At 41.3% G+C, this 101,171-nt stretch overlaps 1 protein-coding gene across 4 annotated transcripts; it reads left to right on the top strand.

Annotated features, from left to right (window-relative positions):
• The first annotated feature begins 3,470 nt into the window (after positions 1-3,470).
• On the top strand, positions 3,471-55,701 carry CUNH8orf89 (chromosome unknown C8orf89 homolog). 4 transcript variants are annotated; one of them, XM_069991795.1, is made up of 8 exons: positions 3,471-3,976; positions 15,461-15,627; positions 18,035-18,179; positions 20,897-20,992; positions 23,170-23,222; positions 31,697-31,816; positions 46,893-46,940; positions 54,791-54,872. In XM_069991795.1, exons 2-7 carry the CDS (start codon positions 15,501-15,503, stop codon positions 46,910-46,912), a joined length of 561 nt encoding a protein of 186 aa, XP_069847896.1. In that variant the 5' UTR covers positions 3,471-3,976; positions 15,461-15,500; the 3' UTR covers positions 46,913-46,940; positions 54,791-54,872. The 4 variants fall into 4 exon arrangements, with proteins under 4 accessions (XP_069847896.1, XP_069847894.1, XP_069847897.1 ...); XM_069991793.1 differs by lacking the exon at positions 46,893-46,940 and having other exon boundaries at positions 54,791-55,701; XM_069991794.1 differs by lacking the exons at positions 3,471-3,976; positions 46,893-46,940 and adding an exon at positions 4,109-4,126 and having other exon boundaries at positions 54,791-55,701.
• The last annotated feature ends 45,470 nt before the right edge of the window (positions 55,702-101,171 follow it).

The following is a 101,171-nucleotide window of genomic DNA, read 5'->3' as shown; positions in this document are numbered from 1 at the left end:
TTGGAGCACTGAGTTTTAAACCTGCACGCTAGGGCTGGGAAGTTGACTCAGTGGTAGAGCGCTTGCTTTGCATGCCTGAGGCCCTGGGTTCGATTCCTCAGCACCACATAAGCAAAAAGAATAAAAGCTGGAAGTGGCGCTGTGGCTCAAGTGGTAGAGTACTAGCCTTAAGCTGAAGAGCTGAGGGACAGTGCTCAGGCCCAGAGTTCAGGCCCCACGACCGGACCCCCCCCCCAAAAAAAAAATAAACCTGAGGTTTAATGACATAGTAGGATATGTTATGAATACAGTTTATGCTGTGTAGATGGAGATTCCACAAAGGAAAGCTGTGATTACTACTTTTAAAGATTATCAGCAGGCACCACCACCACCATGTATTTTTGGTTAAATTGCTTAAATAATCTACCTGCCTCTTATTGGAGGTACTGCATATCCTTTACCTTTCATGTACAATCCACTTTTTTTATGAGGTAAAACTTTTGGCCAGGAGAACAAAATTCACAGAGCCACATCTTTTTTTCTGAATTGTTTATTGGAAATAGAAGTTGCATGGCCTTTCCTGGCCAGCCAGGAACTGCAAGTGTCAGATCTCAGATTCCTGAGTATCTAGGATTACAGGTGTGAGCCACCAGAGCCTGATTAAAAATTTCTATTATTTGAGGTTGAAATTAAGACAGTGTTTCTTTTGAATTAGTTCACTGTCATTTCTTCTGGGATTTGTGTAATAAATTTTAAGAAAACATTAGGCCCACTCTTGAATTTCATTGTGTCAGAGGCAGATATTATGGACTAGATTTTCTATGGTCTGTTCCCTTGGTTTTGCTCTGGTTTGAAAGTTTGCGATAATGTTCAAACTTAATTCCCAATGCAATGATAGTGAAGGGTGATTAGGTTAAGAAATTATCCTTGTGGAGAGAATCAGTGCCTACATAGGTTTGCAGGTAAATAGGCCCCTTTGCCCTTCTGCCAAGTAACAACACAAGATTGGGGCTCTCACCAAACACTTGCCTTTACCTTTATTGTGGACTTTACAGAAAGTGTAGCTGTAAATCAGTTTGTTTCTTAAAAACAGGTGCATGCCGGGGGGGGGGGGGGGGGGAGAGGACAAATGGAGGGACAGAGGTTGAACAAATGTGGTAGTGGTACTAGACACTGTTGAAAATGAACTATGCCACTTGTGGGTTGGGAGGGAAGGGAAAAGCTGGGAGAGCCAAGAAAGGGGTGACATTGTCCAAAAAAAATTGTACTCATCTGACAATGTAACTAATCTATATTTTGAAAAAAGTAGCTTGGATACCTAGTAACAATAATTTGAGAAAATACAGCATAAAAAGTATCAAGGTAGGGTGGGCTAATAGCTTCCATAATGTAATGTTAGCTACTCTGGAAGCTGCGATCTGAGGGTTTCCATTCAGAACCAGCCTAGGCACTGTCCCTGAGCTCTTTGGCTCAAGGCAAGCACTCTACTACTTGAGCTACAGTACCACTTCCGAGATTCTTTTATCTCCAAATAACCACGGACACACACAAAGCAAAATGTAGAGATGTGGCTCAAGTGGTAGAATATCAGCAAAAAGGCTCAGTACCCAGGCCTTGAGTTCAAACTCCAGAACCTGGTTGACACCCCCCCACACTACTCACACACTGAGCTCTGCTGGTGGCTCAAGCCTATAATCCTAGCTACTTAGGAAGCTGTGACAGGATTGTGGTTTCTAGCCAGCTTGAGCAGAAAAATCCCTGTGGGCCCTTTTTCCCCCTGGGGGTGGGGTGGGGAGGGAGGCATCTGTTTTGGGACTTCATTTCCGCCTGGGCACTCTGCCTGAGCTCTTTTGCTCAAAGCTAGCCCTCTACCACTGTAAGCCACTGTTCTTCCTGTTTTCTGGAGCTGGATTGGAGATAAGGGTCTCCTTGATTTTTCTGTCCAGGCTGGCTTTGAACTGTGAGCCTCAGATCTCTGCCTTCTGAATGGCTAGGATTATAGGAATGAGCCACCAGCATGCAGCCTTAGAGACTATCCTCAATTAACCACTCAAAAGCTAGAAAAGGAGCTGTGGCTAAAGTGATAAACACTAGCCTTGAACAAAAGAGCTAAGGGACAGCACCCAGGAGTCATGACTGGGTTCAAGCCCCCAACTGACAAAAAGTATCAATAGGAGTATTGTAGTAAAGAGGATATGAAAGATTTAAGAGGGGCTACAAATGTGGATTAATGGCAGAGTGCTTGTTTAGCATGCACAAAGCCCTGAGTTCGATTCCCTGAGTATCACATAAACAGAAAAGGCCAGAAGTGGTGTGTTGGCTCAGGTGGTAGAGTGCTTTGAGCAAAAAGAAGCTCAGGGATGGTGCTCAGGCCCTGAGTTCAAGCCCCAGGACTGGCAAAGAAAAAAAGATTTAATAAATATTTGATCGCTTGTATTGTTTAATTCACACAATTCTGTGTCGAGTGGTTCTTTCCTTTTGGTTCCTGAAATTGGGTGTATGTGTGTGCATGTGTGCATGTGTGTGCGCGTGCACGTATGTGCATGCACGTGCACATGTACTAGCACTCGTCAATTGAGCCACCGTTCCGCTTCTGGTTTATTGGTGGTTGGTTAAGGGAATAAGGCCTTTCCTGCCTGGGCTGGCTTCAAACTGCAGTCCTCCAGATCTTAGCCTCCTGCAGTTATGACTACTGGTATGAGCCACCAGTTCCTGGCCCCTGGAACTGAATTTGTAATTGGTTTGTGGATGGGCCCCAGGTTTTTGGCTTTGTTTTGTTTTTTTTTTTACTCTGGTTGTGATTAATATGTAGCCTAATCCTTTCAGGTACCACTCCCCTCTTCCCCTTTCCCCCTTGGATTGCATAGAAACTTCAGTAGTAGGCTGGCCGTCTCCCCAGTGCTAGAATAGTGCGTACCACTTAAGGTTTCCCTACCTCAGTATTTCACGACAAAGCTATTACATCCTACGTTCTAGTTTCATTTTCACCAGCTGATATCGTAGAAGATGAGAAGTATGTTCATAGCAGTTTTAGTTTGAGGAGGATCTGAAAACAAGGCTCCTGGTGCTAAAAGCGTTGCCAGTCTTAATGGGGGCTGAGAGCCACTAGTTTGTCCAGTACTGATGCTGAGATCCTACTGTGCAGATCAGTGCTAGACCTCCAGGGTAGACAGAGGACGCAGCTAACTTCACAGAGGGACTGGGGTGGGCTGAGTGAAGGAGGTTGATCTTGCCACCTAGGTTGAGGTCGCTGGAGTAAATACTTGAAAATTCCAGATTCAAGAGTACTTAAAACTTGGTAACTGAGTCTGTAGATGGGACAGAAGCGGAGGTCCAGACCAGAAAGCTGGAATGCACATTACCGGACTGCCCTACCCGGGGGGAGGGACCCAGTTGGCCGACCAACCGTTGTCCACTCAGCCCTGTTCAGCACGCACCCCCTCCTCGGCTCCCCGCCGCGTCCCGAGGACGCGGGAGAGAGCCCTACCAACCCAAGTCGGAGCCGCAGGAGCCGCAAGGGCACCGGCATCCACCTTGGCTTCGGACCCTAACTCCGGGTCCCTTTCCCTGCAGGACTGGCCCACTTCTGGGCCGACGCGTTTCCACCGGCCCCACGCTTCGGGTGCCTAGCAACCAGCCGCGTTGGCCCGAGGGCTGCAGCTGCGGGACCGGTGCCGCTGGCCAGGCGGGACCGGGCTAGACGGAGCGGCGGGCGCGCCGGGCCGCCGGCCGCCGAGCATGCTCGCCCCGAGGGCAGTGCCAGTGCCAGGGCGCCGCCCGCCTTCCCTTCCCGTCGCGGCAGACAGCTCTGCGAGGACGCCGCCGGCCTGGGCCGTGGACCCCCATCGCCGCCCAGCCGCCGCCGGTTCCCGCACTGCGCGCTGCCCGCGCTGCCCGCGCTGCCCGAGGAGCCGCCGCAGCCGCCGTGCCCGCCGCCTGGGGCGCCGCTGGGCAGGCACGCGAAGAAGCCCCTCCGCTGGGTGGAGCAGCAGGGACAGTGAGTGCGGGCGGAGGGCCGGAGGGCCGGAGGGCCGGGGCAGCCCAGGGCCGGGGCAGCCCAGGGCCGGGGCACAGGCTGGGAGCAGGTTGCAGGCGCGCCCGGTCACGAAGGCATTCCGGGCCCTGCGCCTGCGGAGAAAAGCTGGCGGTGAGTAAGCGGGAGCTGTTTCCGCATGGGAGGGTCGCACGTGAGGCGGCCAACCGGGAATCGACCGGCCGGGAGTGATGGAAAACAGGTCCGTGAAGATAACCACTTCAGCTGAGCGGAGAGAAAGCGGGCCAGAAGTGGGGAAGCCTGGAGGACCGAGGGAGTGAGCTGTGCGGGTACTGGTGGGCCACAGTCAGTGTAGTGAGGGCGGGACCTAACTTGCTTGTGTCGTGTGTCCACAGCCTGGCATGAGCCGTTACGCGCTACAGTGTTTAGTAAATGCCTATTAAATGGCTGGCCGTATTCTGGCATGATTGCTTAGATAAATGGGGTGCCATTTTCGGATTCAGCTAACAGGCAGACTCATTGCGAGGGGAGCGATGATTTTGTTTGGAATATATCTACTGCAAGATGCTTATTGTAGCTACACAGGAGATTGAAGTTTGAGAATTGTGGTTTGCAGCAACTGTGAGCAGACAAATCCAAGATACTTAGCTCCAACTAACCAGCAAAAAAGCCAGAAGTGGAGATGCGGCTCAAATGGTAGCACTCCTTCCATGACTGAAAAAGCTAAGCCAGAGTGTAAGGAGGCCCTAAGTTCTAGCTAAGTATCAGCAAACCCTACCAAACTGAAAAACGTTTGTGATTCAGACTAAAACATGACAATCAGATGAATAATTCTGAAACTCAAAAGGTCTGCTTGTATACTTCAAAAAAAAAATAAAAGTTTGGTGACTAAGAATGTAGCTTAATGGTAGAGTGCTTGTCCAGCATGAATGAAGCCCTGGGTTCAATTCCTCAGTACCACATAAACAGAAAAAGCCGGAAATGGCACTGTGGCTCAAGTGGTAGACTATTAGCCTTGTGCAAAAGAAGCTCAGGTTCTGAGTTCAAGCTTCAAGACAGGCTAATAATAATAATAATAATGAAAATAAAAAATAAAAGTTTATATTACATTGAAAAAACTAGATCCCAGGTTTATTTTGCTCCCATGTTTATGTTCTTTGGAGGATTTGAATTCCTGTCAAATCATTGACAGGGAAACTTTGTCACTGGGTATTTTGAGGATTAAATGAAGTCATATGTTTAGCGTTAATCTTTTTCCACTAACTCCTACATAGTGGATATGGTCCATGGCCCAGCTCCTTCATGATGCTGGTTCTTTTGGATGATCAGTCTTTCCAGGCACTCCTCCAACTTTTCTTCATCTTCCTACATCGCATATATTTAAGGATATATCTAGCTTTCTCAAATCCCCTTGGTCAATTCTAATGTAGATTCTGGCTTTAATTCTGATAACATTTTAGCTGCTAACCATTGCCCACTGCTGGTCCAGGTTATATGTCCCCAAGGAATGTCCTAAACTTTGTCTAAAACAAAGTTCTTAACTCACTATCCCCAAATCTAGCATGGTCAACAGCACCAGTATGACTCCATAATTCTTGTACCCCCAATTCACAGTATCAGTTATCTTTGACATATTTTTTCCTTCCACATCCAATCCATTGTCAATCTCTTATTCTCACTGCTGCTACCTTAGTTGAACCACTCCAGGTTATTATTAATAGCTTCCCAACTCTTCTCCTTAACCCCAGGCTCTGTTACATTAATCTTCCAAATGTATAATATTTACTATAGACCACACCCCTCTTCCAAAACCTTCATGGGCTTCCCATTGCCTAAAGAAGAAAGCATAAACCACCTGATTCTGTGTTCAGATTTGTCTGTAATCTGATTTCCAGTCTATCCTTTCATTTGATTAGCCTCTCAAAATGCCCTTATCTGAATCCTTCAGGCAAACTAAAATCTTTACATTCTATTTTCCATGCTGGAATGCCCCTATACATACTTCTGCCCATCTAAATCCTACTTAAATTTCCTTTCTTCCATTTATTTATTTGTTTATTTTCATTTTCATTTTTTCCAGTCCTGGGACTTGAACTCGGAGCCTGGTCACTGTCCCTGAGCTTCTTTTGCTCAAGGCTAGCACTCTACCACTTGATCCATAGCTTTTTCTGTTTATATGGTACTAAGGAATTGAACCCAGGGCTCCATGCATCATGCTAGACAAGTACCCTACCACGAAGACACATTCTCAGCTCACTTATTTATTTTTGTTAATAATCTTTAAACAGTTGTACAAAGGAATTGCCATGTAACAAAGCAGTTTATTAATACAATGTAACCCCTTTCAACATTCTAACCCCTCTCCCCACCTTCTTGCCTGCCTTTTTAAAATTTGTAGTATTCACATTGAATTCTTGACTACATTTGCCCACTTCTTTTCATTCATCTACCCCTCTCCCCTTGACAAGTACCCACCAAGTCTTTTTTAAATCTTAAGATGTTATCTTTCTAATGCCTATAACAATTTCTGGTTGCTTTTTTTTTGTTGTTGTTGTTTTGTTTTGTTGCTGCTGTTGTTGTTGTTGGTCATGGGCCTTAACTCTGGGCCTGGGCACCGTCCCTCAGCTCTTCAGCTCAAGGCTAACGCTCTACCACAGGACTTCTTCCATTTTTCTGAGTGGTTTATTGGAGATAAGAGTCTCATGGCCTTCCCTGCTGGGCTGGCTTTGAACCTGATCATCAGATCTCAGCCTCCTGAGTAGCTAGGATTACAGGCGTGAGCCACTGGTGTCCCACGGTTTTTTGTTTGTTTTTAGGTGTTTTTTTTTTGCCAGTCCTAGGCTTGAACTTGAACTCAGGGCCTGGGCACTGTCCCTGAGCTTCTTTTGCTCAAGGCTAGCACTCTACCACTTGAGCCACAGCGCCACTTCCAGCTTTTTCTCTTTATGTGGTACTGAGGAATTGAACCAAGGGCTTTGTGCATGCTAGGTAAGCACTTTACCAGTAAGCCACATTCCCAGCCCTCCCATGCTACCTTTTACTACTAGTAAGCAGGGAAACTGACAGCCATTTCAAACTAACTACAGACCTAAATCACTTCTATTCACCAATGGGTGAGCAACATATACAAAAAGGAAGGAGTGGATATCCCTAGCCTTTGCTCTCTCCAAAGGGTGCATAGTTCAAGAAAACCCAGAAGTTCAGATTAGCAGAGGTAGTGAATATCTACCCTTGCCTGTACAACCAGTCTAGCAGAGAAAATACACATTTTTTTAACTTTTTTTTGTTTTGGGTCCAATTGTGGGGCCTGAACTCTGGGCCTGGGCGCTGTCCCTCAGCTCTTCAGCTCAAGGCTAGTGCTCTACCACTTGAGCCACAGCGCCACTTCCGGCTTTTTTCTTTTTGCTTATGTGGTGCTGAGGAATCGAACCCAGGGCCTCATGCATGCAAGGCAAGCGCTCTACCACTGAGTCACCTTCCCAGCCCTATTTTTTAACTTTTTAAGACTTAAAAAATTGCTGATTGGTTTCTTGATTCATGTACAAGTTTTTCTCTCCTATTAAAATTATTTTCTTCTGTTCTCTCTGTCTCATGATGATGGCCTTCACTTTTCACTTTTCTACTCTTCACATTTTAGATATTCTAACTAATTTTGTTTCTCACTTCCCATTTTCTTCTCTCTTATTTTTTCTTTTCTATCACTTGTAAAACCTATGCTTTGTATTATTTCTGACCTTGCCATTCCTGTGATTATTAGAGTTAAGCGTAGTCAGTCCATAACTTTTTACCTTATTTCTGTATCTGTTTCACTGCTATTAGTTGTCATTGCTGTTTTTGTTTCTCCTTCCTTTGGAATAGCTGGGATTAAGTATAACATAAATTATATTGTGTAGGTAATCAATCTAGTATTGAGCTATAAGCTTGAGTGCTAGAATAGGTACATTCGCATTTGTGCAAATCACCCCTGATCAAATTTCAGGGAATATTTTAACTCAAAGAACAGGGAAGATTAGAAGGAAAAAAAATAAAACAAAGTTGATGACCATACTACAAGTAGACACAGCTGGGGGTTGGGTGAAGATCTGTTCCTGGACATATACTTTGATAGCAACAGCAGAGAGAAACAGAAAAAATAAACACAAAACAGAAAGGTAATCAAACATAGAAACAAACTGTGGCCATGGTACTGATGAGTGAACACAAACTAGGTTGCTCCCGTATCCCTTTAAACTACATATTCTTGACATAAGTAGAGGAGTCATTACAGAGGTTGGACCCTAAGACTTCATGGTCTATAGCTGGATTCACTGCTGATTTTCTACCAGTATTTTTAAAGAATTTTTATTTTTATTTATTTATTTATTTTTTGGTCTGGTCATGGGGCCTAAACTCTGGGCCTGGGCACTGTCCCTCAGCTCTTCAGCTGTAGGCTAGCGCTCTACCACTTGAGCCACAGCGCCACTTCCGGCTTTTTTGTTTTTGCTTATGTGGTGCTGAGGAATCGAACCCAGGGCCTCAGGCATGCAAGGCAAGCGCTTTAACCACTGAGCCACCTTCCCAGCCCTTAAAGAATTTTTAAAGAATTAAAAATACTGCTCCTAGGGGTTGGGAAGGTGGCTCAGTGGTAGAGCACTTGCCTTGCATGCCTGAGGCCCTGGGTTCGATTCCTCAGCACCACATAAGCAAAAAGAAAAAAAAGCCGGAAGTGGCACTGTGGCTCAAGTGGTAGCGCACTAGCCTTGAGCTGAAGAGCTGAGGGACAGTGCCCAGGCCCAGAGTTCAGGCCCCACGACCGGACCCCCCCCCCAAAAAAAAAAAAAAGAATTAAAAATACTGCTCCTCAAATAATTCCCTTAAATAGGATTACTTCTAAATTCATTATACTAAGGGCAGTATTAATGACATTGATACCAAAAACTATATAAGGACAGAACAATAAAGAAAACTATAGACCTATATCCTTGAAAGCATATATTAAAAAAATACTGAACAAGACATTTGAAAACAGAATTCATCAACACAGTAAAAAAGTTCATTCACCATAATTGCATTTATTTTACCCCACAGTGGCAAGGGCTAGATCAACATATAGTAGTCAGTTAATGTAATACAGCACATAAAATCAAGGACAAAAATTGTGTCATCATCTCAATAGATGCAGAAAAATATTTTGAGAACAATCCTTTTATGATAAACTCAGTGAAAACCTAGTTGTAGAAGGAAAACACCTAATAAAGGCTATATGCAAACAAGTCATAGTCAATATCATATTGAACTGGGGAGAAGTGGAAGCATTTCCTCTACAATTAGGAATAAGACAAGGATTTGTACTTCCATGCTCTTATTCATTAGATGACATTGTAGCCAGAGTAATATAAGCCAAGGCAATATGAAGAAATGAAAGGGATACCCTCAAAATGTCAAAGTTCAAAACCTCCTGAGTCTCAAAGTGAACTTGTAAGCTCCTGTAAAATCAAAAGGACAATTGCACACTTTTGGTATGAAATGGCATGGAGTAAACATCACTATTCCAAATGGGAAGAATAGGAGATAGTGATGACAGATCAGAACAAAGTAAGACTGAAATCTAGCAGGGCACACATTAAATCTTGTAGCATGAGGCAACATGATCTAATCTAAGGACTTGGGAAAACCTTTATATATGGCCTTTTCAGTTGCAGTCCATAGGGCCTTGGGCTGACTCTGCTTGTTCCCTGTTCCTGAGTCTCCACTGCAGCTTTGGCTTCAACTCACATCCTTGGCCTTCATCCTCTTACGTGCAGCCCTGCTACACATTGCTTGCCCTCCCAGGTCTAGCTTTGAAATCTGGGTGAAAGCTTCTAGAACCCTGTAATTCTTGCATTCTGCATGCCTGCAAAAACACCACCTCATAGATAATGCCAAGATGTGTTACCAGCTCATGCAATTGATGCCAGACCCACTTGGACTATGGCTGCATGGTTTCTGAGTACCAGGATGGCTGAGCACAGTGAGATGAGTCCTGGAGAAACAATTTCTTAGGTTAACTTTCATGTCCAGGATGCTCCAAAAGTGTTCCATTTTTCAAGGAAATGTCTTTCACATGAGTTTACAATTTACAGCCTTGATTCCTAGCCACTCAGGAGGCTGATAGACTCCACCTTCAAAATATGCAGCAAAAAGCAAGGCTGGAGTGTGTAGTTCAAATGGTAGAACGTAAATTTAACAAGTGAGAGGCCTTGAGTTCAATGTCCAGTACTGCCAAGAAGAAAATTTTTAAAAATTTAAAACCTCAAAACATTAAATACCAAAATAACAATCCAGTCAAAAAAAATAGGCAAATGAGCTGAAAAGACAGTTTTAAAAGAAGTATAAGTAACTAAGAAAATGTGCAATCTCCTTAGCCATCAGGGAAATGTAAATCAAAACTACACGGAGAACCTACCTCATCACAATCAGAATGGCTAGGACACACAACGAAGAATTGGTGCAGATATGGGAATCATTACCATGAGTGGAAATGTAAACCAGTCCAGCCATTATAGAAAAGTCTGGAGGTTCTTCAACAAAAGAAAAAGAAAAAGGGCTGGGAAGGTGGCTCAGTGCTAGAATGCTTGCCTAGCATGCATGAGGCCCTGGGTTCGATTCCTCAGCACCACATAAGCAGAAAAAGTTGGAAGTGGCACTGTGGCTCAAGTAGTAGAGCACTAGCTTTGAGCTGAAGAGCTAAGGGACAGTACCCAGGCCAGAGTTCAGGTCTTACAACTGACAAAAAAAAAAGAAAGGAAGAAAGAAAGAAAGCCAAAAGTGTAATTACCATATAATTCTGCAAACTTTGGAGTAGGTTTCTGAAGGAATCAAGCTCAGCATTCAAAAGAGATACCTAGGGACTGGGAAGGTGGCTCAGTGGTAGAGTGCTTGCCTTGCAATGCATGAGGCCCTGGGTTCGATTCCCCAGCACCACATAAGCAAAAAGAAAAAAGCCGGAAGTGGCGCTGTGGCTCAAGTGGTAGAGCGCTAGCCTTGAGCTGAAGAGCTGAAGGACAGCACCCAGGCCCAGAGTTCAGGCCCCACAACCGGACCCCCCCCAAAAAAGAGATACCTATAATATATTCATATTCATTATGGCATGATTCATATAACCAAGTTATGGAATCAATCTAGGTGTCCATCCATTCATGAGTGGGTATAGAAATGTGTTACAAATGCTCAATGGACTATTATTCAGCTCATATGGATGAAATTGTCATTTGCAGGAAAATAGATGAAACTGAATATCAGCATGTGGTAATTGTGTGGCAAAATGTAAACAATTTAAAGACATACATGTTCTCAAATTGTTTTTACCTGATATTTATTCTTTCTTAGAAAGCTTCATAAAATAAGCTAGTTAAAAAAATCATCTGGGAATATGGCTTAGTGGTAGCGTGCTTGCCTAGCATTCATGAAGCTCTGGGTTTGATTCCCCAGCACCACCAAACAGAAAAAGCTGGAAGTGGCACTGTGGCTCAAATGGTAGAATGCTAGCCTTGAGCAAAAAAGAAGTACAGGGACAGTGCCCAGCCCTAAGTTTAAGTCCCAGGACTGGAAAGAAAAAAGCAGCTTTATACATACATGTCCTGACCATTACTGACATTCTAGTATTTTCACTGCACTTTATCTGAAATAAACTTTGTTTGCTTGCTTACTTGTTATCTGAATCTCCTACTAAGGAGCAGAGAACATACATTATTTAGTTCCTTGTTACACCCTCAGTGCCTGACATAACTGGCATTCAGTACAGTGTTTGTTTGAATGGATGAATAGATGCATGAATAGTGAGTAAGTAAACAAACATTTAACCTTTTCTTCTAGTTCTAAACTAGGCAATAAAATAGCAATCTTAATTTTAAAATACCCGGAATATTTTTAAACCAAAAGAATTTTTTGAAATACATTCATATTTTGAGGTTGTCTTGAAAATTTAGTCATTATTTTATAACTATTAGTTTTAAGCACTTAATTTACCATAACTCTGATTCTCATTCCTATAATCTGAGAACTTTAGTTTTAAATGAGTTCTTTATTGCCCAACCCAGAGCAGACACATGCATATGTACTTTGTTCTTTTTATTATCTCTTCTTAGATGAGTGAAGAGTTTTTAGTGGCCTTTTTATTAGTCCTATAAAGTATTCTTAAATTTTGTTTCCATTAGTAATGGTACTGTTCATGTTTACATGAAACATCAGGTCAAAACCACTTAATTCTTCAATATTTCAGTACTTTCCTGAAATCATATATACTATTAAATGTGGACTTGAGAAAACAACTTTTTATTTTGTAAAATTTCAAACACAACAAAAAATGTAGAAATAGCTGGATAGTGGTAGCTCATCCCTGAAATCCTAGTTACTGAGAAGGCTGAGATCTGAGGATTGAAAAAATTTCTTGAGACTCTCATCTCCAATTAACCATCAAAAAGCCAGAAGGGGAGCTGTGGCTCAAGTGATAGAATGCTAGCCTTTAGCCAAAAAAGCTCAAGGAATGTGCCCAGGCCCTGAGTTTAAGCCCCAGGGCCAACTCTCTCCTCTCTCTCTCTCTCTCTCTCTCTCTCTCTCTCTCTCTCTCTCTCTCTCTCTCTCTCTCTCTCACACACACACACACACACACACAGTAGGAATATCAGAATAATGGATCTATGCAAAGTGGTATAACTTTCTTTAAAAAAACAAATCAAGGGCTGGGAAGGTGGCTCAGTGGTAGAGCACTTGCCTTGTATGCATGATGCCCTGGGTTCGATTCCTCAGCACCACATAAGAAAAAAGAAAAAAGCCAGAAGTGGCGCTGTGGCTCAAGTGGTAGAGCACTAGCCTTGAGCTGAAGAGCTGAGGGACAGTGCCCAGGCCCAGAGTTCAGGCTCCACGACTAGACCCCCCCAAAAATTTTTTTAAAAAAATTAAAAAACAAAACAAAACAAACTCAAATCCAGTCTGGGATGGTCAAAAATGCAAGTGTGCCCGGGAGGGGAGTAGAACTTACTGTTAGCCTCTAATTGCTTCTGTCCTGGAAGAGGAGCTTCAACAAGGGAGAGGAGTTCTTGGAGTTGAAAGAATGTTGTCTGGCTGTTTCCACCTCTATAAATAAAGAAGTTCCTAAGACAGAATCTGGATTGTGATCCTATGAGGCCTTTTAAGAATTTAGTAATTATAATTTACCGCATATCTCAGGTTTGTTTTGTTGTCATTTTCATCATTGTTGCCCTGTGGTTGTCTTGTTTTCAAATCTTTAGCAACAAATCCTGTGAAATCAAAAGAGCTTAAAGAGCTTGTCTTCAAGAACATCAAAGCATGAGCTACTCTTGTTTCTTTGTTGTTTGGAAAAAGGATCAGCACCAAGAACAGAGAAGGTGGGGGCAGGAGTAGAGAATAAACCTCTGAGACTTAGCCAGGGCCAGGGCTAGATTACTTGGCAGGTCAGGTTGGAGATGCTCAACACACACATGGGCCCCAGCACCATACCTGGTTAGTATTGTCTCTGCCTTTGCTGCGCTTTTTGGGTTTCCCATCTTGGTTTACAGCCTCACCACTATCTTGTCCCCCATTACTCTTCGGCGTCCACCCTTACCTTTAACTGCCAACACTGCCCTTTTAGGCAGATCCAAGATTTCATCACCAAATCCCCTTCCTTCCTTCCTTCCTTCCTTCCTTCCTTCCTTCCTTCCTTCCTTCCTTCCTTCCTTCCTTCCTTCCTTCCTTCCTTCCTTCCTTCCTTCCTTCCTTCCTTCCTTCCTTTCTTCCTTTCTTTCTTGTCATGGGACTTGAACTCTGAGCCTGGCACTATCCCTTAGCTTTTCAGCTCAAGGCTAGCGCTCTACCACTTGCGTCACAGCACCACTTCTGGTTTAAAGATAAGTGTCTCACGGACTTTCCTACCCAGGCTGGCTTTGAACCGTGATCCTCAGATCTCAACCTCCTGAGTAGCTAGGATTACAAGCATGGGCCACCTGCACCATGCCAAATCCCTTTTATTTTAAGCTTGTTTTCTCTGGTAACAGTAATAATATCACCAGGGTTTGACCCAGCTTGCTAGTAGGAATAGGCTTTCTTGTAGACAGCGCATCTCTCTCTACTCCTCCATCTCCTGAGGATAGCTTGGTTCCCTTTCCCACTCCAACACTCCTTTTCCTTTCTTTCCTTCCCTTTGTCTTCAGCTGTCTTCCTCTCACTTCTTGCTTTCTTGCCCACATTCTTGCTTCTCTCTTCCTCCCTCCCTGTTGTGCACAGTATCACATGCATGTTCTAGATGCAGTGGACTACATTCCCAAGTTTCAGCCTCTGCCTGGCTGGCATCACACTTTTTAGTTGAATTATTATTATTTTTTGGCCATAATGGGGTTTTACACACACACACACACACACACACACACACACATACACACACACACACACACACACACACACACACACACACACACACACACACACACACACACACACACACACCAAATTTCTGTAACTTGGAATTTAAAAGAATTCATTAAAATACTAAGATACATGAGCTGGGAATGTGGCTTAGCGGTAGAGTGCTTGCTTAGCATGCATGAAGCCCTGGGTTCAATTCCTCAGCACCACATAAACAGAAAAGGCCAGAAGTGGCACTGTGGCAGGGATGATAGAGTATTAGCCTTGAGCAAAAGAAGCTCAGGGACAGTACTGAGGCCCTGAGTTCAAACCCCAGGAAGGGAATATATATATATCACACATATATATACACACACATATATATGCAATTAAAAATAATGACTATATTTTTTGCCTTCTTCCTTAATATTTTTTGAACTCAGCTCAAGGCTAGTGCTCTACCACTTAAGCCACAGGGCCACTCCCAGTTTATTGGATATAAGAGTCTCACAGACTTTCCTGCCCAGACTTGCTTTGAACCACAATCCTTAGATCTCAGTCTCCTGAATAGTGAGGATTACAGGCATGAGCCACTGGTGCCCAGCTTAATTTTTATTTTTTATTGTTATAAAGATGATGTACAGAGCAGTTATATTTACGTAAGTCAGGAAATGAGTACATTTCTTTTTGGGCAATGTTCTCCCTTCCCTTGCTCTCTCCCTCTAGTCCCCACACAAGTTGTATAGATTATTTTCAACATAGTGTCTAGTGAGTACCACTGCTGCAATTCTGCTTTATTCTTTAAAAACCTCTTGCTTTAATACCCCCAGAATATGTTGAGCACTGGTGCCTGCCTCATGCCTGAAATCCTAGCTATTCAAGAGGCCAAGATCAGAGGATGAAGGTTATCTCCACTTGCAAAAAGCAAGAAATAGAGGTGTGGCTCAAGTAGTACGAGCCTAGAGTGAAAAAGCTAAGGGAGATTATTCTGGCCCAGAGTATGTATGTACATGTTATAAGTAAATCCCTGTTAAAATGTAATCTTTATGATCTAAAACAAATGAGAAACTGTAACTACAAGTATTATTTTGTTCTCTCCTTTCCATGTTCTGGGCTTGCTTGGAGCAGTATCTCCTTTTCACCTGCACTGTTGAAAGAAGAAAAGAAAATGTCAGTGTTAACTCCTGAAATAAAATTTGAGACTAATAAAGTCACCAGAAGGTCTCTGGAAAATTGTTTTCTTTTTGAGAGTAATTGGAAGAAAGCAGTTTTAGAAACACAAAAGATGAGGAAAGGTAATATCATTTTAACTGTTAACTTTCTTTAAGAAAACTGAAATGCTGGGCCAATAAGGAGGGTGAATGAGGACGAATATGGCTGAAGTAGATGGCTTGCACATATGACAATAAAACAATGAAACCTTTTGAAATTGTCTTAGGAAGGGGTAGATTGATTGGAATACATTGTATATATTCATGGAAATGTCACAATGGAATCTCCTCTCCTTGCAACTAATGTAAGCTAACAATAAAAAAAATGTGAGCATGAAAGAAAATATAGAAATAGTACCTTTGATTTACATTTTTCTAAATAGTCCAGAGATCTCTTATAATTTACATGACATTTTTTGTTGTTGTTATTGGTCATGGGGCTTGAACTCTGGGCCTGGGCATTGTCCTTTAGCTCTTAAGCTCAAGGCTAGTGCTCTACCGCTTAAGCCACAGCACCATTTCCAGTTTTCTAGTAGTTTATTGGAGATAAGAGTCTCATGGACTTTCCTGTCCTGGCTGGCTTTGAACTGTGATCCTCAGATCTCAGCCTCCTGAGTAGCTAGGATTATAGGCATGAGCCACCGGTGCCCGGCTTACATGACATTTATATTGGGATAGTATATTAAATTTGTAGAAAAGAAAGTAAAGAAATGAAAGTTAATATAACAGAAACAAATTTAAAGAATTACGTTTCCTCACAATCAATGCATTATTATTTCTGTTAGACCACATTTCTTTTTATTTTATTTTTGCTGGTCCTGGGGCTTGAACTCAGGGCTTAGGCACTGTCCCTGAGCTTCTTTGTGTTCAAAGCTAGTGCTCTACCACTTGAGCCACAGTACCACTTCTGGTGTTTTCTGAGTAGTTTATTGAAGATCAGAGTCTCATGGACTTTCCTGTCCAGACTGGCTCTGAACAGTGATCCTCAGATCTCTGACTCGAGTAGCTAGGATTACAAGCATGAGCCACCGGTGTCCAGCGTGTTTACTTTTTTGTTGTTTTTGCTGGTTGTGGGGCTTGAACTCTGGGCTTGGGTGCTGTCCCTGAGCTCTTCAGCTCAAGGTAAGTGCTCTATCACTTCAGCCACAGTGCCACTTCCAGTTTTCTGAGTGGTTTATTGGAGATAAGAGTCTCTCGGACTTTCCTGCCCAGGCTGGCTTTGAACCTTGATCCTCAGATCTCAGCCTCCTGAGTAGCTAGGATTACAGGTGCAAGCCACCAGCGGGCGGCCAGTGTTTACTTTTAAATACGTTCAGATGATTTGTGTGCATGTGCACACACACATTTGTCAGTCCTGGGTCTTCAACTCAGGACTTGGGCACTGTCTCTGAGCTTTTTCTCAGTTCAAGGCTAACACTCTACCACTTCCAGCTCCACTTCCAGCTTTTTGGTGGTTATTTGGAGATAAGAGCTCATGGACATTTTATGCCTGGGTTGGCTTTGAACTGTGATCCTCAAATCTCAGTCTCCTTAGTTGCTAGGATTGCAAGTGTAACACCAGCCTTGAGTTGAATTTCATTTTTTAGGACATTCATTTTTTTTGCAATTATATTAATAATTCTAGCCAAACTTACATAGAGAACATTTTTATAACTTGTTCAGTAAGTTCTAGTTTGAGAACTTTGGATATGGGTATATTTTGACTTTCCCTATTTTATTTATTTTTGTCATTTGAACTTGTGTTCACGTGGCTTGCTTGCTCAGCTGGTGATCTACCACTTGAACTATACTTGCAGCCAGCTTTTTGCTGATTATTTTGGAGAAGGAATCTCATAGACTTTTCTGCCCAGCTGTGTTTGACCTGAGATCCTGTAGCTCTGTCTCTTACATAGCTGGGATTACAGGAATGAGCCACCAACATGTGGTGCAGCTTTTCCTTTTCATTTCCAAGTTATAATTATACCTTTTGTTCATCCTGAATTTTGACTTCAGATTTATTAATGGATATGTAATTATTCATTATTTTATTTTTGCATTTTCATACACTTATGGTATGAGGAGGGTACATTATAATATTTCCATGCATACCACACAATGTTGTTTGAACCAACTCACCTCTTCTGCCATTCTGTTACTCTGTTACTTGCAAAAGGGGAGGCCCTTTTGCAAACAGCACTTATTGAGTTTCATTATGCTCTATTCATGAACATGTATTCATATATATGTATATATATATGTGTATGTATATATCATTTGATCCTCTTTACCCCTCAGTATCTCATTTTTCCTTCCCCACTTCAACAGTCTCCTTTTTGTATTCAAGATATAGCACAATTCAAATTGCTCTACAATTTCATTACAATTTCATTGGGATGACAGTTGCTTAGTTTTAGTTCATGATTGATTTTTATATTTTATCTGCATTTTAGTTTGTGGTAAAAGAAGTGGTATATATTTAGCCAAGGTGCTTATGATAATATTTTTCAAACAGAATACATTGGTTTAGAAGAGCCCAAAGAATATGTCAAAATGCCGCATTTGCCAGGATTGCCAAGTTGTCAAAAGAGTGTAAGTTCAACTCCACTAGAGGTTCATAAACACCTGCTGCATGCCGACACGGAGATGACCACAATCAGGTAGATCATCGCTATCCTGATCACTGTTCAGATTCTTTGGTTCAGTTATGGCTCATACTAACACTGTGAAAGGTAGAGGTTTCTCTGTTGAGAATCTAATTCTTTCTTGCTTACTGATGTTATTTCTAAAAGGATTTAAATGTTAAAATCTACGTTAGCCATTTTATTTAGAATGACAAGTACTTGATTTTACAAGTGACATTACCAGGAAGTTTTAATATAACTTGTTTTTAGCTAGGTGCCGATGGCTCCTGCCTGTAATCCTAGCTACTCAGGAGGCTGAGATCTGAGGATCTTGGTTTGAAGCTAGCCCAGGCAGAAAAGTCCCCATGAAACTCTTATCTCCAATTAACCACTCAAAAACCAGAAGTGCAACTGTGGCTTAAGTGGTGGAGACTAGCCTTGAGCACAAAGAGGCTTAAGGATAGTGCCCAGGCAATGAGTTCAAGACTCACAACCAACAACAAACAAACAAACAAACATAAATAAAACAAGATAAAATAACTTGTTTTTCTTTATCTTCTTTATTATGTAGCCCAAGCTGGCCTTGAACATATGATCTTCCTACCTTGGTCTTTTGAGTGCTGGAATTATAGGCATGCCACTCCACACTGAAATTCCTTAAAATAAATTTTGTCTAAGCTAGATCAAGCCCATCAGTAGCTTTGTCAGGTTTATAGATAAAATTTTAAGTTTCTGAATCATTAACAGATTTCTGCTCTCTAAATACTGAACCTTGTGTTTTGATTCTCTAATGACTCCTGGTATGAGAAAAGATTGTGTCTGAGATGTCAGCCTAGTTTAAACCGCACTTGAATATAAAGAATAATGGGTGTGTGCCTGCACTTGTATGCTGGTCCTGGGGCTTGAAATCAGGGTCTGGGTGCTGTCCCTGAACTTCTTGTGCTCAAAACTAATGCTCTATGGCTTGAGCTGCAGTTCCACTGTCTTTTATTGTTTTGGTTTTTTTTTAGCAGATTATTGGAGATTAGAATTTCATGAACTTTGCTGCTTCAGATTCACGATCCTTAGATCTAAGCCTCCTGAGCTAGGATTTTAGGTGCGCTACCAGCACCCAGCTGAGAATGGTTTTAGACAATCAAGTCTCCTTGACTTTGAAAACTGCCGTTTAAACATGTTTCCTTTTCCTATTCTAAATCAGATGGGTTGAAGTACCAATAAAGAAAAACTTCTTCTTTCAAAGAGATCTATCTATAAGTTAGGAAGACAGTCTCATATTCTATTTACTTTCTGCTATGTTTAGTTTTATTCGCCATTTTTATTGAATGTCTCTTATTTGTTCCCTGTCCTCTTGCCCCCTGAAGTACTTACATCATTCTGAACTACAATTTTCTTTAGAGGAAGAAAGATACATACATACATATATATTCCTCTAAAGATTTATGTGTATACATATATATACTTAATGAACTTAAACATTTTCCATATATATTTCCGCATATATATCATACAAGATTGCAGTTTTTGAATGAAAAATTTTAAATCTTTCTAACTAATATTATTGTTAAGTAGTCTTGAAATAAATTATAGTAATATAAATAGATAGCTGGGACATAGTAAAAATGAAACATTATGGAAAATGTTTAAACTATGAACATAAGAACTTCTGAGAAAATATGAAGAAAAATTAAAAAAAAACTATTTGATCATCTACCCATCTCAATATCTTCATTTTTATTTTTGCTTTCTTCTATGCTTCATTTTCATGGACTTATTTTAATTGCGATTGTAGTGTACTTTCAAGTTTATATTCTATCTTTTTTTTTTTTAGAAGTTTAGTTTTGAACCAGGCACTGGTGGCTCACAACTGTAAGCCTAGCTACTCAGGAGGTTGAGATCTGAGAATCACAGATCAAAGCCAGCCCAGGCAGGAAGGTCTATGAGAGTCATATTGCCAATAAATTACTAAGAAAAAGCCAGAAGTGTTGTTGTGGCTCCAGTGGTAGAGTGCTAGCCATGAGCACAAAGAAGCTCAGTGACAGAGCCTATGCCCTGAACTCAAGCCAGGACTGGTAGCAAAAAAAATCTAGTTTTGAACTCAAGGCCTCTAGCTTGCTCAGCTTCCTTGCCCTGCTGATGCTCTACCACAAGGGCTATACCTCCAGCCTGGCATTTTGCTGGCTAATTGGAGATGGAATATTGCAGACTCCTGCTCAGAAAAGCTTCAAATCTCAATCCTTTAGTTCTCAGCCTCCTGAGGAGCTAAGGTTACAGACATAAACCACAGACACCTGGCCAAGTCCTCCTTTTAAAATTTAAGATTGCACATAATACATTTTCCATGTCATTATATAATCTTTGAACAGTCTTACTAGCTACATTATCTTTCATTGCTGGACCCACAATTTGTCTGATCATTTCTATTGGACTTTCAAGTCCAATATGTATGGTTTGTTCATTTGGGTTGTGTAAATAACACCACAATGAACAAACCATACATCATTTTTACTTATCATTTTTAATATTATCACTTTTTTTCTTTATTGTTTTTCTTTTGTGATTTGGCTGTTTGGGAAATTATTACATTACCTTAAGTGAGAATTTACTTGTCAATGAAAGGTAATCTGAATACATTTTAGTCATGTTAGGACAAGCATCCTATCTTCACGGAGAAAGTGGAATAGCAGTGACTGAGTAGCACGACCTGTAAGAAGTGCTGGCAGCAGTAAATGTGAGCTCTTTCCCTGCCTTTGCAGCCATTCCAGTGAGAACATATCCAGTTGCCTACAAGTATCTTATCCTTCCCTGTATATCACCCAACATTCTGTGAAAGAACAACATTGGCAAAGCAGGGAAGTACTCTTTTCTCTTTTGGGTACAACCTCTAATCTTTTTTCCTCCATATGTGAATATCTGATTTCAAAACTCAGAGAGGGCTGGGAAGGTTGCTCAGTGGTAGAGTGCTTGGATCGCATGCACGAGGCCCTGGGTTTGATTCCTCAGCAACACATAAGCAGAAAAAGCCAGAAGTGGTGCTGTGGCTCAAGTTGTAGAGCGCTAGCCTTGAGCTGAAATGCTGAGGGACAATGCCTAGGCCCAGAGTTCAAGCCCTACAACTGACCAAAAAAAAAGAAAAACTGAGAAAAAGTATGATCTTCTGTCAATTTCTTTAATGGTGATCAGAAGTGTTATTGGTTCTCATAGCATATTCTGGGAATATAGTAGATAACAGTAATCTGACAAGTGAAAAATATTTAAAAGTTACTGCTGAATATCCCTAGCTTAATATAGAAATGTGAAATTCTTAGGATGCAGTCTGTCTGTCATTGGCAGCACATTCAAACCTGATATTTTTCCCCCATAGGAATATAAATTAATTATAGCAAAATTCATTTTGCAGTGGTAGATGAAAAAGTGAGCATAGCAGTTTGAAGCCAGCTCAGTCAGGAATGCCCCTAAGACTTTTATTTCTAATTAACCACCATAAAGTCAGAAGTGGAGCTGTGAGTCAAGTTGGAGAGCGGCAGCTTTGACTGATAAAGCTCAGGGACAGCATACAGGCCTTGAGGTTAAGCCCCAGTACTAGCTTAAAAAAAAGAAGCAAAGCACAAGTAAGGGGTAGTTGACAAATGGCTCATCCAGATACCTGGATTTTTCTTCTCTTAGCATTGCTTGGCTTGTGGCTGATAATTCTTAATAAATATCTGTAGGTAAAGTGAGATACAGCACTCATACACTGGTTATGTTTGCTAGGATAATCTAAAATACTGGCTGGTCTGTATCCCCCTATCTATTTCTGACTAGGTTAGCTGTAGTAAAGTTCCTTTGTCATTTAGTTTTTTAAAGTGTTTATATTTTGGGCTGGGAATGTGGCTTAGTGGTAGAGTGCTTGCCTAACATGCATGAAATCCTGGGTTCAATTCCTCAGTACCACAAAACAGAAAGACCTGGAAGTGGCACTGTGGTTCACGTGGTAGAGTAGCTAGTCTTGAGCAAAAGAAGCTTACGACAGTACCCAGCCCAGTCCCTGAGTTCAAGCCCAAGGACTGGGGAGAAAAACAACAACAAAAAACTAATACAGGCTAGGAATGTGGCCTAGTGGTAGAGTGCTTGCCTAGCATGCATGAAACCCTGGGTTTGATTCTTCAGTACCACATAAACAAGAAAAAAGAAAAGCTAGAAATGGTGCTGTGGCACAAGTAGGTAGAACACTAGCCTTGAGCAAAAGAAGCTCAGGGACAGTGCACAGGCCCTGAGTGCAAGCCCGGGGCTGGCAAAAAAAAAAGTTTATATGTTTATTGTTATTATAAAGGTGATATACAGAGGGGTTATGGTTGTCATTTAATTTTGTTTGTGTATACATGTGTGTGTGCTAGTACTGGGGCACCTACCATTTGAGCCACAACTCTACGTCCTGCTTTTTGCTGGTTAATTGGTAATGAGACAGATTTTTCTGCCAGGGCTGGCTTTAAACTATGATCCTCAGATCTCAGCCTCCTAAATAGCTAAAATTAAAGGCATGAGCCATTGGTATATGGTCCATTTGTTTAATTTCTTTTTGTTGTTGTTGTTGGTTGTGGGGCTTAAACTCTGGGCCTAGCCGCTGTCCCTCAGCAAATCAGCTCAAGGCAAGTGCTCTACCATTTGAATCACAGCACCACTTCTGTTTTCTGGTGGTTTATTGGAGATAAGAGTTTCATGGACTTTCTTGCTCGGGCTGGCTTTGAACCTTGATCCTCAGATCTCAGCCTCCTGAGTAGCTACGATTACAGGAGTGATTACAGGCGCCCAGCCATTTGTTTAATTTCTAAGTTATGTCATTTAACAAAATAATTTTCAGGGCCAACAGTGAGCTTCAGTACATCTTCAGCATGTGCAGAGCCCTGGGTTTGATCCCTGTATCTGAACAAACAAACATATCAAGTGACTTTTTCATGAAAGTATATTGTTTGTTTCTCATTGTATCTTTTAAAGCTAATACAGCTTGGACTTTTATACAAGTGATTTTATGATCATATATAATCTTTAGAATAAAGAAGACTAAGACATGTACCATGATACCACTTCAGGAGAAATCAAAAGGTAAGCTGACTCATCTTTTTTTTTTTCTTCCACATGTCTTATTGGGGTGACATATACTTAATCTGTTTTTTCATTTTACTTTCTTTTCATTGGTTCAACCTTATTTTGTTAACACTTTTGTAAGCTTTAGTTATTTTGTAAACTTAATAGGTGTTAGGTTCATAATATGCATATCTTAATAACCTCTGGACCTAAGATAAACCTTCATCCTATCTCTCTTAGGCCAATTAGTAGCCTACATATTTGAGTCTATAAACTTTGAAATCCTTCAACACAACTACAAAGTGAAATCTGGACTTCCATTGCTCCTCTTTCTCTCTCTCTCTCTCTCTCTCTCTCTCTCTCTCTCTCTCTCTCTCTCTCTCTCTCTCTCTCTCTCTCTCTCTCTCTCTCTCTCTCTTTGTCTGTCTCTCTCTGTCTCTCTCCCTCTTTTTTCCTTCCTTCTCTCTCTTTCTTTCTTCCTTCCTTCCTTTCTTTCTTTCTTCCTTTCTTTCTTTCTTTCTTTCTTTCTTTCTTTCTTTCTTTCTTTCTTTCTTTCTTTCTTTCTTTCTTTCTTTCTTTTTTTCTTTCTTTTTCTTTTTTTCTTTCTTTTTTCCTTTGTGACAGTGTTGGGGCTTAAGCTCTGGGCCTGGGTGCTGTCCCTGACTTTATTTTTGCTCAAAGGCTAGGACTCTACCACTTGAGCCACAGCACTACTTCCCACTTTTTCTGAGTAATTTTTTCTGCCTGGGCTGGCTTTGAACCACGATCCTCAGATTTCAGCATCCTGAGTAGCTAGGATTACAGGCATGGAATTATTCCTTCTTTAAGAGCAAAAGTCCTTATTACTTGCTAATTAAAATGTGAATTTCTTAGTCTGGCATTAAACCTCTCTCTCTCTCTTTTTTTCTCTCTCTCTCTCCCCCTCCCTCCCTCCCTCTGTCTCTGTCTCTGTCTCTGTCTCTCTCTCTCCTCCTCCCTCCCTCCCTCTGTCTCTGTCTCTGTCTCTGTCTCTCTGTCTCTCTCTCCCCCTCCCTCTCTCTCCCCCGTCTCTCGTTTATGTGAGCCTGTCTGTGACAGAACTAGGGCTTAAACTCAGGGTCTCAAGCTCTTGCTTAGTTTTTTTGTTTTTGTGTTTTTTTCCCCCTAAAGCTAGTACTCTACCATATGAGTGACAGCTCTGCTTCTGCCTTTTTACTGGTTGATTGAAGATGAATCTCTTGGATTTGTCTGCCCAGGCTGGCTTTTTTTTTCTTGTCAGTTGTGGGGCTTGAACTCTGGGCCTGGGCACTGTCCCTAGCTCTTCAGCTCAAGGTGAGTGTTCTACCACTTGAGCCATAGCACCACTTCTGGTTGTCTGGTAATTAATTGGAGATAGGAGTCTAACAGATTTTCCTGCCTGGGCTGGCTTTGATCCTCAGATCTCAACCTCCTTAGTAGCTAGGATTACAGGCATGAGTCACTGGAGCATGACTCAATTTTCTTCTCCTTCTTCTCCTTCTCTTTCTCCTTCTCCTTCTCCTTCTTCTTCTCTGTCTCCTTCCTCCACCTCCTCTTCTTCCTCCTCCTCCTCCAACAGTATTAACATTTTGAACCATATAATTCTTTGTTGTGTCCTGTCTTGTTGTTTGTCCTGTCTTGTGCATTATATGATGTGATCATTACCTACTAGAAGCTGTTCACACCCTCTAGTTGTGAAAAATAAAAATATCTTCAAACATTGCCAAATGAAATAGGGTAGCAAAATCACCTCTAGCTGAAACACACCTGCTATATGTTATGTTCTTTCCTATTGGTCTTCCTGAATAGTAAATGATTCATACTTTACCTGTGTATACCAATAATTTCCTTACCACTTTAAGATTTTCAACCTTATTTATTTTTATCGTAAACTTATAGGCATTTTAAAAAATCTTTGTTATTTTAAAGGTAATGTACAGAGAGGGGTTACAATTATATAAATCAGGTAAAGAGTATATTTCTTTTTGGACAGTGTCACCCCTTCCCTCGTTTTCTTGGTGTTTTTTTGAAATGATGCATGCATCATTTCAAAGATATAACAAAAACTAAAAAAAAAGATATAACAAAAACTGAAATTATTCTGCCTCTATTGACAGTGTTGGTATAAATCAGAACTGACTTGAGAGTAGCTTTGTAAGTTCAGTCTATGGGAGCTCATAAGGTTCACTGTCCATTAACTTTTGCTTGGCTATTTATTTTCTTTGGATTTCCATATGCCATTGGTAACTTCCTAATCAACAAAATACAAATAAAAATACAAATCTTGAACCCACAGACCTATAGCCACCTAATCTTTGATAAGGGACCTAAAAACATAGAGTGGAAGAGAGACAGCCTGTTCAGTAAATGGTGCTGGCAAAATTGCTTAAACACTTGTAGAAAACTATAGCTAGATCCTTGTATATCACCCTGCACCAGAGTCAACTCCAAATGGATCGAAGACCTCGAAGTCAAAGCAGATACCCTGAAAACATTATAGGAAGCAATAGGAGAAAATCTAGGGTTCCTTGGCACAGGCAGAAATTTTCTTTTCTTTTTTTTTGGGGGGGGGGTCCGGTCGTGGGGCCTGAACTCTGGGCCTGGGTGCTGTCCCTCAGCTCTTCAGCTCAAGGCTGGCGCTCTACCACTTGAGCCACAGCACCACTTCCAGCTTTTTTCTTTTTGTTTATGTGGTGCTGAGGAATCGAACCCAGGGCCTCATGCATGCAAGGCAAGCACTCTACCACTAAGCCACCTTCCCAGCCCCAGAAATTTTCTTAATAAAGACCCAGAAACACAACAAATCAAAGAAAGGTTGGACAAATGGGATTGCATGAAATGGCAGAGCTAGCACGATCAATAGAAGAAACCCCACGGATTGGGAGAAGATCTTCACTAGCCATATAATGGACAAGGGTCTCATATCTAAAATATACTTAGAACTCAAAAAACTAAATCCCCCAATAACAAATCCTCAAAGAAACAACCACCCTGTCAACAAGCAGGCTAAAGACTTAAAGAGAAACTTCTCTGAAGAGGAAATAAGAATGGCCAATAGACATATGAAGAAAGTCTCAACTTCTCTATCCATAAAAGAAATGCAAATCAAAACAATATTGATATTCTACCTCACCCCAGTTAGAATGGCTATCATCAAGAAATGTAATAACAGATGTTGGAGGGGAAGTGGCCAAAAGGGAACCCTACTGCATTGTTGATGGGAGTGTAAACTTGTTCAACCACTTTGGAAAGCAGTATGGAGGTTCCTCAAAAGATTCCACATAGAGATCCCCTATGACCCAGCAATCCCACTTTCGGTCATTTACCCAACCGATCACAAACAAGGCCAAACTACCAGCACGACTATGTTTATTGCAGCATTATTTACCATAGCTAAGATATGGAGCACCCAGATGCCCCTCAATATATGAATAGATCAAGAAAAGGTGATATATATATATATATAAATATAAATATATATATATATATATAATGGAATTCTATGCCTCCATCAAAAAGAATGACATCACCCCATTTGTTAGAAAATGGAAAGACTTGGAAAAAATTATATTAAGTAAGCCAGACTCAAAGAAACATCGGTCCCATGGTTTCCCTTATTTGCAATAACTAGTATTAGTCTAGGATGACCAGAAAAGGTCAAAAGCTATGTACATATGAACATATAAGATGATGTTAAGTGAAATGAACCCCAAGATAGGGACACAACTGTTTTTTTCTTGCTTGCTACTGTTTTTAATGTATTCAAAATGTACTATGTGATTTTTTTGTTTGTTTCTTTAGTATGTTCTTCCCCCATGATATAACCCCTGTTTTCACTGTATTTGATGTCAGTGCCCTGCATCTTGTATATACTATTTTCTAATTTGGGGAGGGAAAAGGAAATAACAAAATTATGAAATAAAGATACAGGTTGACCCATTGTAACAATGAGATGTACAAGACACTATGTTGAAAATGAACTTTACAACTTGGAAGGAGGGGGGAAGGAAGGAGTTGGGGAGGTGGGGATGGGAAGGGATGGTAGGGAAAAACAAAGGAGGAGGTAATGGTTCTTGATAGAAATGTACTCATTACCTTACTCACGTTACTGCAACCCCTCTGTACACTATTTTTACAATTAAAAACAAACAAACAAAAATACAAATTTTAATTAGAATGAAAGATTTTTTTTTTGCTGTATATTTTTGCTCAAACAAGTATTTGTCTGCTTGCATTCCTCTAGCCCAACCCTGGCTCATGATGGGTTCTGTTTGAATGTATGGGTACCTTTAAAATCCAAGTATTGGAGCCTAATGCCCAGTGTGGTAATAAGTCAAGCATAGTGATTGACATCTGTAATTCCAGCACTTGGGAGGATGAGGCAAGAGCAGGAGGATCTTGAGTTCAAGGCTTACTGTACTACTTATAGACACCAGGCAGGATGGGTCATACCTGTAGTCCCAGAACTTGGGAGATTGAGATAAGAGGAGAAAGAAGGTCTTAAGTTCAAGGCCAACCTTGGCTACATGCAAGACTTTGGATCAAAAAAAGAAAAGAAGTAGGATTTTATGGGAATGGTGGTACTGTGTTCTTGAGAGCTGATGGGTGTTTTATGAACAGCTGCTGGAGAGGCTGCCTTCCTGTCTTCCAGGCTCATCTCCATGTAAGCACACGGCATTCTCTCCCTTTTGCCTTTATTATCTTTTGCCATTTGAAGACACAAGAAGAAGCTACCAGTTTGGAAGCTTTCATCAGATTGCCCCCTGCCAGCTCCTTCATCTTAGGTTTAGCCTTCCGAACTATTTTATGTTGTGATTTTTGTGATAGTAACAGGAATAGACTATGATAGGCATCTTTTTGGCTGGGAACTGGCCCAAGACCATGATCATCCTACCCTCCCCTTTCTAGTAGCTTGGATTATAATCATGGCCTACCATGCTTGGCAGTGCTTTCTTTATGATGTGTGTGTGTGTGTGTGTGTGTGTGTGTGTGTGTGTGTGTGTGTGTGTGTGTGTGTGTGTGTGTGTGTGTGTGTGTGTGTTGGGATTTGAACTCAGGACCTAGCACTTGCTAAGCAGCCACTGTATCCTGAACCATGCCTCCACCCCAGTATGACTTCATTTTAAAATGAGGTATGTGTATATACATTAAAAGAAATATTTAAGAATTATTTATTCTCTTTTCTTTTTCTTTCTTCCTTTTTGTCAGGCTCAGGGCCTGGGCACTCACTGCCCCTGAGCATTTTTGCTCAGACTAGCACTCTATGACTTTGAGCCACAGCTCCATTTCTAAGTTTTGAGTGGTTAATTGGAGATAAGAGACTCACAAGGACTTTTCTGCCTGGTTTGGCTTTGAATCATAATCCTCACATCTCAGCCTGCTGAATAGCTAGGATTGATTACAGGCATGAACCACTGGTGTCTGGCTCTTATTAACAATCAGTAACAATCACATTGCACTTATCTGTATAATACTAATTCTTTTACGTTTTTTATGTTTGTTTAATATCTAAAATCTATTTTTGTCAGTGCTCAAATCTTCTTTTATGGTTTTCTTTTTTTGGGGGGGTGGGTCCAGTCGTGGAGTCTGAACTCTGGGCCTGGGTGCTGTCCCTCAGCTCTGCGGCTCAAGGCTAGCGCTCTACCACTTGAGCCACAGCGCCATTTCTGGCTTTTTTCTTTTTGCTTATGTGGTGCTGAGGAATCGAACCCAGGGCCTCAGGCATGCAAGGCAAGCGCTCTACCACTGAGCCAACTTCCCAGCCCTCAAATCTTCTTTTAAAGTGTCAGATTCATTTTACTATGAAGAACAAGAGCTTAGATCATGTTTTTAAGGCTCTACTTTCTCTCTTTCTCTTTCTCTTTCTCTCTCTCTCTCTCCCTCTGTCTCTCTTTCCCTGTCTCTGAACTTCTCACTCCTATTATATCTACAAATGAAATAAAACAAACAATAACAACCATGTTGGAGAATGTAACAAGTTTTCTCTCTCTCTCTCTCTCTCTCTCTCTCTCTCTCTCTCTCTGTGTGTGTGTGTGTGTGTGTGTGTGTGTGTTTGACAGTTGAAGTAAAGTTGATTTTTTTGTTTTGCCAGTCCTGGGGCTTGTACTCAGGGCCTGGGCACTGTCCCTGAGCTTCTTTGGCTCAAGGCTAGCACTCTACCACCTGAGCCACAGCACTACTTCTGGCTTTTTCTGTTTATATGGTTCTGAGAAATTGAACCCAGGGCTTCATGCATGCTAGGCAAGCTCTCTGCCACTAAGGCACATTCCCAGCCCCTAAATAATGGTATTTTAAAGCTGTATAGGTGAGCAGATTATTTTCAAAGCCTTATATATTTCTAAGTAGAGCACACATTTGCATATTTAAGGATAATATATAGTGATTTCATGGGCATTTTGAATTTGGTGGATCTGTGTTCCAATACCACCAATGACTGCTTGCCCTTGGGCAAGGTATTTAGTCTCCCTAAATTTTCTTCCCTCCTTTTCTCTCTCCTCCCTTCCTTCCCGTCATTCCTTCCTCCCTATTTTCCTTCATACCTTCTTAATTTTTAAAATATTGTTCTGTTTTTTAATTTTTTATTGTTAACAAAGGTGAAGTACAGAAGGCAGAAGGCTTACAGTTACATAAGTCAGTTACAGTTACATGAGTACATTTCTTTTTGGACAATGTCACCCTTCCTTCCCTCTCTCCCACTTTTTCCCTCCAGTCCCCACTCACGAGTTGTAGTGTTCATTTTTAACATAATGTCTAGTTAGTATCATGGCTGCATGATACTCACCCTGTCTGTGCCCCCCACTTACCCTTTGAAAGACAGATAAATGAACAAACAAGACAAAAGGAAAAGAAAAAGCAGCAGCAGCAACAACAAAAAATAACCCCATTTCCATTTCTTGGAGTACATTTTGATAAACATTATTCTATTTTGTTGTTGTTGTTTGTTGTTGCCTGTGCTGGGCTTGAACTCCAGGGTCTAAACTTCTTTTTGCTCAAGGCTAACACTCTATCACTTGAGCCAGAGTGCCACTTCCAGCTTTTTCTGTTTATATGGTGCTGAGGAATCAAACCCAGGGCTTCATGCATGCTAGACAAGCGCTCTACTGCGAAGCCACATTCCCAGCCCGAAATATTACTTTATATGAGTAGATTCACATAGGTATTATGCCTTTGTGATCCTTTCCTAAGAATTTCCTCCTTTGATTTCACTGTGTGTACATGTTTAGAGACCTGTATAATCGGTCATGTTCCAGTGTATTTTTTTTCCTTTTACCATCCAGTGTGTTTACTTGTAGGTTACAACAAATGTGGGAAACCATGCAACCTATGTTTCATTGAGTCTCTGCCTTTATTTTTCTTGTTCTTTTTGTGATAGCTTCTCATTGTGTAGTTTAGGCTGGCCACAACCTTGCAATCCTTTGTAAAATCTGTAAGCGGGTAAAATACTTAATGATTACTTTACAGTTTTGTCCAGTGTATGAAATAGATGTAGAAGCTTGAGTGATGTTGGCTCATCTGAGGGAGTTATTGAACATTATACTTTTACATTAGTTGTCATTTATGAGAAACTATTTCATGAGAAAAACTTGAGTATGTAAGGAACAAAACAAGCTAGCTATTTATGGTGACTGTATTCTCTACTTCAGAATAAATTGCACAGCCATCCCATGTTAAAAGGCACAATGTAGGCTAAGAGTTAAATTTTACAAAATTAAAACACAAGCATATGCTTCTTAATTAAAACTCCTCCCTCCTCCTCCCCCTCCCTCTCCTCCCCCTCCTCCTCCCCTTCCTCCTCCCCTCCTCCCCCTCCCTCCTCCTCCTCCTCCTCCTCCTCCTCCTCCTCCTCTTCTTTTTGGTGGTGCTAGTCCTAGGGCTTGAAACTCAGGGCTCTGTTCTTGAACTTTTTTGCTCAAGGCTAGTGCTTTACCACTTTGAGCCACACCACCATTTCCAGTTTGGAGTAGTTAATTGGAGATAACAGTCTCACTGGGCAGCCCATGCTGGCTTTGAACCTTGATATTCAGCTTTCATTCTCCTGAGTAGCAAGGATTACAGACATGAGCCACTAGTGCCTGACTCAATTAAAACCTTTTAGGTAACTAGCCATTGCAGCCACTATCATTTAGAAAGTCAGGACTAGCATTTCTTTTTTTTTTTTGGGTCCAGTTGTAGGGCCTGAACTCTGGGCCTGGGCGCTGTCCCTCAGCTCTTCAGCTCAAGGCTAGCGCTCTACCACTTGAGCCACAGCACCACTTCCGGCTTTTTTCTTTTTGCTTATGTGGTACTGAGGAATCGAACCCAGGGCCTCAGGCATGCAAGGCAAGCGCACTACCACTGAGCCACCTTCCCAGTCCCAGGACTGGCATTTCTAATTCAAAGTACAGATTATATAAAGATATGGTGGGGTTTTGCTAGCATTTATGGTGTATTTCCTTCCCTGTGTCTTCTCTTCACACCTGTGTGGTTCGATTTTGACATCTGGCTTCTCCCCACAGGCTCTGGCTTCAGAGACCCTCTGGCAGGAGCATCCTCTCAGTACTTACAAAGACTTTCCAGAATGGCCATACTGGAGTATGAGACCATTCGTCAGGAAACAAGCAAGAAATCAAAAAAAGGCAAGAAACAAGACCTACCGGACTGCTGATGGCTACTGTGGGGTGCTCTCTTCCCTGGTTTTGAAGATTTACGTTTGCAGTTTTTCTTTTCTTCTTCTTTTTGATATGTGATATGATGTACAGTTATTTATGTAAAAATGTAAATAGGAAATAAATATTTTATGTTATATATTGAATAATTCATATTTTTAACATTATAGATACATTTAAATCAAGAAAACATACACATGAAAATTATATTTCATGAATTTTAGGAACATTGGATTTTCTTTTCCTTCCTTCTTTCCTATCTTCTTTCCTATCTTCCTTATCTTCCTTCCTTCCTTCCTTCCTTCCTTCCTTCCTTCCTTCCTTCCTTCCTATCTTCCTTCCTTCTTTCCTATCTTCCTTCTTATCTTCCTTCCTGTCTTCCTTCCCTCCCTCCTTCCTTCCTTCCCTCCCTCCCTCCCTCTCTCCCTCCTTCCTTCCTTCCTTCCTTCCTTCCTTCCTATCTTCCTTATCTCTCTCCCTCCCTTCTCCTCCCTCCCTCCCTTCTTTTCCCTCCCTCCCTTCTCCTTCCTTCCTTCCTTCCTTCCTTCCTTTTTGTGCCTGTACTAGGGCTTGAACTCAAGGCCTTGAGCTTTTGCCAGGTGTTTATTTATTATTTATTATTAATTAATTAATTTATGTCAATCATGGAGCTTGAACTTGAGGCCTGGCACTGTCCCTGAGCTCTTTCACTCAAGGCTAGTGCTCTACCACTTTGAGCCACAGCTCCACTTTTGGTTTTCTGGTAGTTAATTAAGTATCTTGAGGACTTTTCTGCCTGAACTGGTTTTAAACTGGGATTCTCAGATCTCAGCCTCCTGAGTAGTTAAGATTATAGACATGAGCTACCAGCACCTGACTTGCTTGGCTTTTTTGCTCAAGACTAGCATAGCATTTGATCTATATGATTATTTGAACTTAAGAGTTTCTCAGATTTGTCTGCCAGGCTGGTGTCAAACTGGAATCCTCAGATCTCAGTCTCCTGTGTAGGTAAGATCATAGACATAAGCCAGTGGTGCCTGGCTGGATTCTTTTACTTTAATTTGATAAATAACTTTGAACGCCTCTCCATGCAATAGATTTTGCTAAATGCTCTAGAAAGTTAAGGAAAGATCCAAGTGTGGTGATGCAGTCCTAAAATTACAGCCATTTGGAGACTGAGGCAGGAGAATTGAGAGTTTGGGGCCAGCCTGGATTACATAGCAAACCCTGTCTCAAAATAAAACAACAAGGATGAGTAAGTGTTACTGAGCTTAGAAGTGGGGAGGATGTAAATAAAAAAAATCCCTCTTGATGACATTGCTCAAGATACCTTAGGGTCATAATCTGACTAATCGAATTGAAACCCCTTTGTACAACTACTTAAAATTCATTAATTAAAACAACCACCACCACCACCCTCTTTTCCCTGCTTGGGTTTGGCAGCAGTTGTGAGATGATGAAAATATTGGCTTAGTTTGCCTAGTAAGCCTGAATAGGAAATTCTACCTTGGATCTGTGGCAACAATGGGCTGACCCTCTGAAGGGCATAAGTACATGCCCAGGTCATGCTAACCTGCTGCACTTGGCCTTCACAGGGCTTTCTATCGGGTAGACATGGACCAAGTGGCAAAGATGACATGTATTCATGGGAGAAAGAGGAAGATGAACAGGAAGGTTTAGGTCAAGAGGACATCTCCCCCCAAGGAAGCCAGAGGGGTAGGAAGAAGTGCATCTCTGTATCTCCTTAGGACACAGATGGCTGAGGGTAGGTGGAGTACAGAAGCACACAGTGTCACAGGGGCTCAGAAACAGGGTAGTGACACCCAGAGGGTGAGGACAGGGCAGGTTTTAGGGAAGGTACTGTGCTTGAAAGGGCCTTAAAGACAGGAAAGATGGAAAGAGGGCAATCCTAGAAGACTGGAAAAGGTAGCAAAGCCATCTTGAGATACACTGGGGTGGAGCTCTGGGTCATATAGAGTAGGCATCATGAATGCGCATGTCTATTGCCCCCAAGCCAGTGCCTGATCAGGTGAGGCCTATGGTAGACTGGGGTGTATTTTCCTATTTACAAAGTCACTGGATGCCTAGCTTCAGCAATTTGTGCCATGTGGGTCTGAAGTTGTCAAATAGCCTAGCTTTTCCTAAGAAGTAAATTTTTCTGTGACATTGTTCAGTTTGTAAATGTTAGAAACTGACTTAAAGTAACTAAAATTCAAAATTTCTAAAGCTGTTGTGTGGGCCAAAGAAAATTATATGTGCAGGGCTGGGAAGGTGGCTCAGTGGTAGAGCGCTTGCCTTGCATGCCTGAGGCCCTGGGTTCGATTCCTCAGTACCACATAAGCAAAAAGAAAAAAGCCGGAAGTGGTGCTGTGGCTCAAGTGGTAGAGCGCTAGCCTTGAGCTGAAGAGCTGAGGGACAGCGCCCAGGCCCAGAGTTCAGGCCCCACGACCGGACCCCCCCCCCCCCAAAAAAAAGAAAATTATATGTGCAAGCCAGATCTGGCCACTTATTTACAATCTTAAGGACAAAGAAATAGATAGCAATTGCGCTTAAAAAAAAAAGAGAGAAAAGTAATTTGATGATATGTGGCAGTGAACCTCAGATCCCAAACATGAGTTTGTATTTAATCTGTTTCACAATGGAAAACTCCTTTATTTATTTTCTTATTTTTGTCAGTACTAGAGCTTGATATTTACTACACAGACTATCCTGCCCAGGCTGGCTTTGAATCATGATCCTCAGATCTCAGCTTCCTGAGTAGCTAGGAGTATAGATATTAGCAACTGACACCTAGCATGTCTGCCATTTTAAATCTTTATCTGAGGAGGCCTAACTAAGTAGTTTCCATAGTTTTAGATTCCTGAGTAAATACACCCACTGTAAAGTACTGCCTTCTCTGGGTAGCATGTCTTAGCACTGCAGTACGCATGTTAGTTAACATATCTGATTCACAGTGTCTGTCAATTTTGTTGGTGTGAATTGATATACAGATCTTGATTACACTGATCAAATTAATGTATAGAAGGTGTGTGTGTGTGTGTGTGTGTGTGTGTGTGTGTTTGTGTGTGTGTGTGTATGTATGTGTGTGTGTTTGTGTGCATTCGCATTATTACTATTGGAATCAAACCCAAGGTCTTTGATGTCAGGTAGTACCCCAGTTCTAGGACATATTGTAATTACTAGAAAAAAGTCGTGGGGCCTGAACTCTGGGCCTAGGCGCTGTCCCTCAGCTCTTCAGCTCAAGGCTAGCGCTCTACCACTTGAGCCACAGCGCCACTTCCGGCTTTTATCTTTTTGCTTATATGGTGCTGAGGAATCGAACCCAGGGCCTCAGGCATGCAAGGCAAGCGCTCTACCACTGAGCCACCTTCCCAGTCCCAAAAAAGTATATATAATATACATAATATATATATATAATATACATGTTCAGAAATTGCAGAAACAAAAGTTCAGCTGGAGTTAAAATGCAGCTGGGATTACAGGAGTACCCCCGGCCTCACCTCTGAAAGTTGCTCTTTTTTTTTTTGTGTGAGTCATATGGGCTTGAACTCTGGGCCTGGGCGCTATCCCTCAGCTCTTCAGCTTAGCCACAGTCTCACTTCCGATTTTTGGTGGTTTATTGGAGATAAGAGCCTCACAGACTTTCTTTCCAGGCTGACTTTGAACAGTGATCCTCAGATCTCAGCCTCCTGAATAGCTAAGGATTACAGGTGTGAGCCACCAATGCCCAGCTTGAAAGTTGTTTTTTTTTTTTTTTTTTTTTTATGATTCCTGAAATGGATTCAGAATATGGTTCACTGTTGTTTGTCCCAGATCAAAATTTCCTAGAACATTATGGATTCTTTCAAGGCTGCAGATTCAATTCTTTCCACATTTTGGAGAAAATTTTCATTATATCTTAGAAAATTTAAGTCTTTCTGTTCTGTAGCTTTGCATTTGTTACTTTGGGGACAACAATTATTATTATTTTGGGATCATTTTCATTTGTTCTAAATATCTGGAGGATTGAAGAAAGAATTTGTGAATTTTTTTTTACTTTATTGCTTTAATTTTGGGGGTTTTCCCCCCCTTGATGATTCACTGTTGATTATTTTTGGAATTCTCCTAGGTAAACATTTCAAGTTCCCATTGTGTCTTTTTTCTTCCTTGCCATATTAATTATTAATTCTGTAATGGTTTTAGGCCTTTTTTTTTCCTTTTTCTGGTTGTAGGTCTTGAACTCAGTGCCTGAATGCTGTTGCTGAGCTCTTTTTTTTTTTTTTTTTTTTTTTTGGGTCCGGTCATGGGGCCTGAACTCTGGGCCTGGGCACTATCCCTCAGCTCTTCAGCTCAAGGCTAGCAGTCTACCACTTTGAGCCACAGAGCCACTTCCGGCTTTTTTCTTTTTGCTTATGTGGTGCTGAGGAATCGAACCCAGGGCCTCAGGCATGCAAGGCAAGTGCTCTACCACTGAGCCACCTTCCCAGCCCCTTAATTCTGTAATGGTATTATTTGTGTTTCCAATTTGTTTTCATGAGTCTCCAATCACTCTCTTTCTAAATCCATCTGGAGGAATTGGAAAACTATTTTCTTTTTGGTTATATATATATATATATATATATATATATATATATACATATATATATATATATATATATATATATATATGTACCAAAAAAACCCCAAACCAAAAAGCCCACCCCTGCCCCAGGCTAGATAGCAAATATTGGAGGCTTTGCAAGCCATATGGTCTCTATTGCAGCTACTTAACTCTGACATTGTAGCATGCAAACAGTCAAGAATAATCTGAAAATTAATGGGCAGGAATGTATTCCAGTAAAAACTGATTTACAAAACAAGCTACTCACTAGCTCATTCCTAATACAAGTACTGTTTAGCACATACTGTTCTTAAAGTAATTGTTCCTCTTCCTCCTTCAGATTAGCTCTTAATTCATGGCCTCTGGGCTTAGTTAACTAATTTTCCTGGGTATGGGTATCTCTTCACAGACATTTTGAACATTACCAGCTTGATTTAATAATAATGAATGCTCATTATAAACTGGACTTCATGTGAAATACTTTTTTTTTTTATCTTATTGAATCTTCCCAGCAACCTAATTTGACAATCCCAAATCAACTCATTCTTATTGCATCCTCTAGGTACATTTTTTTTTTTTTGTCTTGTGGTGTAGAGGATTAAACCTAGGGCCTTGTGAATGCTAGGCAAGTGCAATACTATGGAGCTACATCTCCAGAATTCCTAGGTGACTATTTTAAACCTTTTATTTTCCCAACTTTTCAGTCTGAGCTTATAAGCCTTCTTGTTTCATTTGTAACACTGAGAAATCAGAAGAAAACCTTCATTTACTGAAAACATTCATCTATGACTCCTATCTACCTCTCATTCGTGTAGTATATCTCCTCTGATCCACCAATTCTTTCCCAACTCCTCATAATTTCCTGTTACTTGTGTGAAAACAGATTACAAAATCTCTCTCCTCTCTCTCCCCACTGTCTTTCTCTGTGCTCTCTCTGTCTCTGTCTGTCTGTCTGTCTGTTTCTCTCTCTCTCTCTCTCTCTCTCTCTCTCTCTCTCTCTCTCTCTCTCATACTGAGACTAGCACTTGAACTCAGGGCTGTGTGTTCTTGCTTAGCTTTTTCACTCAAGGCTGGTGCACTGAGTCATATCTCCACTGCTGGCTTTTTGCTGGTTAATTGGAAGTAAGTCTCATAGACATTTCTGCCTGAGCGGGCTCTGACATTCAATCCTCAAATCTCAGCCTCCTAAGTTGCTAGAATTACAGTCATGAACCACCATCACCCTGTCAAAATCTCTTGTCTTAACATCTCTGATCTGCTACTCCATTTGTTCTTCTTTACAACAATTCTCTTTGATCCCATTTCTCCTTCAACCCATTCAGATTGAACTAGGGGCATCACTAAGCAACTAAAGCAACGCTTGTTAAGGTTTGTGATAACCTATATGCAAATAAGGCTAATTGACAGTTTTATCCTTTGACCTATCAAGTGGCATTTGACATTGTTGAACTGACTCTCCCTGAGAGTCATCATTTTCTTTCCATCTTCCTCCTACTATTCTGGTCATTGCTTAACAATATTCTTTACAAAATCTAGAGCTAGTATATCAAGGATTTGAACTCCTCAAAGGGAAAGAATAACTTACTCTTTTCTATATTCTGAACAAAGACCATTGTTCCCAGAACATATTGTGAACTGAGAAATATTTTTATTATTTTGCAAGAAAGAATGCAAGAGCTAGAGGTCAGCTGATAATAAGATGGTTCAGACCAGAGACACCGACCTTTCTAGGTAACATGAGAGAGACAAGGCTAACTAGTAGACTTATTGAGGACTGAGCAATGAGTGGAAGACCCAAGCTGATCCAGTGCAAGCTTTGCTTAGTAGTTGATGGGAAAAGGAAATTGCATCTTGTCTGGTAGGTACAGTCTGGAGATGCTTAGCAGCATGTACTTAAATGTACCATTTGCCAATCTTTAATCAGAAACTCATTATCCAAAGACAGCTTCCTTAGGAGTTGGACTCCAACTTGAGTACACAGGAAGTTTACTGAGAACACTATCAACAGCTGCACTGAGCAGGGCGAGCAGGAACTGGTCAAAAGACTTGAACAGTAATGCAGTCTCCCACTAACTCACATAGTTCTGTGGAACTGACAATCCCCTGATACTCTTCCTGTCTGGAATAAGGAGAGTTCATCTCTGTAAATTCCCTTTACCATCAGTGATCAGTCATTGGATCACAGGGTGTGAGCTGCCAGTGAGGAAAGGGATGGACCCTGGGAAGATGGCTCTCTTCTGAGGAATGTTCTTTAAGAGGAGCTCCATTGTGATCACTGCCAGTACCTGCCAAACTTGTACTAACAGCCCTACCAGGAAGATCTGGAGGGCACATGTTAATATCCACAACATCTTTCCCCATAGAAACCAGTGTAAAGAATGAAGCCAAGCACCAAGGAGTAAGCAAAGAAGATGGCCTGACTCTATATTGGCAAAAGCTCCTGTTAAGTAATGGCTTAAATGAAGGGACTTTATAGACAAAGTTAATGACATAAAGATAGTGATACACCAGACAGTAACATGGTGGAACACTGTTCCCACCTTGTGGGCTAAAGGGCCAACGTAAGAGAACCAGTATCAGCAGATCCCAGGGGGAATACTGCAGTAGGGCAGGATCTGTAATCATGAGGAAAGCAACTGGAGAATAACCAGCAAAGACTCACAGAATCTGAGAATTAGTACCAGGGGGCTGAGGCTGAGTGGCATCAGGGGTGTCGATGAAATGTTTCTCTGAATTACCTTCCAGGCGCTCTAGTGACATTTTTCTAAGGCTGATGTAGAGTCCCCAGAGGACTGAGTATAGGATGAGTTCTGGATGCAATGATTATACACAAAGTTTGGGGGCAAAACTGAGTGACTGGTGGGGGCTAAACAGTGTAAGTGAAGGGGTTGTTGGGACTGCAGTACAGGGTGCATGAGGGAGGACAGGAAGGTATCTGTGAAACCCCGCAGCATTCAGAGGCTATTTGACCTGGCCCCCACTCCCTACAGGTTAACTGATTACCGTTGCTTTCAGCTGATAGAGATTAAATGGGGGAACCAAATCCTCCTAGCAGTGCTTGAACAAATGAACCAGAGTATGGTAGGAGGCTAATGGCTCTGTGAGAGGCAACGGGAGGAGCTGGAAGCTTTCAAAGCCAGAGAACTGGAATAGATGAGACAGAGCAGCCTCTGTGTGGAAGGGTGTGTCAAGGACATAAAACAGTCCTGGCGGCATGTGGAGTCCAAATGGTGGTGGAAAATGTTTGTTACCCTTCCCCATGTCAGCCGGAATTGGTATCTGGGAATCCTGTCTTCTTGGTATTCCTTTTTTGTTTTGTTTATTTGTTTATTTGTTGTTTTTTTCGCCATACTGGGCTTCAAACCCAGCATCCTGAGCATGCTAGGCAAACATTCTACCTCTGTATGCATCCCAGCCTTCTCTCTTTGTTTTGAACCCCTCTTGATCCCTTCCTTTTAATCACATGTTGGATCACACTTGGTGGTGGGGAGAGCAAAGTTCTGGGGGGTATTTTTCCTGAGAAGGTGGCAGTTTGCCAATAGGCCTCCGTTTTAGGGGGAGATACGGCCCTTTGAATTTTTCATAGTGATGCACCTGCATGACAAACACACTCTTGATAGAGTCAGACACTCCAGGGCATTGTTGTGATATGTTGCTCAAAAGATTATTTCTTTCCATTAGGAAGGAAGGTGGTAAGGAGAATGCAAAGTCTTGTTCTTCCTGGCTAAAATTAGCATTAATTATTCAAATGTTTAATTATTAACCAGTGTCTCATATAGTTTTCTCTTTGCCAGGTACATACTGGCTACCGTAATATATTATTAGATAATATATGAGTCCCCTCCCCACCCCCCACCCCCAAAAGAGAGGCCACCACTTCAGGCATGTTAATCCTGGAAACTGTGACTGCAGTTTTACTTGGAAAAAGAGTGTTTGCCGATGTCATTAAGCTACGGAGCTTTGGTGAGATCATCCTGGATTATCTGGATGGGCCCTGAATCCAACGACAAATATTTATAAAAGATGGATAAGAGGAGGCCTCAGGAAGACAAGAGCAGAGGCTGGAGTTATACAGCTCCAAAGCCACGCTCCTGGCACTGCTGGCAAGCAGTGAAGGCTAGACGACTCCACTCTTGCCCCTTGGAGATGGTGTGGTCCTTGATTTTAGCCTGCTAGTCTCTGCAAGGGTGAGAACAAATCCTGCCATTGGAAGCCACCTCATCTGTTTATTTGCTCTGGCAGCTCTAGGAATTAAACATAAGTGCTTAGGGTGCTTTATTTCTAATCTGCACTACAACTGGTAAAGTGAAGGTATAATTTTCCCGGGGATAAACAAAGCACTTGTGATTTAGTAACTCACCCAAGTTCCCATCACTGGCAAATCACAGGGCCAGAATTTAAAGTTGGACTTTGCTTGAATCCTGAGTTTAAAATGCTCCCACATGACACAATTCTGTTTGGGTAGAATTTTCAATTTGTCTCTTGTTCCCACACTCCTCTTCTGTATTCCTGAGTCCTGGGCAGTCCTGCTTACCCCACTCAGATCACTTCATTCAGCATTTGCTTGATGGGCATTGGACTAGGACTGTGATTTCACTAATTCTTCCTGCTAAGCCCTGTTGATGATTTTTAGCTTCAGGGAAAGGAATATTGTGCGTCCCTGCTTCATAAAATATACAGAACTATTGTAGAACCCTAAGCAATAGTTTCAAATGTTAATAACTGTCATCTGCTCAGTGTTATTTTAATTTTAATTTTATTATAAAGGTACTGTACAGAGGGGTTACAGATACATAAGTAAGGTAATGAGTATATTTCTTTTTTTGAACAGTGTTACCCCCTCCATCATTTTGCTCAGTGATTTATAGATTTACAAAACTGCATTGTGCCCATTGAGAAAGGATCACTGCCAGCCTGGGCAGGAAAGTTTGTGAGACTCTTATCTCTAGCTAAAAAAAAAAGAGCTGCAGGTAGAGCTGTGGTTTAAGTGCTAGTTTTGAGCTTAAAAGCCCAGGACAGTGCCTAGACCCTGAGTTCAAGCTCCAGGACTGGCACATGTACATGCGCATGTATACGCGCACACACACACACACACACACACACACACACACACACACACACACACACTTACCTTTCACTCACTTTTAGCCTGCTTTGTGCTACTACCTCAATAAAATACTTGAAACTAGTTAACTTATAAACAGTAGAGAGTAATTTCTCATACTTCTGGAGGATGGGAAGCTTAAGATCAAAGTGCTATGAGGGTTGCCCTCTGCTGAGCTTTATCTCAGATTCCAAGATCGTGCTTTGAACCTGAGATGTTCCAGAAGGGAGAGAAACAAACTGAATTATTATTGTTTTCTTTTTTCTTTTTTTGGTGCTAGTCCTGGGGCTTGACCTCAGGAAGGTGAGACCTGAAGATCACTGCCAGCCTGGGCAGGAAAGTTTGTGAGACTCTTATCTCCAACTAAAAAACAAAGAGCTGCAAGTAGAGTTCCTGTTCCTGAGCTTTTTTGCTCAAAGCTAGTGCTATACCATTTTGAACCACAACACCGTTTCTGGCTTTTGGGTTGTTAATTGTAAATAACTACTGGCTTTTAATGGCTATCCTCAGATCACAGCCTTAATAGTAGATAGGATTATAGGTGTGAGCTACCACACCCAATGAGACACTGAATTGTTTTGTTTTGTTTTGTTTTGTTTTTTGGATCTGTCCTGGGGCTTTGAACTCTGGGCCTGGGCGCTGTCCCTCAACTCTTCAACTCAAGGATAGTGCTCAACCACTTGAGCCACAGTCCCTCTTCTTGGAGATAAGAGTCTCACAGACTTTCCTGCCCAGACTGGCTTTGAATGGCGATCTCAGATCTCAGCCTCCTGAGTAGCTAGGAGTACAGTTATGAGCCGCCCGTGCTAGGTGAAAGGAGCCCTCTTGAAGGCCCACCACTTACTACTATAAGCAACCCATGAAATTTGGAGAAGACATCTTCAAACTCCAGCACTCACAGGACTTCATTTAAATGTGAAAGACGAAGTTAAGCATATATGTATGTGACATGTGGGGAACAGTGAGTTCCTCAAGGTCTGAGAGGGAGCAACGCACAGCACTCACATCACCCAGGCCTTATTAAATCACCTGCAGCTTCTTTGTAGACTCATACGATCAGCCATAATTTCAAGTGCTTACCACCTCTTTGTCTTTCTATCCAGATTTTTCTGCATTTGAAAATTAAGGGAATTAGGAAGAGCTGGCTCCTATTTGAATGGGTTCAGAGTGTGCTGACTGCTAACAGCAGAAGAAAGCTGAGCCAAGCCTGCTTTAGAATAAATATTTGCCATTTCTCCAGCAGTTCTTACCTCTTAATGTATGGCGTTTTCAAAATGCTTACAGTCTGGGCCCTGATGGATGCTTCTGTTTAAAGAAGCATAGGACTTGCTGTCCGTCCCTGGTGATCCCACCAGAGTATTAAGCTAAACATAGAAAATGAATGTGTTCACAGCCATGGGCACAATTTACAGTTCTTGGAACACAGGTTGATAGCTACACAACGTGAGCATGTGAGGAGCAGAATGCTTTTTGATTTATTGGGAGTGTTTTTGCCTGTTGCCATGCTTTTATCTGAAACTAGAGAGACATGAGTCTGTAATTTTTTTCTGCAATTCTACAAACCTGAGAATCATCTGAGATAATGTGCGCACTAAAAAGTCTCTCTCCTGACAAGTAGAGCTGTTACTAATACCCTTGGGAATATTATCTGGAAAATTAGTTGTTCTGATGTAGCTAAACATGTCTTTTTTATGACAGTATCAGTGAAGACAAAATACAAACACCTCTGGTTCATGCCAAATCAATTGTATTTACTACAAATCTATCTTAGCAGGTTAGCCAGATGACTTCCCAGTCCTGCTGTTTGTTGTCCTATCACTCTGCTCTTTGCTCCATTTTCCTTAGTGCTCATTTGTCCCCATGTATGTGATGATATTCACCCTAGAATCTAGTGTGTGTCTGTTTTTTAAGAAGCATCAATCCATTGATGAGTAGGTGAGTAATGGAAGGCATGATTCCACCTGCTTGGTAAGCCCGTGTATCCCGGATAGCCATGTGTCAGCCATAGGACGCACAAACATTGAGGTTACACTGGAATACAAGGTGCAATACAATGACTATGATTGGACCTTGCAACATGATTTACTATATGACTGGGATATAAAGGTGCAGTGCAGTGACTATTATTGATAAAGGATTTTGAAAATTGATTAGTGTTTTCTTATCTGAAGAAAATACGTCTTCAAGTCTCCAAAACATGTGCCCCATCTTTCCTTGTGCACAATCTAACATTAAAAATTTAAATAAGAGCTGGGAAGGTGGTTTAGTGGTAGGGTGCTAGACTAGCATGCATGAAACCCTAGGTTTAATTCCTCAGTACCAAATAAACAGAAAAAGCTGGAAGTAGTGCTGTGGTTCAACTGGTAGAGTTTTAACTTTGAGCAAAAGAAACTCAGGGACAGTGTCCAGGCCCTGAGTTCAAGCCCCAGGATGCCCCCCACCCCAATAGTCTTTAATTAGTTGCCATTTAACAAAGCAGTTTATGAATACCATGTATCTTAATCAGACATTTTAAGTGTCTTTGAAGTTGTTAAGTTCTGTAAGGTGCTTTTCTGGCAAGTCAGTGTAAGAAAAAATTAAAGTTAGGTTTTGAGAGTGTTCGATGCATCAAATATGACTGAAGTTCTTTTGGCAGTTGTGGAAAACCCTTCTTTTCCTTTAAAACGTATACTTCAAGCCAGATGTCCATGGCTCACGCCTGTAATCCTAGCTACTCAGGAGGCTGAGATCTGAGGATCATGGTTCAAAGCCAGCCCGGGCAGGAAAGTTCGTGAGACTCTTATCTCCAATAAACCACCAGAAAACCAGGAGTGGCACTGTGGCTCAAGTGGTAGAGTGCTAGCCTTGAGCTGAAGAGCTCAGGGACAGCAACCAGACCCAGAGTTCAAGCCCCATGGCCAACAAAAAAAAGAAGAAGAAGAAGAAGAAAAAAGTATACTTCAGCCACAATTCATTAAGCTCCTCTTCAGTAGTTCCTGGGAAATTGTCTTGAAAATTGCAAACATTTCAATAGTGCAAGCTGGAAAGTTCAGTATGTCATTCTTAGCATGTTTTGTTGCAATAAGAAAGTCTTGATAATTTTGCTTTTGCTTGGCACTTCCATTCTTTGTTGGCTTTTTTTTTTTTCGGTCAGTCGTGGGGCCTGAACTCTGGGTCTGGGCACTGTCCCTCAGTTCACATATAATTAAGTGAGGTTTGCCAAATAAATATATGCATGTATTTTTTTTTTTTGGGGTCCGGTAGTGGGGCCTGAACTCTAGGCCTGGGTGCTGTCCTTCAGCAATTCAGCTCAAAGCTAGCGCTCTACCACTTGAGCCACAGCGCCACTTCCGGCTTTTTTCTTTTTGCTTATGTGGTGCTGAGGAATCGAACCCAGGGCCTCATGCATGCAAGGCAAGCGCTCTACCACTGAGCCACCTTCCCAGCCCTAAATATATGCATGTAATCATCACATTGTTGAATAAATAAAACATTGCCACTATGAAGAAACTGCCTTCATGTTCTTTCTGGGCAGTATCTCCTTTGAAATGGAGTTTATTTGTTCACTTACATGGAAACAAATTAACGTTGCCTTCTTTTGAGTATACTATGAAGGGAAGCTCCAAATAATTTATTCTTCTGGCTAATCCACATTGTGCTATTATACACATTACCAGCTTCTTCATTTTTTGTTGTTATTTAGTATTTAATTACATGAATATTTTCACTATTAGGTTAATAATCTTAGAGCAAATTGACAAATTGGGGTTGTTTTCAGTTTATAGAAATTATCAATTCTAGCACTAAATTTATCATACGTACCTTTTACAGCTCACAATCATTTTTAAAGCAGTGGTATTATTTTATAATAGGCTACGTTTAGTTTTGTGAGCTTAAGCCACACATTATTTCTGAAGTAACACATTTATATATAATTTATAAACTGTATATACTTTAAATTATATCTCTGCCAGCAGGGCATGAGCATTTAATCACTTCATACTTTTGCTGACAGTTGGTATTCTCTTCATAACTGTCATTGCTAGCATTTGGGTGGATGTGTAGTTATATCATAAGTTAAGCTTCACAATGATGATTTTAATGCTCCTTTGAAAATATGTATTTGTGTGTGTGTGTTTGTGTGTGTGTGGTTATGTGTGCTTGTCCTGGGGCTTGAACTTGGGGCCTACGCATTGTCTCTGAGCTTCTTTGGCTCAGGGCTAATGCTCTACCACTTGAGCTCCATTTCTGACTTGTGTGTGTGTGTGTGTGTGTGTGTGTGTGTGTAATTGGACATAAGAATCTCATGGACTTTCTTGTTCTGACTGGCCTCAAAATGTGATCCTCAGATCTCAGCCTCCTGAGTAGCTAGGATTACAGGCATGAGCCACCATCACCTGGCTCTGAAACAGTGTATTTTAATCTGCTATTCTTATTTAAATATTGGATCCTTTGTCTCACCTTCATTTTCTGCTAGGTATTATTTTTATGCTGTAGTTGTGCTGTCCAGTCTGGTAGACACTTACCACATGTGGCTATCAACAGAAGTGTTGCTGGTCAAAAAAAAAGTCACTTTATATTCCTGTTGTTCTGAGCTAATCTTGTTAAAAGATCTTTGCCATACTGTGCAGCTTTCGTTTTCATCTCTTAGCAGTATCTTTTTATCGAATATCTTTCTTTTAAAAAAAATTTTTTTTTTCTTGGGTCCGGTCGTGGGGCCTGAACTCTGGGCCTGGGTGCTGTCCCTCAGCTCTTCAGCTCAAGGCTAGCGCTCTACCACTTGAGCCACAGCACCACTTCTGGCTTTTTTCTTTTTGCTTATGTGGTACTGAGGAATCGAACCCAGGGCCTCAGGCATGCAAGGCAAGTGCTCTACCACTGAGCCACCTTCCCAGCCCCTGAATATCTTTCATTTTTAATGGAAGTCCAATGTTTCAGTCTTTTCTTCTGTGGTTATTGATCTTTGTGCCCTATTTAAATTTTCTTTTATTTGTTCTAGGAGCAAAAACCTAATTTTTAAATTTAATCTATAAAAAGTTTTGTTGTTTTTCTTCTGACCTGGGAATGACTTTTCTTTCAGGGATCAAAAATGCTTTCTTTTATTTAAAAATATTTTTTATCATTCTGTTTTTGTGTACCTGGCCCCCTTCTGTATCCCTGAGCCTTATAAACATATGTTGTGCAGTGTGATCCACTGGAGTAACATAGAAGCAAGGTAAGCACAAAGTATTTTTTATTATCATGAAATAGTTGTACAAAGTGCTGTCATCCTACAGAGCAGCTTATGAATACAGAGCATCTTGATCAGTGTCACCCCTTTCACTGTTCTCACCCACATCCCTCCCAAGACACTCCTTCCCTCACTTTTCTCAATTTTGTCTTTTCTTTTCTTTTGGCGGTTGTAGGGCTTGAACTCTGGACCTAAACGCTGTCCCTCACCTCTTCAGCTCAAGGCAAGCACTCTACCATTGATCCACAGTGCCACTTCTGGTTTTCTGGTGGTTAATTGGAGATAAGATCTCACAGACTTTCCTTTCCCGGCAATCCTCAGATCTCAGCCTCCTGTGTAGCTAGGATTATAGGTGTGAGCCACTGGTGCCCAGCTTGACTTTTCTTTTTGGTACTGGTGATTGAACCCTGGACATTGCACTTGCTAGGCAAGCACTTTGACACTGAGATACAACCCAACCCATTTTTCTTAATTTTGTAGATTAGGCATTGAATTTCTTTTTGTCACTTAACAAAACAGTTTGTGTATACAATGTATCTTGATCTGTGTTATCCCTTCAACATTTGCTTTCTTTCAATTATTATTTTTTAAAAGATAACTGTGGATATTCATATGCAGTTGTAAGAAATAAGATTCTATATACACTTTACCTAATTTCCTCTAAAGATAGTATTTTGGAAAACCAAAGTACAGCATCACAACAAGGATATTAACACAGATAAATTTAAGATATACAATATTTCCATCATTGCAGGGATTTCTCATGTTGCACATTATAACCATTTCTCTTTCCTGCTACTGTCACCCACATATGTAAGATTGAATAATACCTTACATAACATTTGATTATTTTTTTTTGCTAGACCTGGGCTTGAACTGAGGGCCTGGCACTGTCCCTGAGCTTCTTTTGCTCAAAGATAGCACTCTACCACTTAAGCCACAGCGCCTCTTCCGGCCTTTTCTGTTTATGTGGTACTGAGGAATCAAACCCAGGGCTTCATTCATGCTAGGCAAGCACTTTATCACTAAGCCACATTCCCAGTCCTTTGCATGATATTTGAGATAGGCTTTTTACACTTAGCAAAATTCTTTGAAGATTCAATGATGCTGTATAGTGATGCTGTATGAATTGAGTTTTTAGTCTGAACTTTTATTTCTTTATATGATATGTCTATCTATCTATCTATCTATCTATCTATCTATCTATCTATCTATCTATCTATCTATCTATCTATCTATCTATCTATCTATCTATAACTTTCTACTGGTTAATTGGAGATGAGAGTCTCACGGACTTCTCTACCCAGGCTGGCTTCAAACCACGATCCTCAGATCTCAGCCTAGGATCACTGAATGAATAAGCCATTGGCACCCATCTTAAATGTATAATAATATTACAGCTTGGTCATATGCAATTTGTTTGATTTACTTTTTTTTTTCCGTCAGTTGTGGGGCTTGAACTCAGGGCATGGGAGTTGTCCCCGTGCTTTCTTTGCTCAAGGCTAACGCTCTACCACTTAGAACCACAGCTCATTTCCAGTTTTCTTGTGGTTAACTGGAGATAAGGGTCTCACAGATTTTTCTGTCTGGGCTGGCTTTGAACCGCCATCTTCAGATCTCAGCTTCCTAAAGAGCGAGGATTACAGGTGTGAGCCCCAGCATCTGGTTGGTTTAATTTTTAAGCAGGTTAACTGTTTACTATTTGACCTTCCCATCAACAAATTATGATTGACCTAGTTTCTTTGCATTTTCACCAGCATTTAGTATTGTTTTCTAATTTCAGCCATTTTGGTTAATGTGTAATGAGTTCCATGTCCCATTGTGATTTTAATTTTCTTATTAATGATGTTGATAAATCCTTTCACATGTCCCGTTGCTATTTGTATACATTCTCAGTTGAAATGTTTGTTCATATCATTTCTTACTTTACCATTAATATTTGAGTTATTTATATGTTCTAATACCTTAGTCAGGGCTCAATAACATACATATTCATGTCATATTATGCCCTGCACAGATTAGTCACATATACACATATGTAGACACATATTTTCTGTTTCTTTGCAGAATCTTGATTAATATAATAAATTATTTCACTTCCTTTAGGTTAAGTATGTATTTTAACATTTTCTTCAGATTTACTTTTAAACTGATGAGTTACATAATTCAGTTTGAAGATGTAAAGTGTTTAGATTTTCCTGTTTTACTTCTATTATTTATTTTTTATTCTATTGTAGTTGTAGAACACACTCCACATGTTTTCAATCCTTTTTGATATGTTCAAGTTTGTTTATGACCTGTGATGAGGTTGATTTTAACATATCATTTGTGGACACTTTGGAAAACATAGATATTATGCTCTTGTTAAGTGAATTATTCCATAAATGTTGGTTTTTTGTTGCTTTTTTAATACATATTTTTTATTGTAAAGATACTATACAGAGGGGCTACAGTTACATGAGTAAGGTAATGAGAACATTTTCTTTTGAGCATTGTTACCCCCTCTGTTTTCCCCCTACCATTCCTTCCCTCCCCACCTCCCCAACTCCTCCCTCCCCTCCCCGAAGTTGTCTTATACATCTCATTGTTACAATGGGTCAACCTGTATACCTATTTCAGCATCTTGTTATTTCCCTTCCCCTCTCCAAATTAGAAAAATGTGTATACAAGATGTAGGGCACTTGAATCAACTACAGTGAAAACAGGGTTATACCATGGGGGAAAAACATACAAAAGAAACAAAAAAAATCACATAGTATGTTATAAGTACATTAAAGTGTTGTTATTTTTTGGTGCGAGTCCTAGGACTTGAACTCAGAGCCTGGGCACTGTCTCTGAGCTTCTTTTGCTCAAAGACAGCACATGAGCACTTGAGTCACAGCACCACTTCCAGCTTTTTCTGTTTATGTGGTACTGAGGAATTGAACCCAGAGCTTCATGCATGCTAGGCAAGCACTCTACCACTAAGCCACATTCCCAGTCCTAAATGTTGGTTTTATCTGATTAGTTAGTAAATATGTATATTGCAGAATTCACATAGTTGGATCTTATTTTCAATTACTTGTCAATTTCCTTTTTCAACTGTTTCTGACTGTATCATGCCTTGTGCAAAATTTATATAGTTTTCAATGACTATTTCTTCAAATTAAAAATATTTGAAGAATTATTAAAAATATATCCCTTACCATCTTCATGTAATGTTTACAGGATTTTGATGACACAAATCTTAGATTTAAAAAAAATTGTAAAAAAATTATAGCTCCAAAATGCTCTGAGGTTCGAATATGAAATATTCAAATTTTCAATATTCAATATTCAAATATTCAATATTCTCATGTGTTAAATGTTTGATGACCTGAAAATATGGTCTGTTTTGGAGAATGTTCTATGGGCTATGAGGAAAAGGTACACTGTGCCGCCGATGGGTGAAAAATTCTGTAGATGTCTCTTAGGTCTACTTGGTCTATGGTGTCATTTAAATCTTAGATTTCTCTGTTGAGATATTGTGTAGATGACATATCCATAATGAGAGTGGATATTGAAGTCTTCATCTACCATTGTGTTGGGGTCTAGGTGGGAGTTTAAGTCCAGTAGTGTTTGTTTGACAAAGTTGGGTGCTCTGGCATTTGGTGAACGGATGTTGAGAATTGATATCTTCTTGGTGGAGAGTTTCAAAGAGACTTTCTTTATCTCTTCTAATTTTGATTTGAAATCTACTTGTTTCTGATATTAATTAGTATTAGTACTAGAGTCTAGTATTACTACTATGAGGTCTTTTGCTTGAAAGTTTTTTTTTTCATTTCAAAAGATTTATTAATAAGTTTTTTTATTGTAAAAATACTGTACAGAGAGGTTAGCTACATGAGCAAGGTTATGAGCACATTTCCTATCAAGCATTGTTGCCTCCTCCTTTGTTTTTCCCCTATCATACCTTCCCTCCGATCTCTACAACTACACTCCCACCACCCCTGCTTGAAAGATTTTCCCCCCAACTTTCACCTTAAGGAAATGTTTGTTTTTGTCAGTTAGATGTGTCTCTTATAGACAGATGATTGAGTCTTGTCTTTTGATTCAATTTGCAATTTTATATCTTTTGACCAAAGAATCGAGTCTACTAATATTGTGTGATAATGGAGAAGTATACAGTATTTCCTGTTATCTTCTTCTCCCTTCCATTCTGGTTCTGTACTTCTTCCTGCTTCTCCTGTTTATCTACTCATCTGGCAAGATCTGTTTTCAAGACTTAAAAAAATAATTTGTGTGCAAGATGTCTTTGAGTATCTTCTCCATTGCTGGTTTAGTAGCAATAAATTTAGTTTTTTGTTTATCATGGAATGTTTTGATGTACCTTTCAGTTGTGAATGAAAGCTTGGCTGGACAGAATATGTTGGGTTGGCAGTTGTTTATTTTCAGTGCCTGAAATACATCATTCCAAGCCACCTTGCATTTATGCCATTATTTTGATAGGTTTTCCTTCGTAAGTGACCCGTCTTTTCTCATGTAGAGCTTTAATTATCCTCTATTTTCTTTGCTTAATGTTTTAACTCTAATATATTGTAGAAGGTTCTTTTCTGATCTGTGTGGTTTTCTAAAAAAGACTTGTACATGAATAGGCCACTCTTTATCAAAGTTTAGGATGTTTTTGCTGTTATTCTGAAAAATGTATTTTCTATGCCTTTAACTATCTGCTCTTCAACTTCCTCAATACTCATCAGATGTAAATTTGTGTTTTCAACTGAGTCCTGAACTTCTTGCAAACTCCTTTATAATTCTTGGATTTTTTTTTTTTGTATCTTTATTGCCTCTCTATTTACTCTGCCTTCAAGCAAAGAAACTCTGCTTCACATCATCTATTTTACAGGTGAAGCTTTCTACTTAATTTTTTAAATTGGCCTTCCATTGATTTTTTTTTAAAGATTTCTTTTTATTGAGGTCCCTTTTCAAGTCATGCATTAACCTCCTTACTTCCCTAATTTATCTGTGCCTTCTTTTTCTTTCTTAACAGTAAAGCTGTATTTTCATTGAATCTTAGTTGTATTGTGTTATGCAGTTTTAAAATTCAACTGTCCCTAATCTAATTCTTAAATACACATTTTCCTTCTCTCTTTCTCTCTCTCTCTCTCTCTCACTCTCTCTGACACACATTTATTAAAATGATTAAATCTGTGTGTGTATATCTACTAAACTTATTGCTGCTTAAGTATCTTTTTTTGTTGTTGTTGGTCATGGGGCTTAAACACTGGGCTCTTCAGCTCAAGGCTAGTGCTCTACCACTTAAGCCACAGCGCCACTTCCTGTTTTCTGGTGGTTTATTGGAGATAAGAGTCTCATGGACTTTCCTGCAAGGGCTGGCTTTGAACTGCAATACTCAGATCTCAGCTTCTTGAGTAGCTAGAATTATAGGTGTGAGCCACTGGTGCTCGGCTTATTCAAATATCCTAAATGGGAAAAGTGTCTTTTCCTTTTTTTCTTTTTCATTTATTTATTTTTGTTTTGTTTTTTTGGGTCCGGTCGTGTCACTTGTATTTGGGATTGAATTCAGCACCCTATGCTTATTAGGCAGGTTTGCATCCACTTGACACATACTCCAACCCATTTTGTTCAGCTTGATTTTTGGATATTGTCTCTCATTTGCCCAGATAAATTCCAAGTAACTGGGTCCACATAGAAATTATCATGACTGGGGACTGGGAAGGTAGTAGAGTGCTTGCCTTGCATGCCTGAGGCCCTGGGTTCAATTCCTCAGCATCACATAAGGAGAAAAAACCAGAAGTGGCGCTGTGGCTCAAGTGGTAGAGTGCTCGCCTTGAGCTGAAGAGCTGAGGGACAGGACCCAAATTATCATGATTGACTTGTTTGTTGAGATTGGGTCTTGTTTTTAGCCCAGGATGGGCTTGAACCACAATCTTCTGGATCTCTTCATTCTGACTAGATAGCATTACAAACATTAGAACTATGCAAAGTTATTTACCCTTTTTGTAAATGGTGCAAATTGAAAGGGGAAAATCCCTAATATTCTGCATGTAGTGAAATAAAAGCTTGAAACATGACATTTAGTCTCAGCAAGTTTGACATAAGAAATTTTCTAGGAAATAGACTGCAATTGACAATCAATGCTATGGTCTGATATTATGCCTCACTTTTAGACTATGTAGATTAATCAAATGTTAGCATGCCCAAGAAACTGCATAATTCAACTTCTCTTTCACAATAGAATTTTGGGGGTAAAAGAAGACTTAGAAATATTGTGACCATATTAAAGTGTTGTATTGTTAAATTATTCTACAGTACTGATTATGCTGAGATGCCATTTTCATTTCCAATTCTCCTTGGCCCATGGGATTTCTGTAGTGCTTCTCCAATACATAGCCTGGCTCACACAAAGTCATCCCAGTTTCATTCCACTCCCTGGTCCCTGTGGTAACCAGGAACCAGCAAGCGATGAAGCAGAAGGATCTTTTATGCTTGAAAACACTCAGATACAACTAATACTCTTTTTTTTTTTTTTTTTTTTTGGGTCCGGTTGTGGGGCCTGAACTCTGGGCTTGGGCACTGTCCCTCAGCTCTTCAGCTCAAGGCTAGCGCTCTACCTCTTGAGCCACAGCACCACTTCCGGCTTTTTTCTTTTTTGCTTATGTGGTGCTGAGGAATCGAACCCAGGGCCTCAGGCATGCAAGGCAAGCACTCTACCACTGAGCCAACTTCCCAGCCCACAACTAATACTCTTATTTTCCAATAACATCTTTAAAATTTAGATTGTCCTCTTCAACTTTATAAATTAACAGATTTATATTAACTACATAGAGTAATGCATAGTCTATATAAAAATGTAAGATAGAATGATCATCAAATTTTGTAGGCTAATTCAGACCTTGAAGGCAGAAGTGGTTTTTGGAGACAGATAAACATCATAACTGCTTTCATTAATGGATTTACTTCACCATGGCTGTGTGCTGTGACTGTGGCTTTCCTTCTCTCTTTTCTTTCTTTCTTGCTTTCTCTTTCTTTCTTTCTTTCTTTCTTTCTTACTGTCTGTCTTTCTGTCTTTCTTTCTTTTTTTTTTTTTTTTTTGGTTGGTCATAGGGCTTGAACTCTGGGCCTGGTTGCTGTCCCTGAGCTCTTCAGCTCAAGGCAAGCACTCTACCACTTGAGCCACAGCGCCACTTTCAGTTTTCTGGTGGTTAATTGGAGATAAGCGTCTCATGGACTTTCCTGCCTGGGCTGGCTTTGAACTGCGATCCTCAGATCTCAGCCTCCTGAATAGCTAGGATCACAGGCATAAGCTACTGGCACCTGGCAAGAGGATTTTCTTTGTGGGTTTTATTTTTGCTGTTGTTGTTTTTGTCAGTTGTGGGGCTTGAACTCTGGGCCTGGGTGCTGTTCCTGCTATTTAGCTCAAAGGCAAGTGCTCTATGGTGGCTTTCTTTATTTCATGTGTGTGTATGTAGAGATATGCCCTTGTTTTTCTTTTCTTAGGATTCATAAAGTAAACTAGGGATTTTCATATTGAAATCGACAGTGCATTTGAGCAAGTGTCATTCTCCATTCTATGGCCTCCCTGCTCTACTTTGTCTTCCTCTATTTAAAACAATACTTGAGGGTTTATTAAGAATATTTTTCAGAAGTGACATTGTAGTGGTACAGTGTTAACCTTGAGCACAGAGAGGCTCAAGGACCTGAGTTCAAGCCCCAGGCCCTGAGTTCAAGCCTCAGGACCAGAAAAAAAAAAAGAATATTTTCTTTTTGTTGTTGGTGGTGTTATAGTTTTTGTTACGGTTTTTCTCATACCAGCATCCAAATTGTGGCCCTTTAATTTATAAGCAATAAAACCTCCTGTTGCTGGTTTAGAATTCAATGCATTGTGAAAAATGCTGACTCTGGATTCTATAATTGGGAAATATAATAAAATAACATGTAATTAGTATTGTATAATAAAGCGAATGTAATTATACAACAAATGAATATAAAACTTTCTAGAACCCCTAGTTCACTTGTCAGGCATTTGCTCTTCTTGACTGTGACATTCCTATGCCAACTCATCTCTTTTATGTTCTGTCTTTTTAATTTCATCAGCCTCTTCCACGTATGGCCCTCCCTTTGTTCCCGCACTTGTCATTGGGCCTGAGAGAATGATACCTGGTGCCTTGCTGTGAGATGCCTGGAAGAGGACGGAGCCCCAAGCAGACGGCCTGTGCTGCCTCAGCCCTGAGTGGCTTAAGGCCTAGGGCCCCAACTGCCTAGAAGTCCAGCTGATCCCGGTCCAAAAAGAAGCTGGGAGCAGGTCTGGGGAAGTGTCCACGCTGAGCGTCATCCCAGCGCCGTCCCAGGCACAGGAACAATATGCACTTTATTGAATGCAGAACTGTCCTCCAGACATAAGCTCTTACATGGCCAGTGAGCTTGTCTTTGTGAAGGCCATGAAACAATGTGGCCTAGTTGTCTTTGCCAGAGGGCCTGAGTTGAGGAAAAATCCCCAGCACCTGCAGAGAGGCACTGTGCTCACTACTCAACACCTATGTGACTCCAGTTCTTCTCCTTGAGCGGGAGTGAATAAAATCAGTCTCTCTTCTTGCCAAGATGGTACAGGGTCTGCACATGTTACACAGGCATCAGATCTTGCTACTGTAGGGTTAAAAGACTGGGAAGAAATGGCAAGGACAAAGGGGAAGGGATAGAGTGAAGGGTCAGGGGTGGAGAGAGCTGGGGGTGACAGGATCTGGGGAACGGCAGAGACTGGGCCTCATTTTTCCAGACTTGAGCGATGATGCATTTAGATGACCCAGATGTCTAGCTGGTCATCCTTAGCAGGCCTTGTAGAAGAAAGGGATTCAGTAGTCGCCCAGACGTTCAGCCTCCTCCTCCTCATGCACTTTCTGGAAGTCAGGCAGCACTGGCTCTATGTACAGTGGGGTTCTCCAGGGGTGAAGCTACCCCTATCCCTCCTCCTGCAGGAGGTCTACTTCTTCAGAGTCATCTTCACAGCCTGGCTCAGATTCCTGGGGGCCACTGGGACCTAAGAGGGCCCTGCGGGTGGGTTCCAAGAGCTGTCTGGACTTGCCCTGCTTCTGCAGAGGCTACAAAAAAGTAGCTTTATTCTTTTGAGATTAACATTTCAGGGGCTGGGAAGGTGGCTCAGTGGTAGAGCACTTGCCTTGCATGCCAGAGGCCCTGGGTTCGATTCCTCAGTACCACATAAGAAAAAAGCCGGAAGTGGTGCTGTGGCTCAAGTGGTAGCGTGCTAGCCTTGAGCTGAAGAGCTGAGGGACAGCACCCAGGCCCAGAGTTCAGGCCCCACAACCGGACCAAAAAAAAAAAAGAGATTAACATTTCATTAATTGAGTGAAACAGGGGATTTTTAGACTGCAGCCTAATTATTTGCTGTTTGTGTTAGTGTTAGTGTCTTCAAGGACCAATTTCTTTATCTTCTTGTAATTCAGCTTTCACTTATTTATTCATGTTCTCATTCTGAAACTTTGCCTTAATTTTTTTCAAGCTTCTCTTTCTATATAAATTTATATCACTCAGATAAGGTTGATAGAGACATTAAAAAAACATGATACTCTAATCAGGTACAAGGAAAAAATAAACTTTTCACATTAGCTTATAAGCAGTTAAAGAATATAAATCACCTCAATAGTAGGCCAGGTCAATTTTTCTTTTAGGTGCTGAGGATCAAACTTAGCATCTTATACATTGTAAACAGGCATTCTACCACTCTACCACAGAGCTACACCTCGAGTACAGGCCAGACATGTTTTGCTCCTGCATCATTCATAATAGAGTGAGGTGGGAAATGTTGAATAAACTTTCCATTTAATTCTATGAGCTAGCCTTCTTCAGTGCAGTTTATTAGCAATGATTTGCTTAATGTTAACTCCTGCTGACCTACTGGTTTATGAAATAATATCTGGAAAAAACTTGTTTAATTCTCAATTTTTTTCGAATTCCAAGGGAATTCACCTATCAACTTACTTTCAGGAAGACTCAATTATAATAAGACTTTGCTTTTTCACTGACCACTTTACACTATGCACCTGCAACTCTTTACTGCACATTCAGAGGACTTAGTGTTTTTAAATTTTCTGTTAGCCCTAATCTCCTATTGCTTTGGAAACATCCTTTTCAGATAAGAGAGCTTTTTTATTACTACTGAGTGTAAGCCAAAGGTGGGTAAATGCTAAAGTCTATTTTGTCTATGACATGTGTATCATATGTAATTTATGTAGTATATATACATATGTGTAATTATCTACATCATATATCATGCATTATTTTATATGTATATACATATATATTTGTGTATCTATATACACATATATACATACACCATTATACTTTTTCTCCTTTTCATGGCCAACTACTATTTTTCTGTGTGTAATAATCATATTTCATTTGAAATATAATCATGTCTCTAACAAAGTAACTCTAGTCCTCATCTAGTCTCACCTATTCTATTTACTAATTATGAAACTTTTCATAAGCATTTAAAAATTTAACTTGGACATGGAAATATTTTAATAATTTTAGAGCTATAATTAATATGTTATCATTTTCATGATCTTTGGAATATAATGCTCATCTCTGTGTGGCCTCCATTCCAGAAGATGTGGACAGAAGTTTGCATAATTAATATTTTCCTAGTGAGAAAAATAAAGGTGGCTTAGTGGTAGAGTGCTTGCTTAGCATGCATGAAGCCCTGGTTTCAATTCCTCAGTAGCACATAAACAGAAAAAGCCGGAGTGGTGCTAGCACTAACCCTGAGTAAAAGAAGCTTGGGGACAGTGCCCAGGCCCTGAGGTCAAGCCCCATGACTGGCAAAAATAAAAAAAAAAAAAATAAAAATAAAGGTCCTTCTTTGGTTCAAAAACTCTAGTATAAGACCATATCATCAAATGATCATCTTCTCTTTTTGGATGTTGATGTTGGGGTATGTTACTTTCTCATCACTGTGACAAAATTACTAAGAAATTTAGTTCAAAGGAAGGAGGATCCATTTTGGCTCATGCTGTCAGTTGCTTGGTTCACCATCAGCTGGTTCCATTGCTACCAGGCTTGGGATGCAGTGGAACATCATGTGGTGGAGGAAGCTGTTCCTGTGGTAACTGTGTTCTTCAGAGAAATATCTCCTTAAGGAATCATTTAAATATAAGTCCTCATCTTTGCATCTTCTACTAGGAAACATCATCTAATCCAAATTTTACTTGAGTAGTGTCAAGTAGCATTAGCAATGTAGGATGAAATAAACTAGTGGAAGAGAGAGATAGAGATTGAGAGGTATTGAGAAAGAGAGAGAGAGAGAGAGAGAGAGAGAGAGAGAGAGAGAGAGAGAGAGAGAGAGAGAGAGAGAGAGAGAGAGAGAGAGAGGATCTCTTTGTACTTCTGGCCTATTTATCTCTCAAAGTCCACACCTTTGTTTTGGGAAGTGAGTGCTAGAGTTTAAAGATGTATCCCCAATCTCATGTGCTAATGATATTTGGAGATGAGACTTTTGGGAGGTAGTTAGGATTAGATGAGATTGTAAGGGTGAGATACCCCCCTCCCCCCTTAACAACCCCCCCCCCCGCCAAATAGCACTCTCTGGCTTCATAAGAAGAGAAAGTGCTAGCATACTGACCATGTGATGCCCATGCGTGCACTAATGTGACAAGGAGGCCTTTGTCAGCGACAGAGTTGAGGTCAGCTCTATCCCTTGGACTTCCTGGGCTCTAGAATGGAGACAAATGAACTTCTACTCCTGAGAATTCACCTGCTCTCCAGTATTTTGTTTTAGCAATAGTCTGCCTCTGAACAAACATAAGCAAATACTCATATTTCAATTTAATTAAGGACTGAGAAGATTTCAATGTATTATCTTTGGGAGTTCCCGAACATTGAATCTAGGCACAGCAAGGTGGAGTTTTAAAATTCCTGCTAGTGTGCAGGTTCACCATTTGGACTCAAATACCAGCTTGCCTGGGGTCCTATCTCTACTTAGAAAGTTACTAGCCATTCCACTTTGGACACATGGAAAATGGAAATAGAATCCCTGATCTTCAAACCCTCAATGTCACATGGTGGAGACACAATGTAGTCGTGAGTCACTCACTGATAGGCAATTTCAAGTCAGTTGTCCTTGTGTGTCCGTCCTGCATTCATGTAGCCCACTGGGAAGCAGGATGAAAATGCAGAGAAAACTACTGGAAGGAAAGAGAACATCAGGTAGGGCTGGCCGAATATGATTATGGGATGTGGGAGGAGCCATCCTATACTCTGTTCTTAAACCAGAATAAAAGTTGTGTGAGTTGGATATTAGAATGGGACTTTAGTGAATGCCTATAATCCTAGCACATGAGAAGCTAAGGCAGGAGGATCTTGAGTTTAAGGCCAGCCTGGGCTGTGTAGTGAGACCTTGTTAATAAAAATCAAATAAATAACAAAACTAGATATTGGTGTCTTCTATTTGAAAAGTAAGGTGGAAAGGAAGAGCTTCCAGGGTGAGTTCTTTAAGGGGTTGAGACACCTCTCTATATACAAAGCTCTTCACACCGAGTCTGCCGCACGGTGTCTAATCATATAACTCTCTTGATCATTGCCACCTACCTGAGTCAAATCCTTGGTATGTCAGGGGTAGGTGGGACATGGAAAACCACATGAATAGTGCTGTCACTTGAGAGCAGCAATGGGCCACTTTCTCTCAGCGCTGATGGAATTGTGTGACATACAATTACCCTGGGCTTGGTTTTCTTTTCAGTCTTAGAAGACAGGGTATAATTTCAATAAGATGAAAGGAGGCTTGAAAGCCCCTGATGACAAAGAGCATCAGGCCACCCTGGTATGTCTGTGTTTCCTGTGACTGTTCTAAGGAATCCAGGCGATGCACTCTGCAGCGAAAGGGGCAGCTCTGGGGCACAGAGGTGACACCTTCCCCTCCCCTCTAGCTGAGTCCTCTTGCTGTAGAGAAGAGCGCTGGCAGTGGCGTGATACAAGTATGTTTTAGGAAAACTTTTATGACTATCCTGATCTTTCTTCCACTAAGGTGGCAACTCTGATTTTTTTTTTTTTTTGTCGGTCGTGGGGCTTGAACTCTGGGCCTGGGCGCTGTCCTTCAGCTCTTCAGCTCAAGGCGAGCACTCTACCACTTGAGCCACAGCACCACTTCCGGTTTTCTGGTGGTTTATTGGAGATAGGAGTCTCACAGTCTTTCCTGCCCGGGCTGGCCTGGAACCGTGATCCTCAGATCTCAGCCTCCTGAGTAGCTAGGATTACAGGTGTGAGCCACCAGCACCCGGCGCAACTCTGATTTCTTAAGTTGTCTAATAGTTTCTAGTTTTGAATCAATTAAAGTGGATACATCCCTAGCTCTGTTTTAGAAAGAAAATAGACAAATGCTTACCATAAACATTCCATTAAATAAATATATACACAGAACCCGTCCTTCTACCTTACTTTTTAAGCAGAGGACACCAATGTCTAACTTGACTTGTGTGTGTGTGTATGCATGTATGTATATATGTATTGACAAGGTCTCACTATGCAGCCCAAGCTGGCCTTAAACTCAGGATCCTCCTGACAGCCTCTCCAATGCTGGGATTTTATAGGCATGTGCCACCTGTCCAGTTCTCATATCTAAGTAATACATCTCCTGTTTGGGTTTAAGAACATAGCACAGAGTGTAGGACTTTCTCCTATACCCCATAGTCACATTCTGTCAGTCCTACCTGATGTTTTCTTCCCTTCCAATGGTTTTCTCCATATTTTCATCCTACTTCCCAGTGGATCACACAGATGCAGGAAGGACACACAAGTACAATTGACTTGAAGTTGTCCACCAGTGAGTGACTATTCCATTTTATTTCCATCTTTTTTGAATATATATTTTATTGTAAAGATACTGTACAAAGTTATTTCCATCTTGCAAACAACAACTTTCACTGACTCCATCTCTCCTGGCAAGTTGTTGAGAAAATAACTATTTCAGAAGATGGTACAGTAAACCCAGAGAGTTGTTAGATTCCTCAGAGGGAGTGTGAAATCCCCATGGAGATTTGAGAAAATAGGTCCAGCTTGGACCCTAGTTAGCACTTACTAGGTACTGTTGCCACTGGCATCAGTAGCTCACACCTGTAATCCTGGCTATGCAGGAGGCTGAGATCTGAGGATCACAAACTGCAGGCAGCCCAGGCATGAAAAGTCCATGAGACTCTTAGCTACAATAGACTACCAAAAAACCTGGAAGTGGAGTTGTGGCTTAAGTGGTAGAACTCTAGCCTTGAGCACAAAAGCTGAGGCCATGAGTTCAAGCCCTAAGACTGGTACACACACACACACACACACACACACACACACACAATTTAGTGGATGGTGCTCCATTTGTCCATCACAATCCCAAGGAGACAGTTGTTAATGATACCAGTATGAATGAACCCTATTCTCTGATGAATTTGTAGCAGTAGAATGGCATTCCTGAGGTCTCAGAGCTAGTTAAGGCACACCTGACATTTAACCCACGTCTGTCTTATGCCAAAGTCTATAATCTCCAGAACTCTGCAACCTTTGGATGGAACTTTTTGCAGGACTATAGAAAAGATTTTTATTTCCCCCTCAAGCAGCTAGCAAGCACAGAATGAAATGGAATGTATGCAATAACATCTTGTGTCTATACTTAAAAATTTCTCCATTTTTGTTTATAAAAGAGGACAAATGAGGAGTCTGATTTTTACCATCTGGGGGTAAAATTTTGTCCTAAGGTTTAGTCAAGATCTTTCCCTGAAGATGATGATCTGGAGATATGAATTTTACTTTAAAAAGCACAAATAGCTGGGCTATTTAGGAGGCTGAGATCTGAGGATCACAGTTCAAAGCCATCCTGGGCAGAAACATCCATGAGACTCATCTCCAATTAACCACCAGAAAAGCAGAAGTGACACCATGGCTCAAGTAGTAGAGTACTAGTCTTGAGCTGAAGAGCTCTGGGACAGCACCCAGGCTCAGAGTTCAAGACCCATGGCAGCCAAAAAGAAAAAAAAGGCACAAATAAAATACTAAGTGCAGTTCCCCCAGGTGAAGAGTAAACGAGGCATGGGCAATCATTTGGTGTTGGAGATATTGTGGATTATTACCAACGTTTTTATTGAGTGAGGGATGCATTTTCTTCTAAGAAGAGTGGAGCTGTGGATTTCATCTTGTGACATCCTTAATCGTTGCTGATTTCCTTTTTCTCCTAACATGATTTGCCACCTGTCGTATTCTAGAATCAGCATGGAACCAGGTGGATGCTAGGTTCACGCACCTGTAATCTTAGCTAGTCAGGAGGCTGAGATTGGAGGACCACCATTTGAAGCCATCCTGGGCAAGAAAGTCCATCAGACTTTCCAAAAAAAAAGGCAGAAGTGAAGTTGTGTGGCTCAAATGGTGGAGCACTAGTCTTGAACAATAAACCTTAGAGACAGGGCCCAGGCCCTGAGTTCAAGTCCCAGGACCAGTGCGCATGCACACACACACACACACACACACACACACACACACGCGCGTGCACACACACACACACACACACACACACACACACACACACACACACTAGCCTCCTGGAAGGGTGTTGTGATAAGAGACTAGAAATGTAAGGATGAGAGATGTTCCATTAGCTCTCTGGATCTGCCAATGAGGAGAGACACATAAGCAATCACTTCTACCACTGAGGCCCACATGCACAAGCGGCCATGTGTGTGTCTCTGTGATTACAGATATCATGGGCTAATTCTGTTGGTCAGTGACAAATGACTCTCAGGGTCAGAATAGGCTTTCCTAAATGAAGACAATAGAGAAGGTCATTTCAAGGCATGGACAAATATGGCGGTTGGCTTGGAGGTGTAAATAAGTGTGTTCTTGTTCAAGGATAGTGAGAAGCCTGTCATTTTTCTTTTCTTTGCAGTGCTAGGGAATCACATCCAGGGCCTGGGCATGTTGGGCAAATTCTTTGTCACTGAGCTCTATCACCAGCTTAGGAGATCGAGACATTTGTGATTGGATTGCTAGCTGTAAATGGGAGCTAGAGAAGGTGGAGGGAGGGACCAGTATGGTTTAGGACAGATTCAGCAAATCTCTTCTTAATTTTTTTGGTGCCAGTCCTGGGGCTTGAACTCAGGGCCTGGGCACTGTCCCCGAGCTTTTTTGCTCAAGGCTATCACTACCACTTGAGCCACAGCTCCATTTCCAGCTTTTTGTTGGGGGAGCAGGTAGTTAATTGAAGATAAAAGAGTCTCACAAATTTTCCTTCCCAGGTTGACTTTGAACTATGATCTTTAGATCTCAGCCTCATGAGTAGCTAAGATTATAGGTGAGAGTCACCAGTTCCTAGCTAAATCTCTTCTGTTTTAAACCCAGTCTCATAACTGTAAAAGCAGGAAGACTATACTGTAGTATATTTTTATGACAACTCATTTTGCACAAAGGTTCATATTATCAAATACTCAAGCATCTAAGAGGTGACTCTGATTTTTTTAGGGGTGATTCTGATTAAGACGCATTATACCATAAATGGACAAGCTAAATTGAATGTAATAAGTCTGGGAGACAGCGAAGGCAGGTGTCATTGTTCAAAAAGAAATGCACTCATTACCTGACTTACAAAATGGTAACCCCTCCATACATCACCCTTATAATAACAATAAAAATATTTAATAAGGGCTGGGAAGGTGGCTTAGTGGTAGAGTGCTTACCTAGTATGCATGAAGCACTGTGTTTGATTCCTTAGTACCACATCAACAGAAATAGCTGAAAGTGGTGTTGTGGCTTAAGTGGTAGAGTGCTAGCCTTGAGCAAAAGAAGCTCAGGGACAGTGCCCTGACCCTGACTCCAAGCCCCAGGACTGGCAAAAAAAAAATAATAAAATGCACAAAGGAAGAATATAATATATTCTTTTAGTATGGCTAATCTTTGTTTCTGAACTCCCCAATAGAATCAAACTCTAGAAAGTAAAGATACTTTTATTTATTTATTTTTTTGGGGGGTCCGGTTGTGGGGCCTGAACTCTGGGCCTGGGCACTGATCCTCAGCTCTTCAGCTCAAGGCTAGCACTCTACCACTTAAGCCATAGCGCCACTTCTGGCTTTTTTTTTCTGCTTATGTGGTGCTGAGGAATCGAACTCAGGGCCTCAAGCATGCAAGGCAAGCACTCTACCACTGAGCCATCTTCCCAGCCCAAGATACTTTTTTTTTTTCCACAATCACAATCTGGAAGTGTCTGGTAAATTGTTTTGACTACTTTCTTGTTCTTTTAGGGGAAGATACTCAAAAACACTAGAAGAGAACATAGGAAAAGAGTGAATTTATAGAAGTCCCTCTTTCTTTCTTTCTTTCTTTCTTTCTTTCTTTCTTCCTTCCTTCCTTCCTTCCTTTCTTTCTTTCTTTCCTTCCCTCCCTCCCTCCCTCCCTCCCTTCCTCTCTCCTCCCTTCCCACCCTCTTTCTTCTTTCTGTTGGTTGTGTGGCCTGAACTCTGGGCCTGGGTGCTGTCCCTCAGCTCTTCAGCTCAAGGCTAGCGCTCTACCACTTGAGCTACAGAGTCACTTCCAGCTTTTTCTGCTTATGTGATGCTGAGGAATCGAACCCAGGGCCTCATGCATGCAAGGCAAGCACTCTACCACTGAGCCACCTTCCCTTCTCCCACCCCCATCCCCCTTGTTTCTTTTATCTGGGTAAATTCTATGAGTAAAAGTGGGTCTGTGCCAAGGAACCATTGCTGGTTCACTTGCAGTGATTTGCAAGAGACTACGTTATACTTACAAAGTGTGTGTGTGTGTGTGTGTGTGTGTGTGTGTGTGTGTGTGTGTGTGTGTGTGTGTGTGTGTGTGTGTGTGTGTGAGTAGTGGGGCTTGACCTCTGGGTCTGGGCACTGTCCCTCAGCTCTTCAGCTCAAGGTAAGCATTCTACCACTTGAGACACAGAGCCATTTCCTGTTTTCTGGTGGTTTATTGGAGGTAAGAGTCTCACAGACTTTCTTTCCCTGGGCCAGCTTTGAACCATGATCCTCAGATCTCAGCCTCCTTAATAGCTAGTATTACAGGTGTGAGCCACCAGTGCACAGCCATACTTACAAGCTTTGAAATGGACTCTAAGAAAGTCTTCGAAGACCAACGAAGAAAACACTGCATATGATTATTCACAGGGCTTCCATGCCACTCCAATCTATTTACTATTCAATTCATGGTGACAGTTGAGCAAGCAAGAAATAATAGTGGGGAGGAGACTGCTCTTGGAAATCTTGCTCAGGAAATCACTATATCTCTGAATGGAAAAAAGGAACAGCTCTGGAACCACCCAGATACCTCCTCAGATGGTCTGCGAGATCTGGGTGCTTGATCTGAGGCACACAGAGGCACACAGGCCTGGCTTCTTGACAGTGCAGAAGGGTCCCCAGAGAAAGGAGGTTTAGACACCAGGGAGAGATTGTTTTCATTGAATACTTTCCAGAGAAGTGAAACTGTAATAGGAGGGCTTAATTGTAAATGCTAAAAGGAGCTAATAAAAGACAAATACAAAAACATACTTCAAATTCCAAGGAGAGGAAAAAAAAAAAACCCAACCCAAACTAGCAGCAACTCTTTGCTTTGACTCCTATGTGTGTTGATGGAATCCAGCCAGCCCAAGAAAGCACAGGGCTGCTCATTATTTAGGAAGAGGAATTACTTACTAGCAAATCTGGACCATTTTGTGGATCTTATTTATTCAATGCCCCTCTTTCACGTTCTTGAATTTTTCTGAGACAAGGCCTCTCCCTGTGGCAGGCTTACACATAGCCACATTCACTTGACTTTGGATGACAAATGACACTTGAATTTGTCAGGTTGAAAGGTCAAGCAAGGCTTTTCTTCAGCAGTCAGCCAGACTCCTTCAAAGAATCTCAGTCATGAGAACATGCTAGGATCTGCACTCTGTGCCACTGCCTGTTCAGTCCTCATGGATGCTGAACGGGACCTGCATGGGGTGCCCAGTGTCTGATTCCATCAAAGGATTCCAACAGCCAGGGATTGAGAAAGGAAAGCATTCTGTAGCAGTTCACATAGTCAACACAGAATTGTGAGACAAACCTAAGTTAAAGACATTTTCTCCAGAGGACTATGCTATGGGAATAAGACCCTTGGCCAAAAGGTTTGGGACAAAGCAGTTGTAAATTTGTGTGTGTGTGTGTGTGTGTGTGTGTGTGTGTGTGTGTGTGTGTGTGTGTGTGTGTGTGCATGCACTCGCACTGGGTTTGAACTCAGGAACACATGCTATCAAGCTCCACCACTTATTTTTCCTTCCTTCCTTCCTTCCTTCCTTCCTTCCTTCCTTCCTTCCTTCCTTCCTTCCTTCCTTCCTTCCTTCCTTCCTCTCTCCCTCCCTCCTTCTCTCCCTCCTCCCTCCCTCTCTTCCCTCTCTCTTCCTCCCTCTTTCTCCCCCTCCCCTCCCCTCCCTGCCCCTCCCTTGCCTTTCCTTTTGACTCAAACGTTGTGCTTTTGCTCATTGGATGGCACTCTATCACTGGAGCCATGCGTCCAACTCCCAGTATTGGTTATTTATTTATTTATTATTATCAACTTTCTTAATTTTGCACAGGATAGTAAATATAGATACAACATTGATATTGCAGATTATATTCAAAGAGGTTAGGAAACTTGCATGCAGCCTGTGACTGGCAGAGCTGGAATTTGAACATAAATTCTTCTGATTTCAAAGCCATGGTATTGAACCACTATGAAATGCTGCATTTTGGGGGGGAGGGTCCAGTCGTGGGGCCTGAACTCTGGGCCTGGGTGCTGTCCCTCAGCTCTTCAGCTCAAGGCTAGCGCTCTACCACTTGAGCCACAGTGCCACTTCCGGCTTTTTTCTTTTTGCTTATGTGGTGCTGAGGAATTGAACCCAGGGCCTCACACATGCAAGGCAAGCGCTCTACCACTGAGCCACCTTCCCAGCCCTGAAGTGCTGCATTTATGGCACAGAAATTGGTCCTTTTCCCAGCACCAATGCCTCATGCATGCAATCCTAGCTACTTAGGAGGCAGGAAGGATTACAGATTGCTGCCAGTTTGGGTTAAGAAGCTAGCTAAATCCCATTACAATTAACAAGCTTGGCCTGGTAGTTCACAGCTGTAATCCTAGGTATGGACAAGGAATAGGAAGGAGGGGAGTTGCACTTACCTGTAAGGCTGGCACTACCACTGAGCCACACTTCACATCAGACCTTTTGATTGTTCATTGGCGTTGTGCTCTCAAAGACTTTTATGTTCAAATTGGCTTGGATCCTCCAGGTCTCAACCTTCAGAGTTGCTAAGATCACATGCATAAGCCACTGGCACCTTGCCTCATCCTGTTTTATTAAAATAGGTGTTAGTGGATTTCATTATATGGTTTTCATACATACTAATGCAGTGTATCTTGATCTTATTTAACCCTTTCTTGGATACCACAGTCTTTATTACTGTAACAATTTGAGTCTTGAGTTCAGGTAGAGTCAGTTTGTTTTTCTTTTTCAAAATTGTCTTGTCCATTCTAATGTCTTTGAATTTGTTTGAATTTCTCTATTTTAATAAAGCATGCTTGATTTTGAAGGGGATTGCACTGACTATGGAAAAACCAGAGGAGATTGAGTTTTTCAATCTGTAATGACATGTCTCTCCATTTGTTTACACAGTGTTTAAGTTTTCTTGGAACATTAAAGAAGCTTTTGGATTGATTACAAATCACACACATAGCCGATCATGTTTATCTCTGAAATTTCATTTTAGTATGCTATTTTAAATGGTTTTCGTTTTTGTAACTAAATCTCTTGCTTATTTATTGCTAGGATATAGAAATGCAATTTATCTTTATCTTGTATTTACAGTAGTGATGAAATCACTTATTTATTCTAATCGTTTCTTTGTGTATTTCATGTTGTTTTCAATTGGAGTCTTACCTATTCCTTTCTAATCTTCTGTATCTTTTTTGTCTTATCTCACTGGCTTTGGTGCAAGGGGGAAATAATAGTGGGGAAATGCTTTGTGTGTTACTGAGCAGAGTGCTCAGGTCCTCATCATTGTCATGGTAGGCCCAGGGTGACCACTGATGGCCTTTTTCAGGTTGAGCGAGCTCCCTTCTATCTTAGATTTTTTGAGAATCTATTTTTGAGGATTTTGTTTATTTAAAAAAATATATAGGGCTGGGAAGGTGGCTGAGTGGTAGAGCACTTGCCTTGCATGCTTGAGGCCCTGGGTTTGATTCCTCAGCACCACATGTGCAAAAAGCAAAAAGCCGGAAGTGGCGCTGTGGCTCAAGTGGTTAGAGTGCTAGCCTTGAGCTGAAGAGCTGAGGGACAGCGCCCAGGCCCAGAGTTCAGGCCCATAACTGGACCCCCCCCCAAAATATAGAGAGATACTCATATTTTTTAATTTTAAGTACATTTCAGAAAAAAGAAGAATATATTACCTGGCAAAAAGAGAGACATTGGATAATGTTAAAGCAGTCAATTAATCAAAAGATATAATAGGACTGGGAGGGTGGCTCAGTGGTAGAAAATTGCCTTGCATGCATGATTCCTCAGCACCACATAAGTGGAAAAAGCCGGAAGTGGTGCTGTGGCTCAAGTGGTAGAGCACCAGCCTTACGCTGAAGAGCTGAGGGACAGCACCCAGGCCCAGAGTTCAGGCCCTACCACCGACCAAAAAAAAAAAAAGACATAATAATCATGTATGTGCATGCCCGTAACAAAGCTTGCAAATGCAGGAAGCATAAACTGGCCAGTTGAATAACTAAAGTTTGATCAGTATACAACTATAATTAGATATCTCGACACATTTGTCAACAATTTGGATACTTTTAAGAATGTAATATTTCATTTAAATTTCAATTAGCAAATATTAATTGTATAAAGGAATTTCACTGTGACATTTCCATATGTGTACATTTGGATCATATTTACCCTCTTATTACTATTTTTATTCCCCTGTCCTCTTTTTCAGTTCTGATAGGTATTATTATTCTGTGTTCACACATGTGTATGAAGCACTTCAGTCCTATTTACTCCCCCAAGCTTCTGCCACTCTCCCCACTGGCTTCCACCCTCAAATAGTCCTCTCATTTCTCCCGTTTTATACTTCTCTCCTCTCTCTCTCTGGTGGTGCGGCATCTTGAACTTTTGAACTCAGGACCTCAAGCTTGCTAGGCGAATGCTCTATTACTGAGCCATACCTTCACATTCAGCTCTGTTATTTGCTAGTTGTTCTTGAGATAAGGTCTCAGATCCTGACTAGTCACATGCCTTTACTACTATCCTCCCATTTCAGGCTTTCTTCATTGCTGAGATGATGGTTGTGTGCCAGCTTCTATGTGTTAAGATAAAGTTTCATGGATTTTTTCTGCAATGTTTTTTTTTTCCAGTTGCAGCCTCCCTCATAGCTTAGAGTGACAGGCATGAACTTCTCTGTCCAGCTGTGGGTTGAGAAAGGATCTTGAGAAGTTTGCTGGCTGGCTGGCCTTGAGCCACAATCCTCCCATTCTCAGACTCTGAAGTAGCTAGAGTTACAGGCATGAGCCACTAATGACTGGCTCATTCTTTGTTCTTTTCTTTTTTCCCCTCTACACACACACACACACACACACACACACACACACACACACACACACACACGTACATATATATATATTGCTTTTCTTTAGCAGTACTGGAGTTTTGAACTCAGGGCTTCATTGTGCTCATGTGTTGCATTATGTCTTTGGATTACATCTTTTATAACTGCAACATTGTACCTGTTGGCACACTCATTTGCCCTTTTTCCCACTCTCACTCCCATCCTGATAACTGTGGTAACTATCCATCTACTCTCCACTGAACTTTTTCTTTTCTTTAAATTTTATGATCATGCAGTATTTTTCTGTCTGTATCTAATTTTTTCACTTTGCATAATATCCTCCACATGTTGTTTTTTTTACTTCTTTTCTTTTCTTTTTTTCCTTTCTTTCTTCTTCTTCTTTCTTTTTCTTTTTCTTTTTTTTTTTTTTTTGTCAGTCATGGGGCCTGAACTCTGGGTCTGGGTGCTGTCCCTCAGCTCTTCAGATCAAGGCTAGCACTTAACCACCTGAGCCACAGCACCATTTCCAGTTTTCTGAGTGGTTAATTGGAGATAAGAGTCTCATGGACTTTCCTTTCTGAGCTGGCTTTGAAGCATGCTCCTCGGATCTCAGCCTCCTGAGTAGCTAGGATTACAGGTGTGAGATACTGGTGCCCAGCAACTGTTTCTTATAAATAGCATATATTTAGATATTTTATTAAGAAACATTGGTATTTTGGATGGTACTAGGGTTTGAATTCATGACTTTGCATTTGCTAGGCAAGTGCTCTGCCAGTTAAAATATATACACATGTGCGTGCGCGCGCGCACACACACACACACACACACACACACACACACAAACATCCTTTCCCTGATCTTTCTCAATGAGGTCAATGAGAAAGATCTTAACTGATATGCTAGCCTACATTGGCTTTAAGACTGTTGAGTTTTAGATGAATTATTTTTCTCAAATGCGTGGCAGCTGCCTCATTCTTTTTGCTGCCAAAGGTGAGCAATATTTACATCCCCAGGTCCTCACAGGACTGGCCACTCTGGGATTAGTTGCCTTGTGACCTTGATTCTTGATAAATTCAAAGAAAAGTACTGACTTCAGATGAGCTACTGTTTCCTCACTGCTTGGGAGGGGGCACCACACGCTCTTCTAGTTTCTGCAACCTAAGTAGAAGCAGGAGCCTCCAGAGGCTTTCGCAGCACATGATTTATCTCAATGAGTTTTCAAAGTAGCCTCTAGCTGCATGTTAGGGAACAGGAGTAGAATAAATGGTAGTTTAGACAGCACAGGTCAGGATGGTGCTAGAGAAGAAGGGGACATGGGACATCTAGAATAAACTAGGAGAATTTGAAGATGGACCGAATGAAGGTAGTGAGGAACAGGCAGGAATCAAGGCTGAGTCCTGAGCCATGGCGGGATTGTTGGTGCCATTTACTGACAAGAAAATAGATTTGGGGTGGTGGGGGAGTGGAGTTCTAGATTGATCAGGTGAAGTTTTAGATTAAACGACTATATTAAGTTGGCCATTGGATATTCAAGTCCAGAACACAGGGGAGACTTCACCTGTGAGAATTATCATTGGTGCCTTGAGACTGGCTGGGCTTCCCCGGGGAAAGGACTGCTCATGATAAAGCCCCAGGATTGTCCAACATTTCATACAGGTTGGGGAAGGAAGAGGGAGGATAAAGGAGTCTGAGAAACAGTGGTTAAGGACACAGAGGAAGGATTTTATTGATCCCTTGAAAGAAAGTTTTAATCTAGATTTGTTTGGAAACCTTAAATCATAAAACACCACATTTGGGTCAGGTTAAACTTGAGATAGTAAAACTTAAATTAACGGTTTTAACTATACAGACTAGAGGACCTCTAACTGAAAGTGGGCCTGGTAGTGCACATCCACAATCCCTGCACTTAAGAAGCAGAAGCAGGAGGATGTTGAGCTCAAGGCCAGGCTGTATTACACAGCATGTGCCAGACTAGCCTGAGCTACACAACAAGACTTGATCTCATAAACCCAAATCAAAACTAAACCACCACCACCACAACTACCACCAGAAACAAAACCCTCCAAGTCTGGGGGTGAGGATCCTGCATTGATAAAAAGCAGAGGACAGGGGTGAGAACATCTCTTGGTCATAAATTAAGTCTCATAAGAAATCCTGATTTTTCAAGTCACATGGTGTGAGGACAAGCCTTCCATTTGACGCTTTGGTGACAAGGTATTTTGATGTTGCATGCTGGGACATCTTACTGAAACTTTTCAAGGCTTTCTGGATAGGTGCACATGTCAGGAGCTCGGTGCTCTTCTCTAAAGACTTGTTGCTTCTTCTCCTTGGAGGCAAATATGCTTTGGTCAGATGGGTTCCGGCTGCACAGTGCAGATTCCTGCTTTGGTCTCTGCATGTGTTGTTGTGAAATCAACTGGTTCTTCAGAGGAGATACGCTCCACTGGGAAAGAGAAATGTGCCTAAAGACACACACTAATGAGGCCGATTAGATGCTTTCATTGGTCGTGACCTTTCTACTTAACCCTGGAAATGTGTTGTGTTCTGCTTTGAAACTAAATCATAGACCTTACATTTCTTTTATTTTTGCCTCTCAATTGCACATAAGCTTACACTCATAAGATGGCTTAGCAATTTCCCAAAGCTTTGCATTTCAACTTTTTTATCCAGATAGCTAAGAACAATGTTATACTGTGTGTGTGTGTGTGTGTGTGTGTGTGTGTGTGTGTGTGTGTGCGAGAAAGAGAGAGAGAGAGAGAGAGAGAGAGAGAGAGAGAGAGAGAGAGTGCTGTGACAGGGTCTCTGGAGGAAGGGTGAGTTTTTGACTGAGAGGAGTAAATACTGTCAGTTCTACTTCCGTTTCCTAATGGCTCTGAAAGGAAGGCCACTATCAGATTCAAGAATGGAAGAAAACTTTTAGAAATAAACCCTGGTGGATGACACTGTACTACTTAGCTCCCAAATGATCATTTCTTTCTCTCTTGGCACATAACTTTGAGAGCCATCTTGATCGTTATCCTCTTGTTGGCACCAAAACACTATTTAGATCCAAATAGTTGTTTTGTACTTAGTTTACACATTTCTGTCATCTTGTGCCATTTTAAGGACATGGTACTCTCTGTCACCGCAGAGAATGGGCACCATGATAGCCCAGGGTCTTCAGTCCCTACACCAGCTATATCTTCAGAAGACCTATTGTCATCTTCCTGTTCTTTCATTCCTTTCCAGAAGGGGGAGCCATTGTTGGGCCCAGCAGCAAGGCCGCATTGACCCTGGAGCACCTGGAAATCCACTAAAAGGTATCTGCCATGTTTATTCTTCTTTAGATACCAGCCACAGCCAGTCATGGTGGTACATGTCTGTAATCCCAGCATTTTTTAAGCTGAAGTAGCAGAATAGCAAGTTCAAGGCCAGCCTGGGTTCTACAACAAAACTTTGTCTCAAAAATAATACATGAAGCTAGGTATCAGTGGCTCAAGCCTGTGACCCTAGTTACTCAGGAAGCTGAGATCTGAGGATTATAGTTTGAGCATAGCCAAGACAAAAAACTGTGAGACTTTTCTTTTTCAATTAATGACCAAAAAGCTGGAAGGGGAGCTGTGGCTCAAGTACAGCTTTGAGAGAAAAAACTAAGGGAGAACACCTTGGCTCTGAGTTGAAGCATCAGTACAAAAAAAAAAAAAAAAAGTAAAGTAAGTAAAACAAAGCAAGACAAAAAAATCCAGCTATAGCACTTATTCCCTTTGCACACTGCCACTGTTAGTGTTTTATTGTCTTGGTTTATTTCATGTGTTTTTCTTCATCTGAATGAGAGGTATGAATAACTAGACGTCATCTGGGATCACTAGCAAAGCTTTATCACCTGCCTTGCACCTAAGCCTGTGTTAGCTCAAGGCACTGCAGGGAAAGGTAGTCTATAAATGTAGTAAAATTTATTTATTTATTTGCTTGTTTGTTGTTTGTTTGTCAGTCCTGGGGCTTGAACTTGGGGCCTGGGCTCTGTCACTGAGCCTGTCTGTGCTCAAGGCAAATGCTCTATCACTTGAGCCACAGCATCACTTCCAGTTTTTTCTGTTTATGCATGCTAGGCAAACACCCTACCACTAAGCCACAATCCCAGCCCCAGAAAAAATATTTTAGAACTCAGAGGTCCAGCTAAGTGAGGAATCCACAGGATGAGAAGCATGATTCTGCCCTGTCTTTTAAGAGCTCCTGGAATTTGGCCTAAATGTGGAAAATGGATGATTGCCCCAAAGCTGTGCCAATTCCTGGGGTAACAGAAGAATTCTTTCTCATGGCCTCTTGTTCTCCATTCCTGCTTCCTTTATTGGCTTAAAATAAGAGTCGTCTTGCCATCTGTCAGGTACTAATTTTGTTCTGCACTATGACAATCAAGTCACAGAACTTAACCCCTTCCTTTGGTTTATATATATATATATATATATACACACACACACACACACACACAGAGATACACACCGGCATGCATAACCACACATACACAACACCTCTTAGGCCATGTATGTGAGCAGATTAGAGACTTTTTGAGAAAACAGAGTAGAATGCACTTCACAGCAGCACAATTTACATTTACTGTCTGATATTCTGATTGTACTATTCAGTGTTCCCCAGAAGAACAGAACTGGCAAGATATGTATGTGAATGTATTATATGTATGTGTGCGTATATATCTGCACCTCACTCCTTCTTAGCCAATGGGCTAGGCTGTGTCTGATTTTTGCTGATCTATGCTGGATGCTTTTCATAGCAAGCCTGTTACTTTTCTAAAATCGTAGCAACTCTGTCATAATGTCTGCCTTTTCCCATGTGGGATTCATTCCAAGACTCTTGTGGTGGCCTAAAACTATGGATAGATAGTACAAACTCTTCATATGCTATACTTCTTTCTTTACATATAGATATTATGTTTAAGGCATTTTCCTTCTTACTAAGAACTTACGATGCAAATCACTGTAACTTTTGCAGTTTGAGGTGTGATGTGAAAATTAGCATAGATTTATCTTTTTTCATGATTTCATGAATAGATTTGTTCTTCCCATTTTGTCCTATAAATATTTCTTTCCTTATTAATTCAAGAACTTTCACTCTTTTATGTAAAGGAAGTGACAGCTTCTCTGGCATTGCTGAATTGCCACCCTCACTAGCTTTTCACTATCAAGACATTATGAAATAAAGTCTCCTCGACCAGAAGCACTGAGATAACTGTGAGAGAGTAGATATGGTAAACTAAGTAACTAATGGATGATAGCATATATAGTGTGGATATCTGATACATAAGGTGATTCACATCCCCGGCAGCAAAGTATGAGATTTCTTCATGATATTCAGAATGCCATGCCAGCTACAACTTTTTCTACCTTTTTTGTTTTTGTTTTTGCCAGTCCTGGGGCTTGAACTCAGGGTCTGGGCAATGTCCCTGAGCTTCATTTTGCTCAAGGCTAGTACTCTACCACTTGAGCCACAGTGCCACTTCCGGATTTTTCTGTTTATGTGGCACTGAGGAATTGAACCCAGGGCTTCATTCATGCTAGGCAAGCACTCTACCACTGAGCCACATTCCAAGCTTATCTACAACTTTTTAAATGATTGTTACAAAACTTTTGTTTCTTTCTTTCTTTCTTTTCCCTCCCTCTTTCCTTCCCTTCTTCTTTGTCTTCCTCCCTCCTTTTCTTCTCTCAGTACTAGGGCTTGAATTCAGTGATTGGATACTATCATTTAGCTCTTTTGCTTGCTCAAGGCTAGTGTTCTACCACTTGATCCATAGCTCCATATCCAGCCTTTTGGTGGCCATTTGGAGACAAGAGTCTCATGGACTTTTCTGCCTGGGTGTCTTTTTTTGGGGGGGGGTCAGTCGTGGGGCTTGAACTCTGGGCTTGGGCGCTGTCCCTCAGCTCTTCAGCTCAAGGCAAGTACTCTACCACTTGAGCCACAGCACCACTTCTGGTTTTCTGGTGGTTTATGGGAGATAAGAGTCTCTTGGACTTTCCTGCCCGGGCTGGCTTTGAACCACAATCCTCAGATCTCAGCCTCCTTGGTAGTTAGGATTACAGGTGTGAGCCACCAGCACCCAGCCCTGGGGTGTCTTTGAACCACAATCCTTAGATTACCACCTCTTGAGTAGCTAGAATTACAGGCATTGGCACCTGGCTGAATCAACCTTCCTTCCTTCCTTCCTTCCTTCCTTCCTTCCTTCCTTCCTTCCTTCCTTCCTTCCTTTCTTTCTTTTCTTTCTTTCTTTTTTTCTTCCTTTCTTTCCTTCCTTCCGTCCTTTTTTTCTTTCTTTCTCTCTCTTAAATTAGTATATATTAATTGCACAAAATGAGGAGTTTCATTGTAATCTTTCCAGACATGGATATAACATACTTTAATATTTAGTCCTTCTATTACACTTCCTATTTTTCTCTCCCCCCACTCTCTTTCTAAATTTTCAATTTAATGTATTTGGATTTGACTGACCACAAGTAATTGAAATCATTTGAAATGAAATTGCAACTAAGCGGTAGGACTATTAGGCAAATGAAGACTTGCATTTTACAGTAGAATTTAGAACTCTGTTTTCACAACTCTTTTTTGCAAATCAATTTCCAGTGTATAGGACAGCTCTGGGAGTTGGAGGTCTGTTACTAAAGATCTGGCCTGAAGAATTGGACTCTTCATAGAACAAAATTCTCACTCACTGCTCAGTGGTTCAGCCTGGGAACAACAGAATGTCAACATGATGCAAAGTGACATGTCTATCCCCTAAGACTGCCACTAACTCTGATGTCTCAGGAGGTGTGAACTGTCTTGTTCTAAGTGATTTTCAGAGAAAAGAATTCTTGGTACTTAGGGAAGTTATTCCAAGATCTTAGAATTACCCGAATCAAGAGTGTGAGGCTGGCCTGGGAAGGTGGCTCAGTGGTAGAGTGCTTGCCTTGCATGCATGAGGCCGTGGGTTTGATTCCTTAGTACCACATAAAAAAGCTGGAAGTGGGGCTGTGGCTCAAGTGGTAGGGTGCTAGCCTTGAGCTGAAGAGCTGAGGGACAGTGCCCAGGCCCAGAGTTCAGGCTGTCTCTCAATCTAGAAGGGTCTGAGAAGAGATCCCTATTCCACACACAGAAGATAAAAGGAAGGTGATCTGGTATGCAATGTGTGCTAAGAGCCTAAAATAAACACATGTGATTACCCACTGCTTTGACCTCTGAAACCAGAGGGACCTGGGATGGTGGGAGGGCTCCCATCCTTACAGCTGCCCAGGCCAGACAACCCTCTACCACGTGGGACAGCACAGTTCCTGCAAATCTCTGAGTATCAGCCTCACTTCCCTGCCAGCCCACGCAGTTACTCAAACAAGCCAATCCCACCCTCCTGACGCTTATAGTCCCTGTTGGTTCACTCTGTTCCCAAGTAGGGTCCTCATGGGGCCCAGTGGGGCATGTGGTATCCTCCTCCCCAGCCCTGTGGGTATACGTGACTCATCTCATCTGTGGCTGTCATCTATCCACTGTTTAGCCATCCCCAGAACACTAGGGTGGAGGCACCTCATCACCAACAGGGACAAGAATCGGGGATCGAAACCAGGTGGGTGCTGAGTCAGCAGCTGGAACTCTGCCCTTTCTAGAAGGGGTCATGGGCAAAGTGCTTCCCCCGCATCTCTATCCTCTGTATGTATTCCAAGTGGTAAAGTGGAACTTGCTAGAACAGGCTGAGTCACTTCTGTTGGCCTTCATCTAGTAATATTTCTTCTCTTTGTTGACTAATTATTTAACATCAACAACCCAGTTTGCCTTTCAGGAATGGCTGTGCCAAGGTAGGCTGCAGGGCAGGCACAAAAGATGGGTATGGGGCAGGACTGAGGGGCCAGGATCCTGGAGGAAGGGAGTGCTTCATTTTCCACATATTCCTGTGTTTGTTAGTGAGGTTTTTCCACATTAACTCTGTAAGAGCACAAAGCCATATGCATGCTGTTGAGTTTTAGGCATATTTGAGTAATTCAGAACAGGCGTTTTATAGCCAAGGGGCAAATAAAAGGAAAGGCTAACAAAACAAACTACTGAGATTATCTTCTCTTTATTAATCCAAAGAATGGCAATAAATAACTTCATAAAAGAAGAAAGTGTCCTCAGATATATTTGGGGAATCATCATTCCTATCTGGCCTTTCAAAGACCTTCGTGTCTATTGGAACAGCACACAGTCCTTTTTTGTTTGGTAGTTCCTTTCACTCTGTTCACAACCACTCCAGGAGATGTAGCAAGACAGGAAGTGACAGTCATTAGTCCCTTACAGCAGGTCAATCAATGGTCTGATCAGATGGGATCAGAACTCTCCCAGGGATGCATGTGATGCAGCTTGGGAACACTTGTGTGGAAAGTAGAGTTCTAGAGAAGTACTCTCCTTCTTCCTCCTCTAACATTCTATTCTGAAAGAATCTGAAATTATAGAAATGTTAAAAACGAGGTCAATGAGCACTGATGTATTCTTCATGTAGATTTTTCTGTTGATATTGAGATGTTTATACTCTTTCTCTCTGTGTGTGTTTTATTGTGGTCTTTTCCCCCAGTACTGGAGCTAGAACTCAGAGTCATAGGCTCTCACTTGGCTTTTTCCACTCACAGCTGGTACTCTACCACTCGAGTCCTGCTTCCAGTCCTGCATTTATAGATGATTCATTGGAGATGGGAGTTTTTTAGGACACTTCTGCCCAGGCTGGCTTCAAACTGTGATCTTCTGATCTCAGACTTTTGAGTAGCTGAGGTTATAAGTGTGTGCCATGGGTACCTAGTTTCTGCATATATTATTTTCAAAAACAAGGCCAAGGGGCTAGAGTACTTGTCTGGCATGTCTAAAGCCCTGGATAACCATTTTCTTTTATTAACATTTTCTTTTTATCTTGCATGAGACTTGATGTAAGATAAAAGCCTGTAAGTAATTCTGAAAAAAAATAAGGGATTAAATATTGAAGTGATACTGAGGTGTGGCTCAGGTGGTAGAGCACTTACTTAGCATGTGCAAGGCCTCGTACTGCCAAACAAACAAAAAAATCAAAGTGATAAGAAAGCATTTGTTATACTCTAATTGGAATAATTGGTGTTTTTCTTTGTAATACATGAAATAGTAGCATGTCTTACCCAGGATGAAATGGTTTAGGCAGCTGTGGTTTCAGATCCAAGAAGAAAGCTGTTGGCACACGAGACCAGTTGAGATGCTGGTGTGTGGCGTGTGGCTCTCTCTCCCTGGATCCACTTGGCTAAACACACTCTCACTCTCATCCCATTCTTTCCCTTTATAGGACTCCACATAGACTTCTGTAATCTAGAGAACATGTTACCCTAAAACATGTCATTTTGGCAAAGGGATTATTTTCAGCCCAGGTTACTGAGAAGCAGCAAATACAAGCAAAGGTCTTTGACCTGCCCTTACTTACCTGAAAGCAATGTTTGCAAATCCTAAGTGTCCCTTTCCTTTCTCTATCAGAAAGAACAAACATGATGAATAGCAAGGCTAAGATTCAGGGACTTGGTTGAGACAGGCAGAGATGAGAAATCGAGGGGAGACTTGTGGTAGTAGGTCCTCTGTCCCTGTGCCTGGCTTCTACACAAGTTCTTCCTTTTATACTGAAGTAAATCCTGATCTTTTTCATTGTTGTTGCTTTTTTTTTTGGTCAGTCTTAGGGCTTGAACTGTGGGTCTGGGTGCTGTCCAAGAGCTTCTTTTGCTCAAGACAAGCACTCTACCACTTGAGCCACACAGCACCATTCCTGATTTTTTGTGTAGTTTATTAGAGATAAAGGTGTCAAGGACTTTCCTGCCCTGGCTGGCTTTGAACCCCATCCTCAGATCTCAGCTTCCTGAATAGCTAGGATTACAGGTGTGAGCCACTGGCGCTTGGCTTGTTGTTGAGAACATGTCCTTATGGAGGCCAAGGTGTTCTAGAACTTGCATTTCTCTGCTTTAACCTCTGAGTACTGAGATTATAGGTATGTACCTTCATACCTGGCTCTAACCCCTCTAGTTTTTAAAAACCTAACTTAAGTTGGGTTTCTGTTACTTGCAACCAAAAGCAATGTAAGTAATGTAGCCATTGTACCTGCCCACCAATGTATGCATTGGCCTCTGAGCAATCTGTTAGGAAAGCTTGGCTGAAAGCTTTTGTTTGTTTATGAGCTCTGTCTTTTCTGTTTTCAAAGTTTTTTTCCTCACAAAATGTTTGCTTCTGAACATAAATAGGAAATTAAAAAGGACTAGCCAAGATTCTAGCTAGAATTCTTTCCATTTTACCACTACCACAGTTGGTGCTTTCGTCAGTTACCCCCCCCAGCGCCCCCTCTCCCCCCACCCCACCCCAGACCACCATACCAAGTATAGAACAAAGATCTCAAACTCACATAATTACAGGGCACAAGAGGTAATGGCAGATGAATGAGAGAGTGCGTGTATTCTGCTAATCAAGCAGGTTGTAAAAGGGGGCTGAGTAAGATGAAGGAATATGCTCTGTCCACAGGCAGCCAAGTTTAACTTAAAACAAGGCTGGTGAGTCACAACAAACACATCTGCTATCTACTCTGTAGGCTGTCATTTTGCCATTTCAGGCCCAGAGTCTATCTATTGGCCTAGCTGGACAGTTGGGGATCACTGAATTGTTAAGAACATAGTTCCACTTCAGCTAGCTCAAGGAACGGACTATTGCCTCTAAGTACATAAAAAGTGATTTGGTTTGAACACAAGATCCAAAGTGTAAGCAGGGAACAGAGTCAGGCATGACTAGGAGACAGAGATGTTCTAGTTTTGATTCTATTCTGAATATTGGACTTAAGATTTTTGAGAGAAAGAGCATTGATTAGTGGCTGACTGATGGATCAGGCAACTCCTCCTTCTCAATATGTGTGTGTTGGAGATGGGATTCCATTTTAATATGGCCACTTAAACTTGATATTCAAGCAAAGACTATGGATGAGGGCAGAGGAGGCTAGGGCCAGGACAACTACAGTCATGCTGCAGAGTTACTGCCCCATGGCATATTATCAACTCTAAATGTAATCCAGTTTCAGAGATTGTACTATCTTTACAAAATTCCTTAAAAACCAATCTCATAGAAGCTTTGGGGCTGTGAGTAGGGCACGTGTCTATAATGTGTCACTAGTGAACTTTCTTTGGAGTGGCTCAGTTCCTACAGGATCTTGCCTCTGGCTCCATGGCAAGTGTGTACGTTCTTGCTAGCTCTTTCTCTTGTCCCCACAGCAATAGTGTCACCTCATGTTTGGCACAGCCTTGTATAAGTTATATAGTTTCTTTGACCTTAGGACAATCCTGAATATAATCTCCTGATTATTCTTTCCAAAATGCCCATGGTCCTCCTATGACTCTTCTCTTGAAAACCTTCTATGGCTTCCCTATTGATTTTCTATACTAAACATTTTATACTTCTCTAAAGTTTGTATCTGGTTGCAATCTGATACAGTGTCAACCTCATAGAATGTGGTCAGGACTAGAGATAATGTACATAAACACCCAGAGTATTGCCTTGCAAGGTATAAAATATGTGTATCACAAAACAACTATTTGTACTTCTGATTTTGGCAGTGTTTCCTGGGTCCACATCTTTACAAATACCACACTGTTTAGGATTGTTCTCTGACTTTTCCTAATCCTCCTCAGTTCTCTGCACCAGTCTGGTACCAGTTATATTCTGAAGGAAACTTGTGCCAGGAAACTGAAAAATAATGAGACCAGTATGTAAGAAGGCCCAGTTCTTTGGTCTTAAAACAAGTCATTACCCAGGTTGTTTTTAGGGTTCCCAGGAGTCCTTGAGAACCCATTGCTAGCACCTACAAATTGTCTTCTAGGCTGCCAGTTTTCCTACTCTGCTCCAGGAGCTACTATGATACATGTAGAGGCTTGTCACCCAGGAAGAGGACTTAAAAGACTCTATAATCCTTCCATAGCCCAAGACTAGGAAACCACACATGGGAGATGAAAAGCAGTAAGAGGATGACAAGTCTGAATTTGTATTTACATAGTTCAACCATGGCCTGACTTCCTGCATACCAAGGTACGTTTGCACAGAGGTGTGCTTGCTTGATGCAAATGGTCCGTTGTCTTCAGGCTAAAGTTTTAGCTGCATAACATGACATTCAAGTCTGTTAGCATCTGGCTCCCCTCTTCTCTGTAGTTCTCTAACCTTCTTTCATATCCAACACAGCACCCATGTAGCACCCCTACACACATGTATATACTGAGAGCCTATAGATGCCTTGTGCTCTAGCTATGACCAATGTTTGTAGTTCCCCAATTTATCTCATGTCTGTAGGCCTTTCTAGAAGACTCCCTACCACCGTCTGATGAATTCCAGCCTAGTATTGTAGATTCGGTGTCAGGTCTTGTAATGAAAGCTTATACTCCAGAGTTGGCTCTGTCACATGTCCACAGCATACAGGCCATCCAAAGCACTTACCATACTGTTTCCATACTGTTGATGTATTTATTTCACTGCATGGCAAGCTTATTCTAGGTATATTTTATGCCCTATAGTAAGTATTACCATATCATGTTGGAACTCAATTTCTTGAAACGAATGAATAAATGAACTTCCTTCCAATAAGTTCATGTTACTGAAGCAATGAAATGAACTCAAGAGCATGATCTTTAGGGGCTGGGCATGTCCGAAGTGACAGTGAGCTATTGTGAGGCTTTGACTTTCCATCCTTAGTGCCACAAAAATAAATAGATAGCAAAAATAAACCTGCCACACTAACTAAGCCACCTCAATGTCTTTAGGCTCTATATAGACAGTTGGGAACCCTATTGGAGTTCTGTTCTCTTGGTTCCAAGCTCACTGGACCTGTCCACAGAAGCCTATCCAGGGACAGCACCAAATCACATGGCTGAATCACATGGCTTGTCACTAAACAGAGCCGGTGAGACTTTTCTCCTTCAGAGAAGGAATTTATATGGGACCATTTAGTAGTTGCTTCTCCTTTATGGTTTTCCTGAATTGGTACCTTGACTCAGTTTGTGTTCTTCCAGAGGAAGGAGGGTTAACTGTGACATGGAGAGTAGCAGACATGGGAAGAAGGAAGAATGGGTCTACCTGTGTAGACAGATCTGGGCAGTATGTACTCACTCCACATTATTTTCTTCTTTTTTTTTCTTTTTGCTAGTCTGGGGGCTTGAACTCAGGGCCTGAACTTTTGTCTTTAAAAAAATTATTTTGAAATAACTTTAGGTTTTTCTTACTTGGATCATCTTCTTGTTTTGGAACTTGATTTTCATTAAATAATAATAAGAAGGTGGTTTAAAATAATATTCCACAGATTGTAGTCCTTCTAGTAGTCATAACTTACAATGTCCTCAGGGCAGTGTAGTCAATGGGTCATCTAAAGAACTTGGATTCTGGGCAAAGTGTAGTCAAACCTCCCCATCGCCACCCCATGGGTTAACATATCTTTTACTAGAATGTGTTGAATTGGTGCCCACAAGCAATTTCAGTGGTTGAGTCTAAATTCATTGTCTTTCAAGCTTAATATTGGCTGGCCTGGACATTGTGACCAGGAGGTTGATAGAAAATCAAGACAAGGTGAATTATTGTCCTCCAAGTGCCCATCAAAAGCAAGCCTTGCCTTTGATTGGTTTTTTATGTGGATATTCTTTGCATGTTAAGAGTGTTCAATACCTTTTACCCTGCATGCTGAAGCTGAGTTATTGGTGAAGGAGTGATTATTTGCCTCTGGGGATAAGCTTTTAATCACCTAAAAGAACAGTGGGCCTCCTCTAAAAATACCTCAATAAAGTGGGATTCTGCCCTGTCAGCCCCCGGCTTCTTTATGCCAAGATGCATGGGAGCCAGAAACAAGGGTCAAAAAGTTACTATGCATCGGCCTGTTTTGCTGGCTGGTTAGCTTGGTATATCCTTATTAAAATGTAGATGAATGTTGACTAGTTTCTTTCTCACTTCTTACAACTACGGCTGGGTTCATTTTCCTTTCTTTTTTGTTGGCCTGGTTTTACTGGGACGGTTGTGATGGAGGATGGGCAGACTGAGCTCCTAAGTACAGCTGCCGCTCATAAGAGGGATTCCCCAAGTCTCAGGAGATTATTTCGGATGATGTAGATCAAGGAGATGGGATTATGAGATCATCCAGGAGCTGGTTGGATGCTTCAGGACAGTGGAGACTATAAATCCTTCCCTCTACTCTTCTGCAAGGGTGTCCGCTGGTGCCTAAGCTCACTGTCCACTAGATGGCACAGTCACATAAGGACACACCAGGTCCCTCCCAGGCTCTTGCGGACCTCAGGCTTGATCTCTCCTGAACAAAGGCTGGGGTCTAGTGGAAGCAAGGAGCTTAGGACTGGCTCACAGACGTGCTCCAGGTTAGATTTGCTTTTGCTAGATCTCCAGATCCATATTGTGAAAATTGTATGGATTTCTGTAAAACCCCAGCCAATAATGATGAGAAATCATAGAAATGTAAAAATAACCTCATTATGATAGAAGAATGCCATTTAAAGTATATCTAACCACTTGGATTTGGGGCAAAACATATATCTTTTTCTTTTTTCAACAGTCGACTACAAGCAGAAGCTTTATTGATTTTAAGGAAGAACAGAGACACAAGGGTGGCTGAGGGATGAGGTGGCTCTCTCAGGAGCTGACCTGAGGCTGCAGGTACTGATCTGAGGTCTGTGCATCCTTCTTGTCCTGCTCTGGCTGTTTCTGCAGCAGCCCATACTGATTCTAGCAATCAGCAGCGAAGAAAGCCCGGTGATAGGAGAAGGTGGGCTCTTCAGAATCAGACTCTTGGCTCTATCATATCCTCTCTGGAGGGCCTGGGTAAGTCACCTCCCTGTGGGCTTAGTCTTACGTGGCTGGAATTTTCCAAACACAGACCACTGGGCCCCTAAGCTGTATCTGCTGATCACTTTTTTGCAGCTGAAACAACTCTGTTCAGGGCCTCTGGGTGATCTGTCTGGGTTTCCCCTACCAGGCCTGACCAGGGTGTGGCAGGCTGTGAAGCAGGGAGCTTAAAGCCAGGTGCATGGCCTAGCAAAACAGATAGCTTAAGCAGCATTTGTATTATTCCAGTATTACGTTCTGTTTTCCTGGACTTTGTCTTCATGAATTCACTTATTGGGTAAGTACTGTTTCTGTACAATTGTCCCTTGGTATCCACGGGAAATTATTTATAGAACCCTCACTAATACCAAAATCCATGGATGCTTGAGTCTCTCATACAAAATGCCATAGTATATAATCCATGTACATCCTTCCATACACTTTCAAACATGACTGGATTTCTTATAATATCTGATAATGTAAATACTATATATAACTTGTCATTATACTGTGTTATTTAGGCAGTAATGACAAGAAGCAAAAGAATGCACATGTTTAGAGTTGAATCAACTTTTTTTGGTGGGGGGTGAGTACTGGAAGTTAGAAATCACAACCTCGGGGCTGGGACAGTGGCTCAGTGGTAGACTGCTTGCCTTACATATATGAGGCCCTGGGTTCAATTCCTCAGCACCACATAAACAGAAAAAGCCAGGAGTAGCACTGTGGCTCAAGTGGTAGAGCACTAGACTTGAGCTGAAGAGCTGAGGGACAGTGCCCAGGCCCAGAGTTCAAGCCCCACGAGACTGACCAAAAAAAAAAAAAATTAAACAAGATGGAATTGTTAAAAAAAAAAAACAACTCACAACTTCATGCCTGTTAGGCTGGCAAGAGCCATATCTCTAGCCCCTAGACTCTTAAAACAAACAAACAAACAAAAACCTGTCCTAGGTCTTGAACTCAGGGCCTGGGCTCTGTCCCTGAAATTTTTTTTTTTTTTTGGCTTAAGGCCAGTGTTCTATCACTTGAGCCAGAATTCTACTTCCAGCTTTGTGGTGATTAATTGGAGATAAGAGTTTCACAGTCTTTCCTGCCCAGGCTGGCTTTGCACTGTAATCTTCAAATCCCAGCCTCCTGAGTAGCTAGAATTATAGGCATGAACCACCAGCACCCAGCCTGACTCCATCTTTAAAAACAAACAAACAGACTTCCTATCAAAAGCACAGCACTTAAACTTATCTAGACAGTTTCAGTAAGAAACAGCTGAGCTAAGCAAGGACATAATGTTTCAGGACTTCTTCCCCTTGAATCTCAAACCCTGTGCATATTTTATACTCATAGCTCTTCTCCAAGTAAATTGAAGCCTAGGGTTGAGGGAAAAGGCCTTCAGATTTCAAACAGATCATTCACAAGTCTAGCCAAGATTCGACCTCCAGCATCTGAGAAGGTCTGGCCTTTTGAAGAACTAAAGCAAACATGTTTCACTGGCAGGTGAAGAAATGGAGGGAGCTGAGCTGGCTTGCATTTGTATTTATTTGAAAACTACATAAATGTTTAAAATGTGGTGTATAAACTTGCTGTCAGGCTGCTTTTTACTTTAAAGAGCCTTGACAGTTCACCATTAGGTTTCTCTGAGATGGAGAAAGCTCCTTGATGTTCTTAGGGAGGGGACAGCAAAAATGTCTGCTACCTAGATGATACAGAGCAAGGTAAATGGGCACCCATCCACACTCAGCTTTGGCCATATGAATGTACAGAAAGCAGACTGCCAGCACATGAGTGAAATTAAGCAGGAAACTTCATGGCCCTCTAATGGCTTTTGCCATGGCAACACACAACTCTGGAATCCCATTGGCTTTAAACAAACTTTCATTTCTCCACCATTGTACACAGCAGCAGCAGACTGTTCTGCTCCAGTTTGTGAGTGGACTGTAGCTCTGCTCCTCATAGCTTCTTGTCTTCTGGCAGCTGAAAGACTTGTGGTGAGAGTAAAGGCAGGTGAGGTTGAGCCAGTGATGAGATTATATACTTCATTCTGCTGCTCAGATGTACCTGTGTCATCCCACAGTCATTAGGGGCACAATTGTGGGGAAGGAGAAAGGAAATACTTGAGTAGGACAATCTGCTACCATTATTCATTTATTCATTAAGTATTTGCCGAGTGCCACCTTGGTGCCAGTGTGGCAAACTGATCTGTAGAAATCGATCTGTTCCTTGCCTTTTACTTAAAGCTAGTACTCAGCCACTTGTGCCACACATCCACTTCTGGCTTTTTTTGGTGACTAGTGGGACTTTATTGCCCTGGCTGGCTTTGCACCTTGCTCCTTAGAGCTCAGACTCATTAAGTATCTAGGATTGATGAAGGTGTGTGAACCACTGATGCCTGTCTCTAGTCTCAGACTTCAATCACTTCACAAGCGTTTTGATAAGAGCAGAGAATAGAATGACCACTACAAACTTTAGGGATGAATTGCTCCAGAGTATTACTTTATTAAATGTCTGAACAATATTCATCTAGAGCTACGGTGGGTGGTAATGGTGGAATAATTCTGTTCTGGAAAATTCTAAGGTCCCTGACCTCTGAGGATGGCTTACAGCTTTCTTCACTAAGCTGGTGTCAAGCCTAGCATGTTACCTGCCTAGACCTCCTCTTTCCTGCCACCAGAAACCCTAGCCCACCCTACTTTTTAGCCACATTCTGACCTAGTAAGGACTTAAACAGACCAGCTTTATATTTAATGACTGAACATTATGTTATCCTTTGTTGTTTTTCTCTCTATAACTGGCTGCCCCCAAATTTGAAAAGTAGACTTCTGATGAATTCCTAAGCTTTCGCTGTAATTCCCAAATTGCCCTTTCTACTTTGACCCAAGCACAGTGCCCCACAACCCCAGCAAATGATTCTCTTTATACCAGTTGGATCCCTAGTTGCACAGCATTCACTGCATGCATTCATGGAAATGTCTCTTATGCTAGGGATTTAGCTCCTCTAGGCCTCTTGGGAAACTCAGGGAATGTTCTCCTTCCTATTCCCTGTTGTGATCCCTGCATGGGTTGAAAGGAGAAATCCTCCATTATGTATGTGGACAGCTCCACTGGTACTCAGGCAAGCCCCTGAGAGTGGGTGGCTACTGCTGTACTCCAAACTCCCTGCTTGGCAATGAAGCTGTTGCAAGAGTGGGTCTATACATTAGCTGTCAATATGGAAGAACAAGAGTTTCCATCAGTGCCTTGTTCTCACTTACCTTTTACCCAAGTTCTTGGCATCAAGAATAATGCCCACAGACATTGGAAGCCGAGGTCACAGGTGAATAGAAATATACCCAGAGGGTCTAGAGAAGTTTACACAGGGCCAGCTAAGGCTGCAGGCCAGACAGCCAAGTGGGGAAATGGCTCAAGCGCCCTGTCTGCAGAGCTTTACTCAGATTTATTTGGAAAGTCGTGGTCTTTCCCAAAAATGAGCCCACAGATTGCCTTGCTCTGATTACCAGAAGAATGCTATGGACTTTATTAACAGTCATCATTGGATCTCATCTCTCCTTCAGGAGATTAATTAGGTAAATTTCATTACAGTAACACCAACTTTCTTGGAAAGAAACCATCCAACTTGAGAATGACTCGGAGTTTATATCTGGAAACGAAGCAATGTTAATGTTTACAGTGGAGAATGTGAAACGTTAGGTTTTAATAGATGTTGATGTCATTCTTGGCATACTGCAAATGATATAAACTACTTTGTGAAGAGGTAACACATTGTTAAATGTAACCAAAATGCAAAGAAAGAAGTGAAATGTACACACACACTTTTCAACCCTGCCTCCCACCTAACCGTCCAGCGCCCACCATGTGAGGGGAGCCAGAACACAGCAGTCAGCGGGCTGCCATCCATCACACATGTCTACAAGAGAGATGGAGGAGCTTCTTCGGTTCTGTTGACTGGATTGATGCCCTCATTTTCAAAGGGGGACAAGGGAAAAAAGAGAAGTTCTTTCAACTAAGAAGTTACAGAGCACATTTCTGAGGTCTCGCTACTACAGGACCTAAAATGTTGTGTGAGTGGTACAGGAAGCACCAAAAGCATGTTTAGGATTCCAAAGTCCTCAGGACAGATGTTTTCTGGCCTGCAAAGTCAAGGGGGTCCTGGCATGCTCTGGGAAGTTTGATTTTTCAAAGGAAGTAGGGATGCTGGGCATTTTTGTGCTCACTGCTCACAGTCTCCAAATACCATGCTCTATTTTGGATTCAACAACTTCAGAAGGAGCAGAAAAATAACATAAAAACACACAGGCAAGACTTCAAAATGAAGAATAGATTTGCAAGCACTGTTCTTAAATGAAGATGGAAAAAAACTAGAATGAGTTCACCTTGAGGAGAGATAGATGAGAGGCATGTTGATAGAATCTTGAAACATATCAAGGTTATTTTATAAAGATGAGGCCAGTTGGCCCTTCATGATGGAGGGAATAGTAGAAGGCTCACATGGCTGAGTGAATTGATTCAGTGAGAGGAAAACTATCTTGCCAGCCAGCCTGGATCCCTGGAATGGGTCTGAGGCATTTGTAAAATTCTTTTCTCCAGCACCCTTAGTAGATGGGTACAGTCCCTTCTTGGTGGTGAAGTTTGAGTTGAGTTCACTGACGGGGGTCAGGGGACCAGATCAGACATAACCATTAGCACTCACCCTGCCAGGACCAGCTTTTCACCAAAGGCCAATTAAAATCTACCCAAAGGTTTATAGAAAACAGTACTAAGGGAGAATGAATGTTTTTTTTTAAGGAACATATTTTAACTGTCAATGCCAGGCATCATAAACATGAGAATTGGGATCAGTACTGGTACCTCAGAGCTCAACGATGCCCAGTTTTTGGTGCTAGTCCTGGGGCTTGAACTCAGGGCTTGGGCACTGTCCCTGAGCTTTTTTTTTCTTTCTCAAGCTAGGGCTCTACCATTTGATCCATAGCTCAACGTCTGGCTTTTTTTGGTGCTGAATTGGAAATAAGAGTCTCATAGAGTTTCCTGCCCAAGCTGGCTTTGAACTGCAACCCTCAGATCTTAGTCTCATGAGTAGCTAGTATTACATGTGTAAATCACCAGCACCCGGCCCGGGGTTACAGTTACTTACATCAGGTAATGAGTACATTTCTTTTGAACAATGTCATCTTTTCCTTTGCTATCTCCTAATTTTTCCCTCCCATCCCCACCCCCAAATTGTATAGTTCATTTTCAACATAGTATCTAGTGAGAACCACTGCTGTATTTGTTCACCCTTTGTCCTCCTCTCCTTCTGTGTCTCCCTTACTACTCCTCAGCCATTTTTGAACTGATTTATAAGATTAAATTAGCCATTCTTTTAACACTCCAGGATTCTGGGGTCATATGAATACTCTTAATCAAGAATGTTTTGAGTCTGCTCATAAGTTATATAAGAACCAATCATTCTTTCTGGAAGCTAAAAACGCAGAAACAAGAATTGACCATGAGAAGGTCTAATTTTGTGGAGCTGTCCAATTTGCAAAATAGTTAAGAAGGTCATATGCATGCAGATTTGCATGTAAAAGTAGTGGATGATGCCACTTCGAGCTGTGTTTCTTCTGGCAGGACTAGTTCTTAGTATCTTTTGTTGTGGGTCACACAGTAGTGCTATGCTGGAACAGGCAGTGGATCAGGTTCCTGGGGTCAGTTGTTCCTTAGTAACCAGTATCTACCACAGATAGATTCTAGTACCCTGCAGATACTCAAATCTGAGGATACCAATGCTCATAAAGTTTATATAGAATGATGTAGATTTGCATGGAATTCATGCAATTCTCTTGTATACTTAAAAGTCATCTCTAGATAACTTATAATTATTAGTACATTGCAAATACTTGTGATACTGTATTGCATAGGGAATAATGACAAGACTGGGTTTGTGCATGCTCAACATTAATGATACTCTTTTTCTGAATGCTTTCAATCTGCAATTGTGAATTGACAGACAGTGCCCTCAAAGATGCAAAGGGCTGACTGTATTTGTCTTATATCCATTCCTAGGGCTGTGCACTCATAGGCAAGCCATAAGCCCCTTAACTTCCAGAGTTCTGCTTTTCTTGCAAGATGAGACCATTAAAGTAGACCTAGGGCTGAGAAGGTGGCTCAGGGGTAGAGCGCTTGCCTTGCATGCATAAGGCCCTGGGTTCAATTCCTCAGCACCACATAAGCAAAAAGAAAAAAGCCGGAAATGGTGCTGTGGCTCAAGTGGTAGAGCGCTAGCCTTGAGCTGAAGAGCTGAGGGACAGTGCCCAGGCCCTGAGTTCAGGCCCCACGACCAGACCCTCCCTCCCCCCAAAAATAAAGTAGACCTAAATGGCATTCAATTATGGCTAAAGCATCTATTTTTACCTCCCAAATGTTACCTATAAGTTGATATTAATATTCTTCTTACATTAAATATTTTATAATTACATAAATATTTAAAAGGCAATAGTATCTTACCACACGAAATCGATACCATTTCTAGACATATAAAGTAAATGCAGCCAGGTGCCTGTGACATTGATAACCAATCCTTAGCTACTTAGCAGGTTGAGATCTGAGGATCCCACTTCAAAGCCATCCTGGAGAGACAAATCAGAGAGACTTTATCTCCAATTAAATGGCAAAAAAAAAATAAAAGAGGAGGTATGGCTCAAGTAGTAGAGCACCAGCCTTGAGTGAAAAAGCTAAGCAAGAGTTTGAAGCAGTACCTGCACAAAAAAAGTAAACATAGAGTGAAAAAAAACCTGTGTCATTGAATTCTAGTGAGTAACTACCAATTGCCAAGACTGAGTCCAAGGCTCTTGAGCTCTTTATTAAATAGAGAGATTAGCAATGCTAAAAGAGTGTTAAAAATATATTAGTCCCAAACTGATACTTTCTCGTTGATATAATCACAAGAGTTGAATGAAACTTGAAAAACCAGCACTTTTTTTAAAGAAAAAGAAAAATTATTTTGTGTTAAAATGATCTCATGATTTCAGGCTTATATAAAGGTTGTAAGAATAACATAAAAGAACTCTATTAGATCTTACATCTGGTTTTACAAGGGTTTTTTTTTTCCACTCTCCAAACATTCAGCCAATATGCTAGCTTTTGTAGTAGGCTTAGGCATCTCACGGAGATGGAGATGTTGGGAATACCGGTGGTGGTGGCTGTGGAGGTGGAAGTGAAGATGGAGATAGCATGGATGCTCAGAGTGAGACAAGGAGGGCTTGCTTGGAGTTCCAGTACTTGGAGATCCTTAATTTAGGTTCACAAGCTCAGGATACCCTTCAGAATCCCCACCACCAAAGATTGGGTAGTTTTTTTTTTTTTTTTTTTTTTAATCCAGAGCAAAGCATATTGTTTTGAAACATGTATACATGACAAACTGGGTAAATTAAACTAATTAGCATATGGATTATCTCACATACTTATCATTTTTTATGTGGTGAAGCTACTGGAACAATCTGTAGCACTAATAACATTAAATAGTAAAACTAGAACTAAACAGAATAGTAAGAACTTGTCCAAAGGAAATGAAATCAGTGTGTTGAAAAGATATCTGTACTCAGATGTTCTTTGCAGTGCAATTCAACATAGCTAAGATATGGAGTCATTCTAGGTGCCTGCCAACAGATGAATAGATTAAAAAAAAAAAGACCACGATTATATATGTAATTGAGAGCTTGTTTGGAGGTTCTCGAGCAGGAAAAGGCAGCAACTTGTATTGAAATATGGATACTGGATCTAACTGGCACCATCTTAGTATCTTGATGGATGGTGATACTTTCAGAGAATTCTTAAGAGGTGAAGCTCAACCCCTACCCCCAGGTGACTGGTCCCTGAATTTCTAGAAGCAGGGGCAGGGACTTAGATAATCCTGTTCCCAGATCTGCCAGACCTATACCATGAACTCCCAAGAACCTTTGAACTCTGGAGCTCCCTGTGACCCTGACCCCCAACCATAACCCTATTTAGACTCTCCCCCACCACCTGGGCTGCCATTTGGTACCAGGCCCCATGTCTCCTGACTCTCCTCAGGTCGCCATGGCATGCCTCTTCAACTCTCCATTAGAGTTGATCTGGTTTGTTGAGATTGTTTTTCTGTTCTTTCTTTACTACCTTCATGGGATTGTTTTTCTGATCTTTCTTTACTACCCTCATGGCTCATTGTTCTGACAGTATTAAGTGTATTTGAGGCTGCAAGTTTTTTGGGGGACATGTGTCCGCTCAACAGTTGCTAGCTTTCTAATAAAGACTTCCAATTCAACCTCTCAAAATGTGGTATTTCTGTATCCTGTGATCAAATTCCCATGTAACAGTAAACCCTTGACCAAAGACTGGTCCTCTTCTACCAGAGACAGTCATCTTCTGAGGGAGGAAGGGGACACCTGCCTAGCCAGCCAGATCAGCTGAATCAACCTTAGCAATCAGTGGGGTGACAGATGTTACAGCCTCTGTATACAACTGAATACTTCCTAGTCTTCAAGAAGGAGGAGAGAGCTTGGACATGGCTTAACATGTTAGAAAGACAGAGAGTGGAAGAAGGAGGAAGAGGAGAGGAGAGGAGAGGAGAGGAAAGGAAGAGGAGGAGGAGGAGGAGGATCCTAGCAACATCTGTAGATACTGTCTCTGGTCTGAGAGCTGGGATAAGAACTGCTGATAAATATTAATTTATTACAAATCAAAGCATATGAAGAGATCTTAAAATAAAGCATATCAGGGAATTATTAGAACTCTTAAAATGGCTTAGGATCTCTGCAATTAACTTGTTCAACCACTCTAGAAAGCAGCGTGGAGGTTCCTCAAAAAACTATACATAAAGCTGCCCTATGCCGCTCTTCTCAGAATATACCCAAATGTCCACAAACAAGACCACACCAAACCCACCAATATGACCATGTTCATGGCAGTATTATTTATCATAGCCAAGATATGGAACCAACCCAAATGCCCCTCGGTAGATGAATGGATCAAGAAAATGTAGCACATATGCACAATGGAATTCTGTGCTTCCATCAGAAAGAATGGGACACCACCCCATTTGTTAGGAAATAGAAGGACTTGGAAAAAATCATATTAAGTGATGTAAGCCAGACCCCAAATAAATACAGACCCTATAGTATCCCTCATTTGCAATAATTAGTATAAGTCTAGGATAATTTAATCAGATGGCAGAAAAGCTCAAAAGCAATGTTCATATGATCATATAAGATGATGCTTAGTGAAATGAACTGCAAGATATGGACACAGGAGGTCTTTCCTTGTTGCTGTTGTTTTTAATGTACTATGTGGGGTTTTTTTTTGTTTCCTTTTTATGTTCTTCCCCCTATGGTATATCCCCTGTTGTCACTGTACTTGATTTTGGTACCCTGCATCTTGTATGTACATTTGTCTAGTTCGGGGAAGAGAAGGGGAATAACAAAATGCGGAAACAAGGACACAGGATGACCCATTGCAACAAGGATACTCACAAGACAGTATATTAGAAATGAATTTTACAACGTCAGATGGGGGCAGGGATGTGGAGAAGTAAGGGACGTTGGGGGGGGGAACATTGCCTTACTCACATAACTGCAACTCCTCTGTACAGCATTTTTACAATAAAATAAAATTAAAAAAGGAAATGCTACAACATTATAACAAGCATCCATTGGGTTAGAAACAAAGTTTGAATTACCACATTTAATAGAAAATAATTTCATTTCCAGATGAGGCTTTGATGAACCAAATATAAACAATGGAGTTAATTTTCTGGGGGTTTTGTTTGTATTTGAAGATACAGTGGTAGAATGTATACATAGGTGTTTTGGACTATATACAAATCATAAAGTCACTTTCAGTTTCCCAGCTAATTTCCACAAGTTAAAGGGAATGTCAAAGGCAGCACTAAAATCCCACTGAACAATTTTCTTCTAAACCCAAGTCAAACCAACACAAAAATATTTACATGAGGATTTGAAACATTTTTACAAAAATTTATCTGCAAGAATCATTATCACTGAAATGTAAAATTCCTCAGAAATTTATTCTTATGTTGTTACATATAAAAAAAAAACATGACAGGGCTGGAAAGGTGGCTCAGTGGTAGAGTGCTTGCCTTGTATGCATGAGGCCCTGGGTTTGATTCCTCAGCACCACATAAGCAAAAAGAAGAAAAGCCGGAAGTGGTGCTGTGGCTCAAGTGGAAGAGCTGAGGGACAGCGCCCAGGCCCAGAGTTCAGGCCCCATGACCGGACCAAAAAAAAAAAACCATGACAAATCCAGCAACAGAGGCACCAACAGAAAAGTCCTCAAAGTTAAAAATTATTAAAAATTTATTTGATGGCTGGAAGGTGGCTTAGTGGTAGAGTGCTTGCTTAGCATGCATGAAGCCCTGGGTTTGATTCTTCAGTACCACATACACAGACAGAAGGGGCTCTGTGGCTCAAGTGGTAGAGTGCTAGCTTTTAGCAAAAGAAGCTCAGGGACAGTGTCCAGGCCCTGAGTTCAAGCCCCAGGACTGGCAAGAAAAAAAATTATTTGATATCTTATATTTATCAACAGCAACCAACATTGCTTTCAATCAATGATTAAAATTATGTTGCTGAAATTTAATTTTATTTTTTACTAGTGACTTTGAACTTAAGTGCTTCATACTCACTTGGACTGACTGGCTTGCTTGCTCAACTAAAACTCTACTACTTGATCCAGGCCTCTACCCAAGTATTTTTGCTGGTTATTTTGGAGAGGAAGTGTCAAGGACTTTTCCGCCCCAGTTCAAGCCATGATCCTCTGGATCTCAGCCTCCTTGAGTACCTAAGATTACAGATGTAAGCCACTGACACCTGGCCAAAATAATAAATTTTGATAATAAGTAAATTTGCATTGAAACATATCAGAAAAATCTTATGATCACTAAAGATATCAGTGCATCAATGTTATTGTTGTACTATTTAACACTTTTGTGCAGTTTACTAATTTCTTATATATAAATATTATCCTATACTATTTTATGCAAATAATATACTTTTAAAGAACAATCAATTTTACTTCAGCATTTTTAACTGAACTATCCTTTCTATTTCTGAATGAGAACCCACATTTTTTGGGGAGGGGGTCAGTCATGGGGCTTGAACTCTGAGCCTGGGCGCTGTTCCTCAGCTCTTCAGCTCAAGGCTAGCCCTCTACCACTTGAGCCACAGTGCCACTTCCAATTTTATGGTGGTTTATTGTAGATAAAAGTTTCACAGCCTTTCCTGCCCAGTCTGGCTTTGAATTGCAATCCTCAGATCTCAGCCTCCTGAGTAACTAAGGTTACAGGCGTGAGTCACCAGCGCCCAGCTGAGAATCCACATATTTAAAAGATAGATTCTTGCTATATTTCCAGGCTGGCCTCAAACACAATTCTACTGCCTTAGACATTCAAGTAGCAGGTTCTACAGGTATGCATCACTACTCTCAGCTGAGATCTCACATTTTGTTTTCACTTGGTCCTATAAGTTATGCAGCTGACCCTGGCCACATGCCTGTACTTTAGGTGCACATGAAGCTGGGAAATTTAATTTTAGGGCTTTCCTAACATAGAAAACCAGTTCAGGTCAATGGAACATCAGTATTCTGCCCACCTCACAGGCTGCAAAGCCAGTAACCATACTTATATTCTCCCTTGGTTTCAGTGATCCAAGTAAAGTTTGAAAGGGTGAGAGCCACAGCATTGATCTTAACTATTCTTTTTTTTTTTTTTTGTCGGTAATGGGGCCTGAACTCTGGGCCTGGGCACTGTCCCTCAGCTCTTCAGCTCAAGGCTAGTGCCCTACCACTTGAGCTACAGGTCCACATCTGGCTTTTTCTGCTTATGTGGTGCTGAGGAAAAGAACCCAGGGCCTCAAGCATGCAAGGCAAGCACTCTACCACTGAGCCACCTTCCCAGTCCCTGATCCCACTATTCTAAGGAAGGACCCACAACCTCCAAAGACCAAGATGAAATATCAAAGTGAAGCCAACTGTACCCTCGTTTGTGAGGGTTGTGTCCCTAGCAACATGGCTCCAACCCTCTTTATGCTTCTGGATGCCTGCTTGCCTCTCACAACCTCTATTCACTCTTTGGTGCTTAACCAATGCACTGTAACATATGGAATGAATCAATGTAGATATTTCCATTTCGTATAGCTAGGTCCCAGGAAACTCTCACTGATTTAAAAGGCTTAGTCATTTAATCTCCTACCATTTTTGGGGTTTTGATGGGTGATTTTAAATAGGCTTGGAGTTTTCTTCTGTAAATATCCTGAGAGCAAAAAGGAAGAAGAGCAGGTTGTGAGCCGAGGAATAATTTCAAACCTGTAAGTCAGATGCTTCCTTTGAGTATTTTGGCAAACATGAACTTGTGTCGGTGTCTCTGTCTTTCTTTCCATTAAGGTACTGTGCTTGTCTGCTGTGTTCTGTTTGCCACAGTATCATATGGTAACAGACTTGCTGCTCACGGATTTTATCAAGGAAGCTCTTGTAGCTCCTCCATAATTTCCTCATTGCATCTCCCCAGCTGCCTTGCCTTCTCCAGGGCCCCCGTACTAATGGATAAGCCGTAGTGCCCTGGCGGGGGCACCTTGGGGGTAAGGCATTGCTTACTCATTACTCCGTTTAGCCCTTTGGTGCCCTCTGGGCTGACTCTGTACCTAGCTAGGTCTAGGTTATACTGGTTGAGAGTATGGAGACATGGACCTGGGCCTCTATGCTATCCTCTTTCAACCTGAGCAGCAATCCAGAAATGCTTTCCTTCTTCCTAGGCCTCCTTGTGTAGCAGTCTTGCTCAATGATTGACCATGAGACTCTCTGAGAAAGCTTAGTGGGAACAAAAGGAGGGGTGACCCAGCTCACCCCTTGAAAGAGACCACAGAAACACAATTTGTTGGTGTTTTTCTGGATCACTCAGTCCAAGTCCTTCAGTTAGAGCAAAGAACTCTGTCCCAGGAAGCTGCCTTTTTGGTTGGTGGCAGAGTTGGGATCTCCTGGATCCTGGGTTCATATACTCCCTTCAATCCTACCCCATCCCTGCAAGGCCAGGGTAAGATGACCCTTGTAAACATCTGGCTGAGCCCCCTTCTTTCTATGTATCTGGACAGACAGACGCCACAAATTTGGACCATGGGCCTGGACTTTGTTTTTTCTTTTCTTTTTCAATAAGATTAATTGTAAGCATTTTTAAAAATGTCATTAAAATTGTATGGAAAGATGTTAGGGCTTGCACGCTAGTCTGCTTTTGTTGGAAATTTAGGTTGTTTCCTATTTTCAGCTATAAATAGTTCTGCTATGAAAGTTTTTGCACATAAATCTATGTCTGTCTTTCTGATTATTTCCTTAGGGAAGATTTCTGGAAGGGGAATTACTGAGAACTTTGGCCTCATAAATGAGAATTATGAAAAATGGAAGGGTAAAATGCAGTAAATTAAAGAAATTGGCTTGCTTGATACACTTTAGCTGAGAAAATAAGAAACACCTGATCTCCTCCAGGGTAGAAACAGTGGTCATCCAAGATAGTTAGGAAGGTAGTTAAGTATGGAAACAAGAGAACCAGCTCAGGAGCCAGCTCTGGACTCACTTTGTTTCCCTTTAAAGCCAGAAAAGGTCCTGCCATGTTTGTTCCCATTTTCTTTATCTGTGGAGTGGAGGAACAGTAATCAGACTGCTTATGTTACAAGATGAATGTATACAATTGTTTACACATATTTATTTCAATTTCAGAGCACATAGACCCTGTTGCCTGTGGGAAATCTATCCTACCTTATCAAGAATAAAGGAAGCCATATGCTGGTGGCTGGTGCCTGTAATCCTATCTACTCAAAGCCAGCCTGGGCAGGAAAGTCTGGGAGACTCTTATCTCCACGTGACCACCAGAAAACAGGAAGTGGCACTATGGCTCAAAGTGGTAGCTTACTAGCCTTGCGCAAATGAGCTCAGGGACAGTGCCCAGGCTCTGAGTTCATGATGACAAAAAAAAAGTAAAGAAAAGAATAAAGCCTGTTATCCAGCAAGGTCTTTTGTAGCACATATTTTATAGCATATTGACATATGAAGATAAGTTCTCCCAGTTGACCTATGAGTCTGAGTCTTCCCACTGGTGCTTAGCATGCAGAAGATGCCCAATTAATGTGAGCTAAAAGTAATTAAGTGCTAAGCCAACATATCATCCATTACTTACCAAGTACCAACTCTTTGTCTCTGAGCTCAATGTACTTATAGAACACAGGAGTAAAACAGATCTTGCTTGGTTGTATAGGAGCATAATATTGCAGGAGCTTGGAGTAGGAACATAAAAACCATGGAGGTGAGCCAAGTCTTCTCGGACCAGAGCTGAGCCTATGAAGAACACTGACCTTAGATGAGGTGAGAAAATAAAGATGTTACTCCAAAAAGGGGAATCTCCTAAGCAAAGGTGGTCTAGTGGCATAGTGTGTAATCTGGTATACTGTGGGGATGCCAAAGAATGAATTAAAGGACAGTGCCATATCACATATTCTGAGAAGCAGGTCACTGATGTATGCCTTGCCAAGGCAAGGTTGTATTAATATCATATAATGCAAAGGTACATTGTCTAGTCAATATGACTGCAGTTTCTCATCATCTCATCACTTCCCAATACAGGTAAAAACAGTGGTTAGTAAGTACACTCAGTGCTGCACATAAAATTATGGGTCCAGGTAACTTTCTGCTCCTTTCACCCCTCCTGGAACCTACCTGGATTCAAGGTAGCTATGTAATGAGCAACTGATCTATTCTACAACTCCCACAAGAAAAAAATGACATGAAACTTTGAGATGTCTTACATAATTCATAGTTTCTACAACTATATTTTCTTTTAAGCTACTTTGCTCTGGTTGACATAGCTTATAGTTTTATGTTTTGTCACAGTCATGTTGTTCACCAATGACTGACAGAGAATTTATCTCAAAATCGGCAGTAAATTGCTAAATTTTCATGTTCTAGTCAGCTTTCTGTCATTGTGACAAAATACTGGAGATAACAACTTAAGAGGAAAGAAGATTTATTTTGGTTCAGTTGTCCAGGTTCCAGTCCATGGTCCCTGGTCAGTTTGCACCATAACTTTCAGGCCTGGTAGGAGGCAGAAACAACGTGGGGAAAAGGTTGTCCAAAGAAAGCGCCCAGGAAGCAGAGAGAGCAACAGATTGGGGACAAAAGAAACCCTTTGAGGATGAACACTTATTACCTATTTTCAACAAGCTCCACCTCCTAATATGTCCATTCGACTCTGACCCAGTCACTTTCCGGTAGCACTACCAGCCAAAGACTAAAGCTTTAACATATGAGTCTCTTTGGAGACTTTCTAGATCTAAGCCTTAACAGACAATGCATTTAGTCTCTAGGCCCCTTTTTTGGGGGGGAGGGGGAAGAAGAAATTCAATTTTGGCTTTAAAATCTATGGATTCTAGATAGACATGTTTTTTAAAAGGCAAAATTAGTTTCAGCTGTGAATAATGTTGAATTGCTTTCATTCCCTCCAACACAGGTAAATCAGGATATCAGTTTAATTCTTCCACACATGTAAAGTCTACAGGCTAAGTGTTCTGGGATTTGTATGTTGACTACATTGTCCTTAGAGGCACAGACCCTTCCCGCTCCATCCTATTCTCTTTCACAAGGCCGGCTTCTTCATATCAAAGATGGCAGACACAATGTTACCCATCTCAGCCACTTTTCTAACTATAGGTTTTCTAACTGTGATAACTATATGTTTTAGATTCAACTATTTTAACCTTTGTTATTGTAAAATAGAACATGCATATGGGAAGATGCATAATGTATAAATGCAACTTCAGTTTAATAGAAGTTTTATTTTATTTTTTGACATTATTCTTTAACCTCTCACAGACATCTTTGAGGAGGAGAGGACAAGCAAGAATATCATCAGCCACATGTCCCAGTGAGGGAATCCAGAGGTTCAGGGCTGACAGTGAGGCCTGACTTGAAGCCTGCCTTCTGCTCCCAGAGCTCCTGCTGTTTTGTCCCATGCTGTCTCTCTCAGAGACTACAGGAATCCTGTGACACTTGGCAGAGTCAGGAGGAGGTGAGAGGAAGTGAAAGCCAAGAGAAAGGAGCAGTAGTCACTGAATGTATTCAAACGGAAGACATCCCCAGAGCATGAATTACTTCTTGAAATAAACAGTGTCAAGTAAGAGGAATGTACAAACCTACTCTGAGATTTCAGATTTTACTATAAATGAAATTAAAGGGAGATATAAAAGGACACATGTTTGGCAACACTTTTCTCCTTGCCACTATTTTTGGTTCCCTGTCTGAAGGAAATTTTGAAGATCTCCTTGTAAGGACAAAGAAAAAATAAGAAAAAAAGTCATGATGTGACCTCAGGACCCCTGCAGAAGCAACCACGAACAAATATTCCTCTTCTCCAGGCAGTTGGAAAGAATTGGTAGCAGACTGTAAAAATCTTCCTCCATAAACAGCAGCAGCTGATGAAATCAGCTTGGCTCTCTAAAAACTCTTCTTAAGCTTATTGGCCTCAGTGTTTCAGATATGGCATGTTTTGGGGGTAGGTTAAATGAGTGCCTAAGGGACACACCACCTTAAGTAGACATTGGATCTGGCTGTTAGATAATGGATGTTGTGATAGATCTTCGGTTCTAATATATCCTTTCACCTGTGGATTTTTTTTTTGGCGTGGGGCTTGAACTCTGGGCCTGGCCACTGTCCCTCAGCTCTTCAGCTCAAGGCTAGCGCTCTACCACTTGAGCCACAGTGCCACTTCTGGCTTTTTCTGCTTATGTGGTGCTGAGGAATTGAACCAGGGCCTCATGTATACAAGAAAAGCACTCTACCACTGAGTCACCTTCCCAGCCCCTCACCTGCGGAATTTATTCTAGATGGTAGGAAAAAAAAGCCACAAACGAATTTGTTTTTATGTATTTTCAGATAAGATATGATCATGTGAGCATACTGCTAAGCACTATGAATAAAGAAGAATCCTTCTGTAGACTTCCCTAATGTATTTATAAAACACACCGGGTGCCAGGTAAAAGCTTTACAAGTAGTAACATTTAAAAGGCCCATCCCCT

The sequence above is a fragment of the Dipodomys merriami genome, unplaced genomic scaffold (genome assembly GCF_024711535.1).
Source record: "Dipodomys merriami isolate MVZ:Mamm:240054 unplaced genomic scaffold, mDipMer1.0.p SCAF_4, whole genome shotgun sequence".
NCBI lineage: Eukaryota > Metazoa > Chordata > Mammalia > Rodentia > Heteromyidae > Dipodomys > Dipodomys merriami.
This window is presented reverse-complemented; position numbering and strand designations above follow the sequence as displayed.

Excerpts from the sequence above, each read along its gene's own strand:
- CUNH8orf89 (XM_069991793.1), top strand. The coding sequence starts at position 15,501 with ATGTCAGTGTTAACTCCTGAAATAAAATTTGAGACTAATAAAGTCACC. Across the intron at positions 23,223-31,696 it reads ACTTCAGGAGAAATCAAAAG|GCTCTGGCTTCAGAGACCCT; the intron begins GTAAGCTGACTC and ends TTCTCCCCACAG. Across the intron at positions 31,817-54,790 it reads AAGCAAGAAATCAAAAAAAG|CCTCTTCCACGTATGGCCCT; the intron begins GCAAGAAACAAG and ends TAATTTCATCAG.